Source organism: Garra rufa, chromosome 14 (genome assembly GCF_049309525.1).
Source record: "Garra rufa chromosome 14, GarRuf1.0, whole genome shotgun sequence".
NCBI lineage: Eukaryota > Metazoa > Chordata > Actinopteri > Cypriniformes > Cyprinidae > Garra > Garra rufa.
In genome coordinates this window covers 38,517,406-38,661,584 of record NC_133374.1, presented here as the reverse complement: position 1 = coordinate 38,661,584, position 144,179 = coordinate 38,517,406, and the positions used below count along the sequence as shown (strand labels likewise).

General features: G+C 36.4%; 8 protein-coding genes across 11 annotated transcripts in view; 3 read left to right on the top strand and 5 right to left on the bottom strand.

The window, feature by feature from the left end:
- LOC141284912 (complement C2) overlaps positions 1-7,061 on the top strand; it is a 21,200-nt gene extending 14,139 nt beyond the window's left edge. The window contains exons 12-19 of the mRNA XM_073817941.1: positions 1-97; positions 769-898; positions 1,071-1,221; positions 1,545-1,621; positions 3,415-3,506; positions 4,547-4,679; positions 4,759-4,808; positions 6,302-7,061. The exon at positions 1-97 is cut by the window's left edge and continues 1 nt beyond it. Coding sequence (XP_073674042.1) covers positions 1-97; positions 769-898; positions 1,071-1,221; positions 1,545-1,621; positions 3,415-3,506; positions 4,547-4,679; positions 4,759-4,808; positions 6,302-6,457 — 886 coding nt within the window. The 3' untranslated portion in view covers positions 6,458-7,061. The remainder of the gene's footprint in view (positions 98-768; positions 899-1,070; positions 1,222-1,544; positions 1,622-3,414; positions 3,507-4,546; positions 4,680-4,758; positions 4,809-6,301) is intronic.
- A 2,069-nt stretch (positions 7,062-9,130) lies between these two features.
- nudt8 (nudix hydrolase 8) lies at positions 9,131-18,371 on the bottom strand. Of its 2 annotated transcripts, XM_073817942.1 has the most exons (5): positions 18,335-18,371; positions 15,113-15,874; positions 14,885-15,017; positions 9,986-10,063; positions 9,131-9,876 (listed from the first exon to the last, which is right to left on the bottom strand). In XM_073817942.1, the coding sequence occupies exons 2-5, from the start codon at positions 15,871-15,873 to the stop codon at positions 9,661-9,663; spliced, it is 1,188 nt and encodes a 395-aa protein (XP_073674043.1). In that variant the 5' UTR covers position 15,874; positions 18,335-18,371; the 3' UTR covers positions 9,131-9,660. The 2 variants fall into 2 exon arrangements, with proteins under 2 accessions (XP_073674043.1, XP_073674044.1); XM_073817943.1 differs by lacking the exon at positions 18,335-18,371 and having other exon boundaries at positions 15,113-15,951.
- A 4,704-nt stretch (positions 18,372-23,075) lies between these two features.
- Positions 23,076-34,179, top strand: ftr86 (finTRIM family, member 86). Its single transcript, XM_073817408.1, has 9 exons — positions 23,076-23,553; positions 28,092-28,187; positions 28,269-28,502; positions 29,531-29,690; positions 29,976-30,068; positions 30,151-30,288; positions 31,607-31,672; positions 31,762-31,964; positions 33,727-34,179. Exons 1-9 carry the CDS (start codon positions 23,077-23,079, stop codon positions 34,060-34,062), a joined length of 1,803 nt encoding a protein of 600 aa, XP_073673509.1. The 5' UTR covers position 23,076; the 3' UTR covers positions 34,063-34,179.
- A 4,041-nt stretch (positions 34,180-38,220) lies between these two features.
- Positions 38,221-72,671, top strand: pcsk7 (proprotein convertase subtilisin/kexin type 7). The gene is made up of 16 exons (XM_073817294.1): positions 38,221-38,359; positions 40,680-41,135; positions 42,882-43,016; positions 46,250-46,415; positions 47,918-48,008; positions 48,509-48,563; positions 48,873-49,011; positions 50,006-50,106; positions 52,185-52,352; positions 57,407-57,517; positions 57,599-57,701; positions 63,787-63,943; positions 69,399-69,493; positions 70,618-70,711; positions 71,668-71,785; positions 71,917-72,671. The coding sequence occupies exons 2-16, from the start codon at positions 40,716-40,718 to the stop codon at positions 72,142-72,144; spliced, it is 2,181 nt and encodes a 726-aa protein (XP_073673395.1). The 5' UTR covers positions 38,221-38,359; positions 40,680-40,715; the 3' UTR covers positions 72,145-72,671.
- Positions 72,672-72,763: 92 nt separating this feature from the next.
- tagln (transgelin) lies at positions 72,764-82,395 on the bottom strand. Of its 3 annotated transcripts, none has more exons than XM_073817295.1 (6): positions 82,241-82,350; positions 79,555-79,600; positions 78,040-78,228; positions 76,606-76,774; positions 73,947-74,049; positions 72,764-73,851 (listed from the first exon to the last, which is right to left on the bottom strand). In XM_073817295.1, the coding sequence occupies exons 2-6, from the start codon at positions 79,564-79,566 to the stop codon at positions 73,704-73,706; spliced, it is 621 nt and encodes a 206-aa protein (XP_073673396.1). In that variant the 5' UTR covers positions 79,567-79,600; positions 82,241-82,350; the 3' UTR covers positions 72,764-73,703. The 3 variants fall into 3 exon arrangements, with proteins under 3 accessions (XP_073673396.1, XP_073673397.1, XP_073673398.1); XM_073817296.1 differs by having other exon boundaries at positions 79,555-79,629; positions 82,241-82,308; XM_073817297.1 differs by lacking the exon at positions 79,555-79,600 and having other exon boundaries at positions 82,241-82,395.
- Positions 82,396-86,576: 4,181 nt separating this feature from the next.
- On the bottom strand, positions 86,577-91,647 carry cbln18 (cerebellin 18). Its single transcript, XM_073817218.1, has 5 exons — positions 91,567-91,647; positions 89,589-89,716; positions 89,312-89,491; positions 89,070-89,201; positions 86,577-87,062 (listed from the first exon to the last, which is right to left on the bottom strand). Exons 2-5 carry the CDS (start codon positions 89,689-89,691, stop codon positions 86,758-86,760), a joined length of 720 nt encoding a protein of 239 aa, XP_073673319.1. The 5' UTR covers positions 89,692-89,716; positions 91,567-91,647; the 3' UTR covers positions 86,577-86,757.
- A 12,182-nt stretch (positions 91,648-103,829) lies between these two features.
- Positions 103,830-107,009, bottom strand: cbln20 (cerebellin 20). Its single transcript, XM_073817407.1, has 5 exons — positions 106,751-107,009; positions 106,593-106,684; positions 104,982-105,117; positions 104,746-104,886; positions 103,830-104,350 (listed from the first exon to the last, which is right to left on the bottom strand). The coding sequence occupies exons 1-5, from the start codon at positions 107,007-107,009 to the stop codon at positions 103,923-103,925; spliced, it is 1,056 nt and encodes a 351-aa protein (XP_073673508.1). The 3' UTR covers positions 103,830-103,922.
- A 5,176-nt stretch (positions 107,010-112,185) lies between these two features.
- On the bottom strand, positions 112,186-137,064 carry aadac (arylacetamide deacetylase). Its single transcript, XM_073817826.1, has 5 exons — positions 136,695-137,064; positions 134,676-134,904; positions 131,889-131,958; positions 118,067-118,238; positions 112,186-114,793 (listed from the first exon to the last, which is right to left on the bottom strand). Exons 1-5 carry the CDS (start codon positions 136,833-136,835, stop codon positions 114,173-114,175), a joined length of 1,233 nt encoding a protein of 410 aa, XP_073673927.1. The 5' UTR covers positions 136,836-137,064; the 3' UTR covers positions 112,186-114,172.
- Positions 137,065-144,179: the final 7,115 nt, after the last annotated feature.

Below are 144,179 nucleotides of genomic sequence, written 5' to 3'. Positions count from 1 at the left end.
TGATTCTGCTGTGACTAAATGTGGAGTGGCACAAGAGAAGCAGGACAACCCTGAAACCCCTTACACCACCAAACCTTGGCACGTTGATATTCAGTGGGTTAGTACATTCACATCAAGAGTTTTAATGAAACTAGTGATAAAGACTTTTCATGGACTTTTACACTGCAAAAATGCTTTTCTATCTTAGATTTTTTGTCTTGTTTCCAGCCAAAATATCTAAAAATTCTTAAATCAAGAAGGATTTTCTAGATGAGTAAATTATTGTCTTGTATTTAGAAAAAAGGAGTCAAAATTAAGTGCATTTTTGCTTAAAACAAGCAAAATAATCTGCCAATGGGGTAAGCAAAATAATCTTGTTTTGTCTGTCTGAAATAAGATTTTTTTTCTTACCCCATTGGCAGATTATTTTGCTTGTTCTAAGCAAAAACTCACTTCATTTTGAGTTGTTTTTTCTGAAAACAAGAAAATGATTTTTACTCGTCTAGAAAATCCTTCTTTATTTAAGAATTTTTAGATATTTTGGCTGGAAACAAGACAAAAAAAATCTAAGCTAGAAAAGCATTTTTTGCAGTGTAGTTTGTTGCTCGATTTGATTACTTTGCTCCTGTGTCTATTTTGCTCTCGGTTTGTTTAGTTCTTTGTCTCGTGTTGCTTCTGCTGTTGCAGTTTTCTCCTGTTGATCCTATCTTAGTTTTATAAAAACTGTTGCATGTAGATCTATCTGTCCTAGATGGTAGATTATATTTTTACAGTTTTTCTGTCATCCAGAAACTTGGACAATGCAGAGGGTCTATACTAACGAAGAGTATGATTCTGACAGCTGCACACTGCTTTATAAAAGTGGATTCAGATGACTCTATATCAACAGCCAGTGCTGACGAAATAACAATTCAACATGGTAAGAGCTGTTGTTGTTTTTTTCCAGCAGTTGTATGGAATAATGCAAGGTCACTAAGGCTATTTTCCACACAAAGAGAATCAATTATAAAATTGGCTGTTCTCTTTATGCTGTCGAACAAAGAGCGAAACAACAATATGAACATTTGCTATTCTTCAATTCTATTGCAAAGGGAATGGTAAAGGAGTTAAAGCCATGGAGCTGATTCTTCATCCACAGTTTAATTTGAAAGGCCTTAAGGACAAGAATGTCAAAGAGTTTTATGATTACGACATCGCTCTGGTTAGGATAAAAGAAGATATTAAAATATCTGTGAATGCAAGGTAAGATTCAGCTTCTATGTTCCTTATCTATTGCATTAACAATTCACCAACCCGCTTGTTAAGTCTAACGTCACGATTTCCAGGTCCAATAGCTTTATAAGATCCTAAAAGCAAATATACATTCATGATCTGCTGTAGTGGTAGCAAAAAGTCTCTGACAAGCCAAACAGTGATTTATCCTGATTCTTAAGACTGTAGGGTACAACATGAGTTTTCGAAGGTTAACAATACATCACGACTCTGAACAAGTAGACTGCCTTAGAATTTATTGACATCTAGTTATGTCTTGCCAATGAATGCATTACATATAACTTTGTGCACAGGCCCATTTGTTTGCCTTGTACTGGTTCGTCAAACCGGGCTCTCAGATTGGCTCCAGACTCTACATGTGACCAGCACAGTGAGTATTCATACAGTGAGAGAAATTACAATTTGATCCCCTGGGCCCAGTTTTACAAAAAATGTAATCTGGATCAAATTGGTCTGGATTTGTAAATCCCATGTTTTGCTATCCAGGATTAACTGATCTTACTTTTATGACAGTTTTTTAAAGGAACATTGGGTTGGATCACTGTGATCCAAATACCAAATCTCAGGATTACCAAATCCTGTTTAGCAGAGCCTTAAATGGAACCTACTGGCTTAGCAAAGAACAACAGCTAGGCAAAATACCAGTGGCCACAAATAGCCATTGTTTGATTTAATTGTAAGAAACAGAAACACTGCAATAAACAAACATTTTACATTTTTTGAGTTTGTTCTAATGTTAAATGACAAAACAAAAACAATACTGTCAGAAAGTTAAAAATTATTTACAGGACAGATACCAGCACCATCTTTGACTTTCGATCCATTTATTTGACATCTGATAGTTTTGATATTATTTTGTTGTTGTTTTTTTACCATATTTTATTAGATGTGACATGCTTCATATAGGCTTCAAATATGAAGGAATTTATATATCATCAGTAACCATTAAGTTTGTGATCATTCACTTAAAAAATTAAACTTTTTTTTATTTTATTTGATTCAAAAAATCACAACAAAATCTGATGGGATCAGGATAATCCTGTTTTTTTTTTTGATCAAATAGATCCCAATCTGAGTTCAAAGTTTTGAAAAACCCAAAGGGCAGGTTTGATCCAAATCAAATGTGAGACTGGATTACATGGTCTGATCTTAATTCAATATCCCTCTTTTACTTTTGAAAAACCCATTTCCAAGATTTGATCCAATCCATGATCCAAAAGAAAAACTGGGCCCTGCTGATTTTGTATGTTTGCCAACTGAAAAAGAAATGATCAGTCTATACTTTTCATAGTAGGTTTATTTGAACAGTGAGAGACAGAATAACAACAAAAAAACCTGAAAAACGCATTTCAAAATGTATACATTGATTTGCATTTTAACGAGTGAAATAAGTATTTGACCCCTTCGCAAAACATGATTTAGTACTTGGTGACAAAACCCTTGTTGGCAATCACAGAGGTCAGACGTTTCTTGTAGTTGTCCAGCAGGTTTGCACACATCTCAGGAGGGATTTTGTCCCATTCCTCTGCAGATCCTCTTCAAGTCATTAAGGTTTTGAGGCTGACGTTTGGCAACTCGAACCTTCAGCTCCCTCCACAGATTTTCTATGGGATTAAGGTCTGGAGACTGGCTAGACCACTCCAGGACCTTCATGTGCTTCTTCTTGAGCCACTCCTTTGTTGCCTTGGCCATGTGTTTTGGGTCATTGTCATGCTGGAATACCCATCCATGATCCATTTTCAATGCCCTGGCTGAGGGAAGAGGTCCTCAAGCAAAATTTGACAGCACACATGTTCTCGGGGTCATAGGCAGCATTCCTCCTTCTTCCAAACACGGCGAGTTGAGATGATGCCAAAGAGCTTATTTTACTCATTAAAATGCAAATCTTTTTTGAAAGGTGTTTTTTTTTTGTTTCTCTGTCTCTCACTGTTCAAATTAACCTACCATTAAAATTATAGATCTGATCATTTCTTTGTCAGTGGGCAAACGTACAAAATCAGCAGGGGATCAAATAAATTTTCCCTCGCTGTAAAATTCAATGAATATATTGTAATCAAGACATTCTGGAAAAGAGCATAAACATTTAAAGAATACTCACACTCTGTAATACTCATAATCTGTAGCTAAAAATCATTTCAGAACAAAATTAATGTTTGTGTTCAGAGAAACTGCTGCTCCATCTGGATGAAATTCCGGCTCAGTTTATCAGTCAGGGAACTCATCTATCAGACACCCGCATACATACTGGTGCAAAAGTGAGTCCTTACAAAACCACATTTCTATTTCTCTATACAGTATATTACTGTTATTTGCTTTGAGACACTTATAATGTTAGTGAAGTTTAGTAAAAGCCAATGTTGTAACATCACAAGGTCTACATTGGACAGACAACTGCCAAACTGGCCTAAAGTCCACAGATATCTATTTTGCCAGCGATACACTTATGTTCTATGAAATGTAAATAAAACAAACATTAAAGGTGCCATAGAATGCATTGATACAACATTTTAAAGTGTTCTCTGATATCTACATAGAAGGTATATGGCTTAGGTAAGGGCAAAAATTCTCCACGGTTTTACAAGTCCATTTACAACCCTAATGAAATGGTCTGTTATTACCTTATTTGGAAGGATCATGAATAATAATGAGGAGCTCTGCTCTGATTGGCTTTTTTCCCCAGAGAGACTCATTTCAGTAGCTCGCACATGGAGGAAAATATATATTTAATCACGGAGCTCCTGCCGCTATTACTATAAAAAGACTATACAATACCCAAGAAGTATCACTCATACATATAGTTTTGAATGGGGAAAAATGCAACGCTCAATATGGTTACGAAGCCCCGCCTTCTTAATGAAAGAGCCAATCGTTGATTAGTAAACGTCACTGCAGCTGCAAATGTTGGGGGCTTGATTCCAATGTCACAGTCGGTGTTATGTTGGAATTGACCTATTTTTCAGTGGTCTTTTGCAAACACTAGATTTATATAAGAAGGAGGAAACAATGGTGTTTGAGACTCATGGTATGTCATGTCCATGTACTGAACTGTTATTATTCAACTATGCCAAGCTAAACACAGTTTTCCATTCTATGGCACCTTTAAGCTCATTTTACTAGATGTTTTGAAATGTCTGTTCAACTTTTATCTTCAATAACAATGTCTTCATTAACAAAATAATCTTCTTGTGGGGGTTTGTAGCAAATGTTTATTGATTATTTGTGATCCATTTGATGAATTAAAGTGCATGCTGTATTTGTTTGAGTGTTTCTAACAGTATAATTCTTTCATCCACAGAGAGCTGCATGCATAGAGAAGGCAAGATCCATCATTCCTGGGGACAGCACCGCATCTCTGTCAGAAGTGGTCACAGACATGTTCATGTGCACTGGAGGATCAGAGAAAAACAGAGCTGAAATGACTTGTAAAGGTATGGTTGAAAAAAAAGAAGAAGATATATTTATATCCACACACTTAAAACTGCACATAATAAATGTAATTCTTTGCAGGGGATTCTGGAGGACCTCTCTTTCTGCGTAAGAGGATGCGATATTTCCAAGTGAGTGCTTTGGACTTTATTTTCAAATGTCTTTAAAAACAATAAAATCTTTAAAATAAGCTGCAGAGGTAAAATGATGAAAAAGTATATGACATGTTCTTTAAAGAATCCTTGGCAGGAAGCAAGACATTTCAAGGGTGAATTTCCATTTCATGCTGACTCTAATTATCACCAGGATATCTTCACAAATGCAAGAAGGGAAGTGACAGCAGAGAGCATGGACATGTGTGAAATGTGATAATAATGCAAACTGAACTAGGAGATTTCTTATCATGGCTGCACATCGCAACAGGCAGCATCAGTTTCAACATACTTAATTTACCAAAGAAATTTGGTTACATTTTGCCATTGCAAGTAGTTTCCATCCACAGCCTGCTGTCCACAAGGGAGGCCAAAACCACACTAGTAGGCCTGTCCATTGTAGGGCCAAAGCTTGAATAAAGTGGTGCATCTAAGCCAGGGGGCGACTTTAGATCCAATTTGCCTCAACGCACATGCCAGGAAGTTTCTAGTATGCCCAGTAAGAGCTTGATTAGCACCCTCAGGTGTGTTTAATTGGGGTTGGAACTCTCCAGAACCGAGTTTGGGCACCCCTGGTCTAAACAGACCAACTAGCTCCAGGGCCCGGTTTTTCAGACTATTTAATCTGGATCAAACTGGTCTGGATTTGGAAATCCCATGTTTTGCTATCCAGGATTAACTGATCTATCTTACTTTTATGAAAGTTTTTTTAAAAGGAACATTGGGTTGGATCACTGTGATCCAAATACCAAATTTTAAGATTACCAATTCCTGTTTACCAGAGCCTTAGATGGAACCAACAGTGTAGTCTACTGGCTTAGCAAAGAACAACAGGTAGACAAAATACCAGTGGCCACACATAGCCATTGTTTGTTTTAATGGTAAGAGACAGAAACACTGCAATAAACAAACATTTTACATTTTTAGTTTGTTCTAATGTTAAATGACAAAACAAAAACAATCAAAAAGTCAAAAATAATTTACAGGACAGATACCAGCACTTTCCATCTTTGACTTTCCATCCATTTATTTGACATCTGATAGTTTTGATATTATTTTGTTGTTTTTTCTACCGTATCTCCTTAGATGTGACATGCTTCATATAGGCTTCAAATATGAAGGAATTTGTATATCATCAGTAACAATGAAGTTTGTGATCATTCACTTATAAAAATACAACTTTATTTTATTTGGTTCCAAAAAATCACAACTGAATCCACCCTTCTGATGGGATCAGGATAATCCTGTTTTTTTTTTTTTTTTTGGATCAAATAGAGCCCCATCCGAGTTCAAAGTTTTGAATAACCCAAAGGGCAGGTTTCCAAATCAAATATAAAATTGGATTACATGGTCTGATCTTAATTCAAAACCCCATTTCCAAGATTTGATCCAATCCACGATCCAAAATCCCACTGGATTACTTTTGAAAAGCTGGGCCCTGGAGTCATTTGATTTCTGTTCCTGTCCCACAGGTGGCAGTGGTGAGCTGGGGCACTAAGGAGATCTGTGACTCAAAGACTGCTGTCAAGAAATGGACCGCCGATGCGCGAGACTTCCACATCAATGTGTTCCATCTGATGCCCTGGTTTAAGCAGCACCTCGACAAGGAGCTGGTGTTTCTTCCTTAGCAAAACGACATGAAATAACAGCTGATTGGAATGCATAAAAACTATTCAAATTCAACAGATTACTGAATGTTTTTAGACTTCAGTCTTCAGATCTGCATGCTCCAGAGCAAGAGAATGAATAATAATGTGACTAAAACAAATTATGATGAGTTTTCTTTTCGTAATCCCTACTGAAAGATCCTTTACTTTAGAAAGTTCCTTCTTACTTTCTTACTTGATGTTATTAAAATGGCTTTTGTAATGATATTAAGGGCCTCAGATAACTGGACACAAGTTCCCCCAAGTAACCCTTTCTGTTTGTAAGTCACTGTTTATTACAAAATGTTTTTTTCTCTGATTTTTGCTTGTCTTTTATGTGGTATTTGACACATCTTGAAAATCGGTCCAACATATATGATGTAAAGGGTAAAAACATCTACATGATTTGTTCATTTGCTTGTCCAGTCACTTTCCAAAGTCTTTGTTCTATGATAAATGAATGCCTAACAAGAAGTGTTTATGAAATGTGTATCTGACCAATAAACTTAGAACTAGTTGGAGATGTGAAGCATATCACTGTATATGTCTCATTATTTCCATGGGGTTCTTATAACTCTTCTTTTAACCATACTATTTTTCGTATTTGTTCAGTATATGGTATGCACACTGTGCTCAAGTATACATGTTTTCTGTATGTATAGAAATGACAGTTTTGGGGGTAACGCATTACAAGTAACGCAAGTTACGTAATAATATTACTTTTTCCAAGTAATGCATTACTTTTTAATTGACAAGAAAATATCTGAGTTACTTTTTCAAATAAGATTACATGCATTAATTCATCTCACTTATTAAAAACAACAGACACAGTGTTCTTCAAAATGAATAAAAACACTGAAATACAACCCAGCAAATGATGCAAACTTGCAATGATTAAATATGTTAAATAATACATATACAGTGCCTTGCAAAAGTATTCATACCCCTTAATTTTTTTGTCACATTTTGTTTTGTTGCAGCATTATGTTAAACTGCTTTAAATTAGTTTTTCTCCACATCAATTTACACTCCATACACCATAATAATGACAAAGCAAATTTTACAAATGTATTAAAAATCAAACACTGAAATAAGTGGATTGCATAAGTATTCATACCCTTAACTCAGTCCATAGTTGAAGCACCGTTACAGCCTCAAGTCTTTTTGGGTCTGATGTGACAAGCTTTGCACATCTGCATTTGGCAATTATCTGCCGTTCTTTGCCTCAACTTTTCACCTCTCCATCTCTGTCAGACATTTTCTAGAGTCCTAGTTGTTCCAATCGTCTTCCATTATGGATAATGCTTCTGTGAACCTTCAATGCAGCAGATTTGTTTCTGAACTCTTCCCTAGATCATCGCCTTAACGCAAGTCTGTCTCTGAGCTCTACAGGCAGTTATCTTGACCTCAGGACTTGGTTTTTGCTCTGATATGCATTTTCAGCTGTTAGACCTTTTCTGAGAGGTGTGTCTTTCTAAATCAGACTCATTCAAATGAATTTGCCACAGTTTAACTCCACTCCAAGTGTAGGAACATCTAGAAGCAATATGAATGCTCCTGAGCTAAATTTCCAGTGTCCCAGAAAAGGGTATGAATACTTATGCAGTGGGATCTTTTCAGTTTTTTAAAAACCTATTTTTTGTTTTGCCATTATGGAGTAGGGAGTGTAGATTGTTGTGGGAAAAAAAGTAATTTAAAGTAGTTTAACATAAGGCAGCAACATAATATGTGAAAAAAATGAAGGGGTATGAATAATTTCGCAAGGCACTGTATACTTTATGTATTTAATCCCATTTTATTAACCGATGTTCGATGATCCAATTCATCCATACTAATAAGCAAGAATTACTTTATCTAACATTTGTTTTCCTTTTTTATTGCTGAAGAGTTGACATTTTTTCTTCTGTGGTCTACTGTAGATATCAATTTACTTTTCTCTAAGTCTGAGGCTTTTAATGTTAAAATGCTTTTACATTTGACAAAAATAGAACTTTTTATATTAAAAACAAACAAGCAAGCCCTGGCCAGATTGAAAAAGTAACGCAAAAGTAACATAACGCATTACTTTCCATAAAAAGTAACTAAGTAACTTAGTTACTTTTTTAGGGAGTAACTCAATATTGTAATGCATTACTTTTAAAAGTATCTTTCCCCAACAATGTTGAATGATAAAATGACTAAATTTGCACTATGACCACACTGTACTGGGTACTTCATCCCATAATGCAATGGTCTTTATTTGGCTCATTCACCTTTTTTGATGTTTGAATCACTATTTTGTGTCAATTGTTCCACTGACAAATATCAAACTAGATTTTTACTACATAAAGCTATATGTAGAAAGTAGTACCGTTATTTGCCAAGGAATTAGCAAGTTAGTTTGAAATTAATTAAATATTATTTGTTATTATAAATTTCCTTATTATGTATTTTATTTGTAATATTATTATTTTCATTGCATTGCATTGCAAAACCTTAAGGAACAAATCAGTTAAATCATTTTCTGTGAAAACTGACAACAGTAAGCTGAACACATGAAAACTTCACACATGTATTTGCAGGTACATGTGATCATAGCTGGAACTAAACTGCAGGAAAGTAGATGTCCATGTGCAAGACTGAGCAGATCCCTGATGTAAAAACTTACCATTAACCTTTAAAGTATTTGAACACTTTTATTACAAGCACTGATGTTAAATAAAATTACATTTATATTAGACTCACATTTAAAACAATCATCTGGGTATAGATGATGCAGAAAAATGCATAATGTTCAATCCCAAAAGTACATTCAAATGTATGTGCTTTGTAAAAACTGGAGGCTCTTCATAACAGCAGACCAGCTAATACGATTCATTTAGTTGAAGTAGTCATTAACACTAAAGCCTAGACACACCACTGGATGAATCTCAGAGAAATGGCTGTCATATTGCACCACTTTCAAAAATCATGATTTTTTGAAAAAACTAGCTTAAGCAAAAATATGCACCAACAAAATTTAGTACATTAAATGTAACAGAGCTCTTGATAATAAGTTTCATTATATAAATATAATGTATTGTTTTATTTCCCTTTTGGGGTGGGAAGGGCAACGTGATCCAGACCTTTCTAGACCGTTTCCATGATTCTACCTAAAACTAAATCTGTAATAGAGCAGAGCTGAATATGTTTGCAAGTGGTCTGTGCTACTGAACCATGCTGTGGTCCAACAGCTGCTCCGGTGGCACAATAATTTTAAGTGCGTGATCCAAGGCCACTGCCGTAAGACCCCAGACGCGATACTTAGGGCTGTGAAACACCGGGAGTGTGAACCCGTAACGATCTCCAGTGCGGAAATGTGTGTAGCCTCTGTTTTGGGGTTGACATAAATGCTCAAGTGTCAGGGTAAAAATGTCTTCCACCTGTCAAACGAAGAAATTCAGTGTTACTCCAGCCTTATCTGAGGACAAACAGACTGCCGTCATTTTGAAGAAGTGAACAGATTGTGATGTGATGTAAACTGAACTCTACCTCACTTGGATTAGGTTGAAAAGAGAGCACCTCCAGTGGTCCAAGATTGGCTATTACAGGTGCAATCATCAATCCAGACTGCAAATTAGGGAAAAAAAATATTTAACAGGAAAATCACACTTCTCACACATCGAATAGAGTTAAATGAGCATTCATAATTTTTAAACACACTTTATGGATTGAAAACCATAGCATCTGTCCATTTTCATCTCATCACATCAGCACAAGCTTTTAAGTCACTATGAAACGGATTACAAGACAACAGATCAACAGATTGTAAATTGACAAATGCTAGTTTTGAGAAAAAAAGCTGTGTTCATTTTCATTGTTTTGTTGAAACACACTCTACACAAGTACAGACTGGATTGCCCCATTTAACAAGGCTCAGTTCAACGTTTGCAGATCTTGAAATCCAAACCCTTCGAAGGACACAGCCTCTGCTAATATGAGTGTAATAAATCACCTGAATAATAACATATTTAGTTTAAAGGGGTCATCGGATGCCCATTTTCCACAAGTTGATATGATTCTTTAGGGTCTTACGGCTTGTCATCCCACGGCGGAGAGGGGCAGGGCCAGCAGAGCTCATTAGCATTTAAAGGAGCATGCAACATAATAGGGTGGTTGTGTTCAACAACTGCCAACATTAACGTTTAAACATGTAATCGTGAATTTTGCATCCAATGACCCCTTTAATATCTGAAACATCTGGGTGCAACTCATCCACCCTCTTGAGTAGTACAGAGTTATTACTGCAAGAACGATGCAAGAGTGCACATGAATTATTTTCAATTAAAATGAAAGTTTGCGGCACACTGGCCAAGCACTTATGTCTGCATTCACATACTTGTGAAAAGTATGTTCCCTATCGAACAGTATCTCCCACTGCATCAGCTATGGGGAAACTCCTGTTTACTCTGTTACTGAAGCCTGATTTGTTCATGTTTGTGTAGCTGCACCTCTAACTCCGCAGAAAAGGAAAGAGCCGATCACTATAAGTCAGCTCAGAGTGCTATTTTATTAGAATTTTAGTCCTTCAGCAATGAGATCATCTCTTTGGTGACTCTGCTATCGAGAAGGAAGAAACTCAACCTGTTCGCCACTGTAGAAGGAGCCCCGACAGAGGAAGATGTAAGAAACCATCAAGTGCCCTAGAAAGAGCAAATTCTAAGTCAATTTCCTGCGCATTGTTGCAAATGTTGTGCCGTGAGTGTGGCTCTTGCAACTAGCCCCTGGACGATGCAGATGGGCACAGTGAGTGTGTGGACTGTCTCAAGCAGACGCTGCACTCACTGAGACATCATGCTCTCACTGTGAGAGCATGAGTCTCGCTCTTCTCCGTTCGCAGATCACCTTCTTTAATGAAGAAAGGCTTCAGTGATATCACACCGGCTCAGCTCCCACGTACTTCACTCTCCCTTCATCGCCTCATTTTGCCAGTGTGCTTCACAAAAGAGGATCAATGCCTGTCGTTCTGAGGAAGAGATTGCCTTTGACAACACCAAGTCCTTAATGGCTTCAGATGCTGAAGAGTCCTAGACGGGGAGCCTGAAACCCCTCATCACACACGGTCAACACAGCTGAGCATGGACAGCAAGCTGATCCGTACGCTGGCAAAGAATATGGAGGATCTCATCCTGGCTTGGTTAGCTCTGGAAGAACCCGTCCATGACCTCCTCGACAAGTTGGCACCTGAAGGGATGTCATCGCCTACTCGGCAGTGTTGATCCCTTTACTTCTATCACTCTCACCATGGTTGACACCACTGAAGATAGAGGTTACAGCAAATTTCCCCCTCTGGAAGAGGCGGTTGCTGCCTACCTGTGTCCACCATTGGCCCTTGGATTAAAAGCCTATTCAGAACATCTATCTAAGCCCCTGGAGGACAACATCAGCCTAACAGGGCTTATTCAGCAGCTGGCCAGGCTGATGGCGGTACTCCAGGTGTTCCAGACCAAGCTTGTCCGAACTATGGATGAGTCTGGTCAGGATCCTAACACCTTAAGGAGCTCCTCACAGTGACTTACGTGGCTCTGGGTACTAACCAAGGCAATGGCGCAGGCAACTAGCAAGACCATGGACAATCTGGTGGAGCTAGAGTGCCACCTTTGGCTGAAGTTGACTGAAATCAAGGGACGCTGACAAGATCGCCTTCCTCGACTCAGCAGTCTCGCCTAAGGGACAGCTATCCTGGATGTGTCAAGATGGGTTTTAAATATCATAGAAAGAGATTACTCATTACTTTGAGAGGTAATATTCAGACCTTGAAAAAAGGGTTGTGAAGCTCACGCTCTCCAGTCCGAAGTACACTGCAAAAGGAGCTGTGGAAGTGGTTCCTCCAGCGATCGGCAAGTCAGGCTTCTTTAGCCGTTAATTCCTTGTTCCCAAATAAGATGGCAGGTTCAGACTCATTCTCGATCTCAGTCATCTGATACAGTTACTTATGAGATGCCTATTCAAGATGTTAACTTTAAAGTAGACCCTCTCACAAATATGTCCCAAGGACTGGTTTCTGTCAGTGGATCTGAAAGAGTTATTTTCACATCCAGATAGCCCCTCATCACAGACTTCCGTTCTTCAGATTCACAATCAAGAAAGTGGCTTATCAATACACGGTCCTGCTGTCTATGGCCCCACGCACTTTTACAAAGTGCATTTATGCGGGTCTTTCCCCTCTGAGACAGATGGGGATGAATTACCTCAACGACTGGCTGGTTTTAGACAAATCAGAACGGGAACTCATTGCTCACAGGTTGCTCAGTCTGAATGCAGGCAAAGGTCTCTTCGCCTCAGTAAGAGAACTCTCACTGCTCAATCTATTTCTCAAGATAGCGAGATGCCCTGGGCCACAACTGGCCCAGCACTCACTTGTACATCTTCCACCTGATTGCCCTGCTTGCTCAGTTCATAAGACGGGTCAGGGAAGTCAAATGCTCAGTCCTCCTAGTGGAATCAGACATGGTTCCCCAAGTTGAATCAGCTGCTGTCGGCAGCCCCTTGGCCAATACTGTTGAAGAAGGACCTTCTCTGGGAAACAAAGGACATTGTTTGGTATCCCCAGTCAGAACTGTGAAGCCTTCATGTTTAGGCCCTCGACAGAGCCTGTCCAGCTGTCCGCAAGTGTGAATAATACCATTTAAGTGTCTAGAGCCCCATCCACAACACGCCTTTACACCCTTAAAGTCTTCCTGCCCTGCTGGCATGGATCTTGTGCGCTTAACTTTACCTAATTCCCCTTTTATAAGTGGAAAGGGTTATGTTAAGTAGTCACTATAAGTTCATGCTTATAGAAGCCCTCATGTTGGGCGCTCTGGGGCTGGGCCTACAAAGCAGGCTTTGTTCTGCACTTTCGTCAAAGCTGATGCAATGGGAGAGACTGTTCGACAGGGAAAGCCCCTGGTTACTAACGTAAATTAAGGGAACGAGCATTGCGTAATGCTTTGACGAAAATGGGTCAGGGGTGAAAAAGGTGAGAAGGGTGCTGGAGGGGTGATGTGGCCTCTGATGGGGCTGGGAGGTGGGGGGACTCCCACAGAATAAATATTACAGCCTCATTAGGGGACATGCTGTAACTTAACTTGTTTATTCTTCCATCATGATTGACAGCCAAGTTTTTTTTGGGGCATTGAAATCAACCTAATAAGTGTTTTCAATCATTATAAAAACATACCATCAACCACAAATGCTATTTGCTATTGCAGACAGAGCATGCCAGAAAAAAAAAGAATGTTTGATAAAAGTTTCCCTTTGCCAATTTTACAGTAGTCAAACAAGTTGAATGGAATAATAAGCCAAGCACAGGTTCTGAAAAAATACTATAGGGTGGGCCATTTCTATGGATACACCTTAATAAAATGGGAATGGTTGGTGATATTAATGTCCTGTTTGTGGAACATTAGTATCTTGAATAGTATACTAATGTGTCACAAACAGGACGTTAATATCACCAACCATTCCCATTTTATTAAGGTGTATCCATATAAATGGCCCACCCTGTATACAGATACTAAAGATATATGAAATAGAGCTGCATCATTCTGCCCTAACACACTCATACTGCAAAAATAATGTTTGTATTAGTGTTAGCAATACTTTAGCATTAAATGTAACTTACTCTCTTAAGGGTACGTTCACATGAAGCGTCTAAAAACACGTGGAAAACGCGAGGCACGTTGGTTCCTCCACCAATTTCAAAGTGCTTGGGTGCTCGCGCTTCTGTAGCGTCTGCTGTTACTAGGCAAACATGAAGGCGCTGTCAGTTACAAAAACATTTCTGCTTTGGATTTTAAATTGCGCGGCTCCATTGAAAATAAAGAGCTTGTACGCGCAAAACGCGCTGCACGTGAATGGCCCCTAAGCCTTTGGTGACACATAAACCACAAAATTAAATTGTGGATCTCTCCCCTGTCGTCTTCTCCCACACGGATTGTCCCGCAGGAAGAAACGGCGCCCTGGATGTCAGTGGATGGCGCGATTTGAAATAGCTCAAATCCAATTTATATTAAGCTTTAATTAATCAATAAATACCATCCAAGACCAGCCCCCTCAAAAAGAATTTCTCATGGGATCTACACGATGCAAGTGGGTCACCTGTTTTGGCTTCAAAACGGCAAATTTCGCCGAAAGATGAGGGATTTTCATGCCTGAATGACTGACGTTTCAGTCGAAAGATTCTGATGAAGGGCTCCTTCCCTTTTAGCAGGTTAGAGCGCCATTGCTTTGTGCAGCAACACAAACGTGAACAAATCAGACTTCAGTAACAGGAATTTCCCAATAGCATCAAAGCTGTCAGAACGATTGTTGCCTTATCTCTGGGAACCGAAGTTATGTTAGTAACCAGAGCATTTCCAGCCTAATACCTGATTTGTTCCAAACTTTAACTTTATATTGCACACTTACCATATCACGCAGCGGTTTCAACACACCCCACACTTTATCTTCTGTGATGTGGATTCCCAGCTCCTCACGAGCTTCTCTGAGAGCCGTATCTACAACAGTTCTGTCGGACGGGTCTTTCTTTCCCCCTGCAAAACTAACACAACAGAGATAAGAAGGGCATTTCAATGAAACATTTTTAAAGTTCAAAGGAGCTTTTACCATGCTTCAGAGCTGGACGTGAGGGCATACCTGACATCTCCTTTATGTCTTCCCTTCATCTTGGCAGATCTGAGGGTGAAGAGGAGCGCGGGATTCCCGCTCACGGCACACAAACACACCAGTACCGCCGCCCATCTCTTCTCTTCCCGCTCATATAGAGCAGAATTTGCTTGCAGCGAGCGTTTGCAGCGAGCCTGGTTTCCTGCAGACAAACACTCGTCCATCAAAAGCCGCTGATGTGCATTTCTGTGCAGCCCACGAGTTTGAGCTACAGCTTTAAAATGCCTAGTCCACAGGCTTGGGCCGATGTTAGACAACCAACGGAAGCTTGTGCTATTTGTGCTGTGTTTTAATACACGGTAGAATGTTTGTCTTTTAATACTGCTTTCAGGGGAATTCTGGCATTTCTCCATTTTGCTTTGATTTGTGGGAGAAATGTGTAAAAACCGCAAGAAAGTATTTGGTATTTGTAGCCAGTTCGTACAGCCATAATTCATGTGTGTTAATAGAAAATGAGTGCTGGTGCATATCCGTATCGTGGCCTGTGGACATACATGTTTGGGAGAGTCCAAAACTACAGAGAGTCCCCTAGAAGCGGGGTAGCATGTGTGAGGAGGTGTTAAAGCGGTACTGGAGCAGAAGTGCTTGTGCTGTTCCCACCGCTTCACGTCGTCTCGTCTCAATGAGGAGCGGCTACAAATCATTCGTTCATGCTGGATGTGAGTGTCTCTGAGCATTAGCACCAGTCTGAGCTGATTTAAGCAAGTCTTCATTTGTGGAGTCCTAAACATCCTGTAAAACACAGTTCAACATTAACAACAGAGCTGATTCTTTTGATTTTATATGTCTGAAGCTTAAATGAAGACCGGAGATGCTGGCTAAACAAACTCTGGGTTATAGGATCCAAGCTGACAAAACCAAACCAAACCAAACCAAACCAATTAATTTAGGCTTTGTTGGCAGCATAATACTGAACATCAACTTTCTCTATCAACTCAGGCTTTGATTCCAAGTTCCTGATAAACTACTGAGCGCATGCACAAGAATTTTGTTTAATGAAAAATATTAAAATCTTATTTTAAACAAAATTTGAGAACAAAATGGGACTCTTTTGCTTAACAAGGCTGCATTTATTTGATTAAAATACTTAAAAACGGTAATATTGTGAAATATAATTGCAATTTAAAATAGTTGTTTTTTTTATGTGAATATCTGTTCAAATGTAATTGATTGCTGTAGTCGAAGTGGAATTTTTCAGCATCATTACTCCAGTCTTTAGTGTCACACGATCATTCAGAAATCATTCTAATAAAGCTTTTGAACAGAATGGAGATGTGAACATTTGTCTTATTTTGGCTAAATATAATATTTTTTTCATGTGATACTGCCCTTCAAAAGCTAAAGAAGATACATGTTTTCCAGAAGACAAAATAAGTTGAATGTACCCTGATCTTCAAATTCAATTCTTAATGCTTGTTTTTCCTCCTGGAGCATCAGTGAGTGTTTGATCCTTCTGTAATAGTTGCATATGAGTCCCTCAGTTGTCCTCAGTGTCAAAAGATGGACCTCAAAATCATAGTCAACCATCAGAAAAGGTTCAAATATACAAAAATGCTGTAAAATCAAAGAATTTCTGAGACCTCAAGGATTTGTCAGAAAAACAGCAGGCAGTTGAACTGTTCAGGACAAACAAGGGACTCACTAAAAACAGAAAAACAGCTGTGGATCATTCAGGGAACAACACAGTATTAAGAATCAAGGGGAGACACTGCAGGCAAAAACGCTGTTTTTTTTCCATGCACTCATCGAAGTATGAGATTTTGGCCTTTTTGGTTTTTCATAAAGTGTTTTTTCAGACTAGTGGAAAGAAAACATCCAAAAGACACTGTTAAATCTTTCTTTTATAGCACTTCATCTATTTGTGTCAATAGATTTCAATTAAAATGCATATTTGTAAAGGCCGTTTTCTCAAAATGAGTTTTTTTTCTCCTACACCGAGTCATAAATCTCCACTTCAGTAGCACTTACACACACCAAACTTTACATTTTTATTCCTGTCTATATCTTGAAGGCTTTTACACAGGGATTTGTTCATATATAATTTGCTTGATTTTATACATTTTATTCCCCAAAATGGTAAAAAATAGTGTTTCCTGTCTGTTCTACGTTTTTTCTGAATTATGACAAAATGAGATACCCAAAATCCCCTCTGTAAACTGACTTCATCCAGTGTTTAGATTTTTGTAATAGTAATGTATGCCAAAGAGTGCATATTTTATTAAATAAAGCCTCATTTGCATATTTAAACCTAACTTTTCAGAAAACTTGTAATACAAACATTTATCAAAAGTAATTATCAAAGTAATCAATGAACTGGGTAAATAAAGTGATAACTATTAGTTTTTTATTTTTATTTTACCCTATTCACCCGCAGTGTCTCGCCTTAAATGTATGTAAACTTTTGAACAGGGGTCATTTTTATAAATTCAGCTATTATTAAAGAACATGCATGTTGTATGATCTCTCTTATTTTGGAAAAATAATTAGGATTTTACTTTTCTGCAAGATGCATGTAAACTTTTCATGTTTCAGTGCTTTTTTAAGTATCTGCAGACAAACAAATTAAACAAAGTCACTACTAAAGTTTGTCATTCTGAAAACTGCATGAGCTGACATGAATCACGCCATACAGCAGTCAAAACACTGAAACTGTGCCAAATCACAGGTGTGAGGTGTTTAAGGGGTATCTATCTGATGTAGCTGGTTTTAGTGGTTTGATGACACAAGGGTGGAACAGGTGAAGTGAAGGCAGTGCCTCATTGTGATCAAAAGTTATCACTGGAGTGTATCACTATAAACACACATTCGAATTAAAATCTGACATTAACTTGGACAGAAACCTTGTGGCACCTATTTTAAAATGACATTTAACGTTACACAAGTGGCATTAGTTTCGTATCAACAGCATTTAACTTAGTTAACGAACATGAGAGAAACATAAAGTGAGGCAAAACAGCATCAAAGACATTAACTACTCGTTATCACAAATGTTAAAATAAAAATTGTTAAGCAAAAATTCATCAGCACTCATATAACTCCAGTCCTAGTGATCAAACATTTACTCTTTTAAATACACCTGGAAGCATTTCTTCCACAGCACAATTATAATCCACAGCGATGTGACAAAACGTTGGTTTTAAGTTGAATAGGTAACACTGAATTGTTTTATAAAGGAGGCAGTTTGACACTCACCTTAAAATAACACACAATCAGCACAATGACGTCTGACGGATGTTGTGAAAGAAGCAGCTTCTTCTTCGGTGTGTTTTAATGTTTATCAGTCGCATTCCGCCACCTACTGGACGAACCCACCACTGCACTGCAACTTGGAGGAATGAACAAATTAATTAATTACATGAACATTTCACGATCAATTATTCAAAAAGAGAACATGTTTGTGACCATAGGTCTTTCCAACTCTTAACAAACGTTTAAATGTTGCTAAAAAGCAATATAGGACACTGCTAAAAGTAATGCATTACTCTCTAAAAAAGTAACTAATTACGTTACTTAGTTACTTTTTATGAAAGTTATGCGTTACGTTACTTTCGCGTTACTCTTAAAATCTGGGCAGGGCTTGGTTGTTTGTTTATAATATAAAAAGTTGTATTTTTGTCAAATGTAAAATCCTTTTCACAACAAAAGCCTAGAGAAAAGTAAAATCACGTCTGAAGAAAAAAATGTAAACTCTAGCTATAAAAAAGGAAAACAAATGTTAGATTATCTTGAGTAATTTGTTCTTATTAGTATGGATGAATTGATCATCGAAGGTCGGCAGCAAAGACATCAGTTAATAAAATGGGATTAAATACATAAAGGATATTTGTATTATTTAACATACTTAATTATTGCAAGTTTGTGTCAAATGTCCCTGTTTTTATTCATTTTGAAGAACACTGTATCTGTTTTTTTAGTGAGTGAGATGAATTAATGCATGTTCACATTTATTCTAGAACTAAAGTAACATTAAGTAACACAATTTCTCTCAACATGGGCACAGGAGAGCTTTTAATCAATAAATGGGGGGAAAGTAACTGGCGTTACTTATTTGAAAAAGTAACTCAGATATTTTCTTGTCAATTAAAAAGTAATGCCTTATACTAGTGACTTGGAAAAAGTAATATTATTACGTAACTTGCACTGGTGCGGGCTACAGCATAGTGGAACATGACATAAAATTATTCCTTTATTTTATTGTGCTTTTAAAACACCTTTAAAGCTTTTTTATATTATGACGTACTTGCTCGGATTTATTAGTGACATATTTAAATGTAATTAAAATGGATTTAGCTTCAACACAACTAATGCATTTACACTAAAACATATTAATACTCATATCATGTTTTATTTGTAACTTTTTACTCTTGTTCTCTTATAAAAGCAAGGGGCTCTGAGATTCGAATCTTCATTCGATTCAAATGACTCGTCAAAAGGAATCGATTCCAAAGAAGATGTCTCAGTGCTTCAGAAGTGCGTTTGTTTGATCCTAATATTCTGCATTTACACGCAGACAGCTGAATTCTGCCTCACGACGTGTAAGTACATTAAAGAGTTGAAGATGAGTGATAAACAGTAGCCTATCTGTTGATCTTGTAACAGCTTAAAAGTTAGGCAACACACTTGCAAACAGTTTGTGTTTTCAAAATTTTTTTTATCATCAGGATAATTACAAATGGTCCAAACTTCAACTATGAGCTCAGCAATGTTATGGGGTTAATGTGGCTTGTTTGTATAGTGTTCTAATGAAATTTATAAATGTAGGCTTACACGTAAATATGAGATGGTTTAGGACAAAAACACCTTTTATTAAATAAATTGAAGAATCAATTGAATATTATAATCAATATTTAATTCATTTATGTGAGGCTGTTGACATTGTTATTGCTTTATAGAAAGTGAACCTGTCTCAAATCATATTATTTATGATTTGGGATATTTATTTGGTAGCCATAGATGTTTACTGTTGACATCTGTTATCAAGAGTAGTCTGCGTTTCCCCCCCCCAAAAAGCATGTAAAGTAACAAACCAAGTTTACATAGAAAAGGCTAATTTTGGCTAGAACTGACTGTTCGTGTGAAAGAAAACACCCCTATCATTTAGTTTTTGAACATTGGTTAATGAGCTGGGGTCGAGCAGATTGCTGTCATGTTGTTTGGCTTTTGAAGCATCTACTGTAGAGCTCAATTACTATTGCATTAGACACTATTTGCATATCTAATGACGCAAAACATAGACATGCCAACAAAGTGACAAAAAACCTTTATAGCATGCTGTGAAGGCTTTATAGGTCTAGAGACCAGCATCCGTCAGTGTTTTTCACCCTGCTATAAACACCACAAACATTAGTTTGTTTTCTCACATGAAGCATTCCTTTGTAAAAGTCTTATTCGGGAACCTCTGCCCTGTTTGCCTAAATTGTGCCGCATTGCCCAAACCTTTTTAACAGATGGGAGAAGAGTGGTATAAAAGTTGTCGATATGTAGCTTCAGCTTGTATTTTACCTTGCAGTGTGCTGTGACTCATAAAAAAAGTGTTAGACTTCGAGTAAAGAAGTTAGGGTTTGTCAAATTACTAATTCATTGGTCTAAAAATGTCCTGTACCGATTCATTCACACCTTTGCAATCTGCCAGTTCATTCACACCTTCAGTTCTTGATAAGATCATAAGCAGAGGAAATAAAAGAGAAGAAATCATGTCTCATTTTGAATCTGCTTCTGTCTTAATGCTTTAAAATGACGTTGTCACCAGTCTTGGAAATTTGAGATCAGAAAGATGTTTTTGAAAAATTGAATAATCAGGGATGCATTTATTAGCTCAAAATACAGCATTAATGTTGTTACAATTCGAAAAATAATATAATGTTAAAATATAATTTACTGCTGTGATCAAAGCTGAATTTTCAGCATCATTACTCCCAGTCTTCAGTGTCACGTAACATTACATTCTGACTGTCATAATATCACAAGGTAATCCAAAACATCCACATCACATCCACGTGACCATTACCTGGCAATGCTTTCAAGCAGGAAACAGGAAATAGTCTTAAAAAAATTGCATGATATTATTATCTTCCATCATGCACCACATCTACATATCTATCAACATCTTAATTAACCTGAACATGCTCCTTGTAATAAATGTAGCTGTTATGTTTTAATCTCATTTGCTTAGCCTTAGATCATCAATGTGATTGTGAAATACACGAAAACCGCAATATTTTATATTAAAGAGCTCATGATATAATGATAGGTCAAGAAAAATGTTCAAATTTTAATAGATTCATTTCAGTATGTTCACTTATAATCCAGTTTGGTCACATCACTCCATAAAACATTCTTCCAGAACTCTACAGGTCTATTCAAGTGAATTTTAGCATTTTAGAATTGAATTGGCCTGTTCTTCTTGGTCAAGTGTGGCATCCAGCATTGTGTCCCAATATGAAGGCCATGCTTGTCTAGTATTCTCTGCCTTCTTGTAGTCAGAGACTGTCTAATTTAAAAAAAAAAAACAGTTTATTCTCTATATCTTTAGTGAGCAATTTTTTTTGTATTGGCCATATTTGCTCCTTAACTTCACCATTTCATGGATTAAATTTATATGTTTGTAACAGCTTAATTCAGTTTTGTTATACAGGCTTAAATGAATGGTTCACTTTCAGAACAAAAATGTACAGATAATGTACTCACCCCCTTGTCATCCAAGATCTTCATGTCTTTCTTTCTTCAGTCGTAAGGAAATTATGTTTTTTGAGTAAAACATTTCAGGATTTCTCTCCATATAGTGGACACTATCCCAGCCGAGGAAATAATGGGTTATTCTAAAAAAAAAAATATATAAAATTTATATACTTTTTAACCTCAAATGCTTGTCTTATCTAGCTCAGCAGGACAAGAATTTGAGATTAAAAGTATATAAGTTGTAAATGTTCATATCGTTTTGCTAGATAAGACCCTTCTTCCTCGGCTGGGATCATTCAGAGTCCTTTGAAGCTGCATTTTGGAAGTTCAAACTCGGGGCACCATAGAAGTCCACTATATGAGAAATCCTGAAATGTTTTCCTCATAAAAGACCATTTCTTTACGACTGAAGAAAGAAAGACATGAACATCTTCGATGACAAGGGGGTACATTATCTGTTCATTTTTGTTCTGAAAGTGAACTACTCCTTTAATTGTGTTTTAAGACAATTTTGTAACCTGCCATACAAATAAGTGCCATAAAAACAGTGTTGAATAGGGGTTGAATAATTATGACACAGCTGTATTACATTCATTCAATCAATCAATAAAAAAAATCCTACAACTAAAAACAATTTCATAACATACAGATATTATCACTTTTAATATGACGCTAAATTGTTAGATTTTAAATCTGTGTGTATTAGCGAGCTGTCTTTCTCTTATAATGTTTTATAATACTGTTTTATGTTAATTATACACACACGGCATACGTGACAAAAACATTACATAATGCATATTGATTACACGTAGCTTCCGGTTGGACGTGGAAAGGACTTTCCTAAAACATTACAAGAGGTTGAACAAACGTCATTAATACCTAAAAGCATCATAAACTCACAAACGTCACAAGGGAAATGCTTACAACATAATAGCAACGTTTATTCAACATTATCAGAACCTTTTAATGACTTAACACTTCAAGCCTTTTTCCAACATTGTTTTCTAACTGCATAGATGCACCTGAAATCCCCTTGTGCCTGACCTGATACACAGGTTTGTCAGCCTTCCTTTCATTTTATTCTGGTTGTGTCATTTTGGTCGTGGAAAATGTGTGTTGCTCTTAGCCAGAACCATCCAGAGAACTTGTGCTACTAGTTTTAACCACACCCATTCGGTCTTAAAAGGAAATGTGAAAAGCAGCCATCTGTACTTTTGCAGAAACCCTGGGTTGTTCATCTAGCTCTCTTCAAGATCATGGCCACGACTGCCTGGGCTCCAGAGGCGTTTGCTTGCCCCATATGTTTGGACATCCTGAAGGACCCTGCTACCCTTCCCTGCGGCCACAGTTACTGCCTGCTCTGTATCCAGAAGCACTGGGATCGGACGGCGACTAAAGGCTCCTATGAATGTCCTCAATGCAGACAGCACTTCAACCCAAGACCCGTCCTGGCCAAAAGCAACGTGCTGATGGAAGCTCTGGAGAAGCTGAGGCTGAGTCGGCAGGACGGCCCAGATTCGTCAGATCCGGCGGGATCTTCAGAAGCTCCTCCGTCCCAAACTGGACTGTATCCCTCTCTGCCCTCCAGCTCTCCGCATCTCTGCCCTCTCCATCAGCAGGTGCTGGATCTGTACTGCTGTGATGACAAACAATGCATATGTGACGAGTGTAGCATTATTGGACACAAAGGCCATCAGGTGGTCCGTCCAGATGAAGAACAACAAAAGATTCAGGTACGTCACTGCATCGAAACATTTAAACATTTGGGTCAATCTCACCAAAAAAATCAGGAATGTCATATTTCAGCACAAAATGAATGAACAAACAAATAAAAAGAGATGTTTTGTTATTTTTAAAAAATCCGGACAGAGCACTGCAAAATATTTTTTTTCTTTTACTTGTTTTCAGCCAAAATCAAGAAGGATTTTCTAGACGAGTAAAAAAGTATTTTCTTGTTTTCAGTAAAAACAAGTCAAAATTAAGCGAGTTTTTGCTTAGAACAAGCTAAATAATCTGCCAAAGGGGTAAGAAAAAATATCTTATTTCAAACAGAAAACAAGATTATTTTTCTTACCCCATTGGCAGACGATTTTGAATATTTATTTTTTGTAAAACAAGAAAATAATTTTTACCTGTCTAGAAAATCCTTATTGTTTTAAGAATTTTTAGATATTTTGGCTGGAAACAAGACAAAAAATCTAAGTAAGAAAAGCATTTTTTTTCAGTGAGTAACCAGGGGCCGTAAACACATCCACTACGTTACGATTTTGTCTTAAAGAATTAGTTCACTTCCAGAACTAAAATGTACAGATAATGTACTCACCCCCTTGTCATCCAAGATGTTCAAGTCTTTCTTTCTTCAGTCGATAAGAAATTGTTTCTTGAGGAAAACATTTCTCTCCATATAATGGACTTCTATGGTGCCCCGAGTTTGAACTTCCAAAATGCAGCTTAAATGCAGCTTTAAAAGACTCTAAACGATCACAGCTGAGGAAGAAGGGTCTTATCTAGCGAAATGATTGTTTATTTTCTAAAAACAGTTTATGTACAATTTATATACATTTTTTAAATCTCTACACAGAGTACACACAGAGCTAGACAAGATGAGCATTTTAGGTTAAAAAGTATATCAATTGTATTTTCTTTCAGAAAATAACCGATTGTTTCACTAGATAAGACCCCTTTTTCCTTGTCTGGGATCGTTTAGAGACATTTAAATCTGCATTTAAGCTGCATTTTGGAAGTTCAAACTCGGGGCACCATAGAAGTCCACTATATGGAGAGAAATCCTGAAATGTTTTCCTCAAGAAACAATTTCTTATCGACTGAAGAAAGAAAGACATGAACATCTTGGATGACAAGGGGGAGAGTACATTATCTGTACATTTTTGTTCTGAAAGTGAACTACTCCTTTAAGCACTAGTTTGAGCAGTTAGTAATGGGGTAATCTGTTTTAGTTTTCCAGTTCAGATTAGACTGTTTTTTTATTTTGTTTTTTATGCAACCGCCTTACAGTTATGAGCAGTTAAAAAATCAAATGACAAACTTGTAAGACTAGTCTAAGCAGTTTATGCAACCAGCCACATGACTTGCCTAAAAGGTTTTCCTTAAGGTTATCCTTATTACATGGCTACATATCAAATAAATAAAGATATGGGCATGAACTATTGATCTGAATTGAAATTATTGTATTTTATGGGGGGAAAAATCAAGATTTTTTTATTTCTATACATATATGAGAAAAAACAAGCACAACATAGAAGATATTCATATGTAGTATTTTACCTAATAACACATTACCTAATAAATGTAGGCACACCCATCAGTTTCTATATTGCGTATCCTTTGTCAAATGGTGTAGAAAACACCTGTGTAATGAAAAGTTCGAACAGTAGATTGAACATATTAGACACATTAGTGTGTCTTTTTGAGCACTTGAGTGATTCACCTCTTGCTGATCGTTTACCATTACATTAGCAATTCACTCATGAATAGAGTGATCAGATCATTGAGCTCGCTTAACCTGTTACTGGAATCTGAATTCAGTTGAAAACAATGAGTAGTGAGCGTTAGAACAGCAAACTGAACCCTCTTTCTGAGACATCTAGAGCATGACAAAAGCATGTTTAAAGGGAAAAATAGAGAACATCATGCATTTAGACATTCATTAACATTTCTCTTAAAGTGGCAGTGATGTTGAGCTTCTGAATGAAAATGCATTTATTTTTTAAATTAAAGCAGTAATGCCTTTGAGTAGTTAGTCTGTTTACACTAGGTGTGTGTTGCAAAACTGTGATGTCCACTGAAGATAGTGGTAAGTGGAACAATTTGGTGGTGTCCTAAACTATCAAACATCATTTTCAGAAATATAGAAGCAGCTGGAAAGTTGCTAAATTGGTCATTGATGATTGTTGTTCCTATGACTCAATTCTACATTTGACTGAAACTTGTGGAACCTATAAACACTTTGCCTTCTTTCTCATATGCATATAGTCCTCTTAAAGGGGTCCTATTATGCTCTTTTACACAGTCTTTATTTTGTTTTAGGGGTGCACTAGAACATTCTCTCATGTTTGGTGGTTCAAAAATGCATTATTTTTCAGATAATTTGCATTATTTCAATAGCTTTCTCCCCAGGCTGGCACAAATAGCTCGATTAGTTCCAGGTTTGATGAAGGTCCGCCTTCCGAAAAACGAAATGTGTTGTGATTGATTAGCAGTCCCACTGCGTTGCTAGATTAAAGTGATTCCTACGATATAAATATGGATGATTTTCTTACAAAAACACATTGGATCACTAACGGAGGCTTTTACTGAGCCCTCTGAAGCCATTTGAGGCACTTTTTATTATGGATCGACTTGTTTTGGACTGATGGAGAGAAACACTCATCTATGCCATTCTAAATTTGGGAGTGCCAGGATTATTTTAATATAACTCTGATTGCATTCGTCTAAAAGAAGGAAGTCATATACACCTAGGATTAGGGCTGGGCGATATGGCAAAAATGTAATCGCGATAATTTTTTCCCATATTGAACGATAACGATATATATTTTGATATAAACTGTTGATGTTGCCAGCTTTAACTAAAGCCACAAAAATGAAAGGGTTCATTAAATTACATTTTAAAGTATAGTTTATTAACAAAAACAGATTACAGATTTGGCCTTAAAAATTAAAACAACTTACTAAAATAAAAAAATAAATAAAAGTTGTGACAGAGTATGGTAAATGTACAAAATGTAGGCTAAACATAAAATTATTGTAAAAACATCATTTGTAACACAATTATTTATTTATTTATTATTATTAACACAATTGTTTATTTTTTCTATTGTAGGTTTAGAGGCAACCACTGCATTTTGAAACAATCTACAGTATAAATAGCAAAAAATTACCACACAGTTCTTTCTTAGTCGTATTAAGTGCAGACAATTCAGCCATAATCAAAGTAGGCTATTCTCTAAATATTCAAAGTGCAAATAGAGACCGAAAATCATGATACAGAGCTATAGACATACACAACCTATTATAGCTTACATACTAATAACAGCCTAGATATGTCATGTAGCCTAATTTGCGTGCATTGGGGTGTCACTCAAAATTGCTTTTGAATGCGCATGCGTTTTTTGCTCTCGGTTTCAGTTTTAACAATCACGCCAAATCACAATCACTTTTCAGATAGCCAAACCACTTATATAACGGAATGCTACCTTTATTGTCAATAATTTCAACATCTTTGGATAATAACTCGAGATTAGATTCACTTTCGTCGCTGCTTTTTTTTTTTTGTCGTCCTGGTGTTAAGTTTGCTTCGCAAAGTGCGTTAGGAAATGAACTTTGTACTTTGACGTTCACACGCACGCTGCACGCTGATTGGCTGTTGTCGCATATTTCTGCTGTGTGATTGGCTGTTAGATGAATCCATATCGAGCAAAAACTGTCTGGAGCTTATCATCGTTATTAACATAAATTTTATCGCGATTCGATATGATATCGTTTATCGGCCCAGCCCTACCTAGGATGCATGGAGGGTGAGTAAATAATCTACTAATAATCTACAATAGTGTCATTCCTGTCGTCAGCCTGCGAGATCACCGATATATGATATAATCATTATTGTGCTCATTTATTTAATTATTTACATGCCCCAAACCAGCTCCAGCATAAGGCTAGTGAAACTATCTAGACTGTATGATGAATAAATCTCGTAACACACACTGCACACGTCTGCGGCGCGGATACCGTAGCAGTTTGCGGACTGTAGTCAATGCTTGCATTTATACCAAAATCTTATACTCGCTGAAGCATCCTAGAAGTGGCTGTCCGTGCTTCATCACTAAAGTTAGGTGAATCCCGCACCTCGTCCCTCCCCACCTGCCAACGATTTTAAATTTATTCAAATTGTATAATTTATTTGAATGATATTCTAATGGACTGCATCATGAAATTATAGCATCCAGAAAACAAACTCTGTAGTCCAATAGAGCTGTTCATTGTAGTTCTTGAAAAGGTTGTTTAAAAAAAAAAAAAAAAAAGAAAAGAAAAAGAAATATCTCCCTTTGGAGTTTTTTTGTTTTAATGTCTAAACACACCACACACTGGCTAAAATTCTAATTCAATAGGACCCCTTTAATAAAATTTGCATTGGACACATTATGTTATGGGAATGAAAGTACAAATGTTCTAAACCATTTACTGACTCTTCAAATAAGACTTTCCGATGGCTGTTTTGTATTTTTGTACTCTGACATTGTATGTCTTTATACAGCAAGAGCTGATAAACACGAGTGCTCGGATACAGGGGAGCATTGCAGACAGAGAAAAGCTTCTTCAGAGCCTTCCTCAAGTTTCTCAAGCACACAAGGTAAGAATCACTTAGGAAATATTTTGTCTTTGTGTCTCAGTGATGAAATGGGCTGTTAAGACAGAAGTTTCTCTCTCTCAGAGATCACTGCAGCAGCTGCTGGTGGACAGTCAGACGGTGTTTGCGGATGTGTTGAAGAGTGTTGAGCTCAGTCACTCTCAGGTGCTCGAGCTTCTTCAGACGCATGAGAAATCAGCCAGCAGTCGCATCGAGACCCAAACCTACAGCCTCCAGCAGGAGATCATCAGCCTAAACAAGAAACAAGAGGAGCTGAAGAGACTGGACAGCATTCAGGATCCCATTACATTTCTGAATGTAAGTGCCTTGATTCAGCTTTAATAAAGTCAGACAGAAATGGAACAGACGTAGAACATCATCCTATGCAAACAAATGTGAGTGAGTGTATGAAAGACACTGTTTATGTTTGTCTAAAATACTTTTTTTTTCTCTGTGTGTATAATTTTTTGTGTTGAGACAAACTTTAAAGGGGAGAGAGACACTGCAGGCAAAAAACACATTTTTTTCATGCATCTGTCAAGTTTGAGATTTTGGGCTTTTTGCTTTTTCATAAACTAACTGTTAAGTGTCTCTTTTATAGCACTTTATCTATTTGTGTCAATAGATTTCAATTGTAATCCATATTTTTTAAGGCCTTTTTCTCAAAATGAGTTTTTTCTCCTACACTGAGCCATAAATCTCCACTTCAGTAACACTTACACCTATTTGTGATTTTTCTTTTATGCCAAAAATCATTAGCATATTAATTAAAGATCATGTTCCATGAAGATATTTTGTAAATTTTCTACCATAAATATATAAAAACTTTTGATTTTTGATTAGTAATATGCATTGCTAAGAACTTCATTTGGACAACTTTTAAGGTGATTTTCTCAATATTTAGATTTTATTTGCACCCTCAGATTGCAGGTTTTCAAATAGTTGTATCTCAGACAAACATTGTCCTATTTTAACAAACAATATATCAATGGAAATGGAATATATATATATATATATATATATATATATATATATATATATATAATTCCCTCTGTAAACACATGTCAAAAAAATTAAACAAGAATTTTTAAACTGACTTCATCCAGTGTTGAGATTTTTGTACTAGAAGTGTATGCAAATTAGCACATATTTCATTAAATAATACCTCATTTGCATATTTAAACATAACATTTTAGAAAACTTGTAATACAAAAAATGTTTGCAATTATTAATGTAATCAATCAACTGGGTAAGTGAGGTGATAATTATTAGTTATTTTTTTTACCCTATTCACCTGCAGTGTCTCGCCTTATTATTGTAGTGATTCTCCCTCATATTTTCTGCAGACATTCATGGCTGTGGATTCCAAGGATCAGACTGAAAATACAGTGATGGGGATCTGGAGTCCAGAGTCTGTGATATCAGGGGTCAGATTGTGTCTGGACGCTTATAGAGAAGCAGCGCAAAATCTTACCAAAACTAACCTGGCCAGCATCTTTAGAGTGGGTGAGTTGTGTAAAAGCGTGTTTCAACTGCTCTATGATATTTTTAAGCAGAATAATCTTTTTTTTATTTTTTATTATTATTAAGTCTGCATTTAACCGTGGTAAAATCACTATAATGCGTGGCCTTTAAAGCTATAATTATTGCATGTAATGCACTCATTGTAATAGTTATTCAGGTTTCAGATAACTGTGGTTATGCATTTGACTTTTCCAAATAATAAACCGATGTATTAATGCTGTAAAGATCCGTAAGAATGCTTTTTGACAGTCTCATGTCATCCTGCAGTCAATGACGCAGCTGCACAGGCGCATTCATCCGGTCAGCCGTGTGATGGAGGTCTCATCTCCAGCAATCCACAGCCGCCCTCACAACACACAGGTAAGCACACAGTTTTATCTTTACAGTATTGCTAGTTTACAAGGAATTCATCTTTCTAGATTGTAATCTGCTTTCTTCTCAGTTACAGAAGTTAAGTCAGATTCTACGACTCAACGACAGAATGCTTCTGCCAAACCAGACGTTAAACCCAAAGTCCAAGCTTCTTCTACTGCAACACAAGAACATCACAAGAAACCAGCTTGTGCATCTGCCCATCAAGGTAAATATATATATATTTTTGTTAATTCGCCCTGTTATATTTAAAGGAGTCATAAGATGTTGCGACGCGTTTATGCAGTTTGAGGTTCAAGCATGTGACGGAAATGTTTTGCTCCTTACCCTGTTGTAAAGCTGTTTCTCTGTGCAACGAGACAGAAACGATAAGCTGTCTTTTTAATCATTGAGTTGCTCCGCGTGAGCATAACACCATGTCTGCATTTGCGATTGTAAAACTAGAAACAACAAGCACTACTCTACACTGCACAAAACTGGCATTTGAATGGTCAGTACTGAATTCTTTAAATATAAAAACGTACTTACAGGCTGCGAGTCAGAAGCGCAGAACACATCTGTTCTTACAACGTTTGGAATTGCCCCACTTTATAGCCTTAACCCTTTGTGTACAGCTGGCATTGTAAGCTGCTCTCAAGGAACTCTTGAATATTTGCGTTGTATTTTTCCGAAACAGTGTTGTAAATATAACTTAACCACTGATTTCTAGTTGTGTCCTTATTTGTGACCCTGGACCACAAAACCAGTCTTAAGTCGCTGGGGTATGTTTGGAGCAATAGCCAAAAATACATTGCATGGGTCAAAATTTTTGATTTTTCTTTTATGCCAAAAATCATTAGGAAATTAAGTAAAAATCATGTCCCATGAAGATTTTTTGTAAAATTCCTACTGTAAACATATCAAAATGTAATTTTTGATTTGTAATATGCATTAAGAACCTAATTTGGACAACTTTAAAGGTGATTTTCTCAGTCTTTTTGATTTTTTTTTGCATCCTCAGATTTCTGATTTCAAATAGATGTATCTCAGTCAAATATTGTCATATCCTAACAAACCATATACCAATTGAAAGCTTATTTATTGAGCTTTCATATGATGTATGAATCTCAGTTTTGTCAAATTTAACCTTATGACTGGTTTTGTGGTCCAGGGTCACATTTGGATAGCTAAACAAAGTACTTTTGCTTTGGCAGTGAAACACTGTTTCTCAACAACATGCGGCTGAAACACTACCACAGCCAGTAAAAGTTACGCCTTCCTTCTTTCCATGTACATATGGGCGGTATTACGCCAATCTACTCGCCCTGTGACGAGTTCAAGTGGGGGCGTGTTTGAGCAGCCGTTTTAGGGAGTCCTTAACTTTTACAGTAAAAGTCTCTTTGGTTTCGAGACTTTAAGCTTTGCAACTTTACAGATCTTCTCTATACACAAACAGCTTGATACACTCCAAAAACAAAGGAAAACAAGAAACCGCATCATATGACCTCTTTTAAAACGGTTTCAACCTCTTCATTGTGTCTCTACAGTGGGGGCGTCAGCATCCTGTAGTGTGTCAAATCCAGCTCCTAAAACCAGAGAGGAAATGCTCAAATGTAAGATTGTATTATTTTCTATTTCATTCATTTTGTTGGGGAATTTTTGTTGTTTTTGTTCATGTTTAACAGTGTTTATTTCCTTTCAGTCCGCATCGAGCCCACGCTGGATCACAATAGTGCTTTCCGTCACATTCGTCTGTCTGACGGATATCGCAAGGCGACTCTCTGCGCAGAGAACCAGAATTATCCGGTTCATCCGGACCGTTTTGTGTACTGGCGGCAGGTCATGTGTTTGGAGCCGCTGGCCGGGAGCCCGTACTACTGGGAGGTGGAGTGGACGGGACAGAGAGTAAGAACAGTGTTAAAGGACCAGTGATAATTTAGTCACCCCCTTGTCATCCAAGATGTTCATGTCTTTCTTTCTTCAGTCATAAAGAAACTGTTTTTTGAGGCAAACATTTCAGGATTTCTCTCCATATAGTGGACTTCTATGGTGCCCCGAGTTTGAACTTCAAAAATGCAGCTTCAACGGACTCTAAATGATCCCAGCTGAGGAAGAAGGGAGGGATCTGGTGAAACAATCAGTGTTTTTAAAAATAAATTACAATTTATATACTTTTTAACCTTGAATGCTTGTCTTGTCTAGCTCTGTGTGCACAATACAGTTAGGGTATGTTGAAAAACTCCAATCTCATAACTTCAAAATCATCCTACATCACTGCAGAAGTACCAACCCAGTGTTTACAAAGTGAACGCACAAGGAGGGTCAAATGCACTTCACAAAAAAAGGTAAAATGGCGATGTAGGATGATTTTGAAGTTAAAGGAGACAATTAGATTGGAGTTTTTCGACATGCCTTAACTGTATTGTGCACACAGAGCTAGACAAGACGAGCATTTGAGGTTAAAAAGTATATAATTGTTCATTTTTATAGAAAGTAACCAATTATTTCACTAGATTAGACCCTTCTTCCTCGGCTGGGATCATTTAGAGCCCTTTAAAGCTGCGTTTAAACCAGGGTTTCCGCGGGGCATTAAAAAGCATTAAAAGTCATTAAATTGATTTTGTGAAAATTATGGCCTTAAGTGGCATTAAAAAGCATTAAATTGTTTTATACGCGCATTAAAACTCATTTTTTCTGTTCAGACTTGATGATATTTGAAATTTTGAAATCTGCAAATAAACGCTGACATTTTTCTAATTACAGTATGTTCAGCAGAGTAATATATGTTCATTGTTGCCTCATTGTAAGACCGCATGAAAAAAATGCATTATAATATACACGCATTCATACACAGGCTTGTTATTTATTGGTTGCGTATGGCATTAAAAATGTTAGAGATGGCATTAAATAAGATTTGAAAATCCTGCAGAAACCCTGTAAGCTGCATTTTGGAAGTTCAAACTCGGGGCACCATAGAAGTCCACTATATGGAGAGAAATCCTGAAATGTTTTCCTCAAAAAACAATTTCTTTAAAACTGAAGAAAGAAAGACATGAATATCTTGGATGACAAGGGGGATGAGTAAATTACCTGCAAATTTTTGTTCATTGAACTTCACCTTTAACAAACTACTCAAATACAATTAACAATTTTCAACTTTAAATGTAATAATTGTGTACTTTTCTATGTGTTAAATCTCTTTTTCCACCTATGTTCCTTGTAATAGTGAACCTGCTTAATAATTATGGTCAATTTTATTTAAGACATTTTTTACTTGCAGTGTATATATAACTTATAAATAATTGTATGCAAAATGAATAGCATTGATGTGGTCTGCATTTGATATCAGAATATGATCAGAATCAGAATATCGACTTGCCTAATAATTATGCACTATAAAATACTAACCTTAGTATTTTTGTCACTTATTTATTGACTAAAAATATTCATGGAGAAAGTATTTAAACATCATTAAAGTCAGGTAAAATAGATTAACAGCACAGTAAGTGCTGTCCTACTAAAAAAACATCTAAAGGATGTAGATGCCTCTCTTGCATCAGCTGAAAGTAGTTTTTCATTCAGTAAAAGATTTATCCAAAGTCATGATATTTCATTCATAGCTACTACATTTATTCCTGGTTTCATGACTTTCATTTACTATTTTCAGATGACGATTGGCGTGGCGTATAGAGACATGAAGCGCTCTGCGTCTGATGACAGTTCCAGATTGGGTCACAACCCTCAGTCCTGGAGCCTGTACTGGTCCGGCAAGGCCTTCTCTATGTGGCATGATGGGAAAGAAACCACCCTTGTGTGTCCCAAAGCCAAACGCATCGGGGTTTATCTGGACCAGCAGACCGGTGTGCTGGCGTTTTACAGAGTCTCCCATAATCAGGTTCAAGAAATATGCTGCGTTCACACGCGTTTCGACGGACCTCTCTTTCCCAGTTTCCGCTTCTGGACTGGAGTCGGCTCCTCCGTCACGATCTGTGAACTCAACTAAAGAGAAAACAATGACTGTGAGACACACATCTCTACAGACTGGGGGAAATTACCAAAAAAGATGAAGAATTTCAGCTGTTAAATAAACACCTTTAAAACAATCTATATCTGTTTACAACTTTACGATGAAAATAAAATGTGAATACTAATGCATCATAAGTCTGTTTGTGATATGCATATTTATTACACACTTACACTTGAATAAAAGCTGATGCATGTAAGTGTTACGCAAAGTTATCTTAAAAGTACTGCTATCTTTAAGGAGAGACATTGCAGGCAAAAATGCTTTTTTTCATGCATATTTTGTGCGTTTTGGTTTTTCATAAAGTGTTTTTTCAGACTAGTGGAAAGAAAACACCCAAAAGACACTGTTAAGTCTTTCTTTTATAGCACTTTATCTATTTGTGTCAATAGATTTCAATTACAATACAGATTTTTAAAGGCCAAGAGTGTTTTCTCCTACACTGAGCCATAAATCTCCACTTCAGCAGCACTTACACACACCACACTTTACATGTTTATTCCTGTCTATATCCTGAAGGATTTTGCAGAGGGATTTGTTCAGATGTAATTTGCTTGATTTTATACATTTTATTCCTCAAAAAATGGAAAAAAATATAGTTCCCTGTCTGTTCTAAGTTTTTTCTGAATTAAGTGAAAGAATGAGATACACCTAATCCCCTGCGTAAAAACATTTGACTCTAATATGTAAAAAAAAATCAAAGAAGAATTTTGAAACGGTCTTCATCCAGTGTTTAGATTTTTGTACTAGAAATGTATGCAAATTAGCTCATATTTCATTAAATAATGCCTCATTTGCATATTTAAATCTAACATTTTAGAAAACTTGTAATACAAAAAATGTTAGTAAGGTGATAACTATTAGGTTTTTTTTTTTACTCTATTCACCTGCAGTGTCTCGCCTTAAGCAGCAGCTAAACATTTTTAGTAAGAGCGATGAGATCTACAAATAGGGGAAATTGTGGTAAGATGAGCCATTTTTTACTTATGTGGTCCTCAAGAGAAGGCAAAATGATGATGAAAAGTATCTAAATGAATTTTAGCATGTTTCCTATCACTTAAATGATCAGAATGTATCTATGACAAAGGGTTCTAAAAATATGGCTTTTTATGAAAAAGTGTTTGTGTGGCTCAATTTGCCCCAGGTTAAGGATAAGTTGACCCAAGTCAGAAAAAACTGACTATTTAAAAAAAAAAAAAAAAAAAACACTGAATTAGAATGAAGGAATAAATTTCACTGAAACTAATAGACATTTTAGTCAAAAGATTGGTAGCTTTTCTGCAGTGTTGAACCGGCCATTAGGGGCTACAGGTGGAAAGATATATTTGATTATAATGTGATGAAAAGCATCTTCTGGTTCTCGGAGAGGGATTTGGTACACTTGTACACTGTCCCTAGTCAATAAACTACAAATAATATGTAGAAATATGATAAACTAAACCAGCTGCGTAATGGCAATATCACAATAAAATACCAGTTTATACTTCAGAGATTTTGCGCCGTATGCACTGCAGGTGAATAGGGTAAAAAATAAAAAATAACGAATAGTTATCACCTTTTTACTCAGTTGATTGATAATTGCAAACATTTTTGTTTTGTATTACAAGTTTTCTAAAATGTTAGGTTTAAATATGCAAATACATATGCACTAATTTGCATACATTTCTAGTACAAACATCTAAACACTGGATGAAGTCAGAGAGGATTTTGAGTCTCGCTTTCTCACTCCATAATTCAAAACAATACTTACAACAGGCAGAAAACTTTTTTGGGGGGGGGGGGGGGGGGATAAAATATTGTATAAAATCAAGCAAATTATATCTGAGCAAATCCCTCTCTAAAATACTTCAGGATATAGTCAGAAATAAAAATGTAAAGTTTGGTGTTTGTTAGTGCTACTGAAGTGGAGATTTACGGCTCAGTGTAGGCAAAAACACTCTTGGCCTTTAAAAATCTGTATTGTAATTGAAATCTATTGACACAAATAGATAAAGTGCTATAAAAGAAACACTTAACAGTGTCTTTTGGGTGTTTTCTTTCCACTAGTCTGAAAAAACACTTAATGAAACACCAAAAAGCCCAAAATCTCAAACATGGTGCAAAAAAAAAAAAAAAAAAAATTGCTTGCAGTGTCTCACCTTAAAGTGCTGGCTCAACTTACCCCACATCATTTGGCTCACTTTCCCCCATAGCTGGCATTTTTGGAAAAAAATGAATTGCATGGTTTTGTATGTTGTTAAATCACCCATATGCATCATAAATATTTTTAGACCTGGATACATTTGTTTTGATGTACCAGCCTTTACATTTGTTATGCTAAACTTGTACTTTGACAAGCCAAAAACAGTTTTTCGAGTAAACGGGTGCCTTCCAGTCCTCCCATGTGTTTCTTCTTTTCACAGTTTGGCAGAAATGGTGTGTGCCTCTAAAATACATGATCACATGACAATAAAAGTGTACAGTTGGCAAGATACAGAGGGTGGCTCAACTTACCCCACTCTTCTCTACATGGAGAAAGCTGTCTTTTTTTTCTTTTATTCAAAGAACAGTAACATATTATCGAAAATAAGAAAAGGAAATAATAAAAAAAAAGATAGAAAGTCAAATAAACAAAAGTTGCCAGGGGGAGGAAAGTATAAAACTTAAAAAACAAAATACAAAAAAATACATAGACACACATGTATGCATGAATAAAATCAAATATATTGTAAAATTCACAAACTTTCTCTTATTAACAGAGTTTAGAATAAGGTCGATGTAAATGGACATTTCAGTCAACAAAACTATAAAATTGGGTTTTTCGTTAAATTTACACTTAGGAATGTGAAATTTGGTCAACAGAGCAAGTTCCCAAGTGTCACAGAAAAACAGGAATTTAAAATGCTTTCCAATCCTTGAGTAAGGTTGAATAAGGACCACTCCAAAACAAATCAAAAAGTGTTTCTGTGTGTAGAGCACAAAATGTACAAAATACACCAATGTCACAGCTGAATCTGTTTACAAGTTAATAGTTACTGTGGTAATATAATATTTATTTAGTTCAGTTCGTGTAGTCAAATATTATAGAGTACACCCTCAGTAGTATTTTAATACAAAATACTATAGAATAATAATACATTTATATAAATATAAAGTGACATTTGCTGCGTCCCAATTCGCCTACTTATACTACGCCCTAAAAGTATGTACTCTTTTTGTGAAGAAAAAGTACATACTTTTGAGTATGTAGCAGAATAGTAGGCGAGCTTTGGGACATACTACTTCGTCATAACTGCTTTTTTAATGGAAGCTCTGTTGCTTAGTTACCTGAATCCTGTCACTGTTTAAACTGCCCTGTCAATCATCACAGTTAACATTATCTACATTTCGTTTAATTTAATTTCCTATCGTAACAGAGAGAAATGAAGAGGCACGTTTTTTCAGGAGTCTTTCATGCCGAGAACTCTGCTCATGTTTGCATAATTATGCATTTAAACGTTAATGACCAAACCTATCTTTATAAAAGTTCATAATGTTGCTGCACATGAAATATAACGAGGATAACATTTAAAAAATATATTTTTTATCAGGTTACACACTGATTATTTATCACTCAAACCCCTTTCTCTACCTGTCCGTTGGTCGCGCATATCCTCCATGTTTGTAGTTTTTTAACACTTTTTATGCGTGTTTGTAGTTCTAATCGAATCCTCGTTCACCGCGCAATGTGTTGTGGGCAATATTAGCCGTTAGAGTGTGCGTTGATCCGCACTTCGAATTCTGAAGTCAAGTAGTAGACCATCCGGGAATCTTTGGAATACTTTTTTGAACATACTACGATTTGGGACATACTAATTCTATTTTCGAATACTATTTAGGACGGATAGTATGCGAATTGGGACGCAGCATTTGACTTTGTCACGTGATATGTGTTACTTTTCTCATCGATCTAGTTCTGGCCCAATCACAGCGGATTGAACAATACTTGCTGTTCTTTACAAATGAATAGAGATTTATGGGACAGGTTTCTATGTGAATTTCAGATACGACTTAAATTAAACTATTAGATCATCCAACCGGATAAAGAAACTCAAGAAAAAATAAAATAAAATAAAATGCGACGCATTGGCGCACACCGGATGTGACGAAAGAGATGACGATTGCGGATGTTTATCAGACAGAGTTCCCTGTTTGAGCGATGTTCCTGATCGAGTTGAAAGCGAATAATGAGTCTAAACAGCTGGGGAATAAAACAAACCAACGATAGTGAAATACATTATCGTTACCAAAAGATAAGGTGAGCGTCTCAACGTTGTGTTGTTTATTCCTGTCCTGCCAGTTTGAGGTTTCACTTTCTATAGTGCTGAGCTCAGTTGGATTTAATTAGTACATAATTATGTTTCCTTATTGTGTATTAAATATATTAATTAGTTTACACGGGGTTTAGACGATGAGCTTATGTATTATAATGTATTTGAATAAACAGAGCGGCACGTTGCGACCTCTTCCGGCTTTTTCTCTCTCAGGTTCAAGGCACGTTGTCCCTTGTATTGTATTTTATTTCTACGTATTCATGTTTGTTTATTTTCTCTCTCAATTTTTCCAAGTTATGTTTATTTTTGTTATGCTACTATTTGGACTTCTTGAATTGTATCAAGATTTTTCTTATTCTTGTTTATTTGCTATTTTGTATGTTCTCTTTAAGCAAATAATAATAATAATAATAATAATACAAAAGTTTCAAGGCACTTTCTGGGCATGACAAAATTACAAATATTTATTACCAAAGCCTTTACACTGCATACACCTAAAACATTAATTAAACCCGACAAGTATACTAATGTTACAAGCTAAAAAGCATTGTTACACTAAAAATACATGCGTGTAAATGTGAAAATACAACGAAGGAACAGCTTGTCCTATTATGTTTGTAGTTTGATGCAATGTTTCCACTTAATGTCTTTTAGATTGGACAGGACCGAACAAACCTGTCAGGTTTACTAAATTAAACAGTTTGCTCTTTTGTTTCATCTGGGTCAAGACTTTGTGTTTGGATATGAAGTGGAGAAACCTGTTTTCATAATATGTGTATATTTAGGACATGTTGTTGCATGCTGTGGGAATAAACCTGTCTTTATTTTATCAGGCAGGTCTGTCTGTGAGGTGAGCTTGTGTTCACATGGTCAGGAGTTTTATTAGTTGAACATGTTCTGCATTGTAAAGTCAGCTCTGTGGCATTTTCTGAATCATGTGAAAGTGCCATCCTATTTGGGTCATTCTGTGTCAAATCAACTAAATTTAAAAAACTTCCCTGGCTCAAAAAAAGAATTTTATGAAGAACTCGAATCTTTAATCATATTGTGATATCTGTAGTGGTACTTGGTTTATAGGCACGCAAACTTTGGAAAAAGGATATTTATGGCACTCTGTCTTGACAGAAAGAAATTAGATACATCTCCAGTTTTAACATTATTTGTTCTTCAGACATTCCTTTTTAAAAGAAAAGAAGTATCATATTTTTTTAAACTGACCCACATTTGATTTTTGACCACTGAAATTTTTATTTTATTTTTTTACTCCCGGAGCCATATTGAAATTCCAGTGTCTCTGGAACTAAATCTAATAGGGCATTAAAAAGAAATATGGCAAAAGGAAAGTTTAAGACCTAATATGTAAAAGGGCATTAAAATATATTTAATACTTCTAATGCAACAGATTGCTAAAGTCAACAGATTTTACTAATATAACTACCAATCTCTGTGCTAAGATAATGCTGCTGCCATTTTTCTGAAATGATCTGTAAGGCGAGACACTGCAGGTGAATAGGGTAAAAATAACTAATAGTTATCGCCTTATATAATTATTACTTTTTTGTATTTCTAAAATGTTAGGTTTAAATATGCAAATGAGCCGTAATATAATGAAATATGCACTAATTTGCATACATTTCTAGTACAAAAATCTAAACACCGGATGAAGTCAGTTTCCAAATTCTTGTTAAAAATTTTTTTAAATATTAGAGTCAAATGTTTTTACAGAATCTCATTTTGTCACAACATAATTCAGAAAAAACCTAGAACAGACTGGAAACACTATATTTTTTAAAAATGTTTTTGGGAATAAAATGTTGTATAAAATCAAGCAAATTATACATGACCAAATCCCTCTGTAAAAACATTCAGGATATAGACAGGAATAAAAATGTAAAGTGTGGTGTGTGTAAGAGCTACTGAAGTGGAGATTTATGGCTCAGTGTAGGAGAAAACACTCTTGGCCTTTAAAAATATGCATTGTAATTGAAATCTATTGACACAAATAGATGAAGTGCTATAAAAGAAACACATAACAGTGTGTTTTGGGTGTTTTCTTTCCACTAGTCTGAAAAAACACTATGAAAAACCAAAAAGCCCAAAATCTCAAATTTGACAGGTGCATGAAAAAAACAGTGTTTTTGCCTGCAGTGTCTCTTCTTAACTCTGAATCTATGGTGAAAACTGCCATTTTGACCTCCTTCCACAAAATAGTGGATTACTCAGTAAATATAGAGTTCACATGCTACACTGTCACGTGTATTAACTCTGTGATTCTCAGTGAAGTGTGCTGTGTTTCCTGTGCAGCTGATCTAATGTGGAGGGTGATTTCTCCAGGCTGACATGGCATCCTACCCCCAGATGTGTCTCAGCCTCTATCACCTGCTGCTCCTCACCATTTCACCACTGCACAGCCATTCCTTCTTCTTTCCCTCTCAAACGTCCTCTTCCTGTGGGCCGGGCCGGTCCTGGGCGGTGCGGCTCGATGGGGGCTCCGTGAAAGCGGGGCATTCTCTGGACAGTCTGGCCCAAAGTGTGGCGGAGGAGGTGGGCCTGGAGAATCACGGGCAGATCGGGCAGCTGGAGGGACACTACCTGCTCTGCCATGGACTGGAAAACACTGCAGATGCTGACTCGCATTCAACAAAGTCTGCTCTGGATCAGAACCCTCATGTGCTTTGGCACTCGCAGGAACACATCCTCAGACGGTCCAAGAGGAGCGTGAGCTTCAATGACCCCAAATATCCCAGTCAGTGGCACTTGGTGAGTATTGTTTTGCGTAAGCCAGTAAATAGGACCTGATGATTTCCACAATGTGGAAAATGTGGACAGAATCATGACTGTAGTCATAAACATTGGATGTTTGGATGGATAAATCAAAAGTAAGAAAACTGTAAGCTGTAAACTCATTCATATCACAATCTGGACTATTGTCTGTGATTATTGAAGCCAAAAAGATTATTTAGATGTGAAGTTTTCATGTAGTGATGTCTCAGTTTGCTCCACTACACATACTAAAAAAACATGAGCTTATTACCGTTTCATTTGGGAAATCTATCCTCAGATACAAATAGAAACCTGAAGGTCTTCACAACAAAATAAAAGTTTTAAAAGGTGTAATTTGAAGGAACATGCATATATTAGTATGGTACAGTAGAATGTACTACTCTTAGAAATAATAGTAGTTAGGGCTGGGCGATTTGGCCTAAAATCAAAATCTCGATTAATTGAACATTTTAACCCGATTATGATTAATGAACGATTATTTTATTCATTTATAAAATTATATTTAAATAATTTTTTTTTTTTTGCCCTCATAGTTCACTGACAAGTTTTGTACAGTAAATATGCGCACATATTACAAGTGAGAGATTTTTGAATGAAGGGTGCACACAATATCTACTATCTATGATTATTTATTGAACATTAGTATTGAACAACTGAAATTAAAGCACACATTGCTTAAAACGAAAAGTCAAATTTTTCTTAAATTAGTGAAAATAAATAACTTGCAATTAAATATTTATAAAATAATAATAAATATTAAAAGTAGAAAATAAGCAGTATCTCTTCTAAATAAAATTACTCTTACGTGACTCCACACGCAGTAGTGTTTTTAAAGGGAAAGTAATTGAAATAATTGACCTGGAAAAATTTGATCGATTATAGGTTCTGAATGTCGATTTCGATTACTTTTCGATTAATCGCCCAGCCCTAATAGTAGTAGTAATACTAATAATAACAGTACTAGAAATAACATTTAGTTTTAAACTTTATTTAATAAGTAATAATAATTTTCCCTATAGTTTAATAGTAACAGTAAACTTACATTGTGGACTTTGTCGTAAAATAAATAAACACATAAACAAACAAATAAATATATATATATATTTTTTTACATTTATTAATAATTAATATTTTTTAGTAAATGCATTTTAAGAGATTAAGAAGAAAAAATAGTATTTTATGCCTAAAATAAAAGTGAAAAAAAAAAAAAATATATATATATATATATATATATAAAATAATAATAATAATAATAGGGCCCTAAAAAGTTTTTTTTATATATACTTTTAATAAATTGATGTTCAGTTCTATACCATTCCAATTAATTAGACATGCTTTTTACAGACTAATGTTTTATTTAACCATTAAATGGAGTCCAGAAAAAAAAAACGCAATTTGGAAAAAAAAAAATCATAGGGCCCTAAAAGTGTGTGTGTGTGTGTGTGTGTGTGTGTGTGTGTTTTCACTTTTAATAAATTCTTGTGCAGTGTTATACAATTTCAAATAATTAGACATGCTTTTTTTTAAGACTAATGTTTTATTTAACCATTAAAAGAAAAACTAAAACACAAAAACAATGGAATTTGGGGAATGCAATAATGAATAAAATAAATTAATAAAGTAAAAAAAAAGATTTCATAGGGCACTATGTAAAAATCCATCACAGTTGGCTCAAAGCTGTCAGATTTCATCTGTGTCATCTCTCCACTTTTGTGTTTACAGCACAATGATGTGAAACATGGGATGGACATCAATGTGACGGGTGTCTGGGAGCAAAACATCACTGGCGTCGGGATCACAGTGGTTGTGGTGGATGATGGTGTTCAGCACACACTGGCAGATATTCAGCCCAACTATGTGAGTCAATCACCATATGACTTCCAACAGTCGCACAGGTTCAATACACATTATGCTCTATAAGCAGCATCTGTGGCAGTTGACCATATGCATGGATTACTTCCTTGTTTTAGACAAGCCAGACAATCATTTCCGGTCAACTGTTCTGTGCTGTAATAGGAGTGTACTTTACTGGTTTTCTCTACATAATCCATTCACAATCAAAGAAAAGTTTTGTTTATCTAAGAGAACTAAATGTCCATGTATACCGTTTAAAGAATGACCAACGCCAGTTTAAAGAAATACACAAGTAAATCAGCTAAATATGCACAACACTGCAAAAAATGCTTTTCTAGCTTAGATTTTTTTGTCTTGTTTCCAGACAAAATATCTAAAAATTCTTAAATCAAGAAGATTTTCTAGACAAGTAAAAATTGTTTTCTTGTTTTCAGAAAAAACAACTCAAAATGAAGAACAAGCCAAAAAATCTGCCAATGGGGTAAGAAAAAAGAAAACAAGATTATTTTTCTTACCCCATTGGCAGATAATTTTGCTTGTTTCAAGCAAAAATGTACTTAATTTTGACTTTTTTTTTCTGAAAACAAGACAATAATTTTTACTCGTCTAGAAAATCCTTCTTGATTTAAGAATTTTTAGATATTTTGGCTGGAAACAAGACAAAAAATCTAAGCTAGAAAAGCATTTTTTGCAGTGAAGTCATAGCTATGATTGAAAGATAACTGGACCAAACATCTGACAAGCTGATGTCAAAAGAGCTGTGCATTAAATGATTCACACTAAATTCAGAGTAACAAAACTACAGCAGTAACAAGTCTGTGTTGGTAAAATGTAGGCTATTTGATAGCTTTTACAGTTCAAGATAAAGCTTAAAAGATATTATATTATATAAAATATTTTAAATTCATATTAAGTGCATTATTTAATTCTTGTACTATTATTATTTAACTTATTTAATTTGTAGTGAACTATATATATATGTATTTAAATAATTCACGCTTATAGGTTGTTTGTGTCTGAGCTTATTTATTTATCTATCTATTTTAATGACTTTCTGAACTTTCTTTACTATATACTGTGGTAAAAGTTGTGCAATTTATTCTACTAGTAATTTTATAATAAATCGAAAAGCAAGACATCTTGACAACTATGGAGTTGAAATGGCAGGCTATATATTGATCCTCTGCTGCCATCTTCTGGTTATATGGGTCATTGGGTCAAAGTGAATCTTTGAAGTGAATTTTCTTGCACAGCTGGAGAGTTAAAAAATAATAAAGGCTTAAAAATATGACAAGATTTTAAAAATGTGTTCATGACTATGAAGGCAAGTTAGTGATTATCAAGAATATGATTAAGATGTCCTTGAAGAGAAGTATGGCTAGCTAGCTAATGTTAGTCTAAACATGTTATGATAGTGTTTAGTCAGCATTTAAATGTACAACTATGCAGGGATTACCAGGCTTGGCATGGTGCTCTTCGGTCACTTTAGACTGAAATGTTTTCTGTTTTGAATTTTAAAAAATCACAGCTTAATCGGAATGATATGAAACTCTGTGACTTTTATGCCATTTGGAATGTCAACACAAAAAAATTGAGGGCATGATTCAAGCAGGCTAAGTGGTCGTAAAAAAAATAGTCACACTTGTGCTCTTCGGTCTAAAATGACCGACCATAGGAAATGAATGGGAAATTGACAAAAATACAAATATTCAGAGAATTTTTGTGTGTACAATCTACAAATCCTCCACAATGCTGGAAAAAAGTACACAGCAGTGAAGGGGTGACACTCTAAAACACACCCATTCACACACACACACACACACACACACACACACACACACACACACACACACACACACACACACACTCACACTCACACTCACATTATATATACACCTCTCTTCGGTCACTTTTGACCAAAACATTTTCGGTTTTGAATTTTTCAAAAAATCACAGCTTCATCAGAACGGTACCAAATTCAGTGACTTTTATGGCATTTGGAATGTGAACACACATAAAAAAAAATGAGGGCACGATTCCAAAAAACAAAAAAACAACTTGTGCTCTTTGGTCAAAAATGACCGACCATAGGAAATGAATGGGAAATTGACAAAAATACAGTCTCTTTCTCGCACATCCACACACGCGCACAAATGAACTGTAACACAGCAAATTGAGAATATGTAAAATAAAAAAAATATATATATAAAAAATTACATATCCAGAGTGCAAAAGACACACACTCTCTTGCATATACAAAAAATTAACACTTCAAATCATATTTATAACAAAAAACTATCCAAAACTGGATAAGAAATAGTCTTTGAGATTGTTTAAATGTATGTTCAACTATTCCACCTAATAAAAATGCTGAATCAATTGTCTAAAATCAACTAGGCAGTTCACAAGCTGCTCTGTAGAGAACTATACAGGCATCAAGTTACACCTGCCATTACAGATGTTTTTCTCGTTTTTTTACAACCAGATGGCGCTAATCTGCCTTCAAAAATTAGTGTTGAATGGCTGAGTCTCTATTTTAACCTGAAATACTGCATTAATTAAAAAATAATAATAATAATTAAAAAAAAAATATTATTCTCAATGGCAAAAAAATGGATATTAATTACAGCATAAATATCAATTATTACCACAAAACCCTCTCAAAATGCAAAATAAAAAATAAAAAATATTCTTAAACAAAAATGAATTTGAATGGTTTTACTGAAAAAAATGACAAGATGCGTTACAGGTGTCCGGTCACTTCTGACCGCGAAGAGCACAAGTGTGACTCCGGAACGAAGAGCACCAGAATATGTTGTTAAATAATATGAAACTGAATTTTCATGCTGCTATCATCGTTTCCAATGTTGCAATTATTATTTTTCTCAGTTTCTGATAAGAATGAGGCAGTAGAGGAGTCTCAAGAGTAGCCACCATATATAGCACATATAAAATGAGCGTCAGTGGAAATTTATGTGGAAGTTCTGAAGAATGCTCTGTTCAAATGGTCAATTACCAGAGGAAATGATGTTTCTATTTCTCAGTGTTTGAAATGCAGTGAAAATGAGTTCATTAAGGTGCTTCGAATACATTAAAATACAGTACCGGTTTAACAAACATTCAGTGTGTAACAAAGTCACATTTAAATAATCTCTAAAGAGTTTTCTGTGGTCAAGTGTGACTAATATTGTTGATTGAACCGATGGAGGTTTATTGTGTGATTGGTGTTTTTCTAGAGTCCTGAGGGTAGTTATGATCTAAACTCAAATGACCCTGACCCCATGCCTAATCCTGACGGCCACAGCGATAACCATCACGGCACACGCTGCGCTGGAGAGATCGCCGCCGTCTCAAACAACAGCTTCTGCGCTGTAGGAGTCGCATACGGAGCCAAAGTGGCAGGTTGGTGAATTCAGTATTGTTGCTGATAAAAATCAAACCAAGGAATAATTTAGAAATTTAATTTTTATCTTTATTCAGAATTATTACCTTTTCACATATGCACAAATCAAGAGAACGCCAACTCACGTGGTTATTTCCCATCACCTGTTTTCCTGATGTATTAGAGTCTCATATAAATAAACACTCCCTACATTTTAAAAACTGGTGCAAAACAGCTTCTCTCAAAAACTAAACCAGCGAAACCAAATGAAAAAAAAAAAAGTTTTTAGAATAAATATCAAGCAGGTTTTGTTTACTTAATTGAAAGAAACATAAATTGTGATCATGATTAGAATACATTTATCGTGAATCTAATCCTAGAATATATTTAAATGAAGTGTGATTATGGAAATTAAGTTTGAGTTAATTTTAAAATTGAGTTGATCAACTTAAATTGAATTTATTAAAGGATTACTCCACAATTTACTCACCCCCTTGTCGTCCAAGATGTTCATGCCTTTCTTTCTTCAGTCGATAAGAAATTGTTTCTTGAGGCAAACATTTCAGGATTTCTCTCCATATAGTGGACTTCTATGGTGCCCCGAGTTTGAACTTCCAAAATGCAGCTTCAAAGGTCTTTAAACGATCCCAGCCGAGGAAGAAGGGTCTTATCTAGCAAAACGATCAGTTATTTTTAAAACAAACTGACAATTTATATACTTTTTAACTTCAAATGCTTGTCTTGTCTATATCTGCATGAACTCCAGTTCAAGACAGTGAGGGTATGTTGAAAAACTCCCGTCTCATTTTCTCCTCCAACTTCAAAATCATGCTACATCGCTGCAGAAGTACCAACACAGCGTTTATAAAGGTAACATGCAAAGAAATCAAAAAAGGTAAAACAATGATGTAGGGCGATTTTTTTTTTTTAAATATTTTTTTTTAAGTTGAAGAAGAAAACAAGATGGGAGTTTTTTGACGTACCCTAACTGTCTTGAACCGGATTACACAGATTCTGCATTGCAGAGATGAAGCATAACAAGCATCTAAGGTTATAAAGTATATAAATTGTCAATTTTTTACAAAAATAACCAATCATTTCGCTAGATAAGACCATTCTTCCTTGGGTGGGCTTATTTAGAGCAATTTGAAGCTGCATTTAAACTGCATTTTTGAAGTTTAAACCATAGAAGTTGAGAGAAATGCTGAAATATTTTCCTCAGGAAACATAATTTCTTTTCGACTGAAGAAAGAAAGACATGAACATCTTTGATGAAAAAGTGGTGATTACATTATCTGTAATTTTTTGTTCTGGAAGTGAACTAATCCTTTAACTTATTTCCAAAAATGTCCTTTTGCGTGCAAATTTTAAATTTGCTCTTGGCTTTGTCATACACGCAAGGCACAAAACATTGTGAAAAAACTAGAGCAGTGACCAGATTAAAATCAATGCAATAATCACAATGTTGGTTCATTTCAATGTTACTTTTATTAATTGCATGTGTGTGTGTGTGTCCTTACAGGCATCAGAGTTTTGGACGGCCCTCTCACAGACAGCATGGAGGCTGTTGCTTTTAATAAGCATTATCAAGTTAATGACGTCTACAGCTGCAGGTCTGTTTTTGTGCAAGCTCACTGAAGAATTTCTAAAATGATAGATATTTCAACACTGTTTATAACACGTTTTTATTTTAATTTGTTTACCCTTGTTGTTAGCACTTGATGTTCAGTACTGTCATTCCTACTGTGGCGTTTATGATGTTTATTTTCAGCTGATTGCAATTTTAGTAGGCCGAATAAAACAAATAAGGGTAGAAGAACAAGGTTCCATTTGTTAACATTAGTTAACACTAACACTGAATACTATTTCTGCAGGATTTATTAATGTTAGTATTAATTTCAGCATTTGTTAGTGCATTTTAAAATCAAACGCTGTCTCTGGCAACATGAATGAACAGAGAATAACTGTATTGAAATCTCTACATTGCTCATTGTTAGGTCATGCTGGATAATGCCTGAACTACTAGTTCATAATCCATTAACTAATGTTAACTTATGCAGCTTTTAATTTTCAAATGAACTGAAATGGATGACGTTTGTATTTTGTCCTGCAGTTGGGGTCCAGATGATGATGGACGGACAGTTGATGGACCGCATCCTTTAGGCAAGGTTAGGCTGTCTGAAATTTCTCATTTGCATTTCATCACTGTAGTGCATTGAATTATTAGATTCAGAACACAATATGACTGGTTAGACCTCAGCAAAGTTCTCTGTACCAAGACAAAGTGCTGTTGCTTCAGCTATAGCTTGAACATTCCAATAAAACACTTACACATGTGACATTAAACAGCTTCAATGGTCAATAAATGGCTTCTATTACAAATATTTTCTTTTTGCAACCCCAAGAGTTCAGCCAGCAGTGGTTTTGAGTAATTAATCCATGTTTTAGTCTGATTTTGACAATTTGTTTGTCCACAGGCGGCGCTGCAGCATGGAGTTATTGCAGGCAGGAGAGGTTTCGGTAGCATCTTTGTTGTCGCCAGTGGTAATGGAGGACAGTATGAAGACAACTGCAACTTCGACGGCTACGCTAACTCCATCTACACCGTCACTATTGGTAATGAACCACTCTCTTAGCTCAGTTATGAGTGTCTCAATATTGTCTGATTAAAGCCCTTAGGAGCATATCTGATTGAGATTTCACCCCAAAATTATGGAAAAAAAAGGATTTCTTAATTTTGTATTTCTGAATATTTGTATTAACATCTGCATTTCTATAATTGCTATATAGCATTAAAGGGATAGTTCACCCAAAAAATGAAAATCTGCTTTTAATTTACTCATCCTCAGGACATCCAAGATGTAGGTGTAGAACAGTAAAGATTTTTAGTTGAGATTGTGGTTCATAAAATGGAAGTCAGTGGCTACTGTGACTTTTTTTGAGAGTCATAAAATTAGTATCCATGGCTCCTAATGATATATTGAGGTCTTATGAAGCAAAATGATTGATCTGTGCAAGAAACTGAGCATTATGTATGACATTATTACTTGTAATCCAGAGCTAAAGGCAAACGGTTCGGTTCATGAACGAATCATTAGTTTAAACTGGTTCTTTTTAATGAACTAGAACAACCAGTTCACCAAATCTGACCAAGCACTTGTATGAAGGAGCCAAATTAAAGTTTTTATGGTTTCTCATGGTTTATGTAAAAAGGTGAGTTGATGAATACTAGAACGTTTTTTCACTTTAAATGCTTTAGAAATTTAAAACATGTGACCTGTGATTTGTGAACAAATTGATGAATCAATTATTTGAACCAGTTCATTGAAACAAACTGTCTGAAAGAACCAGTTTGCGGGAAAAAGTTGTGTTATAATTAATATAATAAAAATTATAAAAACTTTCAATTTCTTGCACAGACCAGTTGTTTTGCTTCGTAAGAGCTCAGTGTATCATCAGGAGCCAGGGGTATTAATTTTGATAAATTAATTTTGTTGACTTGCAATTTATGAATCACCAAGGACCACAGTTTCAGCTAAAAAACTTCTTTACTGTTCTACTGAAGAAAAAACAAAATTTTCTGATGGTCAATGATGGTGTGTAATTGCAGGAGCGGTTGATGAGAATGGCAAAAAGCCGTTTTATGCAGAAGAGTGTGCGTCTATGCTGGCCGTCACATTCAGCAGTGGGAGCAGACAACTACGCAGTATAGTGAGTATTAGCAGCCTGTAAAATGTGGGTAAAAGTCACTCGCCAATTTGTCTGGTTACATTTGATGTATGTTCACTCATTAATTTATTTGGGAAGTTCATGCAAGCCAAATCTGCACAGGTTTAGTGCAAATACTGAACTTGGGAGACATCATGACATTATGGAGTATATTGCAAAAAACAAAAAAAACCTACAGAAATGCATGCATTCATGAATATGTGATGAAGTCTGGTTAGACCAATTTAGTGCGTGCGCATTTAGAGAGCGTTCTTTCACTGCATCAATCACATTGCAAAAAATGCTTTTTGTCTTGTTTCCAGCCTTAAATCAAGAAGGATTTTCTAGATAAGTAAAAATTATTGTCTTGACAAAGTCAAAATTAAGTGCATTTTTGCTTGAAACAAGCTAAATAATCTGCCAATGGGGTAAGAAAAGTAATCTTGTTTTCGGTTTGAAACAGCATTTATTTTTGCTTACCCCATTGGCAGATTATTTAGCTTGTTCTAAGCAAAAACTCACTTAATTTTAACTTGTTTTTTCTGAAAACAAGAAAATACTTTTCCTTCTTGATTTAAGAATTTTCAGATATTTTGTCTGGAAACAAGACAAAAAAATCTAAGCTAGAAAAGCATTTTTTTTTTTTTTGCAGTGCAGACTATTAATATGCATTAAGAACGATCATATAATTCAAGATTTGAGGCAGAACATCTAAATATTTATATAATTTCATAAAGTTATAATATCACACAAAGAATGCAGTTTTCTTAAAAAAATCATCAAGGAATTATTTACAAATGTGATATTGATTTTATGCAGATCAATAAACAATAAGAGACTTGCATACATTTTAGACACCATATTGGCTGTTTTTGCTCTATTTCTCCAACAAAAATCATTCCAAACACAGCCACAGCACTGTTTTGCATCTCAGAGCAACATGATGGTGTTTCTGTCCTGAATGCATCAACGTTTAAATGATTCGGTTCAATCACAATGACTCACTTCAATCACAATGACTCACTTATTAACAGTGACTTACTGCCACCTTCTGGCGGTTTTAATCTCACATTTAAAGTATCTTTTCATTTTCAAAATAATTTCAATTATCAGTATTCAACGTTTTCTGTTTAAAACATCAAAACATTATTTCTGCATTTGTAACTGCAGGTTAAAGCATTCCAGTCCCTCTGAGCTTCATTAAACAGTGTGGAAATGCATCTAAATGCCACCTAAGATGCAACTTCTGCAAAGACGAATTTTGTTGGCACTGATTTCATTTGTTTGGTAAAAGCCGTAATGTATAATTATTATAATTGACTGATTAAATGTAAGCATTTCACTTAAAAGATGATGCACATTTTTTAAAAAAAAAAGGCTTTATTAAGGTAAAAATCAATTTAAATTTATTGGAAAAGATTAATTTCTATCACGGCAGTGAACTGGCCACAGAATATGAAGAATATCAGAGAATTCAGGAGTCAGTTGTCCACACATAATATAACACTCCGCATAATATTGTTTAATTATCTTTAGCAATACTGTTATCAATAACATCCCAGAAAATATTGAGTTATTTTGTCAATATCACACACCAAATGTACTGACACCAAATGATTTGTAACGATTGCTTTGTCACGTCCGCTGTAGACAGCCTCAAGCTGTTGGTTGATTTCTGTTTTTTTTTTTTTTTGTAAGTTATGAATGGCTGGCAACTTATAATTAGTAGCCAAAATAGCGTGTGAAAAAGTTTATTTTCCTTTTTAATCCCTGATTGTGTGAAAAGAAAAAAAATCTAGTCAAACAAGCCTTTTTGCCTCTATCACTTTGCTGAGACAATTTCATTGTAAATTTAAGTTGCAATTTGTCAGAATAAGTCCTGTCTTCTGAATAAAAGATCCAATCAGCAATTGGTAATGAGTCACTGCAGCAGTCATTAGGGGCTCTGGTTGTTGATTAGATGTTGATATGTGGGTGCACAAATGATTGGAGAAGTCCTGCAGATATATCCACAGAGATGATTTCTCCAGAGGATGCATTTATGACATTTTAGATTGAGTTTTCTGCTGTATTTGTTTCAGGTGACGTCAGACTGGTCGCTGCAGAGCGGCACGGGTTGTACTGAAGGCCACACAGGCACTTCTGCAGCGGCTCCTCTGGCTGCAGGGATGGTGGCGCTCATGCTGCAGGTGCGGCCCTGTCTGAGCTGGCGAGACATCCAGCACCTCATAGCCTACACCGCAACACAGGTATCACATCACTCTTTATTTAATGTAATGAATCCACTGTTAATAAAATCTGTCCATATGTGATAACCTGTAATTAGCATATGCATTTTTAACCCCTTAAGTTTGTAATACTGGTACCGGTATAGGAATTGCATCATTGCATTTTTTTTTTAATATATATTATACTGTACATGTGCACAAATATCGACATTAGTATCATTTGAAAGCTTACAAACTAAACTAAACTTTCAGAATACATGCATGGTTTTAGCATTTATGTTGCATAACGTAAGATAATAAGGTCTGAAGCGTGCTCGGAATTCGAAATGCACACCGCCAACTAGCGCACTAGTGGCCAGCTCAATGCAGAGTTGGGAAACTATGGATTGTGAACAAATACAAAAATAATTATGTATTCCAGCAATATGTTAAAATTTAAGGTGTTTTGTGTAAAATAAGGCCATTTTCAGCCATTTAGCCCAGTGTATGTGGGAATGGGACACTTTTGAATTCAGGTATACCTTATCTTGCAAAATGGAGACACCTAGAGGACATATTGCCTCCATTCAAATAAATCTCAATAAATTGAAAAACAAATGTTACAAAGAAAAAAAAATGCCCTGTTTACTGGCACCTAGTGAAATCCAAAGGAACTTTCTGCAGGACAATGGGCCAAACTGATTTTAAAAAACACTTTCAAATAAAATTTTTACAAAAAATAAAAATAAAAATTGGAATTAGATTTTTTTTTATTTGTGTTTATTATAAAATTATGATAAAATACAATACAAAATATAAATTATTCCACCCATGTGTTAAAATGTAGGGTATTTTCTGTGAAATGAGACCATTTTTATCAAGTTACTCAGAGATATGTTATAAGTTATGTATGTGAGTAGGGCACTGTTTTTAATTCAGGAATGCCAAAATCAGTAAAAAATCCAAAATATGCCAGATAGGTTAAAACAAACTAATTATTATCTCTGCAACTTAAAACGTGTTTTACTAACATGCAAAAACTTATAATAATCATTTATTCACTGATTAAATAACTTCTTGCCCCCACCCTTCTCTACCTACACTGCAAAAAAATGCTTTTCTTACTTAGATTTTTTGTCTTGTTTCCAGCCAAAATATATATAAAAAAATCTTGAATCAGACAAGTAAAAATTATCTCGTTTTTAGTAAAAACAAGTCAAAATTAAGTGAGTTTTTGCTTAAAACAAGCAAAATAATCTGCCAATGGGGTAAGAAAAATAATCTAGTTGTCTGCTTGAAATAAGATTATTTTTCTTACCCCATTGGCAGATTATTTTGATTGTTTTAAGCAAAAACTCACTTAATTTTGACTTGTTTTTACTAAAAACGAGATAATTTTTACTTGTTTAGAAAATCCTTCCTGATTCAAGATTTGTTATATATTTTGGCTGGAAACGAGACAAAAAATCTACATTTACATTTATTCATTTAGCAGACGCTTTTATCCAATGCGACTTACAATTGGGAATACAACAAGCGATTCATCCTAAAGAGGCTGTTCAACATACGAAGTGCTCAAAAATACCATAGATCAGGCATAGTTAGATGAGTACTGGCTAGAAAGGGAGGACCAAGAAAGAGAGAACAATTTTTTTTTTTTTTTAATTGAGTCATAGTGTCGAAAAAGATGGGTTTTCAGCAATCGCTTGAAAGCTGTTAAGGAGTCTGCGTTCCGGAGAGGGGTGGGAAGATCATTCCACTAGACAGGGACGTTGAAGGAGAATGTTTTGGAAAGTGATTTGATACCTCTCTGTGGTGGTACAATGAGGCGTCTTTCACTAGAGGATCTCAGACTTCTGGAAGGAGTGTAGATGTGTAGTAGTGAATGGAGGTAGGCCGGTGATGAGCCGGTGGCTGTCCTATATGCCAGCATCAGTGTCTTGAATTTGATGCGAGCCGTAACCGGTAGCCAGTGCAGGGATATGAAGAGAGGTGTGACATGGGCCTTCTTGGGCTCATTGAAGACCAGTCGTGCTGCTGCATTCTGAATCATTTGTAGAGGCCTGATTGTACATGCTGGAAGACCAGCTAAAAGAGCATTGCAATAGTCCAGCCTGGAAATGACCAGGGCCTGGACGAGGAGTTGTGCAGCATGCTCTGTTAGGAAGGGCCTGATCTTTCTGATGTTGTGCAATGCAAACCTGCAGGATCGAGCAGGTTTAGCAATGTGGTCTTTAAACGTCAATTGGTCATCAAAGATTACACCCAGATTTCTGGCTGAAGTCGATGGGGTAATTGTTGATGAACCTAACTGGATGGAGAAGTCATGTTGAAGATTTGGAATGGCAGGAAAGACAAGGAGCTCAGTCTGTGTCAGATTGAGCTGTAGATAGGGCTGGGCGATTCTTTCGATTTTTTTCGATTAATTTGAATTTTATGTTTTAAGACGATTTATTTTTTTTATTAAATCGAGGTATCGCAATTTTTTTTTAATAAAAATATTAGATACATTGTAATTGCACCAATGGCAGAATAATTAAGAGGCAATGTTGTCCGACCACATGATGGCGCGCCTAACTAACCGCTGTATTCAGAACGGAAAACAAATAACGCGTTCTGGTAAAATAACGCGAGTCACTAAGTGGACATGATTAGCTGCTTGCTAGCAAGTTAGCCTGTTACATTACAGTACATACAATTTCACTTACCACATAAACAGAGTAGAGAGATGATTGAAGACAATAGCGAATTATTTGCATATCAAGGCTCGAGTGCGACCAGCATATTTGTATTTTCGCTGAGTGGAGCTTCAAAGGTTTCTATGTGTTTTGCACGTTGACTAATGTATCTCAAGTGTAGAGAGAGTGTAAATAAGAGACTGAATGGGCAGTAGCTTCGTTTATTATAATAGAGCTTTGTGATATTGCGAACTAAGATGAGTGACAGCTTTTAATCATTTTAAGGGAATTTGTAAACGAGATATTGATTTATTATAACAGTTAAATAAACAAGTTATTATTAAGTGACTTACATTGTCTGACTATAACACTATTGCCTGATTTTGCTCCATTTCGTCGTCAAAAGTGGTCTGAAACAAGTCACAACTGAGCCGCTGCGCATCTCCACTCAAACACAGCGGTGTTTCGTTTATGAATGAACGTGCGTTTTTAAATGAATCTAGTGAAATGATTCAATTTCCCGTTCATTAAGAGTCACTTGCATTATTCTTGAATGAACCATCCGTTCAAACGAATCAAATGAATATGATTCAGTAATTAAATCAGTGTCTTACCACCACCTGCTGGCAGATCGTTTCAGTTATTTAAATCATTTCATATTTCTTTGTTCAAAATTGTATATTTTTGTATACGATATAAGTCCAAGAGAAAAGCATGGAAATATATATTTTCCTCCTGTCTCATATTTATTTGTCTTACAAACATTTACTGTGTCTGGTGTGATAAGCATGGGGTCTGGTGCACTGATGCAGTTGCAATGTATATTGCAAAATATATGGTGCCCATATATATTGTGGAAAAGCTGGGGTTTCTTTACATGCTAAAAGTAGTAGGGGGGAAAAAAAATATTTAAATCGTAAATCGGATTTTTTGTGAAAAAAATCGGGGATTTTATTTTTAGGCCATATCGCCCAGCCCTAATTCCAGGACATGTTTGTGGCAGATTTGGTGAAGCAAATTGCTTGTGTTGCCTCCTGCGGCTACAACTTTAGCCTGACCACATTTACATATGATGTAGTGATGCACAGAAATGAAAATTCTTGGCCGAAACCAAAAAACCGAAAGAATTATGCCAATTATTAGTACCATTGCATTTATGGCTATGACTGTGTACTAAATCTTACTAGAATCAAGGCATTGCAATTGCATAAATTAATATTAAAGTTTCAAAGAATAAATCAATTATATCAATTTAAACATTTTTTGTCAATCAAGTATTATTACTTAAATAACATATACATATATTTTACTGACTTTGTTTAAATTGTTTACATTTTTATAACACATTATCTTGTGGATCCATGAGTTCACATTTACAACTCTATGCGTTTCTCTTCCAGCAGGAGGCGCTGTCAGAATTATAGTAAACAAAGCAGCGCAACAAATGATTTTGAAACGTGCAGCGCTCATATTTATTCAATGAATAGCCTTTTGAAGTTTCATCGCAATTCTTGTCTTTCAATCCCCACATTTAAGACCACCTGAAATCATAATTATGACTTTCATAACCCCCTAATAACACTGCAGTCATCAATGAAAATTAAGAGCTTTATTTAAGACTTTCAAAAACAAACCTTACACAAAATACGTTTCTTTTTATTTTTTTCCCACCATGTTTGGGGCACAAGAAAAATATTAAGGGACTAAATTAATATCAGCATATGAAGTATAATCGTCTCATTGTCTCTGAAAGAATGCACATCTGATGCTGAAAGTCAGTTTTTACTTTCACTTTAACATATTGCGCAGTTTTCACGTTGCATGTGGGATATCCATTGGCTCACCTCCATGGTTTAAAACATAAATATTTATAAAAAATACAGTATATAGAAAAGACATATCTTTAAAATATTGTGACTTAACTGAAAGCTACATCTGTCTGCGCGCAATGCGCCGGTCTCTGCTCTCATCACTGCGCGCACAACTGCAGACACACCCCCTCTTGAAATTTCGGCATTACAAGTTTGAAGTTTTGCAAATCGCTAACCCTGGGTCTTTCTCAGATATACTGAAATACGTCCAAACCGCAGATATGTTGCTTCAGACAAGCACGTGCAGGCTGCAGTTTCTGTTTGCGTCAACATACGTGTTCTCGACGCTTTGTACGCACACACTCACCGGTATTGGGGTATATGAAAAATGAATATCATAAAAAAAAAAAAAAACACCGGTATTCGGTATGAAAAGGTATACCGCCCAGCCCTATCAGTAATCGGCCTTCAGCATTTGTCCCAGTGTGTAATTTCTTTTCAGTTTTGGCCAAGAATTTTCAATTTGGTGCATCCCTAAATGTTAATTTTAGTGTTAAAGTTTTAATAATGTTGATATTTTAATGCTGTGGTGTCTTTATGTCATTAGCATGACGGTGATGCTCCGGCTGACTGGGGAATAAATGGAGCCGGTTTCCACCACAGTCACAAGTACGGCTTTGGATTGCTGAACGCCTGGAGGCTTGTTAATGCTGCCAAGGTAGATCCATCATAGCAGCGCTGCTTTCAGAGGAATACAGGTTACATAAAGCAGCTGACAGTTTATCTATATGTTTTGCAGGTCTGGGAGTCTGTCCCCTATTTGGTGTCCTACCAAAGCCCAGTTTTGAAGGCCAACGAGGACATCCCAGCGTTTCCCAAAACTCTCACTCACACTTGGAATGGTAAGAGATTTATGTGGAGTAGGATACTGAAATAAAATTATTGCTAACACTTTAGTTTAGGGATCAGTTCTCACTATTAACTAGTTGCTTACTAGCATGCATATTACTAACATATTGGCTGTGGCTATTGTTACAAACTGGGTTTGAAATTAACTTTTTCACTCACCAGCCAGTTTTGATACAAAATGTTTTAAGTTACCAGCCATTCATAACTTCTACTAGCCCCCCCCCCCCCCCCCCCCAAAAAAAAAAACAAAAACAGAAATAATCCAACAGTTTGAGGCTGTCTACAATGGACGTGACCGTTGCAAATCAAAATATTAAAAATAATATAAATATTTCAATATTTTCTTGGATGTTATCAATAACAGTATTGATAAAGATAATTAGACAATATTATGTGGCGTGTGTTATTGTGTGTGGACAACTGACTCCTGAATTCTTTGATATTCTTCATATTCTGTGGCCAGTTCACTGCACTGATAGAAATTCATCTTTTCCAATAAGTTTATAAAGGGAAAATCAATTTAAAGCCATTTTTTAAACTATGCATCATATTTTGAGTGAATTAAATTACATTTAATCAGTCAATAATAATAATTATACATTACGGCTGTTACCAAACAAATGAAATCAGTATAAACAAAATTCATATTTGCAAAAGTTGCATCTTAGGTGGCATTTAGATGTATTTCCACACTGTTTAATGAAGCTCAGAGAGACATAGAATGCTTTAACCTACAGTTACAAATGCAGAAATACTGTTTTGTTATTTTAAACAGAAAACGTTGAATACTGATATTTGAAATTATTTTAAAAATGAAAAGATACTTTAAATGTGAAATTAAAACGGCCAGTAGGTGGCCCTGTTAATAAGTGAGTCATTGTGATTGAACCGAATCATTTAAACAGTTGATTCATTCAGGAAAGAAACGCAGTCATTTTGCTCTGAGAAGCAAAACAGTTCTGTGGCTGTGTTTGGAATGATTTTTGTTGGAGAAATAGAGCAAAAACAGACAATATGGTGTCTAAAACGTACGTAAGTCTCTTATTGTTTATTAAACTCTATAAAATCAATATTACATTTGTAATCATGCTAAATGTTTAAGAAAAAACAGCAGTCTTTGTGTGGTATTACAACTATATGAAATGATATAAATATATCCATTTTCTGTCCCATATCTTGAATTATATGATCGTTCTTAATGTGTATTAATAGACTGATTCATGCAGTGAAAGAACGCACTCTAAATGCGCACACGCACTAAATTGATCTAACCAGACTTCATCACATAGTGTTAACACTAGGAGTATTTTTTGTTTTTTGCAATATACTCCATAATGTCATGATGTCTCACGAGTTGAGTATTTGCGCTAAACCTGCACAGATTTGGCTCGCATGAACTTCCCCAATAAATTAACGAGTGAACATACACCAAATGTAACCAGTTAAATTGGCGAGTGATTTGACAGCGTTACCCGCCACAGCTGATTTCAAACCTGCTTATGAAGCACATTTTCTACATGATCATATTTTAGATCCATTAATACCTACATTTAACAACTACCTTACTCTTAATAAGCAACAAAGCATGCGTTTATTGAGGCTAAAGGGGTAGTTAATAGTTAATAGTGAGAATTGGTTTGCTAAACTGAAGAGAGACCAAATAATTTAGTGTTTTTCGATCGAATGTGTAATTCCAAACAAACCATAAAAAGGGCTATTATGACAGCTGTGTGCTCTGGTAATGGATCCGTGCCACAGACAGCACTCGTCTGCCCTTATTAGGAAATGTTAGTCTGCGTTTATGTGTTCAAGTATACAGTGAAAGTGAAGTGTTGCTTCCCTTCTCAATTGCGCTCACGTCTTTCTTGCGGATTTGCTTTTGTCTTGTATCTCTCTGTCTTCAGTCAGTCGGATGAACTGGTGCATTTCTTGCTCTCTTTGACAAGCTGTTCTGTCTCTGATAAACTATTTGTCTGGTGAACAGAAACTTCTGACAGAGTTTAGACAGCAGTTGGTCATGGAAAATATTCATCCACTAACACATTAAGATGTGACTCGACTTTTGCAACGGAGCATCATCAGACAGACAGGACTTCAGCTGGATATGAACATACACTGAGCTGATGAAGCAGACTTGACCCTTTGCAAAAACCCGCCCTCCTTAGTTACTGTTGCTATGTCAGACAAACAGTGCCACTCTCACAGCACACATCATGTTCTCACGCAGTGGAAAATACATCAAGGCACAAAGAGGAAATTGACAACAATTTCTGGTATCAAACAAGGTCTCCGTTTTAAAATACTATTTTTTAGAAACTCAAACAAGAAATACAGTTTTGTGGCTCTTTAATGTGTGACAGATCACCTTATTAGATCATTTGACACATGAACCTTTATCTAAAGCACTAAAAAACACGAATGAACATCAATATGTGTTTTGTTTCAACCACAGAAAGACATCAATACTCGCAATTTCTCTCCTGTCTGATTTGTTTGTCAGACAGAATGGCAGATTCTGCGTTATGATTGGTCAGATCGCCTGTCAATCAAGCTGTTTGCAAAGGGTCAATTGCAGTCTTTGTTTGTTTTTCTGTTTATCTTTTTCAGTTTTGCACTAAATCGATTCCTTAGTTTATGTGCAAATTAGATGTTCACAAGTCACTATGTAATGTGGCAAAGTTGGATCAAATTTACATTTATCAATGATGTTAAATACGTTTAGAAAAATTGCAGAAATGCCTTATACAATAAATTTTTAGTTTCTTAATTTCAGTAAGATTTGTAATTTTTTTTATGCTCATCAGGGCTGAGTTTATTTAATCAAAAATACAGAAAAAATGTAATATTGTGAAATATTTTTACGATGTAAAATAACATTTTTCCATTTTTAATGTAATTTATTTCTGTGATCAAATCTGAATTTTCAGCATCATTACTCCAGGCTTCAGAGTGACATGATTCTTCAGAAATCCCTCTAATATACTGTTTTTTTTTTTTTAAATCAATGTTGAAGACAGTTGTGTTGCTTAATATTTTTTCGGAACCTGTGATACTTTTTTTCAGAATTCTCCAGTGAATTAAAAGTTAAAAAGAAAAGCATTTATTTAAAATTTAAATATTTAACATGTTCTAAAAATATGTAACAATATTCTAACAATACACAGTACTGTTTGTAACATTTGGGGGTCAGCAATTTTTTTTATTTTTAAATATAATTCAAGAATGTGTTAAATTAATAAAAAGTGATTGCAAAGACTTATTTTGTTCGAAAATATTTATGTTTTGAATAAATGCTGTTTTTAACTTTTTTTTTTTTATCAAAGAATCCTGAAAAAAAGTATCACAGGTTCTAAAAAAGTATTTGGCAGCACAACTGTTGCCAGCATTGATAATAAATCAGCATATTACAATGATTTCTGAAGGATCATGTGACACTGAAGACTGAAGTAATGGCGCCACACAATCTCCACAATCTAAAAGTACAAACAGGGGAAAAATGTGTTTAGAATTTTTTTCAAAAGTACATATTTTGGGAATGTTCTCAGCATTTCATCCTAAAATAAATTGACAAATAAGAAAAAGAAAATTAAAACAGCTATGAAGCTTGACACATTAAATTAATCTTAAATGTACAAACAAACCCAGTGAAAGTAAGAAGGTAGTGATGAAACATTAATACATGACCTTCCAGATCTGAGTCAGGGTAGTGCCATATTTCATTTCTGACAGGAATGAAAACAAGGCTGTGAGGGATTGAAGTACAGTGCGTTCAGTTTTTAGTAGACAAAAACTCCATAAAGTTTTGAAGGTTGTGAAAATCACATGATCTAAGACAATTATACAATGGGTGCCATTATAAAGTCTATCCCTCACAGCCTCATTTTCATCCATGTTCAATTTAATATGGTGTGTGGCCTGTTTAAGGTCTATTAGATATTAAAGGAAAATAGCATTTTAAAAGAAATAAACTGCCTTCAGGAAGTATTAACTTCAATTTCATTCATAAGTAGGTTCATACACAGTGACATGCTTTCGTTTATTTGGGCATGAAACAGAAACTGCGATGAACTTTTCTTTGCTCTTTTGACTTGAGAAAAATGTAGGATGGGGCTTGTTTTTTTTTTTTTGTCAATTGGATCATTGTTATTTGCTGTTTGCTATTGCGTCACCAGAGAAGAGATGTCATTGTCAGTTGACTTGAAGGGGTTGTGTGCAGTGTTTATCAGACACATAATGAACCTTCAGTATTTTGTTGTTGTTTATACCTTTCTGCGGTTGTTTACCATGATGAACCGATTACTCTCTCTCTTCCTCTCTCATTCTGAGAGAATATCATTTCCTTACATGGTCAGAGAGTGTTGGGTTTGTTTTACTGAAGCTCTCTGAGGAAATGCCACGGAGTTAGTGTAGCCTAATGTAAGAATTCAGAAAGCGCTTCTCTTTCAGCAGTCCTTAAGTCATGCTGTTACTGGAGTTGTTATCTTTAAGCATTGATATGAGTGTGGCAGGAGCGTAACTGCGTCAGCGGGAACTTGTCAAGCTCACATATTGACATTGTTGCTGCAAGTAACTCTTTCTGAGTTTCTAAACTTCTAATAACCTCTGTAAACAGGGCTCTACGCTTACTTTTCTGTTTAGGAGCATAGCCAAAATTCCAGGAGCACATTCTAAACTGATCAAAAGTAGCCTCCCATTACGAGGTGATATTTGACTCCTTAAAGTGATTTACAGGGGAATTTTGTTTTTTACCTTTGTAATGGCATTTTTCTAACTTTATTAAAAGCATTTAATCTTTTATGTCACTTTTTTTTTTTTAAATATATTGTTTAAGCCTTTTGAAATGTCTAATTAAAACAACAGAACAAGAACAAGTATAATAAGAATAAGTTACCAATCAAATGAAATCAGTGTTAACAAAATTAATTTGTACTACAGAGGTGGCACAGAAGAACACAAAAGTGTTTTGTAGGTGTATTTTCATGTTTAGTGAGGCTCAAAGGTGTCATGAGTGCAGTCAAATTCATAAATTCATGTTGAGATTTATTGTTTTAAATATAACATTTTGAATACAGAAATATTAAATTATTTAAATAACTGAAACGATACTTTAAAATAAAACTAAATCTGCCAGTAGGTGGCGGCAAGTCACTGATTTATTACTGAATCATTAAAGGAAGCGGTTCAGTTGTGACTTGTTTCAAACTATTTTTGATGACGAAATCAAGCTAAATCAGGCAATAGTGTTCTATTCAGACAATATAAGTAATTTAATAATAACTTCTTGTTGATTGAACTGTTGTATTAAATCAATATCTCATTTACAAACTCTCTTAAAAATGCATAAAAGCTGTTACTCATCTTAGTTTGCGATATCACAAAGTTCCATTATAATCAAGTGTGCTCTCTCCGCTGCACAATCAATCTCTTATTTACACTCTCTCTACACTTGGTTTATGAAAGGATTGGTGAAAGATGTCTGAGATACATTAGTCAACGCTGAAAAAACACGTAGAAACCTTTGAAGCTCCGCTCAGCGCAAACACAAATATGCTGATGGGGTCAGTCGCACTGCTGCTCCTAAATATTTTTTCATAGTCGCAGTAGTTTTCAGTCACAAATGCGAGTGAAATGGTCACACTGTAGAGTCCTGGTAAAGTATGAAAAGGTTAGCAAGAAGGGGCCACTGAGAGTTATTACAAACTTGTTCATCATTAAAATCTCATTTACAAAAGAAAACACTGGTGCAGAGCCTGTTTTGGAATTGTACTTTTATCCTAAACTGTTAAATCAACATGATCTTTTGCAATGTAGTCTTTAATGAAGCAGCACAAACTAATTGGACTAAATTGCTCACGCTGTTTAACATTCGTCTGGCTTGATGTAAGTTCCATTTTTGACTAAAACCTGATTTTTTTTAACACTTTGCATGTTGGTTAACTCTTACTAAATACGTTTTTTTGTAATTGCTTCATATCAGTGTTGAAATGAAGATCAGTTTAGGCTTTGCTTTTGCAAGTTGTAATTGATCTTACTGTAAAATGAAGCTAAAAGAGTATTTTGAATGCCTTTGGTTCATAGTGTCGCTGTCTGAGCTGAGGCAGTCGGGCATGCAGACCCTGGAGCATGTGTCTGTTACTGTGACTATCGTCCATCCGCGCCGCGGGAACGTGGAGATCCGGCTCATCTGTCCCAGTGGAATGAGCTCGCTGATCGGAGCCAGGAGACCGCTGGATGTGTGAGTGTCCTGACTTAAGGTCTTAAGGCCAGTTTAACACTTTATAATAAGTTGCATTGATACATCATTAACTAACGTTATATAATGCTGAACAGATCATTATTTAAAACTTGGCTGTCCACACCAGACACAATGCGACATACTCAAATATCACAGCCATTCAGAAGCCAGATGCCAGATTATAAACTAATTCACAAATATTAAACCTTTTTAACGTTGTTAAAACTGCATACTGAGTGACTGGTACCATCTTTGTCATAGAAAACACTTATTATCAAGATCTGAGGTAAACTGTTTTCTGTTGCTTTCAGTATGGCTATAAACTCACATCAAGTATCAAGCTGCTTAAAGCCTTTATAACTTTTCAGTTTAAAAGTCCCTACCAAAGTCCTGTCTTTACTGCTGACTCACCCATAAAAAGTCTCTTGTTGTCACCTAATAGCGGAACAATGTAACTAAAAATCAACATCACAAACATGCACAGTTTCTTAATACTAAACACTATTATTATGTTGTTTATATAAATTTTTATTCACTGAATAATAATATTTAATAACAACAAAAACAGCCATTAAAAAAGTTGCTAGGCAATTCAGTCAAAAGTACAAAGGCAGCGCTCTGATATACAGCATTGCATTTAGGTAAATGTAAGATTCTGCCAAAACTATCTTCTCTGGAACAAATAATAGATTAATGAGACCATTAGATTTAAGGTCATTGCGCACTGAGTTCGAAATTTTCGTATGCCTTTTTTTTTTTTTTTTTTTTCCTTTCACATCCGTAATCCTAAAAATTCAGCACGCACTGAAACCTTGCACACTGAGCCCGATGCATATTAATTTATCTGTTGCCAAAAATTTGCAAAACAATACAAAATAGAATCTTCAGGCAGCAAGTATGATTGTTGTCCAATAGAGATCGCTAAGACATGTGATCAAATGGGCGGCAACCTCTTCAGAACGCAAAGAATTATGGGTATGTTTGGCCCGGCTGGCATAGCAGGCTAGTAATCTGGCATGAAAATAATGAAAAATTAACGTGAAAACAGAATATAATCCTACAAAATGCAGCGAGCTAAAGAAAACATTGTCGGATCATACCGCCTAAAACTAAATCCTTATGCAAAAACGAGATATGACGAGAAAATAAAGGGAATCAAAGGACTGGATCCTTACGAGCAGAGCGACTGGTCAAGGGACGTCAAACTGTTGCCCAACTTCCAGCACCCATATATATATACAACTATATGATATTAAGTGTTAGTGTATACACACACGAAGTTGCGATAATCAGAACTGTCCTTATTAGTGGTTCCATTTAGGTTGCGTGGGACTCAGCAGCGCACCAGCCAGAGAAGAGTCATGGCAGTGCGATGCTTGCACATGTCTGTAACTTATCACCCACAACCTACCCTCATACATTTCCAGTTCTTTTCTATGGATTCTTTATAATGTATATGTTTTGATCTAAATGTATTAACATGTTAAATATGTAAAGAAACTGAAATTAAGTTGGTTGTTACTACTATTCAAGTTATGTAATTGAGTTTGTAATTGAGACAGAATTTCATTCAGTCTTTGTGTATTTTATTTACAGAGATGGCTAAAAATCATTAACGTTACATGTGAGAAGAGACATTAAAAAATCTTTTGGAAAACAATTTTTTTTTTTACATATTAGATGTGAGCATGGTGTATAATTCTAACACGATGGCTTCACAACAATACTTGGACACATATTGGTCAAAGCACAGCACACAACCACAATTTTATCCAGCAAAGTCTTTAATGTTTTTAAAAGAAGTATCTTCTGCTCACCAAGGCTGCATTTATTTGATAAAAACAATTTAAAAAACAGTAATATTGTGAAATATTATTCCAATTTAAAACGGCTGTTTTCTATGTGAATGTATAGTAAAGTTTAATTTATTTCTTGATCAAAGCTGAATTTTCAGCATCATTACTCCAGTCTTCAGTGTCACATGATCTTTCAGAAATCAGTTTAATATGACGATTTGATGCTCAAGAAACATTTATGATTATAAATGTTGAAAACTGTTGTGTACAAAATTTTCTTAAAATTCTTTGATGAATAGAAAGTTCAAAAGAACAGCATTTATTTAAAATAGAATATTTTCTAACATTATAAATGTCTTTACTGTAACTTTTAAACAGTTTAACTTGATTTATTTTATTTCTTTCCCCAAAAAATAAAATAAAATTCTTACTGACCCCAAACTTTTGACCAGTAGTGTTTAATGTTACAAAGCTTTAGATTTAAAATAAATGACGTTCTTTTGAACTTTCTATTCATCAAAGATGTTCATTTCAGCACTGATAATCATAAATGTTTCTTGATCATCAGATCGTCATATTAGAGTGATTTCTTAAGGATCAAACACTGAAGACTGGAGTAATGATGCTGAAAATTCAGCTTTGATCACAGAAACAAATTGGGTCTCCTTACTGCGGTTATCCATGCCATTCGTCGCATTTTTGTCACCTCTAAAACATGGCTTGTACAATTATTATTCCACGCTGGAAAACGATAAAAGGATATTCCGTTCTTAAGCTTTAAGCCACTTCTATCGTGAGAACGACTATTGCAGTATATAACACAGCAGGTAGACGGCATCTTGAACTCTTCCCTCCATGCAATCAAGTCTGGCGCCTAATGTTTGTGCCGCGGATTCCCAAAATGCTTTGCGTTCCCCACTGAGAATACGTCATGATGACGACACATGAGCGATCCTTATAGCTGACAGTACATTCTGTGGGTGAAAATGATTGATTTTTAAGCCAAAAATCATTAGGATATTAAGTAAAGATCATGTTCCATGAAAATATTTTTTGTAAATTTGATAACGTAAATATATCAAAACTTAATTTTTGTCTAGTAATATGCATTGCTAAGAACTTCATGTGGACAATTTTAAAGGTGATTTTCGCAATATTTTGATTCTTTTGCACACTCAGATTCCAGATTTTCAAATAGTTGTATCTCAACCAAATGTGACCCTGGACCACAAAACCAGTCTTAAGTCGCTGGGGTATGTTTGTAGCAATAGCCAAAAATACATTGTATGGGTCAAAATTATTGATTTTTCTTTTATGCCAAAAATCATTAGGAAATTAAGTAAAGATCATGTTCCATGAAGATTTTTTGTAAAATTCCTACTGTAAACCTATTAAAAATGTAATTTTTGATTAGTAATATGCATTGCTAAGAACTTAATTTGGACAACTTTAAAGGTGATTTTCTCAGTATTTAGATTTTTTGCACCCTTAGATTTCAGATTTTCAAATAGATGTATCTCGACCAAATATTGTCCTATCCTAACAAACCATACATCAATAGAAAGCTTATTTATTAGGCTTTCATGATGTATATATCTCAGTTTTGTAAAATTTAACCTTATGACTGGTTTTGTGGTCACAAATAGTGTCCTATCCTAACAAACCATACTGCCCTACAAAGCAAAAAAGCCGTAACTGCATTTTTGGTCAAAAATGAGTTATTATCATTTTCATGACATTCAAGGCATCCTTTGTTATGTGACAAAATATCTTATCTCAAATGTGTGATTTCGCGGCATCCTCAAGGGACGGTTTTAACATTGGATAACAGGCTGGATGACAGAATAACTTTAAAGTAATTTTTCTCAGTTCTGCACTCTGCGTAGTTACTGTCTTTTTGCTTTGTAGGGCAGCATACGTGACTGGTTTTGTGGTCCAGGGCCACATATGAGATAATATGCTTGTTAATGTTTATTAATAAACGTATTAAACATTACCTAACATTAACAAATAATTATTAAATGTAAATGGTGGTATGGGTAGGTTTAAGAACTGGTTAAGTGGTCAATAGTGTACCTGGGTCAGTATGATTACTATAATGGACCACAGATCATTTTGTTTATTACATTGTTTTGATAAATGAACAAGTATTTTCTTGAAAAATAGATTTAATGTACATTTAAAAACAAGAAATATTCAGACACAAGATATAATGTTTGATATTTTAGTACTAGTGGGTGCAGGACACTGTAGGTTATTTATGTAAGTGAGGATAGCTAAATAAAGTAAACTGTGACATATTGTACCCCAAAAATTCTTCATACAGTGGACTACCAGTAAAATTGATGATAAATTGAGACCAAATATTTGGTTGATTATAATCCTTTACATACCTTTCTATTAAAGTTATCTGAAATTATCAAGATGAATTTGTCCTGACACAGTTTTACTCTGAGTTCTTCTCTTATTTTATTACCATTTTCTAAACAATAGCGAATAAACTGTAATAATGTGAGGAAAAATTGAACGTGTCTGCATAAATTTTGGTTTGACTTTAGTGTTGAGGCAATAAAACATGTTTTGCAGTGTGTGTGTAACGTCTTAAGCAAGAATTTTGCTCAACTTAACTGAACACCCTTCACACAAACATTCCAGCAGCTAAAAGTCCATTTCCCGTAAATGTCCTGAATGATTAGTAAATGTTTATAAACATGTGCGGACGATGAATAGTTTCAACTTCAGATTGGGTACTGCAAAAACTTTAACAAATTATTAATAAATAGTTTGTAAAGATGTGTAATTAGGGTGAATTCAGGTCATTTAGGAGAGTTTTTGCCATTGAGGTGACTGCTCATAAAGGTACTAATTATGAGTAAACATTTACAAATGATGAAAAGTCTCAACTTTATATTGGATACTACAAAAACACGAACAAATGATTAATTAATGTTTATATAAGTCTACGCAACAATCAAAGACCAAATATGTGACCCTGGACCACAAAACCAGTCATAAGGTTAAAATTTTACAAAACTGAGATGTATACATCACATGAAAGCTCAATAAATAAGCTTTCTATTGATGTATGGTTTGTTAGGATAGGACAATATTTGGCCAAGATACATCTATTTGAAAATCTGGAATCTGAGGATGCAAAAAAATCAAAATACGGAGAAAATCACCTTTAAAGTTGTCCAAATTAATTTCTTAACAATGCATATTACTAATCAAAAATGACATTTTGATATATTTACAGTAGGAATGTTACAAAAAATCTTCATGGAACATGATCTTTACTTAATTTCCTAACGATTTTTGGCATAAAAGAAAAATCAATAATTTTGACCCATACAATGTATTTTTGGCTATTGCTACAAACATACCCCAGCGACTTAAGACTGGTTTTGTGGTCCAGGGTCACATATGTGAACATTACAGACTGTCATTATGAGTTACTGAATAATATGTTAACATGAGTTTATGAACTGCTTAAAATTACAACATTTGTAAATGTAAAGAAGAGCATTAGATAATAAGTGAACTGAAGTTTAGTAAGCATTAACTATTGATCCATAAAGCATTATATAATGTTTGTTACTGATTTAATATTGAAAGTTGTTATTATAAAGTGTAACCAGCCAGTTTTGTTGTTTGAGTAGAGATATGACTGGATTGACGGACTGGACGTTTTCCTCTGTGCGCTGCTGGGGAGAAAGAGCTGATGGACAGTACAGTCTACAGATCACCGACTACAGTAAGACAACACCCTACATATCACTACTCAAATACACTACTTCATTCACTTCATCAGCTGCCATCCCTTGCTTTGCGTCACGGAAGCTTTTTCAAAATTCAATCAAGCCTGATGGCTCCACAAGAACATCATGTCATAATCATTTACTAGCTTTCTTTTGCGTCTGATTAGCTAATTCTGTCAAAAACAGGAATACTTTACTTGTAAGATTTTGTAATATCTGTGTCATGGCAGATCATAGATCATATATTTTGTCTATAGCCTATAAAACAGCTTCATAAACAGGATTTTTTTTTTTTGCGAGCCATTAAATTACTTGAGACTCGACTTGTGACCAAAGACTCAAGGCTTTACTCCAACTTCAGCGACGCAGACTTGACTCGGACTCCAAGTTAAAGACTTGTGAACATCTCTGGTGTTTAGGACAATAGGACATCAGCCCATTTTGTGGTGTCTTGACCATCACAGAGTTTGCGTTAAAGAGACCTAAGGCCTTGAAATATGACATACTGCTCTAGCAAAAGCCACATTTTGAATTTTTATTTATTTATTTTTTAATAGGACAATGCACACAGCCGTATTATGCCATCAGCCAAATTCATGTCATGTTTTCTCTGCTGCCGCAGAGGATGTGTTAAATTGGATATTAGGCCTTGATAGAGGTACTACCATAAGGAAAGCCAAATTAATTTGAATAGTGCCATCAATTCATATTCATCCATGCTCTCGCTTTATTCAAAGGAAGATGGCAGTGATGCACAAAGGAAATGGTTTATATTAAACTAGAAATTGTAATGCCTAAGCATGCAAAAAAATCCCATGCACATATGAATTTTTTTCTCGAGTGCACAAAATAGTTTGCATGCACAAGTCTGTATTCTTATTATTATAGCTGATAATAGCATTGTATGAACTATTTATGTTAATTATGGTCTGAAAATACTGAGAGATTTGGAAAAAGTATGGATTTTGAAATGGAAAATGTGTAGGATCCCTGTTACCTGCTTTAGCTTTACATGCTGTTAGGTCTGCAGGATCATGCTTTTGTTTTCTCCATATTTTTTTATTAGTGAGTTGAGGGCAGCAAGCGATAATAATTCTTCACTTGTGTTTCTGTTTTTCAGAAGAGTCAGCTTTGACATCAGGTGTCCTGAAGCAATGGAAACTCACTCTGTACGGCTCTTCTATGTCTCATCAGCAGGTGAAAGAGCGACAGAGGTGAGCTGTAGACGACTGATACTCGACATAAACTCATTGTATATTCTTGAAGACATTTTAAAGGGGTCATCAGATGCCCATTTTGCACTTAGTCAAGTTGATATGATTCTTTAGGGTCTCAATGAGAAGTCTATAACATACTTTGGTTAAAATTTCTCAATGGTAGTGTAAAAAAAACACTCTTTTTAGAGTGAGCTATTCTGTTTCATGTTTCTTTAAATGCTAATGAGCTCTGCTCACCCCACCCCTTTCTGCTGTGGGATGATGAGCCGTAATGTTTACTTTAGCTATGTCTAGCTGCGAAACTGGCTAACTAGCACATTATTAAGAAAGGCAATTTGCCACAATGCATAAAAAACCCTTATACTCACTTCTGCTGTGGGTAAAGCTGCATCAAGAATGATTCACATGAACATAGACGCATATGTAGATCGGGATCAGCGCTTTCATTTCAAAAACGAAAGTAACGTTAATCCTCTGCATCTTCAGTGCAGATGACTGCTATGTTCATTATTACATCCAACAGTAATCAGAGTCGGACTGTTTCAGCTCGGTGAGGGCGGGGCTAAGGTAAGGCGCTCATGTCAATCAACTATCGTGGGAGGGGCCTCTGTCTGTGTGTCGCCACACCCACAAGAAGCTGAGAATGACCTGATTCTAAAAAAAGGGGATATTACTTTTAAAGATGAAAAAAAAAAAAAAAAAAAAACTCTGGGTGTATGTTTATCATTATAGGGTGGTTGTTTATGAACTGCAAACCCACATTAATGTTCAAACAACATGTAAACGTGTATTATGCATCCGATGACCCCTTTAAATGTTGAATAAATGAATGCTCTGGCTCTGGTCTGTTAAAACAGATTCATGTGCTTTGGTAGTATAATCCTTCAGTCCTTCTACTGAACCTCAGTAGTGGATTTTAGTTTTATTACATGTCTATGTGTTTCAATTTTCAGGGTTGTTAAAGGCGCTATGGGTGGACAGTATCTGAACAGCAGTTTTGCTCTTCCCTGCCCTCCTGGAATCGATGTTCCTCCTGAAATTGTGAGCCCGTTCACCTCGAGTAGCCTGAAGGTACGTCTTTCTGAAAACATGAGCATGATTATACACTTTAGCACATCTGTGTATGGCTTAAACTGAACTGAACAATGCATTATGTAGTGAGTACCATGAAAATGATCATAAACTTGTTTTGTGGATTGCAGTCTCTCCTGCTGCTGGGCTGTTTTGCTCTCTTCTGGTCACTCTATTACACTCTCGAGGTGACCCTCACTCACTGGGACTGGCGTGGATGCAGTATGACCGGGACGGGACGAGACAGAGGCTTTCAGGCTGTTTCCACAAGACTAGAGGACAGTCAAGTGGTGGAAATCCAGCCTGAGATGGACAATGAGTCCAAAGCCCCACTCATTGCTGCTGATGAGAACACGTAGCACTCAGGGAATACCAGACCTTCTGTTCTCCTCTCTCTTCTGACTTTTTGTCTCCATTTCTTTTGTTTGAAATTTCAGGTTGCACTTCACTTTTGTTTGAGCATGTGAGATATGCTCTTTTTTGAGTTGCCTTCTATTGTTTTATTTGCTGATGTGTTCATGACAATGTGATCTTAAACGAGTGCCTGATTTAGAGTGCAGTATTTGAAACAGCCTGTGCATATAAGATTGGATGATTGAAAGAGTGTGTGTGATTTGCTGAGTGCTGCTGTGTGAATGATATTTTATGGAGTTTAATATAATGACTTTTTTCTTGATAGTGATGCATTGAATGCGTCACTATTAGGTCTTTTCCGAGTATAAATACCTCCGACACTTGAATTTTGAAAGAAAGATTGTTTAAAGTCGAGGTCTGCTAAATTGCAGACATTTTACTGATTCTAGCCTGTTTTTTTTTTAACTGAACTGTGGAATTCTTGTGAACAAGAACTCAGATGTGGTTTAAATAAAAACAAAAAGGGAAACTGTTTCAGTATCTCTGTTATCGCTACATGCATTTATGATATCAGACACAAAATCTCAATCAACACAAAATGTGCAAACTTTTTTTTTTGGGGGGGGGGGGGGGGTTATGAGGTTTGTGAGTAAGCTTTCTATATCAGCGGTTCTCAATTCCAGTCCTCGCGCCCCACCGCTCTGCATATTTTGTGTGTTTCACGTATCGCTTCAGACGTTTGTTCTATTCCAACGTTACTGCCCTTCGAAGTGGACATCACAGGATATTCCGCCATTGTTCATTAGTTCGAAGCGAGTTTATATGTTCCATTTGAAGGTCATTAAAGCGTTCGAGACGTAAATTTAAAATGTATTTATTTACAGATGCACTTATGTCGCACTTCTCTAGTAAGTTTCATCTTTGTGTGAAGACGCTGCATGCGGTGGCATAGCGCAAATATGTGAATGAATGTTTCGAAGTGTAGTAAACAGATTTCCCCCGCTCAGGGAGTAGGGAGCAATGAACACTGTGCAGGGATGTCAATCAGAACACAGTTCCTGCACGGAGTTCACTTCTAACGAGCTGGTTATTTGAATCAGGTGTGTTAACTAAGAGAGACATGCAAAATATGCAGAGCGGCGAGGACTGGAATTGAGAACCGCTGTTCTATATGACAGGTTATAAAAAATAAAAGACATAAAAGCCATTTCATAAGTAGAAGAAGTTACATTTTGATGAAAGACGTATTTTTTTCCCTTTGGGTTAACATGCACCACAATAAGACCAGGAATGTGTTTTACAATAGCAAATGGGGTTCATTTTTATGCGATGTTGACTGGCAGATATTACAAACTAAATCTTTAACAAAGAACACTTTAATTTGACCAAATACATTTCACAAGTAGAGACTGACTTTGGATATGGAAAGTTCTGTTAGTACCAAGTGCTGTTATATTTATTACACTGTTGCTCTGGTCATATTTTGAAAGGAATATTCGGAGTCCAGCGATTAGGATGCGGTGATGCTCAGGGAACCGAGGAATGGATGCGGCGGGTGATTAGCTCATGGGTTCATGATCTGTCGAGGTCTACCGTAGCCTGTCATTCCAGATTGGGTCGCCCCTTTATTAGATCCCATCTGCAGACCTATGACATTTTTCCCTTCTTTCAGTTGATCATCGGAGAAATCTCTCCGGTTCTCCTGAGCTTTCCTGCAACCAGGCAGAGAGCAGATATTTAACACATCAGCATTAATAAATGAATCTCCCGTGTGAAGTGCAGTGTCCACGTGATCAGCGGTACTCACTTGAAGAACCAGTTGGGATCTCCACGGAAGCTGCCATCATCTCTTGTAACTGCGATGCTGCCCAGAGCCATGAGCGTCCTCTGCACCGCGGCCAAGTCCTTACCTGATGTCACAGAAGCAGCATGATTAAAACACAGCTCATTTACACAAGCACACTATGAAGATGCAAAATATCTTCACTCTTTGACTTTCTTCAATCTCCCCCCATGTGTTGTTGCCACTATTCAGAATGCTTGAGCTTCTTCTACATGATCCCTGTATGATTGCAAGTGGCGTGTGCTTGAGGAGTGATGTGAAGGGCACTGGCTGATTTCACAACAATGCTCAATCTCTGATATATTAGGCTTTTTGCAAGACCTTATTGATGGGGGAAAATCCTTTTCTACTATTAAGGTCAATTTAGCGCAGGGGTGTCCAACCCTTTTCCTGGAGATCTACCATCCTACAAAGCTCAGCTCCAATCCTGATCAAACACACCTGAACCAGCTAATTAATCTCTTAGGTGGGACTTGATGATTACAGACGGCTGTGTTGGAGGTGTGTTGGCTGGAACTAAAGTCTGCAGGTAGGTAGAGATCCAGGAATAGGGTTAGGCATCCCTGATTTAGCAGATACCACTGCATTACACTGGGGCAACTACCACTTATTCATGTTTATGAAGAGCACCTTCCTTTCTTGTCACTAGAAGTACAGTTGTAAAAGGAGATCTCTCCATGGTGCTAGAGGCATTGTCTCAACAGCTTTGTGAGCCCCTGGAGATTTCGCTCTCAAACTTGTGTATTTCAAGACACTCTGTTTAAATGGTCCCATAAAGAACCTGTTACACAAAAGGTTCTTTGTGGCGAAAGAAGGTTGTTCAGATTATAAAAAGGTAAGAAAGAGATGGTTCTTTAAAGAACCTTTGACTGAATGGTTCCTTGTGGAACCAAAAATGGTTTGAACTCCGGTCCTGGAGAGCTCCAACCCTCACCTGTCTGTAGCTTTCTTGTAACCCTATAGACCTTGATTAGCTTGTTCAGGTGTGTTTGATTGGTGTTCAAGCAAAACTCTCCAGGGCTGCGGCTCTCCAGGACTGAAGTTCGCCACCCTTGGTCTATGGCATCGCTGTGAAGAACCTTTTAAATCACCTTTATTTTTAAGAGTGCAGCCTTGCTCCTGGCCTCGGCCAAACAGGACAGTGATTTGCTTGCACTCTGTTCATTTCTTGTGCACCAAATTTTCTCTCAGAAAAGTAAAGTTTTTTCTCAGGCCTAACCTAGTCTTTGTGCCTACATGCTTCTTGGCATTCACCTGTGAGGTGGTTGAGCTTTCTGCTCCCCACCCCTTCATTCTCCCTGCAGGTTTAAATAGACAGACAGGACCAGTCCCTTCGGGAACAATGACCAGCTCTTTATTTCCTGAACCCCCACCCACCCCATGTCTAAGCAACGGCTCTCTCATTGGCTCGTAGAATCCGTTTGTTTGGCAAATGAATCAAGGGGAGTGCGCCTTCCAGGGCACACTCTACTAGAGGCATGATTTCCTCGTGGGCTCTGTTTAAAGGGGTCTCTTTGCAGAACATCTGTAAAAAATAAAAGAATTTAAAACTTACAGACTCTAACTTCCGCCAATATCGATCAACGATTTTGATGTCATCACCCTGTACTTTAGTTTCTCATCAAACTTTCTCCAATCAAATGCTGTTTAGAATCTGAAGCGTCTCGCCCCCTACACTATAAGCTGCGGCTGAAATCAGTCACTGATATGATATGGACAGGGAATGATTCAGAAGGTGTACATATGCATTTGGGATGAAATAAGGCTGGATCCATGCTGTCATGCTAACCACTGCAGTGCGCACAGTCTACTCTAGTTCAGAGACACGATAGCACAGATCACGGATCATATGCATGAATCGGCGCAGACCACAAAATGTATCTGACCAATTTGATTTCTACACAGAAAACATGCTATATTTTATAGCGATATGGATGAGATTAGGAGGAGAAACAGTTAGACAAACAGCACTGATGAGCAGAAGAGATAACACATTCTCAGCATCATCCCTGTTTTACTTTAGTAACAGTTTCATATCGAATCTAAAGGGGTACCCTGCTGAAAAAAACAGCTAAAACCAGCCTAGGCTGGTTGGCTGGTTTAAGCTGGAAGTAGCTGGTTTTAGCTGGCCAGGCTGGGAAAGTGGCCAAAACCCCTCTAAAACCAGCCTGCTGTCTAGCTATGACCAGCTGTTTTTTTCAGCAGGGTAACCAATTAAGCCGTGGTCACAATAGACTGTGCATGCAAAATTTCTTTGTACGCCACAGTTGTCGTGATATGATGTTACATATGATGTTTTAAAAATGTAAATTCAACACAACAAACAATAATACATTTAAAATGTCAAAACTATACAATCTACTACACTTTCCTACAGCACAGAAGTTGAAGTTCTGCTTCATATGTCCCGCTCTGTCTTTCTGTTTCAGTTGAATGTCAACACACAGAGTAACACTGCTTGTTTCAAAGCATTTAAATGAACCTTTAACAAAGTTTTGTTAACAATTATCCTTTAAAACAAATATACTGAATTGTACACTTTGACATGGGGGTCTGACTATCTATCGTGAATATATATATTTTTGTTGACGGAGGGAGTTTTGTGATATGTCAGCGTACTCACCCTCCCACAGATCTACTGTCTGAAACATGTCGGTTTTGGTGACGCCATATTTTTCTGCAGCGTTGAGGAACTGTGAGACCTGCTCCATCTGTTTGAAAGCCATGCTGGAGCTCTGGATCTTCTTTACAGGCTTGTCCTTACACAGACTATTGATGAGCTCACACAAAACCTGACAAAGGTACAGAAAACAAGATTACATTCTATGAGTGCTCTCCAGAAACTTCACCATTATGAATGACTTTATTATAACACTGAGTGACAAAGTTACTCATGCAGATAACTAGTGTGGTTTGATGTTGTTAGACTGGGTATTTCTTCTTTAACAAAAAAACTTTGTTTATTCAACATATATGCCTCAGTGGTTTGTCAAGGAGACCTGAGGCATCTCCTTAACCCTCTGGGCCTCTTCGGTCATTTTTGACCGAAAAATTTTATGTTTTGAATTTTTAAAAATCGTAGCTTCATCAGAATGAGATGACACTTGGTGACTTTTGTTGCATTAGCTATGTGAGTACACAAAAAAATCAGTGACATGATTCGGATATGTTAAAGGGTCAAAAAAAAAAAAATAGTCACACTTGACTCCTCCGTGGTCAAAAATGACTGACATAGGAAATGAATGGGAAATACGAAAAAATGCGATAATTCAGAGAATCTTTTGGTGGTACAAGCTACAAATCAGCCACTGTGCTGAAAAAAAGTGTTCAGCAAGCAAGGACTGACACTCTAAAACATCTAAAGTACAGAACTGACAAAAATAAGAAATAAGCAGAAAAATGGAAAACCTGATATTTATCCAATAAAAAAATATCTAAACCTTGCCAAAAGTAATCTTTTAGAATGTCTAAATATATTTCTAAATGCAAAGCCTATTAAAATGAAGAAACAGTAAACTTTTGGTCACTTTTGACCACGAGGGAGCCAAGTGTGACCCCTAAATGAGGAGGCCCAGAGGGTTAATCTCCTACAGGTCCTACAGACATCTGCTGGTGGTTTGGCCTTCTCTCTCCTTCACCCCAAAGGTTTGTTATCCAGGGTAATGCTTAGGTCTTCATTCAATTGCACTCATCAATTGCACTCATTCTGCTGATGATGGTAGATTTAGCCATGGTTTCATCTCAATGTCTTCTAGCCTTTCAGGCTCACCCCCTCTTCACCCCTCTCTGAGGGGATGAGCCTGAAAAACGTCACAAATTAGTCCAAATAAATGCAGGTAAAAGCTTGTTTAGATAGATTTTAAATATTTCTTTCGGGATTCAGCTACAATATAAATCATGCCTAGAAGAGTTGGTCTTGTTCCAAAAAATTAATTAATTAATTAATTATTTTTTTTTATTGGTTTTTATAAATAAATGCTGTTAAAGTCTGTTTCTTGCCATCCTTTTCCTAAAAGTGCACAAATTGCTGTGAGAACACCAACTATCCATGACTTACACATCCATCTCTGAGCCAGGTCTGGAAACCCAGTTTTCCTGCCTCTGGCTTTCCAACCCCAGAGCCACACTGAGCCACGATCCACTCCACCAAACGCACCTCCAGCTCAGGGTCGTACTTCTGCTCGATTTTATCCTGCACCTGGCGGCTCATTCCATAAGATGGACCCTTGTTTGCCATGGTTGCTCCCTGCGTAGAGGAGAAGAGAGGAGACTGTCAATAGTATAATATTAAGTTTCCTAAAACACTCTTAAAGCTTCTTTACGATGTCATAGAAGAACATTTTTTGTCTAAATGGCTCCATAAAGAACCTTTAACATCTAAAAAACCTTTCAAAAGGTTCTTTGTGACGAAAGTAGGTTCTTAAGATTATAAAACGGTAAGAAAGAGATGGTTCTTTGACTGAATGGTTTTTTGTGGAACTCAAAATGGTTTTTCTATGGCATTGCTGTGAAGAACTTTTTAAAACACCTTTATTTTTTGTGCAATTCCATGTCAGATTTATTACAGTATTACAGTTTTTGTTCCAGTGTAGCCTGTTTGAAATTTCAAACGTTATTAGACATTTTCAACATGAATAATCCTTGTTTGTTGTTACATAAAGGTATAAAACAAGAAAACAAAAGGAAGTTGGTCATTATTTTACCTTTCCTGACATCCTCTTCTCCTGAAACAAACGTTTATCCATTTGCATTTTAAACTAAGCTAAAAATCATCAGAATAAAGTGGGAAAAGGCCAATGATGCAATTGGAAGCAGCCACAAAGCCATAAAATCAATGTACAAATCATGCTTGTAAATGTTGTGCAGTGTAAACAGACCAACATTTCCAACGGCAAACAGTTCAGCTCAATTATGAAAAACATATTGTGTCAATTAATAACTTGAGCTAAAACATTAAAAAGCAAATTGACAGATTCACATGTTCATATAGTCCTTGAGTGGAGATGGATGAGGAAATCATCCTGTACACTGCAAAAAAGATTTTTGTCTTGTTTCCAGCCAAAATATCTCAAAATTCTGAAATCAAGAAGAATTTTCTATATGAGTAAAAATTATTGTCTTGAGTTCCGAAAAAAACAAGTCAAAATTAAGTGTGTTTTTGCTTGAAACAAGATAAATAGTCTGCCAACGGGGGAAGAAAAATAATCTTGTTTTCTGTTTGAAATAAAAAAAAATTTGCTTACCCCATTGGTAGATTATTTTGCTTGTTCTAAGATAAAACTCACTTAATTTAGACTTTTTTTCTGAAAACAAGAAAATAATTTTTACTCGTCTAAAAAAATTCTTCTTGATTTAATCATTTTTAGATATTTTGGCTGGAAACAAGACAAAAAAATCTAAAAGAAAACCATGTTTTGAAGTGTACAGCTGAATAGGACAGGATCAGATGAACATGCTCCTCCAGAAACATCATCAGTTACATTCACACATTTCAGCATTTGTAACCCCATTAAAGCAAAGCCCAAATCACGCATACACCCGCACCCGCACCCAAAGAGAGCAGCAGCTTCACCTGTGCTGCCATTCTGAGCTTTACGAAGTTCCTCTGAAGTCCCAACCTTAAGGAATGAGTTTAAAGTCATTCACCCTGTGAGCATTACAGCAAACATGTGCACCTTTATTAAATTAGTTCATTTATTGTTTAATTATCATTAATTTAGGGTAAAAAAATAAAGAAATTAAATTAAATTGTTTACTAAATGAAGTCTTAAATTAAATTAAATTACATTAAAAGCCACAGTTACAAATGTAAACAGATTGTCCGTATAAATGTGTCAAGTGTAAATGGCTTCTGGTCTGAAATTTACAGTGGGTATCCCTTGCAGAATCTGTGAAAATGTGAATAATTTTGACAAGATAAGAGGGATCATACAAAATGCATGTTATTTTTTATTTAGTACTGTCCTGAGTGAGATATTTAACATAAAAGATGTTTACATATAGTCCAGAAGAAAAAAGAGAGAAGGAAACATGATGCATTAAGAGCTGGGGGTGAAAACTTTTGAACAGAATGAAGATGTCCAAAATGTTCCTTATGTTGTTGAAATATATATATATTTCCATTTAGTACTGCCCTTTGAAAGCAACAACAGATACTTGCATGTTTCCTGGAAGACAAATTAAGTACCATTTACCAAATAAAATTTTAAACGTTTTCAACCCCTGGCTCTTAATGCATCGTGTTTCCTTCTGGAGCATCAGTGAGTGTTTGAACTTTTTTAATAGTCGCGTTTGAGTCCCTCAATTGTCCTGAGTGTGAAAAGATGCATCTCAAAATCATTTCAGATAGCTGACAATAATTAAAATAACCCCCTTCAAAAGTTTGGGAACCCTTGGTTCTTAATATTGTGTGTGGTGATCTGGATGCTGGATGATCTACAACTATTTTTTGTTTAGTGATAGTTGTTCATGAGTCCCTTGTTTGTTCTGAACAATTAAACTGAGCACTGTTCTTCAGAAAACCTTCCAAGTCCTGCAGATTCTTCGATTTTCCAGAATCTTTTGTGTATTTCAACCCTTTCCAGCAGTGACTGTATGATTTTGAGATCCATCTTTTTACACTGAGGACAATGAAAGGACTCAAACACAACTAATAAAAAAGGTTCAAACACTCACTGATGCTCCGGAAGGAAACACGATGCATTATAAGCCGGAGGGTGAAATTTTTGAATTTGAAGATAAGGGTAAATTGTACTTAATCTGTCTTCCGGGAAACATGCAAGTATCTTCAGTTGCTTCCGAAGGGCAGTACTAAATTTCAACAAAATAAGAAAATTTTGGACATCTTCCTCCTGTTCAAAAGTATTCACCCCAGCTCTTAATTCATCATGTTTCCTTCTTTTTGTCTTCTGGACTATATGTAAACATATTTTATGTAAAATATCTTACTCTGGACAGTACTACGTAAAAAATAACATGCATTTTCTATAATCTGCCTTATTTTGTTAAAATTATTCACATTTTCACAGATTCAGCTAGGTGTTCCCAAACTTTCGCATGCCACTGTATATACACTATATATTTGATTACACAATACCAAACCAGAGGCATTTATTTAATTAAAAAAATGGGTCAGAAAAGTGAAGTTAGTCCTGAGAAAAACTCTATTGTGCTTGCTTTAATATATTCAAATACAATGACATTTAGACATTTGTAAGTGCCATTTAAGAGGAGACACTGCAGGCAGACTAGTGGAAAGAAAACACCCAAAAGACACTGTTAAGTGTTTCTTTTATAGCACTTTATCTATTTGTGTCAATAGATTTCAATTACAATACATATTTTTAAAGGCCAAGAGTTTTTTCTCCTACACTGAGCCATAAATCTCGACTTCAGTAGCACTTACACACACCACACTTTACATTTGTGTTCCTGTTTATATCCTGAAGGATTTTAAAGAGGGATTTGTTCATAGAATAGATAGAATTTGCTGGCTTTTATACAACATTTTATTACCCCAAAAATGGTAAAAAAAAAAATAAAATTATGGAGTGACAAAACAAGATACCCAAAATCCCCTCTGTAAAAACATTTGACTATAATATATCCAAAAAATTAAACAAGAGTTTTGAAACTGACTTCATTCAGTGTTTAGATTTCTGTACTAGAAATGAGTGCATATTTCATTAAATAATGCCTCATTTGCATATTTAAACCTTGTATTTTGGAAAACTTGTAATACAAAAAATGTTTGCAATTATCAATGTAATCAATCAACTGGGTAAGTGAGGCGATAACTATTAGTTCATTTTTTTACCCTGTTCACCTGCAGTGTCTCGCCTGAAGTATCCATAGACTTTTGCATATCTATCACACTAAAAAATGTCATAATAAACATAAATAATGTTTCTATTTAGTTCTCTCCCTGATCTGAGTGCCTTAGTTTTGGTCTGCATCTATAATAATGTAATCAAAAAGGCATTCAGTGTGTTTGATACAAACACTGTTATTAAAATGTATAAGCTCACAACAAAGAAGAAGGTTCAAATAGTACAGAAACACTAAAATGAACTTGATAATTACTTGCAATCAAACATTCATAAAAAAACTGCATTACACTATTATATGATGTCTGGTCTATTCTTTAAGATGCTGTGTAGATTATGTATTCAATAGTGTGCATTTATTGTTACTTTGTGTCAATGCTTAGCAAAATAACTGACTGGAAAGAATTGAAAGTATATGAAAAACATACTTACTGTAGTAAAAACGAAGATGCCTTTGCCGTTCGTGCAGCCACCGGTCGCCCCAGAGCTTTATGTTCAGCAGAGTCGCCCTATTCCTGTTTCAGGAGTAGATGTCTTTTCCGTTAGAGAAATAAAAAACTGACAGTGGGCAGAGAAAAGGAAATTGACTCCTTAAAAGGACACAGTCTTTTTCTCAAGCCCACCCTCCTCCCCACTCCGCACTTACGGTTTCTAGTTCAGCCCTTTGTTAAAGCACAGCCTTATTTGGGAAGAGGCTTGGATGAGGACAGGAGCCAAGCCGAGAGTCTGTAGTTTGGTCAGGGAGCAGAATTCTCCAAATACCACATCACTGCATCAGCAGAGAGAAACAGGAAGACCGGAGGGTCGGGGTGGAGCAGGGCCTTTGGGTTTACATACGGACTTAAATGGAATAGTTTGACAGATGTAGTGAACAGATTAGATGAAGACACATCAGAGATGAAAACACAGGTCAAGGCTTACAGCTGTAGCGTATATAAGTTGTTTATGTTGGGATGTCGATGCAGAAACACTGGCAGAGGGAAATTAGAGAGAGCTGAGGAGTGCTTAAGCAAAATGATTTACTGACACTTCAGAAGCAGCCGCTAACAAGGCCTTCTATGTACAAACTACTCTCTAGTGTGTGTTCAATACTTCATTATCTCATGTTGAAAGCATGCAATGCTATACTCGATTTTGTCACACTTTATTTTAAGGCCCAATTCTGACTATTTCTATTCTGACTCATATAGGTTTAGGTATGGAGTCGGGTTAAGAAATCTAAAATCTAAAATGTCACTTTAATAAGTACTAATAAACAGCCAGTATTCTAGTAATAACATGCATGGGTATTGGTCCTTTAAATAAACACTGCAAAAAATGCTTTTCTTGCTTAGATTTTCTGTCTTGTTTCCAGACAAAATTTCTACAAATTCTTAAATCAGGAAGGATTTTCTAGACAAGTAAAAATTGTTGTCTTGTTTTTAGTAAAAACAAGTCAAAATTAAGTGAGTTTTTGCTTAAAACAAGCAAAATAATCTGCCAGTGGCGTAAGAAAAAAAAATCTTATTTCAAGCAGACAACTAGATTATTTTTCTTACTCCATTGGCAGATTATTTTGCTTGTTCTAAGCAAAAGCTCACCTAATTTTGACTTGTTTTTACTAAAAACAAGACAACAATTTTTACTTGTCTAGAAAATTCTTCCTGATTCAAGAATTGTTAGATATTTTGGCTGGAAACAAGACAAAAATTTAAGTAAGTAAAGCATTTTTTGCAGTGAAGTGTTACCTGTACACTGCAAAAAATGCTTTTCTTACTTATTTTTTGTCTCGTTTCCAGCCAAAATATCAAAAAATTCTTAAATCAAGAAGGATTTTTTTAAACAAGTAAAACTTATCTTCTTGTTTTCAGAAAAACAAGTTAAAATGAAGTGAGTTTTCGCTTAGAACAAGCTAAATAATCTGGCAATGGGGTAAACAGAAAACAAGATTATTTTTTCCCATTTGCAGATTATTTTGCTTGTTTCAAGCTATAATGCACTAAATTTTTTCACTAGACTTTTTTTTCTGTAAACAAGAAAATAATTTTTACTTGTCTAGAAAATCCTTCTTGATTCAAGCATTTCTAGATATTTTGGAGAATTATTTTTGTTTGTTTGTTTGTTTGTTTTTATGGATTTTTATATCAAATGAAAGTCTGGGTGTGGATCTAGGATAAAACTAAAATAGATTATTTGGAAAGTTTTACTGTGATCCTAATATATTATTAACCCACTAAGAAAAACAATCCACAGAGAAGCACACGTTAGTGGTAAATATGAGATATCGTTTACATTAAAAGTAATAGTCAGTGAAATGAATCCCTTGAAAGGTCAGTAAAAAATACACAGCAAAATGCTTTTCTTACTTAGATTTTTTGTCTTGTTTCCAGACAAAATATTTAGAAATTCTTGAATCAAGAAGGATTTTCTAGACAATTAAAAAGTATTTTCTTGTTTACAGAAAAAAACAAGTCAAATTTAAGTTAATTTTTGCTTGAAACAAGCAAAAATAATGTCAATGGGAAAAATAATCTTGTTTTCTGTTTACCCCTAAGCAAAAACTCATTTTAACTTGTTTTTTCTAAAAACAAGAAGATAATTTTTACTTGTTTAGAAAGTCCTTCTTGATTTAAGAAATTTTTTTTAATAAAAAACAAGACACATTTCTGCAGTGTATTTTTACAGACCTTTCAAAGGGATTAATTTAACTGACTATTCATATCAATGTAAACTATATCTTGTCGTATCTCATATTTACCACTAACGTGTGCTTCTCTATGGACTGATTTTGTAAGTGGGTTAATGATATATTAGGATTACAGTAAAACTTTCCAAATGATCATTTAATCCAGACTCACACTTTCATTCAATATAAAAATTCATAAAAATATAAAATTAATTATTCAGTTTGAAAGAAATAATCATGAGCCATTTTCATTTTAATATATACAAGTGATTTCTTTCTTTTTTTTTTTTCAAAAAATACATCCCAAAGCCGTGATATAATTTTCGCAACACAAGTGTACATGTGTGGATGCACACTCCTGCTCAAAAGTTTGGGATCATTACATTTTTTTTATGTTTTTTAAAAAGTGTCTTATGCTCATCAAAGCTCCATTTATTTGATCAAAAATACAGAAACAATTCAAATTAACAGTTTTTATTTTATTTTAATATACTTATGTAATTTATTTTATTATTAATTTTCAGCGTCATTACTCCAGTCTTCAGTGTCACATGATCCTTCAGAAATCATTCGAATATTCTGATTTATTACTTTTATTATCAATTTTGCAAACAGTGCTGCCTAATATTTTTTAGAACCTGACACACTTTGATGAATAAAAACTTATTTTATTTTATTTATTTTATTCAAAATACAAATCTTTTCTAACATTGTAAGTCTTTACTACCACTTTTTATCAAAATAACACATCCTTGTTAAATAAAAGTAGTAATTTCTTTCAAAGAGAGAAAGAAAGAAAACATTTACTGACCCCGATCTTTGAACGAGGTGTTTATTGTTACCAAAGTTTTCTATTTGAAATAAATGCTGTTCTTTTCAACATTTTATTTATCAAAGTATCACAGGTTCCAGCACAACTGTTTCCAGCACTGATAATAAATCAGCATATTAGAATGATTTCTGAAGGATCGTGACACTGAAAAATTCAGCTTTGCATCACAGAAATAAATTATACTTTAAAGTATATTAAAATAGAAACCACTATTTTAAATTGCATTAACATTTCACAATATTAGAGTTTTTTTTCTGTATTTTTAATCAAATAAACACAGCTTTGATGAGCAGAAAAGTCTCCTTTAAAAAGCGTTAAAATTGTTACTGATCCCAAACTTTTGAGTGGCAGTGTATTTATTTATGTATTAAGTACAGACAAAATGTCTTTCATACATGACCCACCTCACCTCAAGTGACAATTGAACTGTTTATGTACTCACATAAAGTATAGTCAAACCAAAATTTATTTAGACACCTTCAACATTTCTCACATTATCAGTTTATTCGCTCTAATTAATCAATTAGGACAAGAACTCGAGAGTTAAACTGTGTCAGAACAAATTCATCTTGATAATGTTAGATAAGTTTGATGGTCAGGTCAAAGTGTCAAATTTGTATCAGTTTTACTGGTAGTCCACTGTATGAAGAATTTTAGGGTATAATATGTCACAGTTTACTTTATTTTGCTATCCTCACTTACATAAATGAATTATACTGCCCTCCAAAGGCAAAGTGCAGTAACTACGCCAACAATGAAACTGAAAAAAATGCCTTTAGAGTTTTTACACCAGCTAGTCAAACATGTTGACACTCTTGTTTCTCTGAAATGGGACAAAATTGAACCAGGAGACTTTCTCACAAGACAAAACAGTTGTCACAAAGTCCATTTTAAGCCTTAATTCAATTTCGACCAAATATGTAGTTACTGTGCTTTGCCTTTGGAGGGCAGTATAGTGTCCTGCACCCACTAGTAAAAGAATATCAAAAATTATATATGATGTCTGAATAATTTTGACTGTATTTACACTTCAAAAATAATAATAGTATTAATAATACAGAAATAAATTAAAGCTCTTTCCTTTTACGTCTGGGTTATATTTCGATTTGTGATGACAGAATGCCAAAACCGTATTCAGTTTAAGCATCAAGCTTGTTGATGCTGATAAGAGATAGATAGATTGCATTGATGATTTTATATTTTTATTCAAATTATTAAAAGTTAGAATGTAAAAAGATGTCAACAAACCACAAAGAATAAGTGCCACAGAAAACTATTAAAGTAACCTTTATTCATGAAGCCATTTTCTCTCTTGCAATGTTAGGGTGCATGTTCTTTTAGTCATTTTTATGACAATTTTAGACTTTCAGATTCACACCTGGACATCTTTTTCATTGTTTTAATCTCTAATGAAGATTGTTGTACTGTATGTACAGGTTTTTGTTTTGTTCCTCATTTGTCAGGGAACGGATAGACCAGGTATCCGCTGAATGTGTTTTGGCCCTGGGTGTCTCCACACAGCTGTCTGCCTGAGAGCAGCTCTGCATAGACCTGACATCCACGTCTGAGCTGGAGAAGAACCGTCTGAGTGCTGCTGTCCTCCGAATCCTCGCGGTTATCTTCCCAGGAGGAGGCGATCAGCTGGCCGTTCTTCATCAGCTGCACCTTCTGGTAGAGCCGCTGACCTGCACTGCCCACGCTGGAATAAGCCGTGAAGGAGAAGGAGTAGAGGCCAGCGTGAGGAGCCGTGAACGTGCCTGTGAACAATCAGGATAAGGTTGGTTGTCTCTGCTTGCTTGGCTTACTCAAAACTACTGTGAGAAGCTGGTTTGACAAGGACCAAGTGAACTGGATGCATTGTTTTGCATAAATCTAAACAGGAGATTAGTTTGACCTACACATAATTTAAATGAGATGTAGTGTTAATGATTGGCATAGGTGATTACACTGAGGACACGTTATAATTTAAGCATTATCAACACAGCTCAACATCATCATAATGGCCAATCTGATTATGTTTTAAAGTTAGATAAAACTGTTGTTGTGTTGCACCCACCCCAACTCAAAACTGTTATGCATCGAGTTTACACTGCCCTCCAAAAGTTTGGAAACGTCCTAGAAAAGTGGGCTTTCGGACAATATTGGCATGAATCCTTTGTGATAATTTAGCACTGAAAAGGGACAACACAAACTACGAAAACATATTACATAAACAGTTTATACATAGCAAAAACTTTTATTCAAACATTGATTTAATATATTTATAAGCATCCTGAAGGATTGCCCAAAGATGCTGATATTGTCCAAAACCACACTTTGCCAGGGGTGTTTCTAAACTTTCGGATGGCAGTGCACTGAAAAAAAAAATGATTAATTGAATTTACTAAAAAAATGTGAGGTAAGTCGTTGCAATCAATTTATTTTATGCATTTAAGTAAAAAAAATGTTGAAAGTTAGTCAACTGAAATGTAGCTCAAATAAATTGATTGCAACCACTTAACTTTAAATTAAATAGTAAATTCAATTAAATAAAGCTTCAGCTTTAAATTAATGTATCTTGATTTATGAATGTTCAGATAAATGCAGCTAAAATAAATTGATTGCAACCACTTAGCTTTAAAAAAATTAGTAAATTCAATAAATTAAAGCTTCAGCTTTAAATAAATGTATGTGGAATTAAAAATGTTCAGATATTTGTACTGCACTGAAAAAAAAATTCATTGAATTTACTAAAAAAATTAAGTTAAGTGGTTGCAATTAATTTATTTTAGCTACATTTAAGTAAAATAAAAATGTTACTCAACTAAATGTATGTAAATGTGGCTAAAATAAATTGATTGCAACCACTTATCTTAAAAAGATTGAGTAAATTCAATTAATATATTTTTTTTAAAGAGTAAAGAGTTAAGTAAAGATTTTTTTTTGGAAATTTCCTTCCGTAAATATATCAAAATTAGATTTTTGATTATTAATATGCATTGCTCAGAACTTAATTTGGACAACTTTACAGGTGATTTTCTCAATATTTTTAGGTTTTTCACCCTCAAATCTTGGCTAAATATTGTCCCATCCTAACAAACCATACATAAATGGAAATTTGGCTTATTTATTCAGCTTTCAGATGATGTAAAAATCTCAATTTCCATAAAAATGTCCCTTATGACTGGTTTTGTGGCCCAGAGTCACATTTGTGTTATTTAACATATTTATTTAGTGCAGGTTTGTGTTATATTCTGCGTTTGCATTTCACTGTTTTTATTCATTTTGAGGAATACTGAATCTGTGAGATGAATAATTGCATGTTCATTTAGACATTTAGTCTAGAATTACAGTAACATCAAGTTTACACAGTGCACACAACGCCTCTGCGTTATCTTGACATTATTTATTTGAAACAGTATTTCAGATATTTTCTCGTAAATTAAAAAAGTAATGTTACTTTACTAGTTATTTGAAAAAATTAATCTGATTACATTACTCGCGTTACTTGCAATGCATGACCCCAACACTGATGAGAAGTGGGTAAACATTTTTTTTTGTGTGTACCAACTAAAAATGTAAAAATACATATACTTCCAATCTGAAAACTTACATCAACGCAGCCTAACAAATGATTTAGACAAAAGCTCATTCTGCTTGTGTTTCATGATTGAGGCCTGTTTTCTATTTTCTATTTTCGCAGCATTATTGTCTCCTGTTTTTCTCTCGTTTTTGGCATTGCCATAATGAAGCAGTGTTGGCACAGTGCATTGTGGCCTGCTTACCCAGTGCAGGATTGTAGCCATTGCCCTGATTGAGTGAGACAGACTGGTAAGAAATAGACACGTTGCTGGTAAACGGCCCAAGACATCCACGCATTGGAAGCATCGCAGCAGTGAAGGCTATTTTGCATCCAGCTTGAAGAGAGGACAGAAAGCAAGGAAACTGTAACCATTTAAGAAAAGATTTTCATACTGTTTCTTTTCTAAATGATAAGCAAATGTGAAGCGACAATAGTGAAGACTACCTGTGAGCTCCTCTATTTGGGTGTTTAGACAAGACAGTCCTTCCCATAAGCCAACCATCCGCATGAAAGTGGCCTCTTCCAGATCATACAGCGGCTGTTCAATACAACAGCAGCCCTGCTGTCTCTTGAATGCACATTCACAGTCCCATGCACCGCAGGGCAGGGACCCTGTGTAACTCACTGATGAGAGTATCATCGAAAGGAAATGTAAAAAAAGAAGTATAAGTGAGATAAAACTAAACCTGCATTTATTTGAACAAATGATCTAATTATTTACCAGCAGATGCACGCAGGAGGTCAAAGGCGGTATTAGCCTCTGCTCGAGAGCAGAGATTGAGAATCATCAAAATGCACAGAGCAGCTGCTGTGAGCGTCTTCATCCTTAGCAAGCAGTGTCCAGCAGCCCTGAAAAATACAGCTAATGTAGGCTTTGAATGAATAAAACATTTTTACAGTTTAAAACATATCTACACATCTAGGTCTAGGTCTGTAATACAGTGTTCCCAGACACACTTTGGTCGTCTTCCTTATCTGACCCATTTCAGATCTTGAAGCAGAAAAGTTCTTATTATATGATGCCAACCTCTATGAGCAATGGAGAATGCTTAATGGTCAACTTGGAGCATATACACTGCTGCTCAAAAGTTTGGGACTTGTAATTTTTTTTTAATATTTTTTCTAAAATTATTTATTCCTGTGATGCAAAGCTGAATATTCAACAGCTGTTACTCCAGACTTAAGTGTCACATTCTCTTTAAGAAATCATTCTAATATGCTGATTTATTATTAGAATGATTTACTTTTTTAACAGGATTCTTTGATAAATAACAAGTTAAAAAGCATTTATTCAAAATTTAAATCTTTTCTAACAATGTAAATCTATGCTATCACTTCTTACTAATGTAACACATCCTTGGTGGATAAAAGTATTAATTTCTTTTAAAATGAGAGAAAAAACAGTAGTGTATATTGTTAGAAAACATTTCTATTTTAAATAAATGATTCGTAAACTGAATCCTACCTGTCACTAAATCGCCTGTAATCGTCAGTGAGTTACTTAACCTCATCTTTCTTTATGTATGTGAGAGAACACACACGGAATTATAGAGTCCTAAGGGTTGACCAAGCTTGAAAAATAGTATTTTTCCTGTATTCCGTGGGTAAACAAGGTCTATTTTAGATTTAACTAAAAACTGAAAAAAGCTCAAATAACTTGATGAACTTCACAAACTTTGTATTTAAATCCAGATTTTAGTTGCTCATCTGACGTTTTTGTTCCTAGCAGAAAAAATGCTGAATGCTACACTCCCAAAAATAAAGGTACTTTAAAAGATTCCTCACAGCGATGCCATAAAAGAACCATTTTTGGTTCCACAAAGAACCATTCAGTCAAAACCATCTCTTTCTTACCTTTTTATAATCTAAAAAGCCTTCTTTTGCCAAAAAGAACATTTTGTGAAACAGAAAAGTTCTTCAGATGTTAAAAGTTCTTTTTGGAACCATTTAGACAAAAATGGTTCTTTTATGGCATCGTGAAGCACCTTTATTTTTAAGAGTGTAGGCTCACCAAAAACCTACAAAAGTCAGGCAATCAGATTTAGACTTTTGTTTTTGTAAAAGTGCTTCGAGTTTGAAAAATCAATTGAAATCTGCTTAATTTCACAGTATAACAAAAACAGAAACTCACAGAAGCTAGTAAAAATAAGGATAATCATGACAACCAAAAGCAGGCTAAATACACCCAAAACATAAACCAGATTTATGTCAATTAATATAAAACAGTTACTAATGCATCTAACTAAATACAATTGAGTCTGTAACTTATTTCAGTGCCATTTTTTGTTAGCTGTTTACAATAAAAAATGTATATATTCTATGTATGTTGATTTTAAGTCACATTTTATTACAATAGCCTACTTTAGACACTCTGTTACATCTAAACTAACTCTCATTAGTGTACTAGTAGACTGTTAGGGTTAGTAGAATAAATTAACGTACTAGCAAAGTGACTTATAGTCAGTAGACTGTCCATCATAATAAAGTTTTAGAAGATATTCAGCAGACAGTTTACCAATTCTCTAACAACTGCTTGTTGACATTGAGTTGCAAAGCAACATCAAACTAAAGTATATTTACATGTAATCCGATCAATTTATGTAGTATATTGCAAAGTTGTATGTAAAAATGTTGATACAAATGAATATTTTATCCATTTTTATTATGCATATTTTTTAATAATTTCTTTTAATACTCACTGTGATGAAGATAACAGATGAATTGCAGAAGAATTGAGTCAGTTAAGGATAAAAATGGAGCTGTAAGTGGAGCTTTCTGCGCAGCTTTATGCAGTGGGTGGAGTTGCTCATGAGTGGCTCAGGCTCTAAAGCATCTGATAAGACTAAAGAATATGAGACGACACAATGCCTTTCATTTGTCCCTCTTGTATGAATGCATGAAAAGTTGACTTTGTTACTGATACAATATATCAATAATATTTCTGACCAGGAGACTTTCAACTCCTCATGGACTCCAGATCATGATATCAACTGAGCTGCTGTGAGATTGTTTGCAGGTCATTTGTGTATTATTGCTGAATGTGGCAGCATCTGAAATCTCAATCTAGAGGTGGGAACAGGATTTGGTTTCCTGATTCTCAGAACAGGGTGTAGACTAGAGAAAGATGTGAATCTGTGATCATTGTATTTTGATGTTGTCCCAAAGCTTAAGTACAGGTTTACCGTGAACGTTGATACGTGAGGTTAATGTAATAGAGAGGAAGTTTTACTGTGCCATTGAAGTTTCGTAAGATGAAACTCCTGTTTGCGTATCTGTCACAAGAGATAAAAGTCTAAAACGGATTATACATACCTTTTCAGTTTTTACCACAGCATTTCCACTTTTAAATGAATCATCAGTAATCACAGAAATACTCTTACCACAAATGTACCATTTTATTTGCGTAAAATTATTAAAATTACATAATATTATCAATATGCAGTTTTTAACACTGATTCAACTGTACTGCTGTAAAATGAACATCACAGTTCACTGTTGATTCAATGATATTACCGTGGATTTTAAGGTGAAATTGAATCACAGAAAGTGATTCTGATCTCATTTATGACTTTTTTGTTTTTATTTATTTATTTAAGCTTACCAACACTTAATACTTTGAAATTACATATATTAATAAGGATATTTTATCAATTGCTTATTTAATCACATTGCTTATTTAGTCTGTGCAAATTCTTAAAAGCAATGTAAAAGCAAACTTTCAATCAAGATAAAAAGCAAATTTTCTCTTTCAGAACTCTATACAAGGGAAGTTGAAAGGAAAGCCTTTCATATTGATATAGATCCATTTCATCCTCTCCATGCTTCTTTATAATGACTCCCTTCTGGGAAACTGTTTGAGGCACCCTTGGTTAACAAGTTTGCATAAGAAAATGTTTATTCCCACTGCGATTAGTATCTTAAATTAGATAAATTTTTTCATACGGTTTGTGTGTGTTTTGTTATTTATATCGGAATTGATCTTACATATATCGATAACTCAAAACGATGAAGTTTATAGCTCCGTGTTTTTCATCTGGGCAGAACTATTGTTCCAGCCACCAAAGATAAATTCACAAATAACCTGCCTGATTTATCTCAGCTGCTCTGTGTACCCATAAATACACATCAACTAGACAAAATGACTAGTAACATGGGCACTATCTCCTCTAATACATTCGAAGCTGTTGACCTCATCAAGCTGAAAAAGGTTAGAGAAAAACATACTTTGCCATGGTACAACAGTAATAACCATTCTCTCAAAAAAGCAACTCGTAATCTTGTAAATTTAGAGTTGCATGGAAAAACAGTATGTCCAGCTATAGACAGGCTTTAAAAGCTGCTAGAGCCGAGCATATCCGCAAACACATAGAAAATATCCAAAACAATCCAAGGATTTTATTTAGCGCAGTGGCTAGATTAACAAATAACCAGATGCCACCTGACCAAAATATTCCTGCACAGTTTAATAGTAATGACTTAATGAATTTCTTCACTGATAAAAATAGATAATATCAAAGTGTCTGATACCTCAGCGTCAATCACTGCACCCGAAGAAAAACTGCAGTGCTTTACAACTATAGAACAGGAAGAACTAGATAAACTCACCTTGTCAAAACCAACAACATGCCTATTAGATCCTGTACCCACTAAATTACTAAAAGGATTGTTAGCTGTAGTAAAAGAACCACTTCTAAATATTAACTCATTGTTATCTCTAGGTCATGTCCCAAAACTATTCAAACTGGTGGTTATTAAGCCTCTTATTAAGAAACCACAACTAGATCCTAATGAACTGGCAAATCATTTTCTAATCTTCTGCTTATGTCTAAAATTTTTGAAAAAGTTGTGTCTGCTCAATTGTGCTCCTTCTTGCAAAAAAAATGCACTCTATGAAAAATTTCAGTACGGTTTTAGGCCCCACCATAGAAACTGCACTTGTAAAAACCACAAATGACTTCTTGCGTCAGATCAAGGCTGCGTCTCATTGCTAGTTTTACTTGATCTTAGTGCTGCGTTTGATACTATAGATCATGACATACTCAGTGTCACAAGGATGGACTGAGACGTGCGGATCCATTTGCAGCATTTTATTCAGGCAAACAAACACAAAGGGGCAGGCAGAAATCGTAGTCAAAAAACATGCAGAAAGGTCGGGGCTGGCAGCGAGAATCAAACACAGGAGGGAGTCCAGGAATCACACACACGGGAAAACAAACACGGGAAGAAACGCTCGGAATTACGACCATGAGGAACGATAAGACATCGTGTGGCATATAAGCTGTCCGTGTGAATGAGCTGCAGGTGTGAGCAGTGATCAGTGCAGTGAGAAATAGGGCTGTCGCGATAACCGCAATATCGCAATACCGCGCTATTGACGTGCATAACCGCAGAGGAATGCAACAACCGCAGCAACCGCGATATTTGCCTGTTTTCTTTTTTCCTAAGGATTTGCCCTTCTCACTTAATGCCTATGTGCTGAATATTAAATTAGTAATAAGTTAGTAATGATAACATAATGTTTTTATTATGAGGCTCAGTAGATATGGACTTAACAAGCCTAAACAGACAGCGAATGAGAGAGATCGACTGAGCATGTGCGATTACCTGCGTCTGTCTTTCAGATCCAGTCAGGTGTGTATGTGAAACTAGCTTGTCATGTCCAAGGAAAGTGAAATCTCTGTCTTAACATCGATGCTCTGCTGGTCAGCTGAGCCTTTAAAAGTGGCGATTAAAGTTAAAATGATTTCAACATCGTGTTTCATTACGTCTCTCTTTGATTAAATAAGCGTTTTTGAACGTATAGTTGAATGAACGGTTTAAAGACTTACTCAAAGATAGTCTCTTGCCTCCATCTTGTGGCGTAACAATGAAACTACAGTGACTGACAGCTCGCCTAAAACACGCAGGTGAAATACGGTACTGACAGAAAGTCTCTTGTCCAGTCAGACTCGAGGGTGCGCGCTAACTGTTATATATACACGAAGATTTCAGATGCAAAGCCTCTAAGTATGTCTGACATTTTTCTTCAAAATTTGCATTTCTTTCTGGCTAGGTTTCTATGTAAGTACTGTTTACTTCACTTCATATATCAACGCGATTTGGTTTCGGTTTATTGATTTCTGAATATGACCTTACATTGTAACAGCCTACACACAATGATGTATATATATATATATATATATATATATATATATATATATATATATATATATATATATATATATATATATATAGCGGTAATACCGCATACCGCGCTACTGAGCCACTCAAAATTACCACAAGGGAAATTCCTTAACCGCGACAGCCCTAGTGAGAAACAGGGAGCAGGTGAATGCATGTGATTAGTGCAGTGGCTTATGGGGAATGAAGTCCATGATGTGTAGTGCAAGAGTTAATGACAGGACGACTCAATTCGTGACAGAGCCCCCCCCCCAAGGAGCGGCTTCCAGACGCTCTAACCACCTAATGAAACCGGAGGGTGGTGGAGCGGAGGAAACCGGAGGGATGGAGGGCCAGATCCATGTGCGGGTAATGGAGCTATGGACTGAGGCGGAGCCGATGGAGGGAGAAGCCATGGTGGAGGAAGGGTTGGCTCCTCCATGGGGCCGACCGACGGAGGTGGAGCCGGTGGAGCCCGAGGCAGAACCAGAGAGTCGATGGTCCTGGGCGACACAGAGGATCCGGAGGGCCAAGGCGGAACCCAAGGCTCTGTGGACCAAGGCGGAGATGGAGGTCCGGAGGTATGCGGCGGAGCCGGAGCGACAGAGGACCGAGGCTGTGCCCACGGGAGGGAGAAGGTCCACAGAGCCGGTAGGACGGAGTGACGAGGCGCAGACGGAGGAGTAGAGTCCAGAGGCGAAGGTGGGGCGACGACTGACCAGGGCAGAGCCTGGAGGGACGATGGAGCCCGGTGGAGCTGGTGGACCGACGGCCGACAGCGGAGACAAGGGTCGGAGGGCCGAGGCGGAGTCCAGGACTCTGAGGCTGGAGGCGATGGTGAGGGATCCTCTAGCCAGGGCACCGATGGAGACTGGCAGTCCCACGGCAAGTCCTCTGCATCGAAGGTGGGTTGTGGGTGAGCAGAGGGACTGTCAGGAGACAGAGGTGGTGGGACTGGAGCAGTAGGGAGGGTGGGTGGGAAACTCGACAGTCCATAAATGGCCTCCGTGGCCTGAACCGGGCAGACAGGAATCTCAGGACGGCTGGACGGAACCAGCGGAGGCTCTGGAAGGCTGGGCTGAACCAGCGGAGGCTCTGGAAGGCTGGGCTGAACCAGCGGATGCTCTGGAAGGCTGGGCTGAACCAGCGGAGGCTCTGGAAGGCTGGGCTGAACCAGCGGAGGCTCTGGAAGGCTGGGCGGAACCAGCGGAGGCTCTGGAAGACTGGGCTGAACCAGCGGAGGCTCTGGAAGGCCGGGCGGGACCAGCGGAGACTCTGGAAAGGCGGCCATCTTGCGAACAGGCTCTGGAAGGACGGCCATCTTGCGAACAGACTCTAGAAGGGAGGCCATCTTGTGAACAGACTCTAGAAGGGAGGCCATCTTGCGTGAAGACTCTGGAAAGGCGGCCATCTTGTGAACTGACTCAGGAAGGGCGGCCATCTTGTGAACAGGCTCTGGAGTTGCAGCCATCTTGCGTAGTGGCTCTGAGCTGGAGTTTACTGTGGGAACATTGTTGTCCTCTTCTTTGATTCCCACAGTAAAAGGAGAGCCACTTAGTTGCAGAGCAATGTCCATGTAATATTGCAAAGTCCAGCCAGGTTCAAACATGGGCATGAGGGAAGCCAATGGCTCTAAGAGTCCTCCACGGAAGAAAATCATCAGGCATTGATCATCCATAGAAGACAGATTTGCCAATTCCATAAAGTCCATAGCATAATCCTCAATAATCCGCTCACCCTGCTTGAGACGCATGATCTGTACAGTGGGGTTCGTGCTGGAACCGGATGACACCATACTAGCTGCTGGATCCTTGTAGCGGCGAAGTCTTCTGTCACAGGGACAGACTGAGACGTGCGGATCCATTTGCAGCATTTTATTCAGGCAAACAAACACAAAGGGGCAGGCAGAAATCGTAGTCAAAAAACATGCAGAAAGGTCGGGGCTGGCAGCGAGAATCAAACACGGGAGGGAGTCCAGGAATCACACACACGGGAAAACAAACACGGGAAGAAACGCTCGGAATTACGACCATGAGGAACGATAAGACTTCGCAAAGAAGCTGTGTGTGTGAGTGGCATATAAGCTGTCCGTGTGATGAGCTGCAGGTGTGTGTGTGTGAATGAGCTGCAGGTGTGAGCAGTGATCAGTGCAGTGAGAAACAGGGAGCAGGTGAATGCAGTGATTAGTGCAGTGGCTTGTGGGGAATGAAGTCCATGATGTGTAGTGCAAGAGTTAATGACAGGACGACTCAATTCGTGACACTCAGATCGATTACATAACACATAATCAAGGGCAGGCTTTAAGATGGTTCTGTGGATACTGTAGATCATACCTGTCCGATCGCTACCACTTTGTTTATTTAAACGAGGAGTCATCTCAATTATCACCAGTATAGTATGGAGTACCACAAGGATCTGTTCTAGGTCCACTGCTATTTTCAATATACATGTTACATACATGGGATATATGGGATTAGTTTCCATTGATATGCTGATGATACACAACTATATATCTCAAGAAGACCAGATTAAACTGTGTGTTAAACAAAACAAATAAAATAAAAATGGATAACCAATAATTTTCTCCTATTAAATTCAGATAAGACAGAGATATTACTCATTGGACCAAAAAACAGTACACAGAATCTCTTGAATAACAATTTGCCACTAGATGGATGTAAAGTTATCTCCTCTACAGTCAAAAATCTGGGTGTTATATTAGACAGAAACTTGTCTTTTGAAAATCATATTTCCGATGTTACAAAAACAGCATTCTTAGAAACATTGCCAAGCTACGGAACGTTACCTGTTTCTGATGCAGAAAAGTTAGTTCATGCCGTCATGACGTCTAGACTGGACTATTGTAAAGCACTACTAGGTGGCTGTACTGCATCTACAATAAACAAGCTACAGGTAGTCCAAAATGCAGCTGATCATATTATGATCATATTACCCCAATTTTACAGTCTCTGCACTGGCTACCTATTAGGTTCAGTATCACCTACAAAATATTACTTCCTACCTATAAGGCCCTCAATGGTTTAGCTTCTGCATACATAACTAGTCTCCTACCACGTTACAATCCCTCACGCTCCCTAAGGAGCAAAACTCTGGACTTTTGGTAGTACCTAGGATACTCTGGAATAGCCTCCCTAATAATGTTCGGGGTTTAGACACACTCTCTATGTTTAAATCTAGATTAAAGACACATCTCTTTAGCCAAGCATTCACATAATGTATCTCATAACCTTCATAACTTCAGTTATCTGATCAAACATTCTTTAGCTTGGGCTGAACACATCATTTTTGCTTGTTTGGAACAGCAGCTATGCTAATTATTTCTCTATTTGTTTCTCTGTTTCTGCCATCCATATTTCATGGATGCTATATGTGCAGTAGGATATCTGTGAATGCATTGACAGTAGCGAGTCTCTGTACTTCCTCTGTGGCAGCAGTGATAATCAACAGAAGTTACAGATCTGTTCCACCATGACCAACCAAATATCCATATCCAGTACCATTTCAATCCCTCTGAAAGTGGACATGGCAGATCTATAAACTTGTGAGGATTCTACCAATTCATTAAGAACTAATGCAGCCACCCAAGAGACAGACTGTAGCTGATGTTGGAGCCAAAAACTAGTTGTGCTTCCCATGGACAATTAAAAAGACAAAACAAGACTGTTGCTCAATATAAAAAAATAATAATGATGTGGCAAGCACTGGCTTGGAATTTCAGGTGTTGCAAGTGAAAAGAATGAAGGTGTCAAGGTTCTAATTTTAGTAAACTCTAGTGTGTCTTTCATTAGTCAAGATTTCCTCATGGGAGGACTTTGCAGTGACCCATCCTGTGAATTGACAGATACTGGATTTATTAATAACATTCAAGCTGGGAGTCATGGCACATATTTCATGTTTTATAAGAAACCACACAAACCATTGGGATGGCACTTTTCTTATGAGAAAACCAACCTGACTGGACCTTTTATGTTGCAGATGACATAGCAGCCAACCTTTTCCAGGGTAGTGACTCCTGTATTGCTGGATGAGTCACCAGTGTCAGAACTGAGGAGGACTGCTCTCTCTCTGCATTTCTGTTGGAACACACTGACATCTTCAGCTCCTCTAAGTAGAATACCGGTAAATGCACACTGATGAAACATAACAGAATTAGTCAAATTCTATTAAAAAGCTTGCATAATGTGCATTCAACTAGAGCTTTAGAGCTCTAGCATCACCAGCTGTTCCAGTTATAAAGAAATGTGGTGGACAGTTAAACAGTGTGACTGTAAAAGACTCTCAACATCTGCCACATGTGAATGATACACTTTCTCTTCAGCCTCAGCCTGATATATGGAAGACAGCAATATTTGGACATCTTGGATGATCCAGTCCTACCCAATATCCTGGCCACCCCATTGGAACCATATTCACTACTGGCTCTGTCAAATCCCTGGTTTCACAGTGTACTTCTGGGCCTCTTGCTAGGTCTTAGCTTTTCACCCCTTCGGCTCCACTGGGCTCCTCCTTCAGCCTGTTCTGTCCGGCCCCCATCTTTGTCTTGTCCACTCAAGCCAGCGGCATTGCCTAGGACTTCCAGGCTTGTGATGCCATGCTGCTTTGATTCCACAAGTGGTATCCAGGGCGGACGGCTTCAAGAAGTCCATTAGGGTTCCAACTTGGATTCTCCCTCCTTTTTTTTGCCATGCCGTTCCCTTCAGAAAGCTCCTCTGGTTCCCAACCTTTAACCCTGTTCTGAGTCATTCTACGAAACGGGTGCCATTTCCACTTTGAAATTTTCAAAAAATTCATTAAGAACAAACTTTCTATAAAAAAGACTACAACTTGAAAGACAAGTTAATCCTCCAAAAAACATATTTTCTCACCTCAGGCACAAACTCCTTATTAGTATTATCCTTTTTCTTCAGGCAAGGGCACCTTTCTTGTACCACCCGTTACGGACGATATGTGTGCCATTAGAGTAGTAAAACATTTTCCTAATAATGAATTGTCTCTTTTTTGCAAACCATCAATAGAGAGTCTGTAATTTAATAAAAAATGTAATTGTTAAATTTTTAATCTTAAAAAATGAATTTGACATTTCAATGGCCTCACTGTTTGTAGTGAAAAAACAAATTCACTCAAAAAATACAAAGAAAGTGGCATTTATTTAATTAGTCCACATAATAAGAATATCATATACAACATTAAATCAAGTAACATTTCATTTTATTTATATAAACTTTCTACAAAATGACCCTGTGATGGGGTGGTAAGCGATGTGACGGGGTGGTATGGACAAAGTGTTTCTCTATGAACTGCTGGTTTTAAATTTTGTGCATACATTTCACAAGGGCATGCGTTGATTTGACTTGAAGCACTGCTGTGCTCTAATCAAAAATGGTCACCCTACACCTGTATTAGAATCCTATATTAGAAGAGTTTCACACATCTTCTCATTCAAACAGGAAGCAGAACCATACCATCACATCCATTACTTGACCACATGGGAGATCTGTGGCCATTTTGGGATGAAATTTACCACCCCGTCACGTTTTTTTATTGTGACGGGGTGGTAAATTTCATCCCAAAATGGCCACAGATCTCCCATGTGGTCAAGTTTCTCATCTAGCATGCATGCATTCAATCTGAAATTTGATTTTCTGTACATTAATAATGTAAAAGAATTAATAAAAAAACAGTTTTCCCTATCTACTTTGCGTGACGGGGTGGTTGGGTTAAGCTTGACGGACCCTGTCTAACATGAAAAAACCATCAAATAAACAATGTAAAAAAAAGTCAGTATTTGCCTGCTTTTGTTCTTTGTGGCTGTAAGGCTCAAATGATGTCACTACCTCTTTGTGATGTCATTTAAAGCAACAGTACATTAATTATAGATAAAACAAGTTAGTGTGAAGGGGTGGTAAGTTGAAATGAGGGACACACACAAATCATAAAATATTTACAAAAAATAATGTTTAATTTGAATAAATATATCTTATATAAACAGGGACACATAAATTGCTGAAAATAATAAAAGTTTGAAAAAAATCTATAACTTATTTGGTGATATTTTAGATGAAAATATCATGTTGGTCAACATGGACAAGTGAAATTGGCTATGTACTAATGAAAAATGATTACAAAATAGTATGTTATTTTTTAAGAATAGTGTTTTGTCATATATCATGTTAACAAGTACACTTGAATTAATAACTTTAAGCTTTGAAAACACACTTTAGGACATTTTTTTTGTGCCTTAAGCATCTCATCAAACGTTGCGGACCCAAATGGCACCCGTTTGGTAGAATGACTCTTCCACTTCTACCCCATCCTCCTCCAAAGTCCTCTCCCTCCACCGATATAATATCTGTTACACTGCACGGATATAATATGCCTTGTGGGAGTGCAGACTAATGTCAGGGTTTTGTTATGATTCATTATGTTTTTGTTCATGTTCCTGTTTCCTTTCTGTCCTCAATTCAGTACTCTTTGTTTGTTACCAAGGTTGTAAATTTATCTTACCTGTGTCTAAGTTAAGTTCTCTGGGTGTAAGTACTCCCTGTTTTGTTCATTTGTCGGTTCTAATTATGTGCTTAATGTAGAATGTAATATTTGCCTTGGAAGTTTTGTGTGATTATTTTTAAAAGGGCTAGGGTTAATTACTTTGGACGTAATACATCTTATTAATACAACAATCTATGTAATAATCATATAATAATAATGTATTTGCTAAAAAGTCAACATGCTAACACACACATGCAGGTTCTGATCATATAATTAGAATATCTTCAAAAAGTTGGTTTATTTCACTAATTCCATTCAAGAAGTGAAACTTTCATTCCACACAGACTGATATATTTCATGTGTTTATTTCTTTTAATTTTGATGATTATAACTGACAACTAATGAAAACCCCAATTCAGTATCTCAGAAAATTAGAATATTGTGAAAAGGTTCAGTATTGAAGATACCTGGTGCCACACTCTAATCAGCTAATTAACCCAAAACACCTGCAAAGGCCTTTAAATGGTCTCTCAGTCTAGTTCTGTAGGCTACACAATCATGGGGAAGACTGCTGATTTGACAGTTGTCCAAAAGATGACCATTGACACCTTGCACAAGGAGGGCAGAGCTCTGTGTCCAAGCACATTAATAGAGAGGCAAAGGGAAGGAAAAGATGTGGTAGGAAAAAAGTGTACAAGCAATAGGGATAACCGCACCCTGGAGAGAACTGTGAAACAAAACCCATTCAAAAATGTGGGGGAGATTGACAAAGAGTGGACTGCAGCTGGAGTCAGTGCTTCAAGAACCACTATGCACAGACGTATGCGAGACATGGGTTTCAGCTGTCGCATTCCTTGCGTCAAGCCACTCTTGAACAACAGACAGCGTCAGAAGCATCTCGCCTGGGTTAAAGACAAAAAGGACTGGACTGCTGCCGAGTGGTCCAAAGTTATGTTCTCTGATGAAAGTAAATTTTGCATTTCCTTTGGAAATCAGGGTGCCAGAGTCTGGAGGAAGAGAAGAGAGGCACAGAATCCACGTTGCTTGAGGTCCAGTGTAAAATTTCTACAGTCAGTGATGGTTTGGGGTGCCATGTCATCTGCTGGTGTTGGTCCACTGTGTTTTCTGAGGTCCAAGGTCAACGCAGCTGTATACCAGGACATTTTAGAGCACTTCATGCTTCCTGCTGCTGACCAACTTTATGGAGATGCAGATTTCCTTTTTCCAACAGGACTTGGCACCTGCACACAGTGCCAAAGCTACCAGTACCTGGTTTAAGGACCATGGTATCCCTGTTCTTAATTGGCCAGCAAACTAGAAAATCTATGGGGTATTGTGAAGAGGAAGATGCGATATGCCAGAGCCAACAATGCAGAAGAGCTGAAGGCCACTATCAGAGACACCTGGGCTCTCATAACACCTGAGCAGTGCCACAGACTGATCGACTCCATGCCACGCCGCATTGCTGCAGTAATTCAGGCAAAAAGAGCCCCAACTAAGTATTGAGTGCTGTACATGCTCATACTTTTCATGCTCATACTTTTCAGTTGGCCAAGATTTCTAAAAATCATTTCTTTGTATTGGTCTTAAGTAATATTCTAATTTTATGAGATACTGAATTGGGGTTTTCATTAGTTGTCAGTTATAATCATCAAAATTAAAAGAAATAAAAACTTGAAATATATCAGTCTGTGTGGAATGTATACATTATACAAGTTTCACTTCTTGAATGGAATTAGTGAAATGAATATTCTAATTATATGACCAGCACCTGTATATAGATATATACCTATAGATATATGCATCCACACTTAATACATTTAATAAATATAAATTGAAACAGATGAATACACTTATTGCCTGAATCAGTATTGCTATAGAATATATTCAAATTGAAGAAAACATATCATGGTTTACATTTAAAACATTAAATCAATACAAAATTACAGTAACTGTTTCAGTGTCAGCTGAATTGATGATTGCATTTGGGGTAAGAGCATATGACAGATATGAAGGCCAAGTGAATGTGTCAGAGTAAAAGAACCACATTATTTATTTTAAAACAAAAGCAGTATTTGAATATGTTCTTTGTATTTAAACCATTTTAATTTATTACTCCAACTTCATATTTTAACAACTTGAAATTCAGGATGAATATGCAGGGTGTTGCAGAGAGACAAATATATTACGGGCAGAGAGAGCAAGGAAAACATGTTTGAAATCACAATATACCATTCTTGCACTACTGAAATCACAAATTACCATACAACAAAATCAAATTTAAGTAACTGTTGCATACATAGTATTGTATTTTATACTATTTTGTGTGTGATGTACAGTATACACTGTGTAGTAAGACATTTCAAACACAGTATTTGTTCTCTTTATATCAATCAGTTGCATAGAGCAGGAACCCGGTGAAAGTATTGTAGTGGTTGCTATTGTCACACAAAGAGCAGCCAGCTGGAAGAGCAACATCGACCTTGTCCCCTGCACGCAGCTGCACTACTAGCAGAGCGCTAGTGCTGTCCTCCTGGTCTTGATTGTTGTTTTCACTCGGTGATGCGATAGTGCGACCGTTCAATCTGAGTCGAGCACAAGCAGCCAATGTGGCTCCAGAAGAGCCAGCATCACTATAAACCGTTAGCGCCAGGCTGTAGACACCAGAACGTGGTGCTACAAAGGCACCGGTGTCGTTGCTGTAGCCGTCTCCCAAGTTAACAAATATGCTGCTATACTTCACAACAGATTCTTCACGCTTTGGGCCGACACAGAGCGGCGTGTCAGTAAGAGCCACAGAGAAGGCACTGCGACTTGCTGTGCAAACATAAGAAAAGGGAAACAGGGAAACTTGTTAAAATAAATATTTTACACTTTCTGACGGACATAGCTAAGAAGATAGTAGAACAAAGTTAACCTTTTTTGTTTTAGAATGCTGAGTTAACACACCAACTTCACTCTATAAATGGTTATAGATGGTTAAATAGATATAACAAGTAAAATACTGAACACAACTGAATATGCAAATAGATGAAACAAATAACACCAATTGTAATTCAGTATGTAAATTATAACTCCATCACTGTCAGCTACATTATGAATACTGAAAATTCTAATAACAAATGCTAACAGATGATTTTCAAACCTAAATTTGTTAAGGTATAAAGATATTTTAATAAAGTGCACGAAACAGGCAAACAAGATTGCCTCACCACGAATATTGTTTAGCACTGAATGAGCTCTGCCCAGGTTCCTCTGTAGCTCACTTAATGTCATGTTGAAGAACATCTCAAGCTTCCACATCTGCTTTTGCATCAGGCAGCATCCACATGACGCCACATTAGTCAGACATGCTTCAGAGGCAAAGAAACAAATCATAATTGTTCGCTACCCTGATGCTTGAATTACTGTTTAAAATGGCCTTTTTAGAAATATTATTTAAAGTCACCGTTCTCAGTGGGGTCAACTTGGCTGTCATTTCCAGTCCAAGAAAAAACCCTGTCTTGTCCAAGTGCACATCCCAAGAGGCTTATGAATACAAGGGCTAAAACATGTAAAAGATAGTTATGTACATTCAGGCAACCCTGTACATAAAAAAACACATTTACATGTATATACAGGTTGAAAAATTTAATTTAATTTCATCTCACCCCTCATTTCTGCTGATGTCTTTTGACTGTAGTCTGAGGAAGATTAAAATCAACTCGAGTAACCCTGGCTATAAAAGTTACACAGACCCCACCTCTTGCCTTTCAGTACAAATGGTATGGGCAGGGCCTTTTGTGTGTGTTTTTATCCTGCAATACAGTGCTGAATATAGGGCAAGTATTGTTTTTCAGCTGAATCACATCATGTTGTTCCCATGGTCGTTTTCTCTAGGGTACCACTGATTCTTATCATTCTTCATCTTGGAGCTGAGTGGTCAACTGTAACAATAACAACAAAACTTCTCATCTCAGGTAAATGATAAATAATATTTGGCAAGGCACCTAAATGACAGACGTAACAGGCAGTTGACAAAAACAAAAAATAAACAAGTTTGATACTTCCTTAATAAAACTTTAGTAAATAATACAGATATATATATTTTTTTACTTAATTTAAGACATAAACATCTACTGTTGTGCTTGACTGTTGTGTTTTTTTTGTTGCTGCATGGTTCTGAGTTTGGTGTTTAGGGATTTTCCAGGTTTTGATTTTAATTCTATGTCTGTCCATCACTGGAGTCTAGCATTTTTTTATTGACTTTAAATGTACTGTAGTAATTAATACAGAGACACTAATTTGGGCAAAAAGCACTAATGACCTGTTTAGCACTTTAAGCTTAAAGTTGAGGACTTGTCTGTCTTGACTCGAGACTTACTTGTGACTTGCAAAACAATGACTTGGTCCAACCTCTGGTTAACGTCAACAATGGACATTAGCGTTAAAGGGTAACTTCACCCCAAAATTAAAATTTAGTCATGTATCATTTAACCTCATGTTGTTTCAAACCAGTAAAAGCTCTGTTTGCCTTGAGCCTTGTATGTCAAACGCAAAAGAGCCTCTCATGTCCCATCCTATCCCAAACCGGCCATGGCAGACTGTAGTTACTGATTTATTCACTTTGAATAATGAAGACTACATAGTGGTAGAAGATTACTACAGCAGATACCTTGACTGAAGCTCAAGAGCACCACAGCAAAAGCAGACAATAAAGATCCGTACATCAGCCTGCTGGAGTACCGAAATACCCCAGTGGATAGTTTCAGATCACCGACCCAACTGCTGATGAGCAGAAGATTGAACTCCATTCTTCCCACCACTTACCGACAGCTACAGCCAAAAACTGTGTGTAGAAAAGATGTTCATGCTAGATGTGAACAAAGGCAACAGTACCAAGAAAAGTATTACAACAGGTCAGCAAAACCGCTCACACCGCTACGGATTGGAGACCATGTCTGAATTCAGGATTCAGGGAGCTGGAAGCCTGCGGTAGTCATCAACCCGCACCCACTGCTCGAGGGAGATGGTGCATGTTAGATTGCTGACCTGCAGTTCTCATCCCAGTCCTTCTCACCATACTCTCACCTACCTCTAATAAGTTAGAAGGCAATACAACTGGCTGCAAATCCACCTCAACCTCAGGTCCTTCTGTTACCCTGCAGGTTTCTACAAATAGCAGATCACCAGATGTCTGAGGAACAGAAGGAACAATATCCTGTACCCTCAACCTACCTCTATCTTGCAGTGTCTCTGGCACTAAGACAAAGAATTCCTCCTCATCCTGCTTCTCTTCCAGAGGCTGCATAGATTCAACTACCGGAGTAGGATCCTGACAGATCTGGGCCTTCAGCAGGGATCGGTGAACATGCTTTACTTTACCCAAGTCTGTCATGGTAGCAATGGTGTATACTGCCTCACCCTCCTTAGGCTCCCTCATGACCTGGTACACCACTGAGCTCCACAGGTCCTGGATTTTACATCTACCCCTCATGCTATAATTGTGGAGGTATACCCACTGACCCTCATTTAGTGGTACTTCCCTTACCTGCAGGTCATGCCAGGCCTTTTGCTGATCGCTTGTCAGTAAACACCACACATTTATGGCCTAGCAAGTACTCCCTTAAATTTTTCAGTCGTGGCTCACTTGAGCATTAAAAACTCCAGTTCCTTAGGCCTAAGACTGTGACTGCCGTATGCTATAGGGTGCACCTTACCTTGCTGCTCCTGTAAAAGGACTGCTCCTAGTCTCCCATGACTGGCATCTACTGGCATTAATAATTGGTAGTGAAAAGTCAGCATAGGCGAGAGCATTGGGGCTGTGGTTAATTTACCTTTCAACTCTTTAAAGCTACACTGACATTCCTCAAACCAGGCTTCAGCAAAATCCTGAGCACTCGGCTTTAGGCGTTTTGGGTTTACTAGCTGAGCCACCAACCCGTGAAGAGGGGCAGCCAACTTAGAAAACATTTCCACAAAGTGCCAGTATTAGCAACAAACCCCAAAAAGAAGCGCAACTCTGAAACACAGGTTGGACGAGGCCATTGTGCAACTGCCCCCACCTTACCTGGATCAGTAGAAACCTTCCTTTTTAAAATAGGCACATTTAGTTTGGCCTTCAAACCTTCCATCTGCAAGCAGCTCAAGACAAGCTCTATCCGAGCAAGAGGTTGATCCACAGAGCAGGAAGAGACAACAATCTAACGAAGATATAAGAAGAGGGATTGGCACTGCTGGTCCCCAAACAACCGTTCCATCAATCATTGGAAGGTGCTTGGGTCATTGCACAACCCGAATGGCATTCCATTCCCCTCAAAGAGGCCAAACAGGGTGCAAAAAACTGTTTGGGATTTGTCCCCCTCAGCTACAGGTAACTGCTGGCCAGGTCCATGGTAGAAAACCAGCGGGCTCCCGCCAGCAAGTCTAAAGTCTCCTTAATACATGGTAGAGGGAACACATCCTTCCTAGTCTTCGAATTTAAGCGACGGTAGTCTACAGTCATGGCCAAAAGTTTTGAGAATGACACAAATATTAGTTTTCACAAAGTTTGCTGCCAAACTGCTTTTAGATCTTTGTTTCAGTTGTTTCTGTGATGTACTGAAATATAATTACAAGCACTTCATACGTTTCAAAGGCTTTTATCGACAATTACATGACATTTATGCAAAGAGTCAGTATTTGCAGTGTTGGCCCTTCTTTTTCAGGACCTCTGCAATTCGACTGGGCATGCTCTCAATCAACTTCTGGGCCAAATCCTGACTGATAGCAACCCATTCTTTCATAATCACTTCTTGGAGTTTGTCAGAATTAGTGGGTTTTTGTTTGTCCACCTGCCTCTTGAGGATTGACCACAAGTTCTCAATGGGATTAAGATCTGGGGAGTTTCCAGGCCATGGACCCAACATTTCAACGTTTTGGTCCCCGAGCCACTTAGTTATCACTTTTGCCTTATGGCACAGTTCTCCATTGTGCTGGAAAATGCATTGTTCTTCACCAAACTGTTGTTGGATTGTTGGAAGAAGTTGCTTTTGGAGGGTGTTTTGGTACCATTCTTTATTCATGGCTGTGTTTTTGGTCAAAATTGTGAGTGAGCCCACTCCCTTGGATGAGAAGCAACCCCACACATGAATGGTCTTAGGATGCTTTACTGTTGGCATGACACAGGACTGATGGTAGCGCTCACCTTTTTTTCTCCGGACAAGCCTTTTTCCAGATGCCCCAAACAATCGGAAAGTGGCTTCATCAGAGAATATGACTTTGCCCTAGTCCTCAGAAGTCCATTCGCCATACTTTTTGCAGAAGATCAATCTGTCCCTGATGTTTTTTTTGGAGAGAAGTGGCTTCCTTGCTGCTCTTCTTGACACCAGGCCATCTTCCAAAAGTCTTGGCCTCACTGTGCGTGCAGATGCGCTCACACCTGCCTGCTGCCATTCCTGAGCAAGCTCTGCACTGGTGGCACTCCGATCCCGCAGCTGAATCCTCTTTAGGAGACGATCCTGGCGCTTACTGGACTTTCTTGGACGCCCTGAAGCCTTCTTAACAAGAATTGAACCTCTTTCCTTGAAGTTCTTGATGATCCTATAAATTGTTGATTTAGGTGCAATCTTAGTAGCCACAATATCCTTGCCTGTGAAGCCATTTTTATGCAACGCAATGATGGCTGCACGCGTTTCTTTGCAAGTCACCATGGTTAACAATGGAAGAACAATGATTTCAAGCATCACCCTCCTTTTAACATGTCAAGTCTGCCATTCTAACCCAATCAGCCTGACATAATGATCCCCAGCCTTGTGCTCGTCAACATTCTCACTTGAGTTAACAAGACGATTACTGAAATGATCTCAGCAGATCCTTTAATGACAGCAATGAAATGCAGTGTAAAGTTTTTTTTTGAAGGATTAAGTTTATTTTCATGGCAAAGAAGGACTATGCAATTCATCTGATCACTCTTCATAACATTCTGGAGTATATGCAAATTGCTATTATAAAAACTTAAGCAGCAACTTTTCCAATTTCCAATATTTATGTAATTCTCAAAACTTTTGGCCATGACTGTACACACAAGACCAAGATGATGGGCGAAGCATAAGGGCCGCAGATCTCTCTAATTACCTGGGCTTCCAAAATTTGATTATGTGTGCCTTTACCACCTCATACTCAGATGGAGAAATAGGCCTGAACCGCTGCCTGACAGGGACGTCATGCAACAAGGGGATATCGTGCGATATCAGATTAGAATATCCCAAATCCCCATCATGTGTAGAAAGTATACAAATACAAATGTTTATTGATTCAAAATATTTGGATGGAAACATGGAATGAAGGAAACATGCAGTACATGCTGCCGAGTAGGATTTTGGAACAATTTGAGGGCCTCAGGTGAGACGTATGTCTTGTAAACATGTCTAAGCAAAGGAACACAGTTTGTGACTCTTAATGGGTTTGGAATGACATGAGTATCAGTAAATGGTGACATAATTTTCATTTTGGGTGAACTTTAGTTCCTATTGTTAAGGCCAAACCTGTGGCCACACATTTACAGTAACTTTGCACATTTTAATTCATAAACCACACTATTTCTTATGCTTTAATTCACATACTTATTAGCAGATTGTACATAGTTGTTTCTGTGTTTTATTTTATTAACCTGTTGTAAATAGTGTAAATAGTGTTGTAAATATTTTTTTGGTGTGAAAAAAATTGATGGTTTTCCCGTCTTACCTGTCTGTTATCTTCATTGGCAGGTTAGTCTGGATTTATTCATATCTCCTCAGTTTTTCCTTAGATTAAGCTTAGTTTTGTTGTTCTAATTTGATTATTTGTTGGACTACATTTATTTTGTTTTCTATATTTGTGAATTTTTGCATTTGTTGGGACAAAATACCTCACTTATTTTGTTGAAAAGTCAGGTGTTCATGCCTTTCTACCTGAAAATTATCACACTTATAATTAACAAGTATCATTACGTTTCAGAAAAAAATTATCATTACATTTTATAAAACAGCTTGGAATGTTTGAGAGAGAGAGAGAGAGAGAGAGAGAGAGAGAGAGAGAGAGAGAGAGAGAGAGAGAGAGAGAGATTGATGTTCTCATATTAACCATTAGGTGGCGGTAACAGGCCTTCTGTTTTGTCTGTCTGTTCTATATGCAAGAGCTCTCTGGCCATAGCCACAGGGCCCACACCATCTTCCATGTGCTTCCATGTGTGTAGAGTCCCCACAACCACAGCAGTAACATTTACAAACGTTCACACTACAAACAGGAACAAAATGTGTCTGTAGCCTTCTCTATATCTAATCCATTAGGCAATAGAATGACTTCTCCTCTGGCCCTTAGTAAGTCACATGGCAAACCTATATAATCTGCTGCCTGTTAGAAATCAACATTAGATTGCTATGAATCCTTCAAAAAAAAGAACAAATAATTTTTAGTCAATGAAGTCATGACCATAAAAAAGTACTTAGTTCTACTCACTGTTGTCATTTGAAGCCATTATGGTGATTAGTGTTTACTTTAGTTAGCCTAACATTTGAGTCTGCTTGTTAACAGCAGGTTAATCGTCACTCAGACAGACAGAGCAGTGTACATTTCACACTATGGATTTTCCTGTAACTTCGGTGAGGCAAGCAAACAGAGAGTGTGTTGAGGAGGGTGATGATGAAACGAGTGGATTAAAATAGATTTTGAAAAGCCAGGGGATTTTTACTTTGATGCAAGTGAAGAACAATTTGACATCTCTTTGTAAATTCTTAAACAGTTTTTTGAAGCTAAGGGCTTGACAGGGTTGCAGACGAGAAAACAAAAGCAGTATTTCTTGCACACCTTGCACACCTGAAAAACCATAGCAGAAGACTTATCAAGACCTGAATGGGCTAATAAAAATATGAGTGTTAAAAACTTTTTTGCCCTGGATGAATTTCATTGTGGAGTGATGCAAACTATATGATGCAAAACACTGTTTAGCTGTTATTATAGCTTTATATCCTATTTTTATACATTTATGTATCCCTCATAATTTATTAAATATTGTAAAGCACTACAAATGTCTTGGTCAACAATTTTATTGATTTCATGTGCTTCTAATCATATGAATTTTATCAGCAAGCATACAGGCACTTGGCAAATCTATGTAGTTTATAGTAACTAGCTGTTACAACCTCAAGATGTTGTAGGGTTGGGGTATAATATTTCATTTGAAAACTATGAATATTTATTGTTATTAAATGCAGGTTCAGCCTTTTGATTTTTTTGACGTATACCTGTGGAATTTCTTTCATAACAGAAAAATTCCAGTAATACAAACCACCTGCTGCTTTTCTGTGTTCACTCTCATTCCTAGCTTTCAGTGTAGCCAGACTTTTTATCCCAGTCATGTATTTCTCTCAAATATCAAAACATTATTTTTCCCTATAGGACTGACGTGTTAGTTACTGATATCTTGAAAAATATTTTTTTCATTTGTGTTTCTTTACCTTTATCTTCTGCACTTTTAATTTTAATGATTGATGTTTATAAAAACTTTTTGTAGTATGAAGATCATAGCATTAAAAAAGCATTATCATGCACAGGACACAGGTATAATTATTGTCTGATTTGCTTCAGTCATGAGATAACACATACAAAACAGAATCACTTGAGTGAAATATTTTAATCTTAGTCACACCGTACTCGTTAGCCCAGAAATGAATCAGAGGAATTTGGAATGTTACATTGTCTTATGGAACTTATCTTTGCAGGTCACACATGTTGGTCATATCACTGGCTGCTTACAATATTATAATAATGCAACCTGTTACTATTGTATGTACATTAGTGCCTCACATTTGCATGTCAGAGTTGGACACAACTGTAAAAGTTCAGCCTCAGATAAATTGTTGTTGTTGTTTAGTGTGTTATGATAAAACCAAATTTGTTTATCGCTTTTATGCTGTTACCTAATCCTACATTTGCAGTTCAAGTAAATTGTGTATTTACTACAAACAGAAGCAATTTTGTGTTTTGTTTAGTTTTATTTGTGTTTATTTACTTTTTTATAGCATATTTCACAAAACACACTTTTAAAGCAACAGAAATTACAGATATATTTATAGCAGTTGCACATTATTATTTGATTATGTGGATATATGGGAATCTGTAAGGTAAGGTTTGAAATTAATAATTTGGTGCAGTGAAATTTTTTTTAAAAGTTTTTTTTGGCACATAAATAACAGGGTATAAGTATCGCAAGAAAAGAATGCTAAAAAACATATATTGAAAATGGATTATTGCCTTTTGCCTAAACAATTTTAAATCTGTCATTATTACTGCTTTTGGCTGTGCATATTTAGTTTGGATTGATAAAAATAAAATATCATATTCGTCAGTTATTTAATCTATGCACTTCATGTTTTGCTTTCTTTTGTAATCATTTTAATTGCCCGAAAAGAAATATACAAACTAAATGTAATTTTTTTGTTGTATAAAAAAGCAATTGATTAAGGGATATTGTGTGTGCTTGAAAAATCATTGCTACATACCATTTTTCCATCTTTCAGTGAGGCACTTTAATTTGTTTAGTAAGAGTAGAAAGATCTGCAGCTTCAAGTCATGGTGTCATGAAATTTCTCAGTTCTCAGAAGCAAATTACTTATCTACTGAAGACTTGATCTTACTTTGATCTTATCTTTAGTGTTGGGGAAAGTTACTTTTAAAAGTAATGCATTACAATATTGTGTTACTCCCTAAAAAGGTAACTAATTACGTTACTTACTTTTTATGGAGAGTAATGCGTTATGTTACTTTTGCGTTCATTTTTAAATCTGGGCAGGGCTTGCTTGTTTGTTTTTAATACAAAAAGTATTTTTGGCAAATGTGAAAGCCTTTTTACACCAAAAGCCTCAGGCTTAGAGAAAAATAAATTGACGTCTGTACAGTAGACCACAGAAGAACAAATGTCAACTCTTCAGCAATTAAAAAAAGGAAAACAAATGTTAGATTATCTTGGGTAATTTTAGCTTATTAGTATGGATGAATTGGATCATCGAAGGTCTGCAGCAAAGACATCGGTTAATAAAATGGGATTAAATGCATGAAGGATATTTGCATTATTTAACATATTTAATTATTGCAAGTTTGCATTAAATTTCACTGTTTTTATTGATTTTGAGGAATAGTGTATATGTTTTTTAGTAAGTGAGATGAATTAATGCATGTTCACATTTATTCTAGAACTAAAGAAACATCTTACAATTTCTCTCAACATGGAAACAGGAGAGCTTTTAATCAATAAATATGGGGAAAAAGTAACTGGCGTTACTTATTTGAAAAAGTAACTCCGATATTTTCTTGGAAATTGCGATAGACTGAAATAATGATAATCATCAAATAAAAAATAAAGTAAAACACTATTATTGTTAATGTGTTGAACACATTCATTAGTAACACATACATAGTTAACAGATTGGAAATAATACAGACCAGTGTTTCTTAAGACCAGATTTGGTCATAATAGGAATGTTTGTACCATAATGGATTAATACAATCAAAAGTGTGCCCTTTTTAAGATAAAAAGTGGTGCACTGTAAACAACAGGAAAAAAAATGAAATAAATAAGACAAATATATGTGAACCAGTTGACCAAAACCGATGCAAAAAGTATTGCCGCATTCTACATTAATCTTATAGATTCAGTTTAAGCCATGATACAAAGTTATCCACCATCCTGTGTCCAATATCAAAGTCTGTGGGCCACGTGATGAACATTAGTGCACCATGAAATCCACCGGGGTAATGTTCATGTGTGACATCAACTCCAGCATTACGCAAACGTGTGACATACATCAAGCCATCATCGCGCAGTACATCATACTCGCAGGTCAACACATAAGCTTTAGGCAGGAAACGCAAGGCTGTGTCTGGCACCAGTAATGGCGAGGCTCGTGGATCTGCAAGCAATTGATGAGGACCAACAGGATGCACTGAACTTTTTCCGGTGACCACAGGTGGAGCACTGTAATTGTACGTCTGCCGATATGAATCGGGTAAGTATGAACTCCAATTGACAAACTTAAGTAAAGCAGCTGATTCATGGTTATTGTGTCTGTTTGCCATCATGGCTCTCAAAAACGACTTATCGCTGGTGAAGTACTCGCTCCAAAACCTCACCATCAGAGTGCGGGGCAGTATAGGCATGTGCTGGTTCTGCTGGTAGGAGGGAGTGTTCAGGTCCAAGGCTTGCAGAACAGGGTAGATTAGAGCTTGGGCCTTTAACTGGACATGCTGTTCTGGGTCCTTCTGCAACTGTGTATACAAAAAAAACAAGTTAAACACGTGAAACTAACAGTAAAATAATGTAAAAAGTTACATATACTTCTTAAAAAAATAAATAAGGGAACACTTAAATCACATGGGGTGCCAACGGCAGAGCTGCCAATTCTGGTGTTCTCTGCCAAATGCCATTCGAGCTGTTGTCAGTTTAATTTGCACCAAAGCAGGAGCAACTGATTCACAATCACTTGTACTTTCTAACTGGACAGACTAGCTATGTTTCCATCACTCTGTTTTTATGCACATTTTGAAGTACTGCAACAAATCCCTTAATTCCCAAATAATTCAGTGTCTTCTCCTACTTTTCTTAGTGATATTTAGTGTCAGTTTATGACTTGACGATTATGACTTGTTGGATGGGAACATTGCTTATTCACAACTTTTGTATGTGGTATTTTCATTTTGCAGACAAGTTAAATTCACAGCTTTGGATGGAAACCCAGCTATTGATATCCCTAAAGTTTAAATGAATTGGGTGTTACAGTGAGGGAAAAATTACGATCCCCTGCTGATTTTGAAGGTTTGCCCACTGACAAAGAAATTATCAGTCTATAATTTTAATAGGTTTATTTTAACAGTGAGAGACAGAATAACAACAAAAATCCATTTCAAAAAAGTTATAAATTAATTTGCATTTTAATGAGGGAAATAAGTATTTAACCCCTTCACAAAACATGGCTTAGTACTTGGTGGCAAAACCCTTGTTGGCAACCAAAGGAGAGCCGTTTCTTGTAGTTGGCCACCAGGTTTGCACAAATCTCAGGAGGGATTTTGTCCCACTTCTCTTTGCAGATCCTCTCCAAGTCATTAAGGTTTTGAGGCTGATGTTTGGCAACTTAAACTTTCAGCTCCCTCCACAGATTTTCTATAGGATTAAGGTCTGGAGACTGGCTAGATCACTCCAGGACCTCCATGTGCGTCTTCTTAAGCCACTCCTTTGTTGACTTGGCCTTGTGTTTTGGGTCATTGTCATGCTGGAATACTCATCTACGCCCTATTTTCAATGGTTCTTACCCAAGATTTACTGGTTCCCTACCTGAGATGGTAGCTGGTTCCAGCTGGTTTAAGATGGTTATTAGCTGGTCAAAGCTGGTTGTAGCTGGTGGACCAGCTCAGAGGTGGGACCAAGTCTTTCTATTCAAGTCACAAGTCAAAGCCCAAGTCCTCAAAGAGTTAAAGGTAATGAGATAATTAAGTGACTAATTAAATGATGATTGTGCATTAGTGATAAACACCTGCTGTTATCGAGAATTACAGAGGATCAAATGTTGATGTTTTATTGGTTAAGATGATGCTACCATCATGAAGATCAGTGTTTCCTTTAGTTGGGCTTTTGACCCTTTTAGTAATTCAAAGTAAATTGCTTTTAAGCAGTTACAATATTGTTTCACAGCAAGCTTTTGCACATTACAGAATCAGAAGTTTGTGGTAGCAGTCTAATTAACATGTTTTGCTTTTAAATCATGTGAGTATCATGTAATAGTAAATCTTTGGCTTATAGACTGACATTCAACTATCAAACGGCTGGAGAAAAAGTCTTATTAAAAATGCCACTGTACTGCTTAAATATTGAGGGGAGACTTACAGCAGCTCAGGCTTTTAGACATAAACACTTATCATACCATCCTCAACAGTGGTGACAAAAATTCTTCATGCTGTAGTGCATGATGGGAGTTTTTACTATGGCGTTACCTAGCATGCATTGCAGCATAAAGAATTTATTTCATTGTCACCATTGTTGAGATTCATATGCTGGTTCTTGATGTCTGCATGTGTCTGATTAGCACTTGAGCTGAAGTTATTTGTATGTTTTACATATAGCAGAATTTTTAATTTTGAACTATCAGAACAAAACTTTAATTACATGTCTAGCTGCACAGAAGCAATCACTCAACACCTAAACTTGAACACAATAGCAGTTACTGTACATATAACCAGGCCACAATCTGATAACAATCACATTAACTATCACGTTAAGCTTTCTAATCTACATCACTACATATGATGTTGCAAAGAGAGATCTAACATAATAAGTCAAGGGTCAAGAGCCCAACTAAAGCAAACACTGATCTTCATGATGGTAGCATCATCTTAACCAATAAAACATCAACATTTGATCCTCTGTAATTCTTGATAACAGCAGGTGTTTATCGCTAATGCACAATCATCATTTAATTAGTCACTTAATTATCTCATTACCTTTAACTCTTTGAGGACTTGGGCTTTAAATTGTGACTTGAATAGAAAGACTTGGCCCCACCTCTGCCAGCTACCATGTTCCAAAACACAGCTTGAGCTGGTTTAGCTGGATTTTTCAGTAGGGTTCCCTTTGATGTGGTGCAGTTGTCCTGTCCCTTTAGCAGAAAAACACCCCCAAAGCATAATATTTCCACCTTCATGTTTGACGGTGGGGATGGTGTTCTTGCTCTAGGCAGCATTCCTCCTCCTCCAAACACGGCAAATTGAGTTGATGCCACAGAGCTGGATTTTGGTCTCATCTGACCACAACACTTTCACCCAGTTTTCCTCTGAAACATTCAGATGTTCATTGGGAAACTTCAGACGGGTTGTACATGTGCTTTCTTGCAGGATTTCTGTCCTTCATGGTGTAGTGTGTTACTAATTGTTTTCTTGGTGACTATGTTCCCAACTGCCTTGAGATCACTGACAAGATCCTCCCATGTAGTTCTGGGCTGATTCCTCACTGTTCTCATGATCATTGAAACTCCACGAGATGAGATCTTGTTTGGAGCACCAGACTGAGGGAGATTGTTATTTTGTGTTTCTTTCATTTTACAAAAATTGCATCAACTGTTGCCACCTTCTCACCAAGCTGCTTGACGTTGGTCTTGTAGCCCATTCCAGTCTTGTGTAGGTCTACAATCTTGTCCCTGACATCCTTGGACAGCTCTTTGGTCTTGGCCATGGTGGAGAGTTTGGAATCTGATTGATTGATTGCTTCTGTGGACAGATGTCTTTATTATACAGGTAACAAACTGAGATTAGGAGCAGTCCCTTTAAGAGAGTGCTCCTAATCTCAGTTTGTTACCTGTATAAAAGACACCTGGGAGCCAGAAATCTTGCTGATTGATAGGGGATTAAATACTTATTTCACTCTTTTTAATGCAAATCAATTTATAACTTTTCTGAAATGCGTTTTCTGGATTTTTTTGATATTTTGTCTCTCACTGTTAATATAAAACTACCATTAAAATTATAGACTGATCTGAATTTTCCACATCTTACCTGCTGAGCCACTGCAGCTGCAAGGTTTCCTCCTGCACTGTCTCCAGACACAGCAATTCGTTCTGGATTGATATGGTAGCTCTTCAGAACATCAACATGAAGTAAGTACTTCACCACACGGTACACATCCTCAAATTGGGCAGGAAAATGATAAGCTGGGGCAAGACGATACCTGCACAGAGCAAATTATGTTGATATTGTTCCTCTTAATGCTATCTTTGTCAGAATAAATTCTGTTGTTGTAAATAGCATGGTTGTCCACAGGTAGTGACCACAAATAGCATGACTATAAGTGGTTTTAATGTTTATTATTATTATTATTATTATTATAAAATTAATAGAAAGGATTAAAAAAGTAGCAACATGTCTGCAATAGAGTGTGAACTTATGTTTGTTGTTAGTTTGCAAACTCCAATATACTTTCCATATACTGTGTCTGTGAGGGGGGATTCTTGAGAATCCTTTCCTCATGCATCCCAAATAACATTGAGGAAAACGTCTCAGTTAAAGTTATGTAACCTTGGTTCCCTGAATTAGGAATGAAACAATGTATCTGTAGCTATCGAAACCCCCAGATGTTACGATTGCCTGAAGCCTTTATAGAAACCCACCTTTTTATTGGCTAATGGCACTGATGCCACACTTTCTGAAGCACTGCTTTACCAGCGACTCATAAGACAGCACCCGCACCATTGTTTCTTAAAAAAGTAAGCCCATACTGCCTCACACAAATATCTTCTAAAGATGCTCGAAAATGCCTAAGATGATGCCACACTCCTGGTAGAGTGTGCTCTAGCATCTAGGAGCTAAGTCAAACCACACACCTCATAAGCTATAGAAATTGCATCCCTCAGCCAATGCAAAATCCTTAGTTTTTTAGCCACAAGCCCTTTACAGCGACCATCAAAAAAAAAAAAAAAACAACTAATATGATTTATACCACCTTCTTGAGTGCTCAATAAAAATCTTCAATGTTTTACAGGGCAAATCCTGTGCAATCTTTCTTTTTTCAGTGTCCCAAGGAAGCAGATGTGAAAAGGTAGCAATATCACTACTTATCACTACTAGAGAGGAAAATAGTGGAATAGTGGAAGCAATAGACCTTTATAAACCTAGAAGCAAAACTTATACAGGAGGTGCTCACCAACAAGGCCTGCAAATATCCAAAAATAAAACTAGGGATGGCCATTACATTGCAAATAACTGAAGAAGAATTTCGTCTTCTTGTACTCTTGCTAAAACTGATGGAATCAGTGCTGTGGTGAAAGAACCACATCATCACTACCTTGAGTTGGAAAGATCTGGAGTGAGAACAGCTTAAAGAAACTGCAAATTGTTGAGTTCAGTGGCTAATAAGATGCTTGAAAGCAGCTGAGAAATGGGTTCTTCCAGCAGGAAAGCCTTCTCCTTATTCCTGTTTTCTGCAAGGTTTGGCCACAAATGTCTGTCTATCCCAACCATACTTGCCACGGAGCTACCAATAGTGTATAGTAGTCAACATTTGTAGTGGATCAAAAAAGTTTTCTTAAGACAAGAACGTTTCTCTTGCTCAACTCTATATACTTAGGTCTGAATCTTGGCTGAAAGTGTTTGTCTGGGACAAATTGAGTTGAAGTTGATTTAGGTCCAAGTTAGTTCATTATCTGCATTCCTAGAAATCTGTTTGGATTTCATTTGTAGTTCGCTATTTCTTCCAACATTAACTGGCCAAATAACAATGATGAACAAGTGTTTTGTGTGTCCTGTAGTTCACTATAATCTCTTTAGTGTTTCTGACATTTGGACACCTGGCAGGCAGTCAAAGTGTTTAGTTTCACAGCAACGGGCAGTCTGGCCGATCTGTAAAGGAGATAAATAGGGACGAATCAGATTTTGGGACTAAATGCTAATCACCAAATATATTTTGACTTTTTATTATCAGTTCAGTATGTTTCTTTTGGCTTTTCCTTTCGATTGTATCTCATTTTCATGCTCAGTGGACACACTGTGTGTCCTTGTTTTTGCTGTTATCCATGATACTACGGGATTCTGCTTTGGAATGCTGGACTGCTGGCAAATGCTGAGAGGACTTACTCTCACTGCAGTTCATTGTTGATGCTTATCAGATCACAGTGGTGTCATCAGCACATTTATTTATCCTATTCCTGCTGTGTTTGCATAACAGGTAATACGTGAGAACAGCGAGAACAGCATGAAGCCACTCTTTGGAAAGAACAGAGCATCCACATGTTGAAAATGTTCCAGCAGAGTTAGGACTAAGAGCATTATTCAGCTCTTTAAGCAAAACTATGGCAGGTATAAGAAGATATATCAGATATGTCACAATCAATATAGAGTTCATCAGTATCAGTGAGTGCTGTCCAAATTGTTAAGACATGCAAGTTTCTTAAAGGTCATCCTTGCAGAAAAAAAGTGCTAAAACCAACATAGGCTGAAAGTAGCTCGTTTTAGCTTGTCTTCCAGCCTGACCAGCCTGGGAAAGTGGCCAAAACCCCTCTAAACCAGCCTGCTGACCAGCTAAAACCAGCCAACCTGCCTACGCTGGTTTTAGGTGTTTTTTTCAGCAGGGATGACAGTCCCATTTTAGCACAGACACCTGAGATTTGAAAAGGGCTTAAAAATGAGTGTGTAGAGGTGTGGAAATGGAAAGAGAAATCATAGGGGACGGGAGGCTGTCAAACAAAACCAACAAAACAATGACCTACAAAACACCCACGATAGCAATGTTTCCAAGCCCTATTCCTGGAAGCGCACCACAGTATACATTTTCAATCTGATCCTAATCAAACACACCTGATTCAACTCATCAGCTTGGTGGTAGACTTGTGCTCCGAAATTACATACTCTTCTTGAATAGGTACTTTTTTGTGTTCTATATAGTATCAATATGCGTAGCATGAATGCAATCTGGACATACTACATTTATCCTGATGTCACTGTCATATGACCTACCAGCATCAGTCATGTTGCGTCACTGCCATTCATAAATCATTTAATAAATCTCCTGTGAACTCATGGGATAGTAAAGTGTCCATTGTATGCGCACTTTACACTCTCACCGGAATTAGTAGGTCATCCAGGTACTTTTTGTCTACTCTTGTATGATTACTGTGAATTTTGGACATACATATTTGGTCACATATTGTTTTTCACCTATTATATATTTGGGAAGTATACAATTACTGATATAGCCCTGTAAATCAGGTATACTAGATTACCTGAAATAGATATTCAGAAAGTGTACTGTTGGTGTGGTTCCAGAATTTAATAGGGGAGACCGGGGGTGTTGTAACAAAGAAAGGAGCTGTGGTGATGTCATTAATATCATACACTCCATTTACATTTTTAACGTTACAGAAGTTGCATGTGAATGTAAGCAACACTGTAGATTTTATGACCAAAAAAACTTTTTTTTTTTTTCATTAAGATTATTTTTTTCCTAGCAATCATTGTGTTGCAGATACAATTATTTGACTTACATAACCTAAAGTATCTGTTTCTCTAGTTTAATTTTATACCTGCATTCTTGCTAACTTAAAACCTACATGCTAAAACAGTTTGCTATGTTATAGCGGTTTGGGTTGGGGATAGTTGTAACAGTTTATTAAAAATTTTACAACCAACTCCTTATGATGATTCCAATGAGTCCAATTATCCAATCACATCCTCTATTGAGGTTTTTGTTGCACATCAAGGGATTTATGTAAAATGTGTTTCCATCATAGTTTATGCACATCTTCTTATTGGATAAACACATCACCCGCCTCAAATGAGTGCATACGTTTTTTTTTTTTTATGTTTTTTTTTTTTTTTTTGCGCACGATAGAATTTATGCTCATCTTGATATTTTCATCCAGCATTTTTTTTGTGATATTCCAAAATTCACATAAAAATAGGTAGATGACAACAAAGCTAGTGACTGAATGAAGTACACACACAGCAATTGTTTTTGTGCTAAATTTAAAGTCCCAAAATGAATAACTCTTTGTATTTGACATTACTTTACATAATCTGTGATTATGCAGTACACGCCCAAGTGAGTTTTATTTGTAGTAGACAAATATGTGACTACTCTATATATCAAAGTTTGGGAGATCTGGCACAAACAACCATTGAGTAACTGATGCTCAACATGAAAAATCAGTTTTAAGAATCTATATTTAAAATACATTTTAGGACTATTGGTCTACAATTGTGAAAACAGAGGAAGAACACTAAGAATATTTTTTATGGCTCTTAATTTCTTTTGTAACTGTTTCATCATTTTGATGAGTACTGAAGCTTCTGAGTAAATGTACACATCAATTCAAATGCTTAAGCAAAGCAAAAAAAAGTTTTTTTTTCTTATCTGAGTATTTATAATTTTATCTTTGTCTTTTATTTATCTGTACAATCAACCACATTGTTGCTGTTTTATTTCACTATACTAGTGCTGTTATTTGCATAACTATATTTTGAGATGGAAACACATTACAGCAATACAGTAGGTAAAAAAATATGCCAATATAAACTTAAAACGTGCTCATTCCTGTCCAAATACAAGTCTATAATCTGTTCTTGGAGTCTCACGCTCCACCTGTTTTCAATTATTTTGCTATTTTGCAATCGTGTGTATCACCCAGTGCAAAGATTAGAGTGTCTTTCACAAACAACGTAAGAATCTAATAATATGTTAGGCTCTTCTGCATCAAGTTTTCTTTTGGGGTCCCAATGTGGAAACGACCCTTACTTGTCCTGAGCATGTGCCACTGCTCTGACAACAGTGTCATTTTTTCAGCATTTTTCACAGCTGTAGGGAGACATTACTGGTGCTTAATCAGGGGGCTGGGTCACACATACCTAGGGCAGTTGTGGCCTAATGGTTTGAGAGTCGGAATTGTAACTCAAAGGTCGCGGGTTTGAGTCTCAGTACCAGAAATGTAGATGGGAGTAAATGATCAGCGCTTTTCAACCTCATTACCCACGACTGCGCAAATTGCAAGTAAGGGCCACTATACTTGGCTACACATCACATCACTTTCATCTCTGTCCTGGCTTTTACTTTTAGAATCTGTTTTGGAATATTTTTTTCTGGTGCAATATAACAGTTGTAAAACACTTAGCATACCACTAGTCTATTATCATCAGTATCAAGGTATCTCAGTAAGGCGACAGGGTATGCGTTTCCTTTTATCTATCAATTTATAGTTCAATAATACAGGGATGTGCTCAGCAGATCTACCTGAGTATGTGAAGGGTGTGTTTTGCTGAAAACACCTCAGACGGCAAGTCCATTGCACTATTGCCGTAATTATCATAACTACTTGTCACAACTTGCTTGACCAGAGTTATTAAATTATGCTGCAATAATCACAAACAAGTTTTTTTTTAAGCAAGGGCCATAAAAGTTTTTCACACTTAATTTCAAAAACAATATATACTTAGACCTTTAGATGTCAGGCTTACTGATAGTGGTACCTAAGGTCAGTACAACAATTGTAAGCTACAATTTCTTCTTCCATGTGTTGCTTCACGACTATAAGATATATATATATATATATATCAAAATCAAAAGGGTACTTTTGAAAACAATTTTAGCTGGTGATGTTACCACTTCTTCCACCTATTGGATCCTGGCAAAAATCATACAAAGCAATCTTAACGTTTGTCTTATTGAAGTTATTATTATTGATTTTAGGCTTTAAAATACCATTTTCATCTTTTGAATTTTTCTTTTTTCCTGTCTGCAATTACATAATATTTTAAAAACTTATTGAATACCACTGGGAACCATATTGCCTGTTTCACATGAAACAGATTCCTTCACCAATCTGTCAGCTTTGTTCTCAACAGTCTGCTGGTATCTTTCTATCTATTGTGTGGTCTTTTGAAGCAATTACAACTTAACTGAGAATACAGAGGATTTGGAAGAATTCTCAAAAAGACTATAAATAAAAAAGGAGACTTTTTACTTCACAGATCAGGGATTTTGGATGAATCTAAAAAAACATTCTTGGATTACCGTGTGCCTGTGTGTTTATGTAAACTTGTCTCTTCCATTTTATCATAATATTTAACCATGACTGCAACCATGGTTTCTTGAGAAGGGGAACCAAGACACTGCGTCATGACTTTGATGCTATGGGAACACTCCTTGTGACCATGAATATAACCTAGACTGCTGTTTCTGTGTTCTAATAGCACATAGCACTTCTCTTTGGAGTAATCACGGATTGAAACCTCATCCCCTTTTGGGACTGTGTGGAAGTGGTTAAAAGAAGAGTGCCCTGACCTCTCCCTCCAGCGCAACATAGCTATGCGCATGACCATCAATGCAATGGAGCAAGACGCTATCCAGGAGTCAATCTCTCCTAAAACCAAGCACCTACACTCATCAGTCCTAAGACTGAGGAGGTGTTTCAAAAAAAAAAGTGTTAGAAAATGCGAAGTGATATTTTCTTCTATTCCAGCGCTGACAGATTAGGCCAGTGATGCTGATCTCTGACTGCTTTGGTTGCCATGAAGTGACATCTCTGTCTTAAAGGATTAGTTCACTTTCAGGATAAATTTTTTGGATAACTCACTCGTTCCAGGATTTTTCTCCATTTAGTGGACTTCAATGGTGGCCAATTGGTTAAAAGGTCCAAACTACAGTTTCAATAGAGCTTCAAAGGGCTCTACATGATCCCAGCCGAGGAATAAGGATCTTATCTACCAAAATTATCGGTCATTTCCTAAAAAAAATATTAAATTTATACACTTTTTAATCAAGAATGCACTAGCTTGACCTCACACATTACATATCGCACAGTACCGACCCAGTGTTTAAAGCAAACGTGCAAAAAATCAAACCCCTTTTACAAAAAAATGGTAAAAAAAATTATGTCCGATGATTTTGAAGTTCGAGGAGAAAATTTGTTTTTCGCCCTACCCTACATTTTTGAGCAGAAGTACACAGATGAAGAACTAACCACACGTGACTTTTCAAACGTGATTACACAATGTGTGAAGACGCGCATATGCATCGCAGAGTTAGTGCAAGATGAGCATTTGTGGTTAAAAAGCATATACATTTGAATGTTTTTTAGAAAATGACCATTTTGTTACGCTAGACAAGACCCTTAAGGCCCGTTCACACCAAGAGTGATAATGATAACTATAAATACAACAACTATTTGCGTTCACACTAGTAAACGATAACTGTCTGTTTTTGTAGCATTTTCACGATATCCTCAGCATGCACGTTTCGACCCCACCAAACAGTGAATCTAGCATAACCTCTAACGAAGTCAATGTAGTGGAAATAAAAACAATACAATACATCCCAATGACATTGTTGCCCTGTATCTTTATCATTATAGTTGTGGTGTGAACACTGCTATTCTCTTAAATTTGAAACGATTTTTAAAACGTTATCTTTATAGTTAAAGTTAACGCTATTGTTCTTGGTGTGAATGGGCCTTTATTCCTCAGTGGGATCGTGTAGAGCATTTTGAAGCTGCATAGAAACTGCAATTTGGACATTCAACCCGTTGGCCACCATTGAAATCCACTATATGGACTGTTTTTCTCAAAAACCATAATTCTTTTTGACTGAAGAAAGAAAGACATGAACATCTTGGATGACATACAGATCTGGCCATTAAAAATGCGTCTATTTTCACGCGGCAGCCTGCAATTCGGCACGCGTGGGCACGCGTCCTGCCGCAGCGGCTTTTTTAGATTTTTTTACAACGTTGTTGCACTTCATATAATATCCACCAGGTGGCGCAAGGAACAACATTCTGTAGCCAAACACCATGGCCAGCTCTAGGGGGCGTTGGTCACAAATACCAGTACAACAGTTCAATGATTCCTCTTTCCTGAAATTATGGTTCAAACCAATAGCAAAAAGATAGCCTATTCATAAGCAGGTGCAGTTGTATTGTTATTTTGTTTTCTTTCTTTGTTTTCCTGACGAACATTTATTAGACTGCATCGGAAACAGAAATGTTAATTTCGGTTATTTTATTTCTCCAACCGACAACTGACGTAAACCGCTAAATTCGTTTTCAGGGATTAATTATACACAAGCAAGAAGCAGCATAAACATCAGAACCTCACGCGCAGAGCTTATGCACAGAGAAAAACCCAATAAACCTATATATAATAATAAATAAAATAGGCCCACATAAGAAATATATGTTTTTCTTTTCTGAATGAATAATAATTTAACAAATTTATAAGTAGCAAGCCTATATGCAGAATTTTAGGCAATTTCTGTGATGCGCCCTTAAACCAGCATCTTGTTTCCATTTTTTTTTTTTTTTTACAAATAGCCTACGCGTTTTTTTTTTTGTTTTTTTTTATTGTGATTGTACACAAATAACAGAAATATGTAAAATATCATAGTTTTAAGCAATGCCGTACTCTTGAACGAGTATTGTAAGCTGTATCCACTTTATTAAGGGGAAAAAAATCAAGTGATCCTGACGGCGCCGCGGGCAGTTAAATAACTCGACAACTTTCACCTTCAGAATAAAATACATTATAGGCTATATATTTCAGCGTTTTAAAGCAACATCAAATTAAGATATGCATGTTTAAGAGGTAGTTCGTCTTTTTCTTTTTCTAAGATACACAATTTTAGATACACTGACAATTAATTTGAGTAGAGACAGATAGAAATGGGAAGGATAAATATAAACTACAGTATTTTTGCGATTTTGGTGCTTAGAAATTTATTCTAAGCGGGCCGCGGGCGAATAATATAGTTAATATAGCGCGGAGCGGGTGGATGCGGAATAAAACCTCGTGGAAGCGGGACTGGAAAAGCACTTTGTTATATCCTATAGACTATTTAGATACTTCATCATCAAGCAAAAATTTATTCATAAGCAGGAGCAGTTTTATTATTATTTTCTTTTATTTTTTTCCTGTTGAACTTTTATTAGAATGCATTGAAAATATAAATGTTAATTTCTGTTTTTTTTTTTCCAAACGACAACTGACGCGTTTAGTTATTATTAACGACAAGATTGTGTTAAATTACATTTAAATTGAAACGTGGCTGTGACACATTAATAACAGTTAAATTCGTTTTGAGGGGTTAATTGTACACAAGCAAAATGCCCATATGCGAAATATAAATTTCTTAATGAATAATAATTTAACAAAACGAAATAAAATAAAATTAATAAGTAGCAAGCCTATATGCAGAATTGTAGGCAATTTCTGTGACGCGCCCTTGAACCAGCATCTTGTTTACATTTTTTTTTTTTTCAAATAGCATACACATCTGTTTTTTCGTTGTGATTGTACACAAATAACAGAAATAAGTAAAATAGCATAGTTTTGAGCAATCCCTTACTCTTGAACACTGACAATTAATACACTGACAATTAATTTGAGTAGAGAGGAATAGAAATGGAGAGGATAAATATAAACTACAGTTATAAACTACGGCTATACTGCAACATTTTCAGTGGCGTAAGTGATAATACGAGTAACATATCGTTTTTGACGCGGGAGATCCGAGTTCGCATCCGCCTTTTGGTGAAATCATTTTCGAAATCGTCTCCCTTTTCACTTATATCACATCGGAAAGGCATTTGTTTATTAGTTAATTAATGAAATAATTGAAAAGTTGAAACAAAGTATCAACTAGGGTTAGGTCACCTACCGTAAGTGTATCTGAGCACTATACTGTACTTTTAGGAGTGTTAATAATTAATTTTATTATTATTATTATTGTTATAATTATTATTATTATTATTATTATTATTATTATTATTATTGTCTTTAGATTTGTTCTTACATTTTGATGCCGTACATTATTATGACGCACTGCCCATGCAGTTTTTTTTTTCTTTTTTCTTAAAAACTAATTGAAGTGAAAGGGAAGAAACCCATGTAGATTTGGCCTAATGTCCATAAATACTATTATATCCTAATATAGAAAATAATTTAGACAAATAAACAGAAGGCTCACTTTTCAAAACAATAAAGCTTAGCCTATATGACTGACAACGAATACAACAATTGTTAAGTATCAAATCGACCAGACACCGAAACAGTTTCTTTCCTCAGGCAATCCATCTCATGAACACTTGATCGTGCAACATACAACACTATACATTCTTTATTCATTTTTCCGTTATTTATTTAAAGCACATACTTACTTCTATTCAAATGTCTTTGCTATTTTTGCACATTGTCTGTCTTGTATACCTCTATATTGTTATTTTTATAATATGTATCGTCTTGTCACTGTCATTCTGTAGCACTGTGGAGCTCTGTCACAAAAACAAATTCCTAGTATGTGCAAACATACCTGGCAATAAAGCTCATTCTGATTCTGATTCTGAAAAGTGCTCCAGTGAGTTATGCAATTTTTTTCCACCTTTTTTTCTTTTTCTTTTAAGTGGAAAAGTAGTTCTTCTATTTCGGAGAAGTTCATTAAGTCTGTCTCTTAACAGCTTCCAGTCACGAACTGCGGGTTGAATCTCCGACCAACGATCAGTAAAAGTTTTTTTTTATTATTATTTTTTTTATTATCTTTAAACAGCTCCGATTTACATCATTTTAGCCTGGAACTAGGCTTAAGTCTGTTCTGGGAAACCAAAGGGAAGTGTATTTTTTTTTTTTTTTCAGTTTTCTGAAAAGTAGCCGTTAATGAGGCATCAGAGTTAAGCGGCATGCAGTATAAAGAGCGAAATGTTTATGAATGGCAGAGTGGGGGTGGGGTGGGGTGTTGAATGCTGTCTGTTGCCTTGTTGTAATCAACATTTGGAGACTTGGGGGTGCTGGGGGCGGATTCCGACTGCATTCAGTTGCATTTCGAATTCAGCATTCAAATGCATGCCAGGGAGAAGGGGAAAGCTTTCCTCACACGCTCCACTTTTTTCAAAACATTAGTGTCCAACCTGACACGCGGGTCAGTGGATAAACAACCCGAACCCGACCGTTTTCAAATAACCCACCCGCAACTCGGACCGCAGAATAAAAAAAATAAATATTGTACCCGACCCGCCTCCTGACCCGTATGTTTAATACTAAAGTGATTAAGCTGTGGAGATGCAGTCTGAAATATCCCGACATCAGAAATCCATTGGTGTACAAGCTAAAAAATAAAATTAAAATAAAACAATGTGTCCTGTTGTAAAGTCGTTGCCGTATTGTTGTGTATGAAGTTCAGATGTTATTATTTTAAGAAATATATATGTTTTAGGATTCTCCTTATTTTTGTTTTAGACATCCATCAATTACGGTGAATAAAAAAAATTCCGCGCTGGTGGAAACAAGACTTTCACTTCTACTTTTGAGACCGGTGTTCGGACGTTTTTCTAAAAAAAAAAAAAAGAAGAATTCAAAATTCAAAATTTATTGTCATAAAAACAGAAGGTGAATATAATTCAAAAATGTTAAGTATTTGCTGATTAAAGAAAACATGAAGGATGCCGCTTAATATTTGGCTTTTACGTGAACTTTAAAGCATATCCCTCATTCCATTTGTTTTCTTTGTTTTGTAATCTTTATATTATTTTCGTGAAATGTATTTTTGCTCAACATGCATTTCTCGTGGCCACGAGTTTAATGAATAAACCAACCTGCGTGACATTAGTAACCCAGAATTATTTGAGATATTTCGTTTTGAGTTAAGAAATTGTTTGCCTATATTAATTGTTATAGAAATTAATACAATATTAAATAATTATACAGGCGATGCTGTATATGCTTATGCTGTCTGTGCGCAATGTAGACAGCTTTCACAAGTGTTTACATGTATTACATTGGCCTACTTCAAATTAAATAGCCCTGCAAGAAACATTCCATGCATCCCACAATCTTGTCCATTGACTGACCTTCTTTTTTTCCCATTATATTTGTATTATTCGTTTGTATTCGTTATTTTTTCCTTCATTTTGATCTCGTTACATAACATTCTGAATGTAAATGATACTATAAAGGTGCTATGACTGGGGTTTTTACTGGAATGCAGTTTAAAGCTTAAATTTAACATATATTGTATTTTATTTAGTCTAACTAATAGACAAATAACTGAAGAGTGAATCATTCACGTAGTTTCATTTGGAAATAATTTATCGTCACACAGTAAAATAGGCCTACATTCCTTCTCTTAACTAAAGAATTGAACATATAAAATATGAATTGAACATATTTTATTTTGTTTAGTCTAATTAACAGACTAGACTACATAAATATTAAACTGTTTTACTGAGAAATGAATCATTCACGTAGTTTCATTTGTAAATGAAAACATCATGTATCGTCACACACGGGGATAAATATCAAAAAGTCAAAACGTAATTGGCATAATTGTCAGGCGTTAAAAATAAATAGCCCTAACCAGGTATTGAAATAATATTAACCTATAAGAATAAATAATAAGCGATTTAGAGCTATCTACTTTTTTCTTTATTGTGAATCGCTTAACCTAAATAACTTTATATATGCTATTTGGCATATATTTAGCAAATATTGTGAACTACAATTATGCCAATAAAGTTTTGACTTTATGATTGTATTAATGCCCGTGTGTGACCATAAACGATTTACAAATGGAACGTGAATGATTCACTCGACAATGAAACACTATATAGGTTATAATTAGACTAAAAATGAATATATGCCATATAGTATAATCAAAGCTTTCATGGCATGTCAGCATTTATCATTTAGATTCGGAATGTTAAGATATCGAAATTAAGGGGGACATACTGAATATAAACGAATAATACATTTATTACAGAAAAAAAGGATCAATTAATGGAAAAGACTTAAGGATGCATAAAATGTTTCTTGCAGGGCTATGTAATTTGAAGTACTTACATGTAATAAATTCTTGATAAACTTTTGAATGCTGTCTACATCGCGCACAGACATTCGCATATACAGCATTGCCTATTGTTAATATATAACTTAATATTGCATTAATTTCTATAACAATTAATAAAAACATTTCTTAACTCAAAATAAAAAAATATTAATAAACCTATCTCTGATAATCCTGGGTTATGGTTACGCAGGTTTGTTTATGCATTAAACATATAGATTGTCGTTACCTCGACAAAATAATCTTGTGGCCACGACATAATATGACATTCCCAGGAATTAATATCTCGTGGCAATGACAAAAAGTAATATGACGTTCCTACGAATTCATTTGTGTGGCCACGACAAACATAAGTGAACCGAAGGTGTCCCCTCCAGGTTACCGTACCTTTTAGTTTGCAGCAATGTTTTCAGCCTGCTCCAGTCCAGTGCGTTACATGACTGCCCCCTACTGATCATGTCTTTCCTATGTCATTGTATTTTCCGTGTTCCTTTGGAATACACCGGCGTCACGCGAGACCACTTTACTTCCCGCGCGCATTTTAAATGGCCAGATCTGTAGGAGTATGTAAATCTTTTAATCTGTCAGGATGTTGGTCAACATTCTTTAATAAATCAATATGGTACACCTGCAAAACTTTCTAAATCTGCGTTAATTTATCTCTACAACTTTCTTTTTTGAGTTTTCTCACGCAGACAAATGGCTTCCTGAAGACAATAAAGTTGATGATGTGTTCTCAGACACTGGCTCATGAGTAACATTTCCATAGTGTCAACGTCATGACGCAGTTTTGAGTACCACTTTAATAGGGAACTGAGGGAATTCCAAACTATTTTGTTACAAACTGGGTTATATATGATATTTATTGATTAGCTGATACTTAATTAGTAATTTAATGGTTCTAATAAAAATGATAAACACAGTTACCTAAAATGACATCAATCAATCAAAGTGACCTTGCTGAAGCAAGCAAGCATCTTTATTGTATAAACAATATTTGATACTTACTCTACAGATACGATAACTGCGTTGAGCTCTGTAACCATGTGCCTGGCTAGCAGATCATATGGGCCCATACCTACGGTGAGAAGAACAAACATACATGTACTTTTGACTTTTATTTGATTAGGCCGCTAGTGAAGAAAACAGTACTCAAGGATTAAAGTAAAATATATCACATGTACTCAGGGGCGTCACTGGGAATTCTGGGCCCCATGCACTGACTCAGCTATGGGGCCACCCTAAAAACTAAAAATTACGTTCTAACAAAAAAAGTTTGTGTAACCCCTCTCACTCGGGTCCTACTCGCACCCGCTCCGAGCAGGTCTCGAACCCGGGTCTCCGGCATGGGGGGCGGACGCACCAACAAGGAGGCTAAAGGCTGCAGCCTCTAGTGTTGGTCGCTAGTGCGTCTCGGGGAGTTAGGTTTACCTGTTTCTTGGGGGGGAGGGGGATTTACCTGTTTCCAAGGGCCCCTGTTACTCTGTTCCACTATTACCCCCTGTCCGACGCCCCTGCAGGAATTGCTATAGGAATAAATTACACCCAATTACATGCAACTAACCCTAAATCAAACCCAAATCCTAACCCTATATAAGTACGTCAATTATTATTACTTATCAAATGGCTCTGTGGAATACTAGATTCTGATTGGTCAGTCACCACATTCCAAGGTCTGATATTCCCAGATAACAACCGATAAAAACTAAAAACACAGGCTCATCCAGGTAACTGCTTGCAGTCAGAGCTTTTTTCTTTGGGGAAACTTTGCGTTTGTCTGGCTATTAAAACAGTGAAACTCAAGTCAATATTACTAGTACAATTATTAAATTAATGATGTCATCCTGGTATCGCAGACTCCCTCTCTCTCTTGTTTTGTACACTGTAATTGATTATAAGATAACTAACAAACTAGTACGATTTTGAAACCTTTTTCTTTTAAATCAATATTTTAATGATTTTCTGTGGTGAAATTCTGAGTAATACGTGCTATGACTGCACCGTCTCCATTAAAATTCCATCTAGTTTGAACTTGCACCTTCCTAGCAACTGCTTTCTTCACGGAAGCTTTGCGTTGAAATAATTCAACTCAGATCAATGTTTAATGTCTAATTATTTACTTTTGTGGCAAAAAGCCATGTAATAAGATAACAACTGGCTGGATATACATTATCCCTTACTTATTACTTGAATGTGTAATTACCATGTAACAAGGACACCTTAAAATAAACTGTAAATCACTTTTTAAAAATAGACCACTTTAAAGGAAGGAGGCTTTTTTAGAAGAGAGCTTTTGTACAGTTTATGTACATTCATAGTTGTTTTAAATCTATGAACTAAAAGTGATATTTTTTGGCAATACTTCCTTTTTGTTAGTCATACACAATTTCAACAGTTGTAATAAAGTTCAACTGTGCAGGGGCATTATTTTAGCTCCTGTATTTTGGATGTTCATTTTGGAGGCATTTTTTGCCTCAAGTTGCTTTAAATTTTCAACTCTGCTCTGCACACAGCAAAATCCCCAGTGTTAATTTAACACTCAGAGTGTGGACACATATAGACACTGAAGCGGTGTTGAAGTTAACAAGATAATTAGGTGATTAACGAAGTGATGATTGATCGTTATTGAAGACACCTGATGTTAATAAGCAGAATCACCAAAGGAGAAAACCAAAAGTTTTAAGCAACCATTATAGCAGTCAATGTTTGCATTAGTTGGGCTCTTGACCCTTAAATCTTTAATACTAGATTTTGTTTGGCTGCTGTATTTGCGTTAGAACAGCCAAACATAAGCTCATGTCATCAGGTGATGATCATGTTTTAACATATTCATTGTTTGACGTGAATCACGTAGTGTCTAATCTCTTAGTTTTTTGTTGTTGCTTATTTTAATAGCCTTGACAATCCACAGAAGATCCAGTACTTCCTATACTTTTTGGAAAGATTGTTTTACAACCTGTTTAGAGAAAAAAAAAAAGTGTTTCACAACGGCACACATAGACATCAAGAACCAGCCCATGAATCTCAACAATGGTGACAATCGGCATATTCAGTTGGATAAACCGATCAACTCTGAACTCTCATAATTTATTCATGCCGCAATGCATGATGGGAGTCATGGATGAGTTCTGATTGGTTACAACACGCTTTTTGATGGTCACCGTTGTTGTGATTCTCACACTGATTCTTCATGTCTGTGTGTCTAAATTAAAACAAACTCTTTTTTCCATTATCTGATTATGCCAAAACTGCTTGCTCTTTTGTTCACAGTTTCTTGTAGTCCGTAAGAAAATCCTACGTAAAATACTCAAGTCACTATATGATGATTATGTCAAGGCAACCCGATGACTTTTGCTCAGTAATTGCAGCCAAACAAGCCCTAATATTAAAGATTTAAGGGTCAAGAGCCTAACTACTGCAAACATTGACCACTATAATGGTTGCTTAAAAATTTTGGTTTTCTCCTTTGGTGATTCTGCTTATGAACATCAGGTGTCTTCAATAATGATCAATCATCACTTTGTTAATCACCTAATTATCTCGTTAACTTCAACACTGCTTCAGTGTCTATATGTGTCCACACTCAGAGTGTTAAATTAACACTGGGGATTTTGCTGTGCACTGACCTTGTGCATGTCTTCTTTGGAATTTGATTGAACAGAAATCTGATGTAGTAATGGAGAACATAAATCCCTGAGTACTTCAAAGAATGACCATTTTCATATGAATACATTTACCTCACCATTATGAAAGCTAGGACACTCCGTTATACAGTGACGTGTGAATGGTACTCACGGGAGCTGCCAAGACACCATCCTCCTCCATGCAGGTAAATGATGGCTCTTCTTAGCTCTCCTGATTGTTCTTGCTGGGTTGGCTGATACACAATCACCTCTACCCCATCAAAATTCTCATCTGACACTTGCACCCTCTCATCTGACACAGGTACTACTCGCTCTGCAAAGGTGATGAACATCATAACTTTCATGTAGTCCAGCAGTCCCATCCGCTCACTCAGTTCTGCCTGTGAATGGGGGACACATTAAAATGCATTTAAACAGAAGTGTTTGAACTATTTTCTGCAAGAGCTTCCAGCGGAAGTCACACGGCGCCTGGTTGTATTTTGTCAAAAGGTTATGAACAGGGCAGACATGTGGTTGATCAGCTGAGATCATCTCACTAATAACCAGATTGTCCCAATGTTTTGCTTCAGCAGACAACGGCCCATTGTTAAGCCACTTGATGTTAAATGATGTTACTCCAGCATGTTCACAGTGTTCAAGATATTTTTCGATATTTCGAGAGTTGAATAGACAGGTTTAGATAAAGGGGTTTGAGTGATTAATAATTAATGTCTAAAATGCAGATAAACATGTATTATCTGCAACAACATTGTAAACTTTTATGAAGATATATTTATAAAGAACTTTTAAATGCATCATTATAAAAACAAGTCAAGTCAAATGAAAGACCCGGTGTAAATTGATTATTAGTGTTCCACTTCAACCCACCTAGTAGTTGTAACAAAAGTGACACTCATTTACGCAGTTAATAAGACGGACAAGCTGTAGATTTCAAAACAGCTGTGATTTGTAGCAGACAAATTGAGAGGGAAAAAGACTCTCAGACGTAAGATTGAGTACAGTGTGTTCCAACACTCCCCAGTTTAATTTATTGTTGGATTCATTCCAGTTTGCTTACAAGGAGAGAAAAGAGATTGTTGATGCTGTCAGTACTGTAGTTCACTTGGCTTTACAACATTTAGAGAATTCTAATCTTGTAAAACTTAATGATAATCCTTTTATTATTAAGTGGTTTTCCTTCTTAACAAATCATACTCAATCGGTCACTATCTAAAGTTAAATAAATTAGTATAGGTGCCCTTCAAGCTTGTGTATGCTCTCCTATTCTGTTTACTTTACATACAAATGATTGGATTAGTAGAACTAATAACTATATTATTAAATACTCTCATGACACTGTAATACTAAGTCTGTAAGGAAAGAATCAGGACATGCCAGAATATCAGTCTGAACTGTGGTGGTATGTCAGTCACCTTATTGTCAACGTTGGAAAAACTAAGGAAATGATAGTGGACCCCAAAAAAATGGCAGGTAAAAATTCAAGGTAACACCATTGAACAAGCGGATACATTCATGATTAACCACACTGATGATATCTGATCAAGATTACAGAAAAGACTATATTTTTTAAGAAGACTGTTGGTCGAAGTAAAAAAAAAAAAAACAGGTTTTACCAAGCAGTTTTGAGAAGTTTATTAAACTATGGAATCAAAATCACAGCTTTTATATCTTGTCAAAATTGCTATGAAGGTTATTGGTGTAAGAGAGCATACATCACTTCAGTCCATTTACAGTATGATGACAATAAAAGACAATAAATTATAACTCTAACTCTATTTTAGGGGCATTTTATACATGCATTTATTAATTGGCATTTCCTGCTATAATTTCCAGCTATTATTAGCCACAGAGCTTACTATATAAGCTTAGACATAATCTGTAAACTGTAAATCTGCCTCACCGCTGGTGTGGTGTCATGCCAAACAATCCAAACAAATAATCAAACGCTTAACTGAGCCGACAAATAAGCCACTACTGCGATAAGTTGCGTAATCACACTCTTTGATCAACCGTGCCCAACATAATAACACGATACAAGATATACGGCCGTAACATAGCAAACGCATGGCAATATGCGTTAAACCGGCATTAAGCTTTAGACTGATGGCTGTCAATCTTACAGGCAGCTCAATACGTTTTAAAATACAAATGCAAATGCAAGCAAACTTACCAACTGGCTTAAACTTTTGAAGAAAGAGTCAGCGAGCATTAGTTTCCATCTCTCCTCTATGTTATTCGGGATTGGTGAATAAACGTAATAAGCTGTTAACGCGCCCAGAATAACAAGCACAAACACTCCTTTAGACCGCATTATTTTGGTGTGGTTTTGGATCTCGCCTGTGTCTTCTGTTCCTTTTTATAGTCTGATGTTTTTCTTTTCACAATAAAGTCTGAAGCCTCCGTCAGCTGCGTTTATTAGTCATTGAGTTCTCTCTGTGTTAAAGTGTAATCCTGGATTAATTTTGGACTGGAGCCAGCGAGATATGACAACACGTGTTAGTGTCATCTGATCGTGATACTGTACGCGTGCATGTGGAAAGCTGTGCGTTTCAGCGCGCGCTGCTCTTGGCTTCTGCGCCGTGTCCTGTGCAAAGAATATATCTAGTCGTAATGAAACGCAACTGGAGCTTCAGTGCATTACGCAGAGCTCCTCTCAAATTCCTCAGATAACCTTGTAGGTCATCGCATGCTTTGGTGTGCCTCCCTTATCTAATACTTAAGATGAAAGTGCTCAAACTGTTGAAAGATTCCAGTTTTCTTGCATGTTTTGTGTTTTGAAAAGTGCTGTTTGTGTGTTAAATCAGCTGTTATGCTATATTTTTTTAAATAAGACCCATAAAATGTCTTCCTAAACTCACACTTTATGTGAAACAAACTTACAAAAGTGATGCCAAAGCTACAACCTGCAGTGATAAGTTTAGTGCACTTCACCAACCATTTCTCATTTATTTTTTATTACTTTTTTAATTTAAACTTTTAATTTAAGTACTGGATATTAGGCTTCAGATGTGTGTTGGTAGATCAGGAAGTGTTTTAGCTTTGAGTTTCCACATTTGAGTTATGTTATTCAGGTGTTAGGCAATGTTTTATGTGCATTTTTGTTTGATTCGTTTCTTCTGCTTGTTTTGTATTACAAATGAATCTGCAGGGCTTCATAGCTGCACCTCTTGCACCGCTCAAATTCTTCAGATAACCTCATGATTTGATTTCCCTCCCTCCCCTCTCTAGTTATTGGGAAAGGAGATATTATCAGCTTGCATGACTGTCGAGGGCAGTATTTACAGATATGAACTGGAAGACTGTGGAAGGCAGAAGTCGTCAGAAAATATAAAATATACCGGCATCCAAGGATGATTCTTTATCTTTTCACGTTTGTACAACAGCAGCAGAGTGACACTTTGATGATTTCACATCTTTATGATTTCACATCTTTCACATCTTGATCTGAGTGTAGATTTACAAGACGTCATATTAATTTGCTTTAGAATTTTTCTGACTTCCTGGCTTTAAGTTTTATTTATAAACCTATTCACAAAAACTCTTAAAAAGAACTACTAAGTTTTACTACTAAATTCCTAGTATACTGTAAGTGTAAGCTGGGGTTGACCTTGATGATCACTTGCCCACAGTGGTTGGTAGAGAAGCACAGCAGGCAGACAGCAAGAGGGAGAAATATATAAATATATAAAATACAAACACTGGATAATGCATAACCACCAAAGAAAGGAAAAAGGTATCAAACTTGATGCAAAAACAACTCACATAAGTAAAAGGCAATTTGCTAATCTTTATTTTTTTTAAAGCACAAATGTGTTTCCAAATTTAAATTAAATTCACTGACTTTAAACAACAAACATCTGCCAAAGTTGATTTTTTTCTATATTCAGTGTTACCTGTTTCTACAATGAGACTAAATGCGCTGAATTCACAATGAAATTAACATATATTGGCCAAAATATTGATTTGCCACAGATGAAGACTCTGCACCCAAGGCCCAGTCTACTATTGTGTCAGTGAGCATTCAGACACAAGTGAAGGGGAGCACTGATCCAGATATGATGTTATTGGGTGACATTAAAGGGTAAGGCAACCTTCTGAATAAAGTAACACTGACTAGTTTATTTACAGGAGTATTGCAGTATATATATATATATACGCACACACATGGTAAACACTTATGTTGGCTCTTAAGCAATTGTGAATTTGTTTTTGTTTTTTGTTTCATGAAAAACGTTTACACAAAGTTTATGTTGGTGTAGTAAGCTCTATATACTGGTCCGTTGAGAGTATCTGAAGAGTGACTTTGCTGTCACCATCATTGTGGTTGTGTGTTAGCAGCTGTCAAGTTCCTTTGAGGAGTTCAGTGTGCATTAATGCCTTGTATAATACAGTACAATGTGATGTTTGTGATTACTGATAAGTTGAATTACAATGTTGCTTGTCTAAGGTAAGTAACCTTTTGTCTGTGCAGTGTGTTTTGCATTGCCTGAGAGATCATATTTACTGCTTGTTGGCATTTTGCTAAGTGGTAGCTGTGTGCTATTGGGTGTAAGGAATAGGTACCTTTTTGTGTTGTATCTTTGTCGGTACTTTAGTGTAGCTAGAAATGCGTTTCAGTAAAAGGTTTTTTAGAAGACTTCCTAAAAAAACCTTCAGAAGAGTTACTATATATATATTGATGAAACAGTTGCCCCCCTCATTATTAGATCATCTAAATCAGGGGTGCCCAACCCTGTTCCTGGAGATCTACCTTCCTGCAAAGTTAAAGGTCCACTGAAGTGCCTTGAAACACGCAGCGTTATTCTATGTGGTGACGTACTTTTAACTGAAACAAAAAGATATCGCCCAGCCCCGCCCACTAATTTTGAATAGCCAATAGCGTTCCATTTATATCTGCTCGGGGAAGAGCCGTTGAGCTCGGAAAAGCCGCATTTGTAAGCTTATGACAGCCACAGACTAATAAATTACCCCACAGATTCAATATGAAACTTGCTAAAACGAAATAGTGATCATTATCATGCTGAGGCTGTGTAGTTTAATACATGCTGACCGCACATATGATCGCTTATGATCAGCTCCGCGTCTCTGTGTAGGGGGCGGAACAATACGGACTCTAGAGAGCATTTGATTGGACAGAACGTTTGATGAGAAACTGAAGTGCACGGTGATATCATCCAAATCCTTGATTCATATTGGCGGAAGTGACGAGACTGTAAGTTTTGAATGCCCATATCTTGTAAACGCGAATTTTGTCTTTGTTTTGCAGCACACTAGCTTATAGATAACCTTAAGGCTAATATATTCATACTAAAAGCCAAAAATCTTTAATTTTGATTTCAGGGGGACTTTAAGTTCCAATCCTGATCAAACACACCTATCTGTAATTATCAAGTGCTCCTTCAGATCCTAATTATTTGGTTCAGGTGTGTTTGACCAGGGTTGGAGCTGAACTCTGCAGGAACGTAGACCTCCTGGAACAGGGTTGAGCACCCCTGATGTAAATCAATCCTTAAATGACCACACTTCAGCAGGTTCCCGACATGGGTGTGAAAAAGAGGAGGGGTGTGGTAATAGTCAGCTGCCATGCCTCTATTTACTCCCTTGACTCTTCCTGCCGTCACAACTTCCCTGTCACAGCAAGGATAGTGAGCCACTCAACTACCTTACCTCCTCACCACTCATGGGACTGCCCATTAGACCTATCTGCCTATCCACATAGCTTCCAGTTTCTTTTTTTTGGCCAAGTAGGAAAGTGGATTATGTACATGATTACCGCACACTCAGTAACCCTCAGATGAGATGCTGTATGGTGCCTACATCTTCAGCAGGCTCAAGTTGAAGAGTGAATATTATTTCATACAGATCCTCAAGTGGAAAGACAAGTGGAAGACTCCATCTTCCATCTACTGGGTGGTTATATGGGCTAGCCAATGATTCTTGTGTCTTCCAAAACTTCATGAATGAGGTCTTCCATGATTACCTTTACCGCTTTGTCATAATTTACACAGAATACATCTTAATCTAGTTCTCATCACTGGTCAAACACACCCAACATGCCAAAATCATCCTTCAGCAACTCAGTTAACAGAAGCTCTTTCTCAAGCCAGAGAAATACAGTCTAAGCAGTAGCTCTGTGAGGAAAACTCATATTCTGTTAATCATTTATTCATAAAATTCTACCCAAATCACTGTGTGGCTTTAGCTTTGAATGTCCATTATAGCCTATCATTTATCATTGCACACATTATTGTCTCCCTGATAGAACTGCTTCTTCTACTAGCCTGCGGTACACTTCCTGGGTATACTTCATCTGATCCAATGGCATGCAAATAGACTTGAAGACTGAGGCAGTCCATTTCTGCCCACAGCCATCCACAATAAAAGGGTTTCATAATTTCCTGGGATTCTCCAGCTTTTATTGCCAGTTTATTAAAAAGTTAATTTCCGTTGTTGCATCTCTACCTTCTCCATGGCAAACCCAAAACAATCCCCTCGTCTTTTGCCACCTACAAAGCTTTCAACTCTTCAAAGAGGCCTTTACCACTGCTCCAATCCTCCAGCATCCCTCCCTTTTTTGAGAAAGTTAATGCCAGGCCACTGTAACTGATCGGGGATCACTGTCCAGAGATCTCTGGACCCAACATTACAACTCTCTTCACTCCTCCTCAGGTTCGGAGCTTCCCAGACCCTCTGGTCACTATCCTGCAACCCATACTGATGTCCTAAAGCATTTACCGATTTGTGCAAGCATGCCCACAGTGTGCTATGGTACCCAACATTTTATTTGGGTCTGGAAAGCCTTCTTTAACCTCCTATGTGTGTCTGTAAGCCTCTTATCTGAGGATGCACAAAACTCTTTTCATCACCCTTCCATTGGTCTAAAACCTATGCAGTGTGTACTGGGATTTCTGCACTGTGTGAAATGAATCACAAGACTAATAAAATGAACAATGTCTACCATTCATAATGTAGATTTCATGCAGAACAATGTTTCAGTCGCTGTGCCAAGAGGGTCCCTAGATTATGGCCTGCACAGCTGGGTCAGATCGGTCATCACAGGGTCTTCTGCAGACTGGCTGTGTTAATGTGGGTCAGGCAATATTTGCAGAGGCAGGGGTCTTTTGGAGACTAGGCTATGCTGTTTAAAGAGCTGTAAGAATCCTTTGTAACTAGAGTGCAATATGAAAGTTTTTTTCATCAGGTCAGTAACATAGTGTGTCTTTTACTGTCTTCTTCCTTGTCAAGGAATATCTCCAAGGTATGTGTTTATCCCTTATCAGTGTGGAATCCAGTGCCTTTCTATTCCAATAACATGACTGACCATTGGTTTCAGAGGTAGCCACAATGTTGCCTTTTGGAATTCAAGTACATAGTGTATATTTATGTATTAGGCATACGCTTTTATCCAAATGACTTTGCATTTCATGCATTCCCTGGCAATCAAACTCATGTACTTAGTGTTTTTAATGCTATGATCCCAAATTTTTTGGTCAACCCGGACCCCTTTGACATAAAATATTTTCTTTAAGTACCCCTTGATATTTTAATTATTATTTACATTTTTTAATGCATTTATGCAGTTTGGTGCGTGTCTCTCAGTATTCAGATTTGTGATTCATGGAATTAATGATTTAGTCCTCTTTGCAATTCATAAAATAAATAGAAACTGTACTTGTACTCTAATTGGTTCTTTCAATTCAATGTTCCCAGCCAATTGGGTTCACACACACACACACACACACACACACACACACACACACACACACACACACACACACACACACACACACACACACACACACATACACATACATTACTGTTCACCTTTATAACCAGGATGCAATCAATATATGCCATGTCTCCACGCCATGTGTGTTCTCATATTAGCGCTTTGTCTCCTACTGGGCTTTCCACAGTTCATGAAGATACTGTCTAACATTGATACTGATGAGGAGTCATATTTTAATGCCCAGGGATCAGATCCAGATGATGACACTGCCAATACACAAACTGCCAGAGACAAACAACTCTCCAACCCCCTTAGCAAATGCAAAAGTATTCGCCTGGCCCGACGCCAAGCTTCAATATCAGAATGGCCAGTACCTAAGATTTTGGAGAATTTATTTAGTAGTAATATCACAGTTCCAACAGAATTATCAAGATTTGTTTACCTTTTTCTAAGCTCTTCTGATTCTGATCCAACTCCACCTACTATGTTCAAACCAGCCTCAACGAAGGCTAAGACTAAAAGGAAAAATTGACACCCATGACAGCTTCTACTCCATGAGCCAAAAGAACATCCAACATTCCTCAAAATGTTCAGCACCCAGTGTTCACAGCTCTTTGTGACATTAAATATTCAATCAACAAAACAGATGCCAGGGTAGCAGCTTTGGAGAAATCTTCCCTTTCGTGAAATCCCTCATCACTCTCAGTAGAATATCCAGGTGTTCCCCAGAGTGACTTGTTGGCTACAGTGATACCTGCACCATCCAGTAGAACCTACAGCCACAATCCCCACAAACTTGAGAAACCAGATTTTAGCAGGTAATGACGTCATTCTCATAAAAATACTGCTTTGGTCTTCTGGGGTCATAGATAAAAGAATTGTTGACTGTGAGGACATCTCTGTCATTCTGAAAGACCTTAGACTGTCTAAAAGCCTCTCACTCGTAGAATTCAGTGTCCCATTCAGAGTTTTCAGAGATACTGTACAGTTTGTGAGGTTTATCTAGATAGAAGACCTGAACTAGACACATACCTAGGTATTACTTCAGATTTGGCTTTAAAGGTGGGTTTTTGTTCTAAAAATACCACAAGTCCTTTTCTGTCAAAACAGCTATCTACATTCTGCACTTCAGTGTTAAACTGGATTGGTCTGTTGTTGATCTCGAATCGACAAGTAGACACTTTTCTGGCCACAAGATTTCTTGCTCCATTTGTGGCTCCTTTTTACATTTTTTACACAACAATTTTATGTCCTCAAACTGCTTATGAAACATCCCAAGGGATAGCCAGTCAGTCCAATAAATCAAATCACATCGGCTCCAATATCTCTCTCTGTATACCTAGCAATGCCAGAATTTTAGAACAATCTAGTATTCCTGTATGTATCAACTTCAGTGAAGCAGTGTGTTCTTGCATGTAAATTTTTGCATTGGTGTACTATCTGTGCCGATAGTCAGCCCCTGATTTTTTTTTTCTTTTTTCACAGGTTCAAAGCACCTTTAACCCAGTCTTCAAAAAGGTCCGTGAACTTTCTAAGAATTTATCTTACCATCCTAATAGATGTTTTGTTAATTTCTCCGTAACTGGACTCATACAAAGTTTTTTTGTCAGGTCTCAGTTTTTATCCCCCAGGTATTCATGCGTGTAAAAATCTGCTATCTGCTTATAAAAGAACCTGAAGTAATCAATAACCTAATCCAAAAAGATTTAGATAAGGGCCACTTAATCAGTCCTCTCCATACTTCCCCATTCGAAGCATACTGTATCAACCCAATAGGAATTGGCACTAGAAAATACTCTGGAACAAAAAAAAAATTGATTATAGTTTTGTTTTCTCCCCATAATAGTGAAACTCCTAGCATCAATAGTCTGATTGCCAAAAATATGTTTGCATTGCTTAAGCCTCAGTAGATCATTCTATTCAAGT

Bases quoted from the DNA above. Each gene is read 5' to 3' on its own strand.
- aadac (XM_073817826.1), bottom strand. From the start codon at position 136,835: ATGCGGTCTAAAGGAGTGTTTGTGCTTGTTATTCTGGGCGCGTTAACA. The intron at 131,959-134,675 runs GTGAGTACCATT...TTCTCACCGTAG, and splicing joins ATGGTGTCTTGGCAGCTCCC to GTATGGGCCCATATGATCTG. The intron at 114,794-118,066 runs GTAAGATGTGGA...TTGTATACACAG, and splicing joins CAGCTGCAGTGGCTCAGCAG to TTGCAGAAGGACCCAGAACA.
- cbln20 (XM_073817407.1), bottom strand. From the start codon at position 107,009: ATGAGGGGTAGATGTAAAATCCAGGACCTGTGGAGCTCAGTGGTGTAC. The intron at 106,685-106,750 runs GTAGGTTGAGGG...TGCTATTTGTAG, and splicing joins AGAGACACTGCAAGATAGAG to AAACCTGCAGGGTAACAGAA. The intron at 105,118-106,592 runs GTGAGAAGGACT...TTTTATGTACAG, and splicing joins TAGAGGTAGGTGAGAGTATG to GGTTGCCTGAATGTACATAA.
- tagln (XM_073817295.1), bottom strand. The intron at 76,775-78,039 runs GTAAGTCATGGA...TACCTTTGTCAG, and splicing joins CCTGGCTCAGAGATGGATGT to GTTTTGTGTGAGCTCATCAA. The intron at 73,852-73,946 runs GTGAGTACCGCT...GCCTGGTTGCAG, and splicing joins GATCCCAACTGGTTCTTCAA to GAAAGCTCAGGAGAACCGGA.
- nudt8 (XM_073817942.1), bottom strand. From the start codon at position 15,873: ATGTTTAGGACTCCACAAATGAAGACTTGCTTAAATCAGCTCAGACTG. The intron at 10,064-14,884 runs GTAAGTGTGCAA...CCTAATTTGCAG, and splicing joins TGAAACCGCTGCGTGATATG to TCTGGATTGATGATTGCACC. The intron at 9,877-9,985 runs GTAGAGTTCAGT...TTCGTTTGACAG, and splicing joins TTCAACCTAATCCAAGTGAG to GTGGAAGACATTTTTACCCT.
- cbln18 (XM_073817218.1), bottom strand. From the start codon at position 89,691: ATGAAGACGCTCACAGCAGCTGCTCTGTGCATTTTGATGATTCTCAAT. The intron at 89,492-89,588 runs GTAAATAATTAG...TACTCTCATCAG, and splicing joins CCTCCTGCGTGCATCTGCTG to TGAGTTACACAGGGTCCCTG. The intron at 87,063-89,069 runs GTAAGCAGGCCA...GATTGTTCACAG, and splicing joins TGGCTACAATCCTGCACTGG to GCACGTTCACGGCTCCTCAC.
- pcsk7 (XM_073817294.1), top strand. From the start codon at position 40,716: ATGGCATCCTACCCCCAGATGTGTCTCAGCCTCTATCACCTGCTGCTC. The intron at 46,416-47,917 runs GTTGGTGAATTC...GTGTCCTTACAG, and splicing joins ATACGGAGCCAAAGTGGCAG to GCATCAGAGTTTTGGACGGC. The intron at 57,702-63,786 runs GTAAGAGATTTA...TTTGGTTCATAG, and splicing joins TCTCACTCACACTTGGAATG to TGTCGCTGTCTGAGCTGAGG.
- ftr86 (XM_073817408.1), top strand. From the start codon at position 23,077: ATGGCCACGACTGCCTGGGCTCCAGAGGCGTTTGCTTGCCCCATATGT. The intron at 23,554-28,091 runs GTACGTCACTGC...GTCTTTATACAG, and splicing joins AAGAACAACAAAAGATTCAG to CAAGAGCTGATAAACACGAG. The intron at 30,289-31,606 runs GTAAATATATAT...GTGTCTCTACAG, and splicing joins TTGTGCATCTGCCCATCAAG to TGGGGGCGTCAGCATCCTGT.